This window comes from Bos indicus x Bos taurus, chromosome 7 (assembly GCF_003369695.1).
Source record: "Bos indicus x Bos taurus breed Angus x Brahman F1 hybrid chromosome 7, Bos_hybrid_MaternalHap_v2.0, whole genome shotgun sequence".
Taxonomy (NCBI): Eukaryota; Metazoa; Chordata; class Mammalia; order Artiodactyla; family Bovidae; genus Bos; species Bos indicus x Bos taurus.
The window spans coordinates 106,984,434-107,127,550 of NC_040082.1; the positions used below are offsets into that span (position 1 = coordinate 106,984,434).

At 45.9% G+C, this 143,117-nt stretch overlaps 2 protein-coding genes and 1 pseudogene across 8 annotated transcripts; 1 reads left to right on the plus strand and 2 right to left on the minus strand.

Annotated features, from left to right (window-relative positions):
- Positions 1 to 10,755: 10,755 nt before the first annotated feature.
- On the minus strand, positions 10,756 to 19,224 carry JMJD4 (jumonji domain containing 4). 6 transcript variants are annotated; one of them, XM_027548426.1, is made up of 6 exons: positions 18,677 to 19,218; positions 18,283 to 18,474; positions 16,125 to 16,250; positions 15,557 to 15,788; positions 14,872 to 15,018; positions 10,756 to 14,426 (listed from the first exon to the last, which is right to left on the minus strand). In XM_027548426.1, the coding sequence occupies exons 1-6, from the start codon at positions 19,159 to 19,161 to the stop codon at positions 14,124 to 14,126; spliced, it is 1,485 nt and encodes a 494-aa protein (XP_027404227.1). In that variant the 5' UTR covers positions 19,162 to 19,218; the 3' UTR covers positions 10,756 to 14,123. The 6 variants fall into 6 exon arrangements, with proteins under 6 accessions (XP_027404227.1, XP_027404226.1, XP_027404229.1 ...); XM_027548425.1 differs by having other exon boundaries at positions 15,557 to 15,824; positions 18,677 to 19,217; XM_027548428.1 differs by having other exon boundaries at positions 15,557 to 15,824; positions 18,283 to 18,448; positions 18,677 to 19,198.
- A 131-nt stretch (positions 19,225 to 19,355) lies between these two features.
- Positions 19,356 to 85,582, plus strand: SNAP47 (synaptosome associated protein 47). 2 transcript variants are annotated; one of them, XM_027548432.1, is made up of 5 exons: positions 19,356 to 19,541; positions 29,251 to 29,795; positions 60,482 to 60,723; positions 67,283 to 67,407; positions 84,624 to 85,582. In XM_027548432.1, exons 1-5 carry the CDS (start codon positions 19,407 to 19,409, stop codon positions 84,768 to 84,770), a joined length of 1,194 nt encoding a protein of 397 aa, XP_027404233.1. In that variant the 5' UTR covers positions 19,356 to 19,406; the 3' UTR covers positions 84,771 to 85,582. The 2 variants fall into 2 exon arrangements, with proteins under 2 accessions (XP_027404233.1, XP_027404232.1); XM_027548431.1 differs by having other exon boundaries at positions 19,358 to 19,541; positions 60,233 to 60,723.
- Positions 85,583 to 125,997: 40,415 nt separating this feature from the next.
- LOC113896213 lies at positions 125,998 to 127,706 on the minus strand (annotated as a pseudogene).
- Between the last annotated feature and the right edge of the window lie 15,411 nt (positions 127,707 to 143,117).

Here is a 143,117-nt window from a genome sequence, read left to right on the forward strand (position 1 = left end):
CCACCAGGCTCCCCTGTCCCTGGGATTCTCCAGGCAAGAACACTGGAGTGGGTTGCCATTTCCTTCTCCAATGCATGAAAGTGAAAAGTGAAAGTGAAGTCGCTTGGTCGTGTCTGACTCTTAGCGACCCCATGGACTGCAGCCCACCAGGCTCCTCCATCCATGGGATTTTCCAGGCAAGAGTACTGGAGTGGGGTGCCATTGCCTTCTCCGCCTTTGTTGATTAGTTGCTCTCTTTTTCTTTGGCCTTGTTTCCTGTAATCAAATTTGTTATCCTTTTCAAAGCCCTATTTATAGTTTTATTTATTCTCTCAATGAGGGGTTTGCTTCAGTAATTTCTAATTTTTTGCTAGAATCATCTTCCTTCTTTTTTCCCCTCAAAAGCAGAACGCTATACAAGGAGACAAGACTGAGGGAACAGGGAGATTGAGACTGAGAAAGCATGAAGGCAATGAAGCATATACTATTTTGCTATTTACTTCTGTGGTCACTATGGGCTAAGTGCTACTGGAGACCCTCTAACATGTGGAATACACCTCAGAATTGTCACCTCAAAGAAAGGAAACTACTTGTCTACTCCTACCCATTGCTTGCTACAGTCCATGGGGTCACAAAGAGTCAGACATGACTGAGCAACTAAGCACAGCACAGCTTACTTGATGGTTTTCTCTTGGGCATTAACTCTCCTGCAGTACAGGAGTTGTAGTTTGGTTAGGTCTTGGGGGTTCAGAAAGAGTCCTAAATTAGAAAACCAAAAGATGCAGCAGATGTTTGAAGTGGAAAGCCCCTAAGATAGGTAAAACTATCACAGCTGTAGCTGCAGTGAAAGATGGACCAATGAATTTAGAACTGGTCATGGATAGCACCTGCTATTGTTACTGAAGCAAAGTTTGCTGTGCTCACCAACAGTAGGCCAATAAATGTGAGAGACATAGTGTTGAGGCAAGGAATATGACTTTATTCGGAAAGCTGACAAACTGAAAAGATGACAGACTAATGTCTCAAAATAACCATCTTATCGGGGTCTGGAGGCCAGGTTCTTTTATAGAACAGAAAAGGGGGGAGGTGAGGAAATAAAGTAAAAAGACCATTTATCTTCAAATATCTCCTGGAATAGCCAGATTTGGGCAGGGGATGCGTTAATTTCTTCCTTTCTGGAGCCATCCACACATGTACAGGGTCCTAAACAAAGGCATTCTGGTTTAACTTTCAGGCAGAGGGGCAGGGTTCCCTGAGGCAGACAGTTATGTATGGAGAGTATCCTTGTAGTGAACAAAAGCAATGGGAAGCAAACGTTAAAGTAAAAGAAATGGATCCAACATGGAGTCAAAATTGGCTCTTCCCTATAATAAACCCACCATTCTTCTGGGGTATCCTTGCCATGGTCTCCAGTATTAGGCTACCAGACCAGCTGTTCACACTGGGTATTGTGAATGTTCTGAAGTTGGTCTTGGGTGCCAGACTACTTGGTTGACAAGCTACCTGTCCTTTCTGATCCAAAAGTAGCCTCAGGTATTGAGCTGCTGAATTGATCAATTGTCCATGCCAGGCTTCTTGGGTTTCTTGGACTTGGTCTTGGGTGCCCAGGTGTTGGGTTGAGAAGCTTCTGTTCCAAGCACCCCAGATATGATCTCATCCACTGGGGTGCTGGGACCTGGACTTGGTTTCCAGTATCATGCTGCCAGGTTGGCTGGCTGTCCATCCCATGCAACTGGGCCTCCCAAGTCAACCATCTGTGACACCCATAGTGCCCTAAACTTGGCCTCCAGTGTCAGGTGGCTGCAACCAGCTGTGCATCCTATAGCATCTCTGACTTGGCTTTAGGCATCAGGCTTCCAGGTTGACCAGTTGTCCATCCCAGGGTTCCCAGACTTAACCTTTGGACTTGCGCTTCTGGGTCAACCAGATGTTAGTCTCAGTTCAATTCAGTTCAGTTGCTCAGTCTTGTCTGACTCTTTGCGACCCCATGAATTGCAGCACACCAGGCCTCCCTGTCCATCACCAACTCCCGGAGTTTACTCAAACTCATGTCCATTGAGTCGGTGATGCCATCCAGCCATCTCATCCTCTGTCATCTGCCAGGGTCCAGCCCTGGTGGATCCAGGGAATTTGAAGTGGGGACGGCGTCGGCGATCAGGAAACAATACATCAATTAAGCGTTAATTAAAGATATAAAGAGTGGTTAAGTAAGGATAGCTCAGTGAGAAAATTCAGTGGAGAAAAGAGGCTGAATAATTTGGTTTACGTGGAAAGCTAATAAAATTCCAAGACAAGGAATTTGCTTCACCTACATAGGCCGTAGGCATCCTCCCATTCTCCCGAAGGAGAGGAGACACTAAGGCCTCCCTGGTCAGATCTTAGAAGCTCAGGCATAATTAGTAGGCTTGACGAGCCTCCACACTCCAGATGGGAATTCAGCCAGAAGGTGAGAGAAAGAATGACATGGGGAGACAAAGCTTCGGTAAACAAGGCCCGCAATTTATTTTCCAAAGTAGTTTTTATACCTTAAGTTGTGCATAGAGGATAATGGGGGAAGGTCAGCAGTCCTTGATCCTTATCGAAGCCAGGCTTTCAAACTTATCATATGCAAAGTTTAGGTGACTTACATCATCTTCTGGCCAGGGGGCCTGTTAACATTTTATAACCCTTCTTCAGAAAACTTATTTTTCTCTAAAGGTGATTATTCTAAAGTCAGGCACCACCCTCCAAAAGCATTAGATAAAGTTGTATTCCTAAAGGGCAAAGGTGTGGTGGGCTATAACAAGAAAAGAATTAACTCAAGGGTCCAAGGTTACAAACATTAAAGCTACTACTTACATTCCTATACACCAATTATATTAATCAATACACTCCTAGGGACACAGTAGGTAAGGGATACGGAAACTCAGCAGCGAACATTGGCCCAACAAGTGAAAAACTCTTCAGCAATACAATTTCTAATCAATCTTTTAACTGCTCAAAGGAATCTGTATTTAGACAGTTTAGAACATCTCATGCCTCTCACGGTTGGGAGGCTGTGAACAATCACGTGTGGCCAGAAGAACCTGTTCAGGCAGGCTAGAGGACTTCCAAAGGAGTTTGTAGGTTGAAACACTCTTGTCACGCCCAGGAACTTTATTAACTGGAGCTGTAAGTTAACTCTTTTTCAGAGAGAGGTGGTGGGGGACAGCCCCTTGTAAAGTCAGAGGTGTAGGTGAGAGCACAAAGCAGTAAAGTAGGCAGACTCTGGTTTTGGGGGTAGGTGCTCGAGAATTTCCAGGGGGACTCCTGAGGCTCGATCCTGCCTTTGTGTATGCCGAGCCTCCTTCCTCATGACCTTTGCCATGGGCGGAGTTCCTCATGCTGGCTCCCGGCAGTCGTCCCCTTCTTCTCCTGCCCCCAGTCCCTCCCAGCATCAGGGTCTTTTCCGAGAGTCAACTATTCGTGTGAGGTGGCCAAAGTACTGGAGTTTCAGCTTTAGCATCAGTCTTTCCAATGAACACCCAGGACTGATCTCCTTTAGAATGGACTAGTTGGATCTCCTTGCAGTCCAAGGGACTCTCAAGAGTCTTCTCCAACACCACAGTTCAAAAGCATTAATTCTTCGGCACTCAGCTTTCTTCACAGTCCAACTCTCACATCCATACATGACCACCGGAAAAACCATAGCTTTGACTAGATGGACCTTTGTTGGCAAAGTAATGTCTCTGCTTTTTAATATGCTATCTAGGTTGGTCATAACTCTCCTTCCAAGGAGTAAGCGTCTTTTAATTTCATGGCTGCAATCACCATCTGCAGTGATTTTGGAGTCCCCCAAAATGAAGTCAGCCACTGTTTTCACTGTTTCCCCATCTATTTCCCATGAAGTGATGGGACCAGATGCCATGATCTTAATTTTCTGAATGGTGAGCTTTAAGCCAACTTTTTCACTCTCCTCTTTCACTTTCAACAAGAGGCTTTTTAGTTCCTCTTCACTTTCTGCTATAAGGGTGGTGTCATCTGCATATCTGAGGTTATTGATATTTCTCCTGGCAATCTTGATTCCAACTTGTGCTTCTTCCAGCCCAGCATTTCTCATGATGTACTCTGCATATAAGTTAAATAAGCAGGGTAACAATATACAATCTTGACGTACTCCTTTTCCTGTTTGGAACCAGTCTGTTGTTCCATGTCCAGTTCTAACTGTTGCTTCCTGACCTGCATATAGGTTTCTCAAAAGGCAGGTGGTCTGGTATTCCCATCTCTTTCTCAATTTTCCACAGTTTATTGTGATCCACACAGTCAAAGACTTTGGCATAGTCAGTAAAGCAGAAATAGGTGTTTTTCTGGAACTCTCTTGCTTTTTCGATGATCCAGCAGATGTTGGCAATTTAATCTCTGGTTCCTCTGCCTTTTCTAAAACCAGCTTGAACATTTGGAAGTTCACGGTTCACGTATTGCTGAAGCCTGGCTTGGAGAATTTTGAGCATTACTTTACTAGCGTGTGCTGCTGCTGCTGCTGCTAAGTCACTTCAGTTGTGTCCGACTCTGTGTGACCCCATAGACGGCAGCCCACCAGGCTCTACCGTCCCTGGGATTCTCCAGGCAAGATCACTAGCGTGTGAGATGAGTGTAATTGTGCGGTAGTTTGAGCATTCTTTGGCATTGCCTTTCTTTGGGATTGGAATGAAAACTGACCTTTTCCAGTCCTGTGGCCACTGCTGAGTTTTCCAAATTTGCTGGCATATTGAGTGCAGCACTTTCACAGCATCATCTTTCAGGATTTGAAATAGCTCAACCAGTATTCCATCACCTCCACTAGCTTTGTTCGTAGTGATGCTTTCTAAGGCCCGCTTGACTTCACATTCCAGGATGTCTGGCTCTAGGTGAGTGATCACACCATCGTGATTATCTGGGTCATGAAGATCTTTTTCGTACAGTTCTTCTGTGTATTCTTGCCACCTCTTCTTAATATCTTCTGCTTTTGTTAGGTCCATAACATTTGTGTCCTTTATTGAGCCCATATTTGCATGAAATGTTCCCTTGGTATCTCTAATTTTCTTGAAGATATTAGTCTGTTGCTGCTGCTAAGTTGCTTCAGTCATGTCCGACTCTGTGTGACCCCATAGAAGGCCGCCCACCAGGCTCCCCCGTCCTTGGGATTCTCCAGACAAGAACACTGGAGTGGGTTGCCATTTCCTTCTCCAATGCATGAAAGTAAAAAGTGAAAGAGAAGTTGCTCAGTCATGTGCGACCCTCAGCGACCCCATGGACTGCAGCCTTTCAGGCTCCTCCATCCATGGGATTTTCCAGGCAAGAGTACTGGAGTGGGGTGCCATCGCCTTCTCCAAGATATTAGTCTAGGGTGTCCCAATTTCCCAGACTTGGCCTTGGTTGCTAGGATTTCAGATTGACCACTTATCAGTTTGGGGGTGTCATGAAACTTGGCCTTGTCCACCAGGTCTTGGGGTTCACCAGCTGTCAACCTCTGGCATCCTAGACTTGGCTTTGGGTGGCAAGAGTATTGAGTTGACTAGCTTACTCTCCAAGGCATCCAAGAATTGGCTACCAGCATTGATTTACTGACTCCATCGGCTGTCCATCCCAAACATTCTAGCCTTTTTATATCTGTTTTCCAGTGTCAGGTTGCTGTATCAACTGTGTCCTAGGCATCTTGGTTGTCTCAGACTTGGCCATGAAGAGTGGGTTGCCTGGTCAACCAGCTATCTGTTCAGAGGATCCTGGATTTGGTTTCTCAGTGGGCTACCAGGTCAACCAGCTGTCCATTTGGGGGTTCCCAAATATCGCATTTGGCATCTGTCTGCCAGGTCAACCAACTGTCTACCCCTAGATGACTTGGCCTCTGGCACTGGCTGTCAGGTTGACCATCTGTTCCTCCAGGATCCAAGACTTGGCCTCTAGCATTGGTCTGCCACATCATCCACCTATCTGACCCAGGATGTCATAGACTTAGCCTCATACATTAGGCTTCTGGGTCCACCAGCTGTTAATTTGTGGCATCCCAGACATGGCCTGCTGGGTCAAACAGCTGTCTGTCCAGGGTTTCCCAGTCTTGGTCTTGAATGCCAGGGTGCTGGGGTGACCAGCTGTTCATCTCAGGCATCTTTGACTTGGCCTTTAGCATCAGGCTTGTGGGTTTAACATCTGTCCAACTTAGTGATGTCCATGCATCACTGACTGGCCTCAAACACTGAGCTGCCAAGTCAACCTGCTGTCTATTTGTAAGGTCCCAGCCTTGGCCAATATTTTGGTCACCTGATGCGAACAGCTGTCTTATTGGAAAAGACTCTGATTCTGGGAAAGATTGAAGGAAGGAGAAGAGGGCATCAGAGGAGAGATGGCTGGATGGCATCATCGATGTAATGGACAGGAACTTGGGCAAACTAGGAGATGGTGAGGGACAGGGAGTGTTGTAGTCCATGGAGTCACAAAGAGTTGGACTTAACTGGGCAACTGAACAACAACAAGCCTTGGCTTAGGGTGTTAACCTACTATGTTGACTAGCTGTCCCTTATGGAGGTCCCTGATTTGATCTCCATGGTTGCAATGCTGGGTCAACTGACTGTCAGTCCAAGGTTTTCTGGACTATGCCTCAAGCACTGAGCTTCTGAGTTGACCAGCTGTCTGGGGTGGCCCAGAGTTGGCTTTGGTTGCCAGACTGCCTGACTGACAAGTTGTTTATTTCAGGCATGTCCCAGATTTAGTCTTAAGGCTCCAAGTTGCAGAGTCAATCAGCTGGGATGTCCTTTTCAGACATCCCAGACTTTGCCTTGGGTGCTGGGGTGACCAAATATTCATTCTAGAAGAGCCAGGCTTGACCTTGGGGGATGGTAGCCAAGTCAACTAGCTGTTCATTCAGGAACTTGGCACCAGCCTACTGAACTGCCCAATTATTCATCCCAGGTGACCTGAGCTTGGCCTTGGATTCCAAGCTTCCAGGTCAGTCAAGTGTCCATTTCAGATTGACCTCTGGTGTCAGGCTGGAAGGCCCACCAACTCTTTGACCCAGGTACCCCAAAATTGGTCTCAGGTGCCACTCTGCCAAGTAACTAGCTGTCTTGTTGGGCATCTTGGATTTGGCCTCAAGTGTCAAGTTTCTGGATCAACCACATATGAATCCCAGGCATCCCATGTCTAGTACTCAGACTTGGCCTAGCGTACTAGACTGTCAAGTAAACCAGCTGACAATCCTAGGCATCCCAGACTTGACATCAGGCACTGGGCTGCCGGGTTGACTTGTTATTCATCGTGGATGTCTCATGTGCCTTGGAAGGTTCCAGACTTTGCTTGGGCACTGAGCTGCCAGGTCAATCTATCACTGGTATCTCAGGTTTCCTGAACTTACCCTTGGACATTGTACTGTTGGTCAACCAGTGTCCTGGACTTGGCCTCTAGTGCCAGATTTTAGTTGATCATCTGTATGTCTTGGGCCTCTCAGACTTGATCTTGGGTGCTCGATCATCCAGCTCTTTGTCCTAGGTGTTCTAGACTTGCCCTTGGGCACTGAGCTGCTGTGTCTACCAATTGTTTTCCCCAGGCCTCCCAGACTTGGATTTGGGTATTAGTCTTCTGGTTTGAAGAGCTGTTCATCCTGGGCACCCCAAACTTAGCCTAGGCCACCAGGTTGCTGGGTTGGCCAGCCCTTTCCAGGGTGTCCCAGACTTGGTCTCTTGTGTCAGGCTGCCATGTCAACAACCTATATAAAGTCTCAGGCATCCTAAACTTGACCTCTAATACTAAAGTGCCAGACCAGCTGTCCTTCACAGGAGTCCTGGAGTTGGCCTTAGGCATTAAGCTGCCGTGTTGACCTTTTGTCTAACCCGATCATCCTAGACTTGGCCTTAAGCACCTGGCTACTAGCTCAGTCACCTGTCTTTCTAAAGTGTTTCAGCCTTGGCCTTGGCCTAGGATGCCTACCTTCTGGGTTGACTAGCTGTCTGTCTGAGGTATCAGTGACTTGTCCTCAGATTCTGAGTTGCCATTCAATTAACTTCTATAACAGTTGTCTCAGATTGACCTTGGCTGGAAATAAAGATGTTTCTTACAAGCTACTTGCAAGGTGCCTTCAGCACAGCATTCTTTCAATGAATAAAATAATACCTATTTTGTAATGCATGTGGTGAAATGTTTGAGACTTGAAATGGTTTTTAAACAGTCACTGAAATCTGCAATCGGTATAGTGTTCCATCAGTAAATGGAAGTGTCACCTATTCTATAATGCCTGTAGTGAAGATTTAAGGGACTTGAAATAAAGATGTTTCTAGAAGCTACTTAGAAGCTGTGTTCCAAACAGTGTTTTGTTAATGGAAGTGATATTCTGTAATGTGTGAAGTGTTTATAGAGACTTAAAATTGTTTCTAAACCTAACCCTGACCCTAATTCAAATCCCTAACCCCCAATCCATCCCCAAATCTAAAACCTAATCCAAACTTTGATTCTTATCCTGATCCTAACCCTAGGCTCAAAGCCAAAACCTGATCCTGACCCTGACACTATTCTTAATTCTGACCCTAACCTACATCCTGACCCTGACCCCCTTAACCCAATTACAAACCGAAACCCAAGCACACACACAAACTCAAATCTTAATCTCAGATCTCAATCTTGATCCAGATTTCAATACTGACCCTGACTCTAATGTCCTACACTTGATCCCTAATCCCAACCTCTTATGCCCAACTCTTATCCTGATACCCTTAGTCAACCACTCCCATGGGTTATGTTTTAAGAATGAAATTCAATAGGAATCTGGTGGATTCCTGTTCACCCTCTCCTTAATGGGCCATATTCCTTCAAGTATCCTTCCAATACACACAGAGACTTCCAGGTGGGCACCATAAGTATGGGGGGCAGAGGAAGAGTAGACACCTGAAGGTGGTAAGAGGAAAAAGAGGGTGGGGGAAGCTCTCTTACAGGGTAGGGACATTTAATCTCCTAGCAGCATGTCCACAGGCCCACAGCATGGGGAGGGGGAGTGATACCAGGCTGATAGGCAGAGGTCCCCCAGGGTTCTGGAATGGGATACCTGTAGAGCATCCTAGACAGGACAGTGCCTGGGGTCTTGTGTCTACTGATATAGGCACCTGGAACTCTTGTTGCTGGGGTCTTGTGTCTACTGATATAGGCATCTGAGCAAAATCCCTTAGTGTGGAGGGGGCTACAGAAATCTTTAGTTTCCTCCTCTATAAGTTGGGTGCATGGAGTGATCCCAAGAGTTCCACTTCCAAGAGAAGTATCTTTTGGACTTGGTCCTCCATGGATGGTCCACTGTGCTGAGGACACGGGCAATCCTCCAAGCAGAATAGCTTGAGGGCATGGGTGATTGAGGACCAGATATAATTCACAACATAGTTAAGTCCAGAGACATGACCATCTTTGCTGGAGGCTTGGGGTCCTCATTTGGAAGTGGAGTTAGGTTTACTGTCCAGGCTTGGTGAGGTCTCATGAGTGAACTGGACATCCAGGGCCAGAGGAAGCGAATACGGAGACGAGGGAGGATTGAGGTCCTCACCACTCCTGGAGTCTGCACGTCCCACTCCTCTGCCCCATTAAGGGCCCAGGGAACCACTGTCTGATGACATCCAAAATTGTGTTTTGTTCTCTGGTTTCTTGTCTGGATTATAGTTAGAGCACTGACTTTACCAGTGGGATGGGCTGTACCCACTGCACTCAACAAAGCAACAGCAGCAGGGATGGGACACCCAGGGTCATTCTGGGTAACCCCAAACTTTGTTTCTGACTTTAGCTGAGCCTTCTCTACATTTTTCTTAGTCAATTTATCTAAATGTTTGTCAATTTTTTCATGTCTCCAGATAAACAATTTTTAGTTTGTTGATTTTCTCCATTGTTATGTTGTTCTCTTATTATATTCATCTCTGCTCTTAAGTTTTTAGCCTTACTTTGCTCTTTCTCTGGTTCACAAAGGGCATCTTCTGACTCCTGACAGTAGCCAGCCTCAGGATCACCCTCTCCAGAGTGAATTAAAGACTTCCAGACTGAAGTGGCCCAGGTCAACCAGACACCGTGCTAAAACCTGACAGCCCAGGCCACCCCCTGGCTTGTTTCATCAACTGAACCTGTTTTCTGGCTGGGCGGTTCACAGGCTAACCTGGCCTCCCACAGGTTTTACTGCCTTAGGTGCCTTCTGCTCTCTGGGAACCAGAAGGCTAGTTAACTTTAGCTGAGCACTGCCAATGGGCACAGTGCCCTGCCTGCTGCTGCCAGATACTGCCCTCTGTACAGTGGCCTTCACAGGTACCACTCACTGCCAGCTGTGCTCACAGGCTGCCCAGAACCCCATTCACCCACTGGGTCAGATGACTGCAGTTCTCTCCTGTTTCACAGCACCTGCCTATGACCTTCCCAGGGATCCTGGTCCTACCTCCCACCACTTTCTCAGGCTAGAAGGAATCTCAGAGATTCTATCATCAAGGCCAACTGAGAGTGACAGTCTTACCCACTTCCCTTCCCCAGTAGAGGAGAGACCCCACTTCACATATCTTGCTCTTCATCTTCATCCCACTGATGTTGTCTGGTGCCACTGCAAGTGCCAAGCACCAAGGACTTATGAGACCACAGGAGAAGGGGTCAGTGGGAAGATTTCAGAGGTAAGAGAGTAACTGCTTTTTTTGTATAAAAGGTGAAAAAAAAAAGTTTACTATTGTTGTAAATAGCCAAAGCTGCACTTGAATATTGTACTAAAATCCCATTTTCTACTACAGCCTAGGAGTTGTGATTCTTTCATTTTTTGTGTTTAAAAAGAGACAGACACTCTCATTCCTCATTCAGTAAGTCTTGCAAGGCCATCAGTTTATTGTATGTGGAAGAAAGAAGCACCAGTTACTCTTCTCTGAAGGACATATCCACATCCATCTTTCACAGAGATGTTTGTTTCAGTATCATTAAACTGGACAAGGAGCTGAGAAAGCCCCTCAGAACTTGGGGAATTTGGAAGCTGAAGGTATTTTCACAGGCATATCAACAACCACTGAAATGTGGGCATCCTTAAAAGTTAACTCTTGCCAGGATCACTTCCTACCCCAGGACAACGGCTGATTTCTACATTATGGAGGGAGAGCTTTCTGCTTCTGTTATTGAGATATCTTTTGACCACCAATTGGGAAACTGTTGGTCAAACTCTGCAATTCTGTAAGCCCTAAGTGGAGAAACTTGTGAAAAAGAGAAAACATACAACATGGAAAAGAAAAAGGCAGAGGAAGGTTATTAGGAAACAAACTGAGGGCAGGCAAGATTTTCCATCACCCCACTTTCCTAAGGTCAGTACTTCACATAAATTGGAATACTCCTCTGACCTCAGGATTCCTTTCCCTGCTTATTTCTTTTCCAGGGAAAGATTTGTGATGTCATTCTACCAGCACTCCTGCTGCCTGTGTACAAGGATTCCCAGCATCCCTGCAGTGCCCTGCAAACTTTTAATGCAGAAATGTCCTAGATGGTCCCCAGGCCCCTATCAGGCACACCAATGGCCACTCTTCTCTGTCTGGGGCTTGGTTATGTCATGGAGATGTCAACCTTTCCTGTAGGAAGGGCTCCAAGATGCAGCCTGATAGGCAGGGAGAAGGTATACCACCAGGACCAACAATCCATGGACAGCACAGACACAGCTCTGCCAATTAAACACTAGACTGCTTCCAACCTGGATGGGAAACACACATTGCCCTGCCCTCACCTGAGTGCCCTCCTGAGGCTTCTCCTAGGATTGGAAACTAAAGAGTTAATGTCAGGCAAGTCAGGGAGCTCCTGGGATCCTACACAGCCTTCAGACTATACCGCCACGTATTTTCAATACCCTCCCCTGAATATATAGTCTTTAAAGGCAAGAAACAGATGAATTGTGGGGCAATTCTGAGTTACCTTTTCCTTCCTGATGGTTCTGTCACTCAGACACACAGTAGGGCTCACCGCTGCCAGGCCCTAAAGGATTCGCGCAAGTGACTGTTGAATGCAAGTTGGAGTGCAGAAAGACATAGGATGAGCAAGATAGAGCTCACCCTACGTCTGATGGTTGAACTATACATAACGACCATAACGGAGTTGACTATTGATGGATGTGGATGGTGCAGAACTAATGTGCAAGGAAAGACAGATAAATTCACAGAAATGTGGAGTAGTTGTTTTGCAGTGAGTGTGCAAGCACTGTTAAATGGCACACAATGGCTGTGTAGAAGGGGAAGCTGGAAGAGTGAGGAGCATGGGGGGCAGTTAATAACCTGGCCCCAGTGTGCAGGCAGTCTTACACAGTGTGTGTGCAATAACTTTATAGACTAGCACACAGTAGTGTGTGAGAATAGAAAATCTGATGGTGAGCATGGGAGGAGCGATTGTTAATGCTACAGGAGTGTGCTGGAGTGAGAGTGGGACACACATGCAGACTAGTTGGTGAACTGCACATGCAGAGTATGCAGTGACTCCAGATAGCAAGTAGATGTGCAAAGTGACCTGGAAATGGCAGTCACCGGCTTTTTAATTACACAGTGAGTGTGCAAGGAGATATTGGTGAGTCTGAGTGGGCATGTAAGAACGGGGCACTGGATGAAGCAGAGTGACCAGTGAATATGTAAGGAGTGACTGCAATGGTCCATTTTATGTGCCAGTGTGGTTAGGTCATGGTGCAGTTATTTGGCTAAATGCCAGTGTCTGGATGTTGCTGTGAAGGCATTTTTAAAATGTGATTAACATTCAACTCAAGAGATTTTAAGCAGATGACCCTCCAAAATGTGGGCAGACCTCATTAAATCAGTTTAAGATCTTAACAGCAAAGGACCTAGGTTTCCCAAAAAGGCAATTCTGCCTCTAGATTGGATCACAGAAGCCCTGCCTGAGTTTCCAGCCTCTAGACTCAAGACTGCAGTGTCAGCTCTTCCCTGGGTCTACAGCCTATCAAGCAGATTTCACACTTACCAGCCCTTAACACCTGTCTTTCTACATATATTCTATTGGTTCCATTTCTCTGGAGAATCCTGAAACTTGACTACTGCATATAATATAGGTGTGCAACAAGTGGAAACTGGATGGTACAGACAAGTGTCAAAAGAGTGCAATGATAAATTCTGGACAGGGCAGAATGAGTGCACAAAGAGTGGCTGTTGAATCAGTGTGCAAAGTGACTTTAGATGGCCAATAGTGGGTGTGCAATGAGTTGAAGCTGGATGGTGTATGAGGTGTGGAAGAGACCCAGGCTCCAGCTGGCCTCTGGGCCCTACCTGGCCCGCAGGGAGACCTCAGACAAGGCATTCTGCCTCACTGGGTGTGCAGCTGCAAGGGTGACCTCAGAGTCTCTGCAGGGGAAAGGTATTGCTGTAGCAAGCAGGAGGGGGACAGACTTTGCCTTGCCCTATTGCCAGGGCCCAAAGAGCACCTGAACGATGTACCTATGACATCTGGGAGACCTGCATGAAGGATAGCACATGAGGCCTGGAGCTCTGACTAATAGACAGCACAGGATCCTGCTGGGGAAAAGAGGGTCAAAGGCCAGAAGAGGGAAGGAACGCTCTATTTAAAGTGATTCCAATGTGGGATGGAGACATAGGCCTTGGATCTTGGGTCTGCCTTGGGCCTCAGTCTCTACCTTACACTGAGAACCCTCTTCTAGTGGGAGATGTGTGGACTCATGCAGGGATGTGGTGCTACTGCAGAGGGGGCCCTGCACTGCTGAGGATGGGAGGCTGTCAGCATGGGTGCTAGCCTTTGCTGAGGGAAGGCTGGTCGGGGGAAGAAGGGGGAAGAAAACCTGGCCATATGCCACCCCCACTCCTGAGTCCCCAGCACATTCCTAACCTCCTTGCCCTGGGTCCAAATGACCAACACTTCCCCATGCACCCCCTCACAAGATCCAGTTCCCAGTCCTGGCTGAGCCTCACAAGGACAAGGGGCCTGGACCTTCTGGACAGGCGTCAGGGCCCCAGGGATGCCAAAAGAGAGCCAGGACATACCAGACCCCTAAGAGCAGGATCTGTGCCTGGGACACTGAAGTGACAGTTCAACGGGGAGGTGACAAGTCCCAGGCCACACAGGAGGGCAGAGCTTTATTTCCAGAAGGGATCCTGGAGCAGGATGACTGCCTTCCACACTGGTGCCTCCAGCGTCCCCCAGAGACGTGCTTCACCCAGTCCTCAGAGCACGCACTAAAGGGATGTGGTGGCAGCTACAGCCTCTTCCAGCTGTCGCAGTAGTACCTCTGGCCGTGGTGAGAATGTACTAGGATCCACCCTCTGGAAGTCAGGGTGGGCCACCACGGACTCCAGCACCTCAGCTATGCGGCCAATGTCAAATGCGGCCTGCTGGGGGCCCAACCCAGTGTCCTCGCCACCCTCCACCTGGCCAGGGCTCATCCCCTTCGCAAGGAGGAGAAGCCTCCTTTCAGCAATGATCTTCAGGAAGTGATAAAATTCTTCGAAATTAATCCCAGAGCAGGACTTCATGATGACCTGGGTCAGAAAGAAACAGCCAGTGAGCTGCTGCTCACTCATAGCTCTGGGCAAGCTCTGTTGACCCTATACTGAGTCTAGGCTACAAAGGGCCCTGACACACAGTCCAGTCCTTGAGACACACCTGGGGGTCGGCCAGTGATCAAAGGGGTCTGAGTCCTGCAGCCTGGAAGCCCAGACCCTCGCTCACATAGGTAGTCCTAGTTGCCACTGGGCCCCTAAGACTGCAGCTCCGACCTCAGAGACCACACCTCCCTTCAGATTGCAGGCTGTCCCGGGGTTTTTCCCACACCTTTCCCCGACTGAGGCCTTGGCCTAGTGAGCATATTCTTGCCCCGACTGTGGCCCTGGCCCAGGTAGGCCCCTACCCACCTCCTACTCCTACATAGCTGTGGCGAGCCTCACTCAGCCCGTGCCCCACTACTGCTCAGACCAGTTGTCCCACCTGGCAGTGGTGATGCCAGTCAGGCATGGTGTCCCTCCACTCAATGACCTCTTGCTGCACAGCACTGAGCTCCTGCTGCAGGAAGTGCCACATATTGGCCAGGTTACAGCCGTTGACCCAGTTGTGGTTGATGGAGATGGTGTCCTCCTGGAAGGGGCAGGGCGCAGGCTGTCCTCATGATCCCTCAGGGGGCACTGTCCCCTCCCTGTCTTGAGATCCGCTCAGACTTCCTCAGCTGGGAAGAGCCACTCCTATCTCCCAGTGGGAGCTGGCAGAGAAGAGGGAGCTGGGGCTGGGATCATCCTAATCCACAATTATTAACCCATAGTGGGGCTCCCCAAAGGCTGGGACAACCCCACGTGTGTGGATCCCTTGCCCACTGTCACCCAAGAAAGTAACATGTAAGGGAGGCAAAGAGGCTGGGGGCCGTCAGCAGCGCTGCGTGCGGGAGCCAACATGGCTACGTGCAGCACCAGTCTTGCCCATGGCCTGCCCCCTCCCATACCCAGGCTCTCCCTGCCCACTCTGCAGGAACGCACTCAGGAAGGTGCTGAAGGCAAGGAGAGCTGCTGGCAGGCCAAAGTGCTCAGCTGAGTCGGGGTAAGAGTTAGCCCAGTGTAGTACCGTGGCCTGTTTCCCTGACCCGCCCGGGCCATAGGTCGTGGGGTGTGGAGTGCCATCCTACCAGGTTGTGGACTTGGTGGTGCCACCCACTGGGCACAAACACCATCTCGCCTGCCTCCTGCGTGACCTCCAGTGGTGGGCCACAGCGATCTCGCATGGGGTGTAGGCGGCTATCCAGGAGGGTGGGGGAGGTCACGTCGTAAGGCAGGCCACCGTGGCAATCCCGCAGGGCTTCTTCTTGCCCTGGTGGGAAGAAGAACCACTTTTTCCTCCCGCAGATGTTGACGGACCAGCTGAAGGAGCGGAAAACGTCAGCATGGAACGGTGACCTGTGCAAGAGCTCCTATTGGTGCCATGTGGCTTGGGTGTGGGCTATGCCTCTTCTGAATAGACTGGCCAGGCTCAGAGGTCTCAGTGGTCCCCAGTTCTCACACCTGGCCTGTGAGCCAGGTGGGAGGGCCAAACCTCCCCAACCCCGGAACATCACAAAGGAGGTGTAGGAGCTCTTTCCATTTGGCTAACAGGGATCTCTGAGAGGCTCTGGGCAAGAGCCAACAGACCAACAGGAAGGCTCAGGAGTGACCGGGACAGGGGTGTAGGATGGCGGATGGGAGCAGACAGGCAGTTACCAAGTGCCGGTGGGCCCCATGTAAACGAAGCGGTAGTCATCCACGTCTAGGGCGTCCCAGTACTCGTTGAGCCAGTCAGATGAGAAGTATATGGGCAGGGTGAACACGCCTTCTGCCAAGAAGTCCCTTTAGAAAGTGGCATGAAGCTGCAGCATAAGTGGCTACAAGCCAACCTCCCAGCACCCACATCCTGAGTACATGAAATATCATGAGAGTTTTGAAATTATGTGAATGACCCTGACCTGCCTTCTGGAGTCAGCACCAACCACCAGGAGTGGGGCCACCTCAGACCATCCAGCCATAGCCCTGCCACCAGATGACTACAGCCCCAAGTGACCCTAGCTGATCCCTGCCCAAATGACTGAACCAGAGATGTAAGCAGATAAAATGGCTTTGGGGGTGCTATGACAGAACCTAGATAACTTGTACAGGCAGTAACCTAGATGTTTAGGGCCCCTTGCACACCCATTCCAGGATCTCAGCCTCTGGCTGAGCTGGCGTTATAAATGTGTCATTTGCATCATGACGGCTTCCCGAGTTTGCGAGCTTCCACTGTTTTACCCACACCAGTGACCCGGACCATCAAGCAGATTCAAAGCCATAAGCCCAGCCATGAGGACAGCCCAGGTACACCAAGCTCCTTTCTGCTTTGTTTCTCAATCCCTCACTCTCCTGGTTCACCCCCACAGCCCAACCGATGGGATCCCAAGTAGAGGAACATTCTAAACCAGCCCAAGGGAGAGTGCGCATCTATCTACACGGTCACACAACACTGTCGGTCAGGGCCATGCCAGGGTACAGCCTTAGTGGTGCCACACCACGGGTAGTCTCCCCAACACCGTGCAGATTCCTCCGCTGTCATGCCTCTGTACACTAACAGACACCTGCTTGCCCTTCAAAACCCTGCTCAGACATTATCTCCCCTGTGGCTACCCCTGCCTACCTGATGCAGGTCTTCCTCTGCTCTTTTTAGTTTTGGGTTGCCCAGGAAAACGCAAGACACTCTATCAAAACTGAATTTCAAATAAACAGTGAACAAGCTTCTAGGGTAAGTATGTAAAAACCACTCATTGCTTATCTGAAGCACAAATTCACAGGACATGAGTGTCTGAGTCTATGAGTCCATCTGGGCTGCTGGAATATGAATCCCTGAGGCCAAAGCCAGAGTTTGGTTGCATCTTAGCTTCTATCTGCCAGGTAAGAAACTGTGTGGCAGCTAGTACCAAGGCAAGCTGTGAGCAGGATGCTGCTGATGCCTTTCATGTACTCTTGGACTGCTCTTGGGAATCACAAGGGCCTGAATTCATTTTTTTTTTTTTTTTTGAGTCTTAATTCCTGCGTCAGTGAAACAAGAACTCGATTGTTCACTCATTTATTAAATGAGCACCTACTCTATGCCAAGGCCCTGTGCCAGAGAGTGGGGATCTGGGTAGGACCCCTTCTCTGCTTGTGAAAAGCATAACCCTGGCAGGAGAAATGGCTACAAAACCCGAGGACCACCTCAGAGAATGGGATCACCACAGAAGGGGTGGGATTGCCCACATGAGCGAGATGTTTCTGAGGACAACATCCTTCGAGCTCTCCAGGTGGAAGAAGTATGCAGTGGGTGGGGACAGACCTTGGAAGGCCACATTAAACAGTTGCCATTGCTTGTTAGTGATGGAGATTTTTAAACGGGAGGGACACAGTCCTGCTGGAAAGCCCATTTGGACTTTAGTGAGCCTAGCAGTGGAGTCCAGTACCTGAGGCAGGGCAGTCTGGAGGTTGGCAGCAACCAAGGTGAATGGTAAGAGGCCTGACCTAGGGAAGTAGGTTTGGACACGGGTGGCTGGTCCCAGGGCGCCTGAGAAGACAGGCAAAGGCTGGGTGCTGCCAGTTAGATGGCAGTGAAGCTGACAAGGAAGGTTCTGGGCAAAACTGACAACGAAGAGGTGGGTAACCACAGCCATATGCGCCTCTGCCAGGCCCACATTCTTCACAGCAGGCAAGCCTGTGATGGCATAGTGAGATGGCCATGACTGGAGAGAATGACACTTTGAACCACTGAAGAGATCACGTTAAATTCCTAAATGGGTTATAGCCCAGTTCCTCTGCGTGCAGCCAGGGCTCACTCAGAACTGAGAAGCAGTGCTGTGGCCAGTATTCCAGGCCCCTTTACCTGCACAGATGCCAGTCTTTGAGATATAAACAGCCCCGTGAAGAGGAGTAGTTTGCCTGAATGTACTCTTTCCAGTAGCTGATGTAGTCTCTGAGGGGCATGTGTTCTTTGGGGTTGGAGTTGTATTCCTGGACCCCACAGTTTGCAACAGGTACAACCACGTCTCCTGAAAGCAAAGGGTCAGGCACAAGACTTTTCTGAGAGTCCTCCAGCCTGTCCATCCTCCCTGACCCTGTCCGCCCTCCAATTCACTGCTACACTGTCTCCAGTGAATTCTCATGCCCTGCCTCCCTCAAGCCCTCTCTGGCTCTCCTCATCTCCGCCCTCACAGTCTGACTCAGGTCAGAGTCAAGGCCTGACCTTGCACTCCAGGGTGTTCCTGCCCAGTCCTTACCATAGTTCTGAAGCAGATACTCGAAGTTGGGCTTTCCGCTGGGTGTCACCCAGAGCCTCCTGCTGCCCCAGTCCTCGGTGAAGGCGCTGGAAAAAACACAGGGCAAGTTGGGGAGCAGGTAGCCCTTGAAAAAGTCGGCGTAGGAAAAGGAGTCCGGCTTCTCGATGAAGTCCACGCGGTCCAGTTTCGGACAAACCCTGCTGGGGAGACGCCCCTCGAGGCCTCTGAAGTGGCTCTCGGCGAACACGCGCGTCTCCCTGTCCATCCCGGGCCAGGTTCTGCGTCTGTGGGGTGCAGGGAAACCTGGGCTGGGAGTCTGCCGCGGGGGGACGGGGAGTCTGAGGGCTGCTGGGAACGGGGCGGGGCTCGGGGGATGTCGAAGGAGCAGCGGGGACAGAGGGGCTGGTACGGATGATGGAAACAGCGGTGAAGTCTCCCGGCCGCGGACCCGCGAAGGGCGGAAGCCCGGAATCCCACTTGGGCATTCCTACGTCTCTGCTCTTTAAACTGGGAGAAGAAAAAGGAAGTGTTTGCTAAAACTGCTTCCGGAGTAAACCCTCTGGGCGTCCGTGGCTCACAGCCCACAGCCGGCCAGAGAGAAACCGGCGAGGTACAGACAGCAGAGCCCGAGGTAGTCCCAGAGCAGTCAAGCGGAACCAAGAGTCTGCACTCGGAGTTCCTGCCGGAGCCTGAAACACGGCGAGCCAGGCCCTGCGCGCATGCTCGCTTCATGCTGCGGCCCGCACCCGGTACTGGAACGGCCTGCAGCGGCTTCGACCCAGCTTCGGGTACCCCAGGGCTTCAGAGGTTGTCGAACGGTGCCGGCCCCGAGTCTCGCTGTTTTCTCGTCTTCCCAGCGACTCAGGTAAGCGGTGTCTCCAGTGTGCAGCTGGGCTTGTGCCCTTCCGGCATAATGCCCCCTGACGCTACCAGCGAGGCAAGGACTCTTCTTTCCTTCCTCAACCTTCAAGGACTGCGGAAGGTTGATGGGATGTTGGCAGGGCTAACAAAGAGGTACAAGGGCCAGAGGTGGGATCTGAGGGATGCTGGGGGTCTTCAAGGGATGCTGGGGACCTGGAGGGGATGGAGAGGCCTTGGGAGATGATGGGGACTTGGAAGGAATGCTGTAATTTGCCGGTGATGGTGGAACCTGGTGGGGATGCTAGGGGTTAGGGGAGTGCTGAGGGCCTAGGGCGATGCTGAGAACGTGGAGGGGATGTGTAGACCAAGATAGGATGATGGGACCTGGAGGGGGTGGTGGGAACCTGGAGGAGATGCTGGGGGAATAGCGAGGGTCTGAAGTGAAGGTGTGGGGGTTCAAGTGTGGAGATACGAGGCTGTGCACACCAGCAGACCTGAAATGAGGGACAAAAAAGGGGGACTTGAGTGGGGATGACACGTCAGGGTCTCAGCATGTTGGAGAAATACATGTCCTTCCAACTCAAATCTACCCGTATCAATATGGAGAAAAGAAAACAGTTTCATTGCTGTGTGAGCAGATTACATACATTTAAGGCATCTGCAAGAGAGTAGAGTTGGGCAGAACTTCACACATTTCACACACAAAAAGCAGAGAAAGAATTGTGAAGACCTCTGTCATCGCCTCGAGGAAAAATAGATGCACCTGTGTAGTCTGTGCCTGACAAGAGACTCCTGGGTCCTGGAGGTCCCTGTTTATTTACAACTCTGAGTCAGCAGGTGGTGACTGTGCCCTGTAAAATCTGAACACTGAGTTTGTTTCATTCCTGACCAAAAGAAACACTCAAAGGATAGAGAAGGGGCAGCTTCTTCCCCTTTATTGAACAGTGAAGATGTAACCTTGTTTATCCTTATAGGTGGCATAAGGGAGACTCTGGGGATATTGGGGCTCTGAGCTTTGGAGAGGGGTTTGGGGATGGAGACTCTTCCCAGGGGGGTTAAAGCTTATGCAGGAGAACAGCAAGGACCAGAAGTGGGGTAAGGCAGAGGGGAGGACTAGGAAGAAAGTGAGTTAGGGAGAGTCTGAAGTCCAGGTAGAGGAGGGGTCTGAAGTGGGAGCTGAGAATGTGGGTAAGAGGGGACAGGTGGTGGAGAGTTTGTGGCGAGCAGAGCAGTGTGAGGGGTCGTGTGATTGTGCACTGGGCGCTTTTCCCAGTCTGTCTTATTGTGCCATCTCAAGCTGTGGAATTCTTCATTGGGCCAGTGTTGGGCAGAAAGTTAGAATGCCTTTAGAAGTTAAAATGGAGAAAAAGAGTCACCCTTAATTCCATCCAGAGATGAGCTTTTTTTTTTTTCTTGATATAGAGTTATCCTTCCAGGCATGTACTCATTCATTCTTTTTTTTTTTTCCTCTATGTCCGTCTCTGTACACATACACACACACACACATACACACACAGTCTGTCTTTCTATTTTATATGTAAGTGAATTTACATATGTAAGCTTTTGCTGCTTTTAACTTTTTAAAAAAGATTAACAGTTGTCAGTTTTTTTTTTTTTTTTTTGCCACATATTGACTGGATGTTCCTTAGTTATTTGATTTTAGTTGTGGTATGTGCAGAGTATGGAAGGCAAATAGGAAAAGTATGGGCAGCAGAATGTTCATAATTGTCTAAAGATTTGGGAAATATGGTTCAAAGTTTGCCTTATAAGGGAAATATGGAGTTCAGATAGACATTGCCTGGGAAGAATTCCAGAATTCCAGCTTCTGAAGCTCTGTGGTTGCGACTAAGTTTTATAAGTAAGGGGACGCTTTAGGCCAGCAGGTCCCCATGCTTCCCAGGATTGTTGGGGCAACTGAACGAGTAGCTCAGTGTAGGAGAGAATGTCTCCTTTCTCGAGCATTTGCCCTGGGCCAGGTATTTTGTCCTGTATTTTCTCTAGTTTGTATGATGGCTCTCTAGTGTTGACCCTATTACTGCCATTGTATGCATGAGTTTCTGACATAGCTATTGAGAACACGACTGGGACTGGAACACAGGTCTGTGTTCCTCCAAGGCCCCTAGACAACAGCCCTGGTATCACCTGGGCACTGGTGGCGAATGCACATTCCTGAGCTCCACCCAGACCTGAATCAGATCTGGGAGCATGGCATGCCTTATCACATCCCAGTGACACACCCCACAGAGGGCCAGAGGAAAAATAGCAGGAGGGGAGTTTAAAAGTTAGCGTTTTAGGAAATGCAGTGGGAATAACATAAAATCCTAGTTCTCGGCTCTGAGAAGTTAAGAAGATGGTGCATGCCATGTGAATAGGCTGTGTTATTGCCATGAAACACCCCAAACCTCCCAGGTTGAAAGTGGGAGCCTCTGAGGAGCGGGAGGTGAAGGTAATGGAAAAGACTGACTGCTGCTGCCTGGAGACACTGCTCCCACTGTTCTGACTCTAATCCTTCTTATGGTCAGGAGTTATTGGAAGGTGTGTAAAATGCTGCTTGGTCTGTTACATTGGAAATTAACTAAAAATAGGCTGTTTACTTGATACTGAGTCTACTCCAGGACACAGGTCTGATGGAAGTGCTAAAAGAGATCCATTATACTAACTGCAGGATGTTGTAAGTTCAGTCCCTGTGACCACTCATTTCTTCCCCGAGAGCATCACTGTGTGGGTTACTTTTAGACACTCTTGAGGTGTCTTGCCATGACCTCTCCTCCCTAATTCAACTCTCTCCATAGGTCAGCAGGTGTGTTGTGTTTTCACTGGAGATGTGGGTTCCGGGTTACAGCAGGCGAGGACCAAGTAAGGCCTCCAGGAACTTAGCATAGAATGGGGACCTAATTTAGCATATAGAAGGAAGACGACTGTCCCCAGTGGACACAGCTGGTGTTTTCACATCGTATGATTTGTAGTTCACTCATCCCATATTTCCCGGGTTCCTGTTTTGCACCAGTATTGTCCCCAAGGCACCCTCCTTGTAGTGTTTGCCTTCTCCAGTGTTTTGACCCAGTTGGTCAACATGTAAACACATTCACAGGCTCTTTGGAGTTAACGTGAGTGCTGTGGTTGGTGAAGAGGCAAGGATGCCACTGGAACAGAGACCTGGAGAGTGAGGTGGAGTTGGCCATTCAGAGTCCAAAGAGCAGCAGGTGGGGAGCCCTGAAGAACGGAGCAGAGAGAGGCTGTCTCTACTGGGCTGGGTGGTGTGGCTGTGGTTACTAAAGCCTACCTGTCTTAGCTGGTGACTTTGCTCAAGGTACATGGGGAAGGGTTTCAGTAGAAGAGCGATATTTTCTCATTTTGTTTTACGGTTGTCACGTTGGCTGCTGGATAAAGAATGAGTGGGGGGGCAGAATGAAACAAGGAGGTCAGTTGGGAGGTTGTCCAGGAGAGTGGTGACAACATTGCCTAGTGTTGTGGCTGTGGGTCGGGGAGCGCAAGGGCGGGTGTGAGAAACGGCTGCCAGGACTTGCTGATGGATTGAGAGGGTAAGGCAGAGGGAATCTATGAGAACTCACCTGGCACACCTTCACTGAAATTCGGGAGCAGATGGAGGGGCTTGCTAAGTTGGAAATGTCTATTAGATGGTCAGGTGGAAATGCCCAGGCAGTACTCACGTCTCAAGAGAGTCTGGGCTGGACAGGAAAGTTTGCCAGGCAACAGCTGGAAGGTATATTTAATGCCACGAAACTGTGTTGACTCACTTAGGAACCGAGTATTGATTAAGAGGACCAAGGTTGTGACCTGGTGATTCCAGCATTTAGCAGTCAGGTAGAAGAGGAAGAACCAGCAGAGCAGGCTGAAAACAGGCTCCAGGGGGTGGGAGACCAGGGGAGCATGGTATCCAAGAATCCAAGACATGATGTCTCCCAGGAGGTAGGCAGGTATGTTGGACAGAGCTTAGAACAGATGTGTGCATTAGATTTGGCCACCTGGAGGCCTGGGCTGAGAAGTGTCTGTGAGCAGTGGGGACAGGAGCCTGTCTGGAGGGGGACATTCCTGGCTGGTGGCCAAGCACAGGGCCGCATTTAGAGTCTCTTGGAGGAACAGTGAGTGGACTGTGGGGATTGTCTGGCTACTTATAGTCTGCAACAGCAGAATAGTTTAACAGAGACCATCTGCTCACAAAGCCTAAAATATTTACTACTTGGCCCTTAGAGGTGGGGAAAAGCATACCCTCTCCTAGTGGTGAAGGGACAGAGAAGTTACTGCTGCTGGAGAGGAAGGGGGTTGGGATCAAGAGGACTAGAACCTGGTCTTTGAGGGAGTGGGGACACTGCTTCCCACAAACTGTGCGTGGAGAGAGGAAAGGTGGACACCCAGGGACAGGTGTGGTATCCGAGTCCTAACGGAGGGAAAGGGAGGGTGTCTGTGGGGTCATGCTAACGCACACAGGAATGTTGTTCCTTTGGCTCTTCCACTTAATCGTCATTTATTTTGGTCTGATTGGAAGGCTGCCATGGAAATCTGTTGTAGGAAAAGTTGTGGCCACAGGTTTCTCCTTTTGCTTTTTCCTTGGTATTCGTCAAACCTAAGTACTTTTCTTGTATTTCTTTTATATACTACAGGAAAGAGAAGTGTTTTTGCTCTTCTCTTGAATTTTCTTTCCTCTTTTCTCTCTTTAGAGAGTTTTAGAATAGTTTAGAGCTGCTGTTGTCCTTGGGTCTTCTGGTGATTTTAATGGTTAACAGAGACCCAGAAGGTGAAATAACTTTTCCACAGTCATGAAGTTTGTGATGGAGCTGGCACTGGAACCACAGCATGGTTCCTTGGATGCTGCAATGCCAGACTCAACAATTCTGTGGGGGATTTGTGCGTAATCTCAGTGTTCAAGGAATACCTCCCAGAGTACATGCTCAGGAATGACGGCTCAGGTCAGGTGGTTTGTTAGTGTGAACTCAGTTTTCATGCTGAGTCAATCTCTTACGTGTGGGGAGGAGCAGTAAACAAGCTCCTGCCCCTCATCAGCTCTCTTGGGGTTGATGGCGGGCACAGGGTGGCCAGGTGGCGGGAGGCTGTTTCCAGTCAGAAGGACGAGGTCCTGCCAGTTTCAGAGCTGGAGCCTGACCAGAGCTATGAGCACACTGGTGACTGAGGCCAGAGGCACCTTGTCTTGGATGTGGAAACACTGAAAAACATGGTTAAATTGTTGGGGTTAGTCGTCCCCTAATTCTCAGAGAAAAATCTTTTCTCTTATTCACATCTGAATGACTGCGCAGAGGCCTCACGGCAAGACGGTGCTAGCGGGCTATGCAGGTGGCTTGCCAGGGTCCTTACAACTCAGGAAGGATGGCATAACAAGCTGAAGGTCTGCACCTCCCTTGCGTCCCAGTCAGGCGATGCTCTGTAGTCTGTTTTATGTCTGTTTCAGAGCACTTGGGCGAGTGTTCTTTCTAGGGAGAAAGGTCTGATGAAGACCCTTTGGCTTTGCAGTTCCTTTGTCCAGTGGGAACTGCTGTTTAAGAGGAAAGGCCCCCTCCCAACTGCTCTGCCCCTTGCTTTCTGCTTCTTCACAATCCTAGCATGTGCCGGGAGGACCTGGGAGGGAGCTCACAGATAAAGCCCGCAAAGAAGATGACACCAGTCTTTGGTACAGAAGGTCAGGAGTTTCAAACAGCTGAGGAGATCTTCGTTAGCTTTCCAGTGACATAAGAGCATGGATTTCCTGGATCGTTTACAGAGCCCTGCCGAGCTGGGAGTATGAGTTTGTTTGTTTGTTCAGTGTGTTTTTAGTGTTGGTCTGGCATTCATCATCATGTTGGCTGAGAAGATGGATTCTTGGGTTCATGTCTCCTTAAATATGTAGATCCTAAGGCTATTGCTTTCTCAGAATTGACACTCAGAGAAAACACTTGAAGATGCTAATACTCCTGAAAGTATTAGCCAAGCCGTCAGCGGACTTTCAATTAAAAAAAAATTATTTACTTATTTTTGGCTAAACTGAGTCTCCCTTGCCGTGTGTGGGCTTTCTCTAGTTGTGCTGGGGGGTGGGGCTGCTCTTCATGGCAGCGCACAGGCTTCTCACCGCAGTGGCCTCTCCTGCCACAGAGTGCGGGCTCCAGGCACACAGGGGTTGTGGTGCCTGGGCTTAGTTGCTCGTGGCATGTGGGGTCTTCCCAGACCAGGGATCGAACCTGTGTCCCCTGCATTGGCAGGCGGACTCTTGATTACTGGACCTCCAGGAAAGTCCTATCAGTGGACTTGGAGAGCTTTTGCCATGATAGGACTGTGCTCATTCATTTGTTGAATGAAGTGAATTGGAGATGATCTCTGTGGTCCCTCCAGCCCTGATACCTTTATATTTATTACTTCCAAGTGCCATGTCTTACTTTGTAGTGATGACAACATTCTCATCTTGGTGTGGCAGCTTTCTTCTAGGCTTGTCCTAATCGCAGGTATTAGTAATTAGCAGCCCTAGGAAACTGGACTGCTTTGTAGTTGTAACAGGGCTTGACTGGCACATACGCGTATCTGGGAAGTTTGGGCCAACCCTTTCTGTTGTGATTGAGAGAAGTTCTAGAATATATTTGGAAAGTGCTTCAGTTTGATTAACATAGTTAAATTTATTCCTCTTGTAATGGAATCAGGTTGTTTTGACACCTTAATTTTGCATGTCTACGCGCATCCTTCTTTCTTTTCTTCTCTGTTTCACTGGCATGTTTCTTTTTCTCTTCAGGTGCTGTCTGTAGCCAACTCTGATCAGATGGTGAAAACTAATGAGACCAAATGACAGATTCTGAGTATAGTGATGCTTTAGCGGTTGCTAAAGAAGTGGGATCAAGAGAAAACTGTAGACTCTTCACACCTAATAGATGAGCTGAGTTAGCTCTGTAGATACTTTGTAGTATTCATAATTACACTTACAGCATATATTAGGTGCCAAGTACTCATCTAAGCACCTTTCACAGATCGGTTCAGTTAAGCCTCACCACTGCAGTCTGAAATACGTACAGTGACCTCCATCTACAGATCAGGAGGTGGATGCAGGAGGGCTGAGTCACACACAGAAGGGGTCATTCACAGATGAGTGGGAACACTGGCCATTATCTGTATGAGAGCTTTGTGTTGTAGTCTTCTAGATGCACTGCTACCCAAGGCAGTGATTTTAGGTGTTTTCGAAATTGTGATACCCAGCTGAAATTTAGTTTTGGTACATCTCTCATGTGTACGTACATTTATTATTAATTTTTAATATAATTTTATTTTATTAGTAAATATTTAGTAAATCCTCCATTGAAGTGTTAATGCAGAAAAATTAGCCAATCATAAGAACAGAAAAAGCACACATCTTGAATTATCACAAAATGAATACACCCAGGGCAAGAAGCAGAACATTACCAGTACCACAGGGTCCTCCTCAAGGCCCCCTTCTCCCTGGCTATAACTACCCTTCTGACTCCTGTTTTTGAGCTTTTCATGTACTTATTTTTAAAATGAATTAAGTTTGGGGAAAGTCTTGATTCCCTTAAGTCAAATAGAAACATCTTAGGGGTGTTATGAGTTGATAGAGTTGATTTGTGGAGTTTACTTCCTAAATACTTAGTTTTAATAGAGATTCTGGTATGAAGAACCCATACCCCAAAATAGAATGGTCTTGGGGTGCGCATCACTGCCGGGAATCATGCAGAGTCTGAGACTTTATTATATGTTTGAGAGTGAGCCTGCCTTAGTTTTGCAGATGTGGAAGAAGACAGGAGGCCCTTGGTCAGAGAGAAAGGGCCTGCTGTGTAGCAGGATTCTTGTACATCTGCCCACTTTGCCCCTAACTTCTAAGGCCCTCGTGGATGCTGCACATTCCATGGGTTTGTGGCATAACTTATGGGGGGACTGCTAGCAAACCTGTCTAACCCTTGCCTCAGAGGGGACACTCACTTCTTATCCTGGTCAGGAAACAGATCTCTCAGCCAGGAGGAAGACACTCTCCACAGTTACAAGGAAGATATTCTTGGACAGTTCTCATGACATAAAATTTCATATCAGTTTTTGATATAATATGTGGAGAAACACCGTGAAGAATTCCCTCTCTGTAATGTCCGCACCTTGTATGGAGAACATTAAGCAGCAGGGTGAGGCCAGCCTGAGCACCGACCACAACTGTGCTGAGGGTCACAGCTGGACAGACACCATGAGCCATGGGTATCTGCTGCACTCGTTCAGTCTCAAAGTGTTTCCTGAGTCAGGGTTATGAATAAAATATGATCATTGCCCTTTGAGAGCCTGCAGTCAAATAACAAGTGGCCATCCTACCATTTAACATGTCCTGTAAGTGTGCGTAAGTTCTGTGCAGCCCCGCAAGGTAGAAAGAGGGGAGGAGGGGTCGGGGTGGCAAGGCCTCTCTCACTCTGGAAAGAAGGCTTCAGCAGCAGCAGGTAGTGCTTTGGAGTACCAAAGGCGGGAGGCCAGTCAGACGCCCCTGTAGTCCAGTTAAGACTTCTTTACGTCTCTTTTTATGCCTGTAACCTATGAGCTCTGGGTTTTTTGTTTTCTCGCATTAACTCACTTCACAGTTGATGATGCTCTTCCAAATCTCAGGTGACTTTATTTCTTTATCACCGGGCCTCTCAATTCAGGGCAGCTCCTCAGGCGCAGCTACTCCCTTTTGTGGTGTCTAGCCTTGTGTTGTTTGATGCGGCATGTAGTACAGTAATTCCTTTGAAGAGTCTTGAGTCTTTAGAGCATAACTCAGTGAGGAAGTTTATAGAATTCCAGTGGACTCTTAAGCTCTGTGAGCCAAGGATGTTGTTTCTTTTCTGCTTGCAGCCCAGCATAGTGTGTTGGGGGACTTAAAACTTGTGGTTTGACCCTGTACAAAGTCTTCATCCTTTCTTGGCCCTATATTCTTTATCTGTATGATGAGAGGGTCGGACTGAGTGTTCCACAAGGGCTGTTTCAGATCTGTCATTGATGACTTTTAAATGCTTTGATAAGGAATGCCCTGCTGGTCCAGTGGGTGGGACTCTGCACTCTCACTGCTGAGGGCTTGGGTTCAGTCATTGGTTGGAGAACTAAGATCCCACAAGCTGTGCAGCGTGTCCAAAAAAAGAAAAAAAATGCATTGGTAAATGCAACCTGTAGATATGAATAGTATACCTTTGTTACCTGTAACTATATAAAACTATATATAAATATGTACATATAATGATATGGAACTCTATCAAGTTGGTTGGGATTACACAAATGAAAAAGTCTGTAGGATTATTTTCTATATGAAACTAAGTAAACTTATAAAATTGTCAAAAGAAGAGTGTTGGTTTAGAAACTTGTAGTACGTACAGTGGTGGGAGCCGTCGCAGCTAGAGTGGTGCTCCTGTGAAGAATCCGTGGGCAGTCGTTCCCAGTGGTTTTCTCCCTCGGTCGCATCTGGCCACAGATGAGCATCGAGGGTGCTGTGGTGCAGGGCTCCTGGGGACCGTGGTGCTCTGGGACCAGTACAGGCCTGGCCCCCGCCCTCGCTTCTCTTCCGCGTTGGGTGCAGTCTTCATCCTGCCTGTGACAGGTGGTGTGAGAGCCCGTGCAGGTGCGGGCCTGGCCTGTGCTGGAGTCTCCCGTGGGCTCGGAACCCGGATCACCCCCCAGCATCCGTGTCCGGCTGTCCCTGGTCCAGGTGTCCAGGTCTGTTTCGGGCTCGTCCGCCCACTAACGTGTGCCCTTTCCTTCAGAGGCAGAGCGACGTTGGCCGTGGTGCAAACCTGTGCAGGAACCAGATGAGCGGAGAAACCTGTGTCCAAACCTGGCCGTGCTCCTATTATTTAGAGCTTGAAAAGCGATGGGTCCCTGGAAGACTGTCGTTAACTTCTCTCTCGCTGAAGTTTATGACTGATAAAACTAGAGAGACTCTTGTCAGCTTTCCCCTCTCTAGTATAATTGAGATCAAGAAAGAAGCTTCTCATTTTATCTTCAGTTCCATTACCATCCTGGAGAGGGACCACAGCAAGCACTGGTTCAGTTCCTTGCAGCCTAGCCGAAATGCTGTTTTCAGCGTCATCGAGCATTTCTGGAGAGAGCTGCTGTTGTCCGAGTCAGGAGCTGCCGCTGAGGCGGCCTCCTCCTCCATGACCAAGGGGAAGGAGCTGACTTGTCTGATGGCCTGTACCCAGAAGCGTCTGGAAGACACAGCCAGAGTCCTCCACCATCAGGGCGAGCAACTCGACGGTATCTCCAGAGGCCTGGACAAGATGGAATCTGACCTGGATGTGGCTGACAGGTAAGCAAACTCTGGAATCCTAGCCTGGCCTTGGAATGGCTGTGGTATGGTATCTTTTCCATCATCTTCCATTTATTTCACATTCAGCATCTGAAAACACAAGCTGTACTCCTGGGCAGTTGCGCTGAGCTGACTGCTGTGGCCATACAAATAAATGAGGGCCAGCATTCACTGAGCGTGCAGTATGTGCCAAGTACAGTTTTAAGTGTTTATGGGGATTACCTCATTCAGTCACCAGACAAGCCAGGAAGAGCATGTTGGTCCACATTTTGTCCATGGGGAAACTGAGGCTGAGAGGCCAAATAATTTGTTCAAGGTCACACACACTAAGTTTGTTAGCATAGTTCATCTTTATTTCTTTTTCATACCTATATAGCAGCAGGGTTTGAGCTAAAGCATTTTGGCTTCAGAAACTGCCATCTTAGCCACTGCCCCAAACCACTCGCAAACCTTCAGTCTTGGGGACCATCTCATCCTCCTTAAAAATTGAGTATCCAAAGAGCTTTTGTTTATGTGGGTTGTATATACCAATATGTACCATATTTTTTAAAAAAACTAAGGCATTAAATAATTATTCACTTAAAAAGTACAATGATAAATCCAAGTCCTCAGTTCAGTTCAGTTGCTCAGTCACGTCCGACTCTTTGCGACCCATGGACTGCAGCATGCCAGGCTTCTAGTAAAATAAATGACAATTTTTTTTTAATGAAAAATAACTTTTATAAAGCAAAATGTGTAGTGAGAGGAGTGTCACTGTTTAAGATTTTCTGCACCTCTCTTTAAGGTAAAGCTTAGTATAAAACAGCTGAATTCTCATGCTTGCTTCTGCAGTCAGTCTACTGTGGTATCACAAGTCACATGTGATATCACAAGTCTCTGGAAACGCCACTCTACACTTGTGAGAGAATGAGAGTAGAAAGCTACAGAGCGTTGTGGTATTGTATGAAGTAATTTTGACCTCCCAGACTCCTTTGGAGGGTCTCAAAGACCACACTTTGAGAAGTGCTGTGCTAACTATACGACCTATAAAATATGTCAGGGATTTTTGAGTCTAGTAGGAGTAACCTCTCCCTCCCTGATGTCTGGAATGGTTGCTTGAGAGCTCAGGATGAGGTGACAGTCTTATGATGGACCCTGAGACCAGGGGTGCATGACTGCTGTTTGTGAGACCCTTGCTTCTGGAGTCACCACCTGTTGCTATTTCTAAGCCCTGTGTGGTAAAGGGCTTTGTGCTAGAGCTACAGGGAACTGGGCCCTGCTTCTTATTCTTAAGAGGAGGTGCTTATGGTAAATGAGATGTAACATCATCAGACCTCTGTGAGCTTTCCTCATGGGAACAAGGCTAGACATTTTCCCACTCTTCTTGCAGTTCAGGAGTTATACGACTGAGTTGTTACAGAAGTGGTGTTGGTCACTTGCAGGCCTAGACTCTAAAAGCTCTCCTACCCAGTCTCTAAGACTGTCTTCCCCTTTATCTGCTGGAATCCTCCAGGACTGGAAGGCGCTAGGACAGGAACATTAGTTAGATAGAGTTTAGGGCCCCAAGTGGCCTCCCAGAGCAGAACCCTGATCTGAGCCCTCAATTGGACTGCAGTGTGAACAAGCTTAGTCCTTTACTGGACTAGGCCCTAAAGATTCTGGGAGTTGTTTGTTAGAGCAGGCAACCCTCGTAGACTAGCACAACAGTCCTGTAGGAAAGAGAGACACCTATTAAATAGCTTCAACATACAACAGAACACTGAGATCCGAGATTTAGAAGAATGTTCATCCACACTGGAAATCAAAGAAATGTACACTAAAATAATGGAAATCTAGGTTTTAATGATCAGATTAGTAACAACTAAAAGTAAGAATTTTGTTGTTCTTCTGTTGCTAAGTAGTGTCTGACTCTTTGCGACCCCACGGACTGTGTAGCAGGCCAGGCTCCTCTGTCCTCCACTCTCTCCCAGAGATTGCTTAGATTCGTGTCCATTGAGTTGGTGATGCTATCTATCTATCCTATCCTCTGCTGCCCCATTCTCCTATTGCCTTCAATCTTTCCCAACATCAGAGTCTTTTCCAATGACTCGGCTCTTTGCATCAGGTGGCCAAAATGTTGGAGCTTCAACTTCAGCAGCAGTCCTTCCAATGAATATTTAGGGTTGATTTCCTTTAGGATGGACTGGTTTGATTTGCTTGCAGTCAAAGGGACTCACAAGAGTCTTCTCCAACACCACAGCTCAAAAGCATCAATTCTTCAGCACTTCCCTGGTGGCTCAGAAGGTAAAGAATATGCCTGCAATGTTGGAAACCCAGGTTTGATCCCTGGGTTGGGAAGCTCCCCTAGAGAAGGGAATGGCTACCCACTCCAGTATTCATGCCTGGAGAATTCCATGGACAGAGGATCCTGGCAGGCTACAGTCCATGGGATTGCAAAGAATCAGACACGACTGAGTGACTTAACTCTTTCTCACTTAGCCTTCTTTGGGCTTCCCAGGTGGCACTGGGGGTAAAGAACCAACCTGCCAATGTAGGAGACATAAGAAACATGTGTTCAGTCCCTGAGTTGGGAAGATTCACTGGAGGAGGGCATGGCAACCCACTCCAATATTTCTGCCTGGAGAAGCCCGTGGACAGAGGAGCCTGACAGGCTATAGTCCATAGGGTCGCAAACAGTCGGGCACAACTGAAGCGACTTAGCACACACACGGGCAGCCTTCTTTATGGTCCAGTTCTCACATCTGAATGTGACTATGGGAACAATCATAGCTTGACTGTGTGGACCTTTGTTGGCAAAGTGATGTCTCTGCTTTTTAATATGCTGTCTAGGTTTGTCATAGCTTTCCTTCTAAGGGGCAAGCACCTTTTAACTTCACTGCTGCAGTCACCGTCCACAGTGATTCTGGAGCCCAAGAAAGTAAAATCTGACACTGCTTCCACTTTTTCTTCTTCTGTTTGCCATGAAGTAATGGGACGGGATGTGATAATCTTAGTTTTTTGAATGTTGAATTTCAAGCCAGCTTTTCTTTCTCCTCTTTCACCGTCCTCAAGAGGCTCTTTAGATCCTCCTTGCTTTCTGCCATTAGAGTGGTATCATCTCTGCATCTGAGGTTGTTGATATTTCTCCCAGCAATCTTGATTCCAGCTTGTGATTTATGCAGCCTGGCATTTCCCATGATGTACTCTGCATAGAAGTTGAATAAACAGAGTGACACAGTACAGCCTTGCCCTACTCCTCTTCCAGTTTTGAACCAGTCCATTGCCTGTGTCTGTGTTGCCTCTTGACCTGCATAAAGGTTTCTCAGGAGACAGGTAAAGTGGTCTGGTATTCCCATCTCTTTGAAAATTTTCCACGGTTTGTTGTGATCCACACAGTCAGAGGATTTAGTGTAGTCAATGAAGCAGAAGTAGATGCTCTTCTGGAACTCCCTTGCTTTCTCCATGATCCAGCAAATGCTGGCAATTTGGTCTTTGGTTCCTCTGCCTCTTCAAAACCCAGCTTGTACATCTAGAAGTTCTCAGTTCATGTACTGCTGAAGCCTGACTTGAAGGATTTTGAGCATAACCTTGCTAGCATGTGAAATGAGTGCAGTTGTAGAGTAGTTTGAAGATTCTTTGGCATTGCCCTTCTTTGGGATTGGAAAGAAAACTGGCCTTTTCCAGTCCTGTGGCCACTGCTGAGTTTTCTAAATTTGCTGACATACTGAATGCAGCACTTTAACAGCATCATCTTGTAGGATTTTAAATAACTCAGCTGAAATTCCATCAGCTCTACTAGTTTTGTTCATAGTAATGCTTCCTCAGACCCACTTGACTTCACACTCCAGGGTGTCCAGCTCTCGGTGAGTGACCACACCATCGTGATTATCTGGGTCATTAAGAACTTCCTTGTGTAGTTCTTCTGTGTATTGTTGCCACTTCTTCTCACTCTGCTGTTTCTGTTGGGTCCTTGCTGTTTCTGTCCTTTATTGTGCCCATTCTTGCATGAAATGTTCCCTTGATATCGCCCCTTTTCTTGAAGCGATCTCTTGTCTTTCCAGTTGTATTGTTTTCCTCTATTTCTTTGCATTTCTCATTTAAGAAGGGCTTCTTGGCTCTCCTTGCTGTTTTCTGGAACTCTGCATTCATTGGGAATGTCTTTCCCTTTCTTGTTTCTCTTCTTTCCTCGGCTATTTATAAAGCCTCCTCAGACTACCACTTTGCCTTCTTACATTTGTTTTTCTTGGGGACGGTTTTGGTCACCGCCTCCTGTACAGTGTCCCAATCATAATTCTCAGGCACTCCTACAAGATCTGATCCCGTGAATCTATTTGTCACCTCAACTGTGTAATCATGAAGGCTTTGATTTAGGTCATCCTGGAATGACCTAGCGGTATCCCCTACTTTCTTCATTTAAGCCTGAATTTTGCCATAAGGAGCACATGATCTGAGCCACAGTCAGCTCCAGGTCTTGTTTTTATTGATTGTATGGAGCTTCTCCATCTTTGGCTGCAAAGAATATAATAAAAATAACAAATGTCATAATGCTTTTGGAGAACAGTTGGGTGGTTTGTAAATCCTCTTTTGACAAAAGACAAAGGGAAAGGATGACCCTGAGGCTGGAAGAGAGTACTTGTGATACCTGCCCATATCCCAACAAAAGATTAACATCCAGTTAGTTACGGGCCGAATGAGAAAAAGACCATTCAACAGGAACGTTAGGAAAGGTCGTTGATTGGGGTTTAGACTAACAAGCCACTGTAACAGAGATCCAAAAATATTGTGGTTGATAAAAGCTAGAAGTTTAATCTAATGGTCCAAAGGAAGGTAGGTATCCCAGGCAGATATAAAGCTCTGCTTTACGCCGTAACCTGGGGCTGCATGTTGACTGGAACGTCCTCCTGTCTTATCACATGGCACCATTACTACGTCAGAAGTTGGTGGCATCGATCATTCCCAGCTAGTGGGGAGGCGGAACAGAGAGGGAGCCCAGGGTGTACAGCCATGTCTTTAAGAAGATGACCCCAAAATCGCCCTTATCAGTTCTGCCCATATCCTACTGGCAGGGCTTAATCTCGTAGCTACACTTACGAACAAAGAAGCTGGGTGGTTGTGAGAGGTTACCTAGATATTTCACCATCAAAGGAAAAAGAGGAGAATGGATAATAGGGATCATGAGTAGTCTCTGCCACAGTGTCTCGCAATGGAGAAATCCCAAAAGACCAGTAAAAAGGGAGTTCATCATCCCTAGTAATAAGGAAAGTTAAATTAAACCAACAAGTATATTAGTGGGTAACCCCAGCTGTTAGTTCAGATGTGGGATGATAATAACTCTGATGTTCCTGTCAAGAATGTGAATTGGCTCAGCCACTTAGGAGAGCAATTGTCAATACCTGGTGAAGCCAGAGGTGCACAGACCCCGTGCTGTGACCTTTCCCTTTCAGATGTGTAACCTGGGAAATGTTGGCTCTCGTGCACAGCGTGTGTGGACATGAACTTTCATAAAAGATTCTGGACAGTAGCGAGCAATTACAATCAGTTGTTTCTCAAGGGGATTGGGTATATAAGCTATGTTTTAGTCACAAAATAGACTAATTTTTCGTGTTAACTGTTATATATTAGATATCAACTTGAATAAATCTCAAAGCACTGTTTGAAAAACAAAGCAAGTTGCAAAGAGATGTGTACAGCAGGATACCATTATATGATTTTTAACATGCAAAATAATACTGTAGGAAAAATATAGAATTAAAATATAAATACCTGAACAGGAAGGGTACATGCAGACACCATACTGTGTAGCTCTGTGGTGATTTACCCAGAGAGCAGCTGACTGGTGTTCCTAGATGGTGGTCTTGTGGTTCCTGATTCTTCTCGGCATGGGTCCTTTCAAGCTGATTGTGATAGACACTCAGTAAGCCTATTATTTCCTGTATTATTTCTTTGAAATTTTTTTCACCTCATTTTTTAAAATGTATTTCTTTTGGAACTCCCCCATTTTGTTATCTGACTTCTTGAACTCTGAACTGATCTTCCAATATTGTTCTCATTTTTCTTTTTCCTCGTCCTTTTGTTCTGCTTTTTCTTCAGATTTTAAACTTTTTATTTTGTACTGGGGTATGTGTGTGCTAAGTTGCTCAGTCATGTCCAGCTCTTTGTGATGCCATTGACTAGCCTGCCAGGCTGCTCTGTCCATGGGATTCTCCAGGCATGGACACTAGAGTGGGTTGCCATTTTTTTCTCCAGGGGATCTTCCCAACCCAGGGATCGAACCAGTGTGTCTTACATCTCCTGCATGGGCAGGCAGGTTCTTCACCACCGGTGCCGCCTGGGAAGCCCTATCGGGGTATAGCCCATTTAACAACGTTGTGGTAGTTTCAAGTGGACAGCGGAGGGGCTCAGCCACACATACACATGTATCCATTGTCTCCTGAACCCCTCCCATCCAGGCTGATGTATAACACTGAGTAGAGTTCCATGTGTTACACAGTAGGTCTCTGCTGGTTATCCATTTTGAATATAGCAATGTGTACATGACCTTCCCAAACTCCCTAACTGTCCCTTCCCCCGGCAACCATAAGTTTGTTTTCTAAGTCAGTGAGTCTCTTTCTGTTTTGTATGTAAGTTCATTTGTATCATTTCTTTTTTGTTGTTGTTTAGTCACTAAGTTGTATCCCGCTCTTTGCAGCCCTGTGACCTGCAGCACACCAGGCTTCCCTGTCCTTTACCATCTCACAGAGTTTGCTCAAAGCCACGTCCATTGAGACAATGATGCCATCCAACAAACTCATCCTCTGTCGTCCCCTTCTCCTCTTACCCTCAATCTTTTCCGGCATCAGAGTCTTTTCCAATGAGTCGGTTCTTTGAATCAAGTGACCAAAGTATTGGAGCTTCAGCTTCAGCATCAGTCCTTCCAATGAAGGACTTGTCTTTTTTGATTGCACATATAGGGGATGTTGGAGAAAGCAATGGCACCTCACTCCAGTACTCTTGCCTGGGAAATCCCATGGACAGAGGAGCCTGGTAGGCTACAGTCCATGGGGTTGCAAAGAGTCGAACACGACTGAGCGACTTCACTTTCACTTTTCACTTTCATGCACTGGAGAAGGAGATGGCAACCCACTTCATTGTTCTTGCCTGGAGAATCCCAGCGACAGGGGAGCCTGGTGGGCTGCCGTCTATGGGGTCGCACAGAGTCGGACATGACTGATGTGACTTAGCAGCAGCAGCATAAGGGATGTCATACAGTATTTCTCCTTCTCTGAGTTACTTCACTCAGTATGACACTCTCTAGGTCCATTCATGATACTGCTAATGGCATTATTTCATTCTTTTTAATGGCTGAGTAATATTCAGTTGTAGATATATACCACATCTTCTTTATCCATTCCTCTGGTGGTGGACATTTAGGTTGCTTCAAGTCTTGGTTATTGTAAACAGTTCTGCAATGAACATTGGAGTGCATGTATCCTTTTGGGTCATGTTTTTCTCTGGATATATGCCCAGGAGTGAGATTGCAGGGTATATGGTAGCTCTAATTTTAGTTTTTTAAGAAAGCATCATGCTGTTCTCCATGATGGCTATATCAGTTTATATTCCCACCAACAGTGTAGGTGTTTACATTCCCACTTCACCCTCCAGCATTCACTGTTTGGATATTTTGATGATAGCCATTCAGACTGGTGTGAGGAGATAGCTCACTGTAGTTTTGATTTGTGTTTCTCTAGTAACTGCTGCTGCTGCTGCTAAGTCGCTTCAGTCATGTCCAACTCTGTGCGACCCCATAGACGGCAGCCCACCAGGCTCCCCCATCCCTGGGATTCTCCAGGCAAGAACACTGGAGTGGGGTGCCATTTCCTTCTCTAGTAACTAGGGAGAAGGCAATGGCACCCCACTCCAGTACTCTTGCCTGGAAAATCCCATGGACGGAGGAGCCTGGTAGGCTGCAGTCCATGGGGTTGCTAAGAGTCGGACACGACTGAGTGACTTCACTTTCACTTTTCACTTTCATGCATTGGAGAAGGAAATGGCAACCCACTCCAGTGTTCTTGCCTGGAGAATCCCAGGGATGGGGGAGCCTAGTGGGCTTCCTTCTATGGGGTCGCACAGAGTCGGACATGACTGAAGCGAGTTAGCAGCAGCAGCAGCAGTAACTAGTGATGGTGAGCATCTTTTCGTTGCCTTTGGCCATCTGTATGTCCTCTTTGGAGAGATGTCTGTTCAGGTCTTCTGCCCATTTTTTGAGTGGGGTGTTTGTTTTGATGCTTTTAAGCATCATAAGCTCTTTGTAAATTTTGGAGACTAATCGCCCATCGGTCACATCATTTGCAAATCTGTGGATTGTCTTTTCATTTTGTTTATTGTTTCCTTTGCCATGCAAAACTTTTGAGTTTAATTAGGTCCCATTTGTTTATTTTTGTTTTTATTTACATTATTTTGAGAGATAGATTGGAAAAGATGTTCCTGTGATTTATGTCAGAGAGTGTTCTGCCTGTTTTCCTCTAGGAGTTTTATAGTGTCTGGTCTCACATTTAGGCATTTAATCCATTTTGAGCTTATTTTTGTGTATGGAGTTAAAGAATGATCTAATTTCATTTTTTTTACTTGTGGCTGTGCAGTTTTCCCAGTACCGTTCGTTGAAGAGATTGTCTTTCTGGCATTGCGTAGTCTTGCTTCCTTTGTCATAGATTAATTGACTGTAGGTGTTTGGGTGTATTTGGGGGTGTTCTATCCTGTTCCATTGATAAATATTTCAATTTTTGGGCCAGTACCATATTGTTTTGATGACTGTAGCTTTGTAGTATAGTCTGAAGTCAGGGAGCCTGATTCCTCCAGCTCTGTTTCTCTTTTTCAGGATTGCTTTGGTTATTCGGGGTCTTTTATGTCTCCATTAAATTTTGAGATTTTTTTGTTCTAGTTCTTTGAAAAATGCCATTGATAATTTGATAGGGATTGCATCGAATCTGTAGATTGCCTTGGGTAATATAGTCATTTTGACAGTGTTGATTTTTCCAATCCACGAACATGGTATTTCTTTCCATCTTTTTGTGTCCTCTTTGATATCTTTCATCAGCATCTTATAGTTTTTGGAGTATAGGTCTTTTGTCTCCTTAGGTGTTTTATTCATTTTGTTGTGATAGTAAATGGAATTGCTTCTTGAATTCCTCTCCTGGATCTTTCATTGTTAGTGTATAGAAATGCAACAGATTTTAGTGTATTGATTTTGTAATCTGCAGCTTTACCAAATTCATTGATGAGCTCTGGTAGTTTTCTGGTAGCATCTTTAGGATCTGCTATGTATAGTATCATGTCATCTGCAGTGGCAGTTTAACTTCTTCTTTTCCCATTTGGATTCCATTTACTTCTTTTACTTCTCTGATTGCTGGAGCTGCTGCTGCTGCTGCTAAGTCACTTCAGTCGTGTCCGACTCTGTGTGACCCCATAGACGGAAGCCCACCAGGCTCCCCCGTCCCTGGGATTCTCCAGGCAAGAACACTGGGATGGGTTGCCATTTCCTTCTCCAATGCATGAAAGTGAAAAGTGAAAGTGAAGTCGCTCAGTCGTGTCTGACTCTTAGCGACCCCATGGACTACAGCCTACCAGACTCCTCCATCCATGGGATTTTCCAGGCAAGAGTACTGGAGTGGGGTGCCATTGCCTTCTCTGTTGCTGGAGCTAGGACTTCCAAAACTATGTTGAATAAAAGTGGCCAGAACGGACATCCTTTCCTGATCTTAGAGGGGATGCTTTCAGCTTTTGACCATCGGGTGTGGTATTAGCTGTATGTTTGTCGTATATGGTCTTCATTATGTTGAGGTGTGTATCCTCTATTCCCACTCTTTGGAGAGTTTTTTTTTTTTTTTATCATAAATGGGTGCTGAATTTTATCAAAAGCTTTCTCCACATCTAATGAGATGATTATATCGTTCTTGTTCTTCAGTTTGTTGATTTGGTGTTTCACATTGATTGATTGGTGGATGAAAAATCCTTGCATCCCTGGAATGAATCCCTCTTGTTCATGGTCTGTTATCTTTTTAATGTATTGTTGGATACACATTGCTAGTATGTTGTTGAGAATTTTTGCATCTATGTTCATCAGTGATATTGGCCTGTAGTTTTCTTTTTTTGTGTGGTATCTTTGTCTGCTTTTGGTTAGAGTGATAGTGGTCTCATAAAATGAGTTTGGAATTTTCCTTCTTCTATAACTTTTTTGAACCATTTCAGAATGATAGGTAACTCTTCTCTAAATGTTTGATAAAATTCACCTGTGAAGCCATCAGGTCCTGGACTTTTCTTTGGTGAAAGTGAAAGTTGTGTCCGACTGTTTGTGACCCAATGGATTATACAGTTCCTGGGATTCTCCAGACCAGAATACTGGAGTGGGTAGCCTTTCCCTTCTCCAGGGCATCTTCCCAGCCCAGGGATCGAACCCAGGTCTCCTGTATTACAGGTGGATTCTTTACCAGCTGAGCCACAAGGGAAGCCCAAGAGGTTTTTAATCACAGTTTTGATTTCAGTGCTTGTGATTGGTCTGTTTATTATATTTTCTATTTCTTCCTGGTGTAAGGAGACTGTACCTTTGTAAGCATTTGGCCATTTCTTCCAGGTCATCCATTTTATTTGCAAACAATTGTTCATAGTATTCTCTTATGATCCTTGGTATTTCTGTGAAGTCAATTGTAACTTCTTTTTCATTTCTAATTTTATTGATTTGAATTTTCCTTTTTTTCTTGGTGAGTCTTGCTTAGGGTTTATCAATTTTGTTTATCCTTTTAAAGAACCAGCTTTTAGTTTCATTGATCTTTGCATGTTTTTTTGTCTCCATTTCATTTATTTCTGCTCTGATCTTTATGATTTCCTTCCTTCTACTAACTGTAGGTTTTGTTTGTTCTTTCTCTAGTTGCTTTAGGTGCGAGGTTATTTGAAATTTTTCTTATTTCTTGAGGTAGGATAGTATTGCTATAAACTTCCCTCCTAGAACTGCTTTTGTTTGATCCCATACATTTTGGACTGTTGTGCTTTTGTTTTCATGTGTCTCAGTGTGTGTGTGTGTGTGTGTGCACTCAATCACTCAGTCGTGTCTGACTCTTTGTGCCTCCATGGACTGTAGCCTGCCAGACTCCTTTGTGTAATTCTCTAGGCAAGAATACTGGAGTGGGTAGCCATTTTCTTCTCCAGGGGATCTTTCCAACTTAGGGATCGAACACTGGTCTGCATCACAGGCACACTCTTTGCCATCTGAGGCACCAGGGCAGCCCTTCCCTTCCTCCAGGTGTTTTTCACTCCTCTTTGATTTGTTCAGTGGCCCAGTGGTAGTTGAGGAGCATATTGTTTAGCCACCACGTGTTTGTGGTTTTTAGAGGTTTGTTTTGTTCCTTATAATTTATTTCTAATCAGATATGTTGTGATCAGAAAGATGCTTGATATAATTTTGATTTTCTTAAATTTACCAAGGCTCACCTTGTGGCCCAGGGTGTTGTCGGTCTTGGAGAATATTCCATGTGCACTGGAGAAGAATGCATAGTCTGCTGCTTTTGGGTGAAATGCTCTCTAAGTATCAGTCAAGTCCAGCTCATCTAAAGTGTCACTTAAGGCTCGTGTTTCCTTGTTAATTTTCTGTCTGGATGATCTGTCCATTGATAAAAGTGGGGTGTTAAAAGTCCTCCACTATTATTGTGTTACTGTTAATTTCTTCCTTTATATTTGTTAGTATTTGCCTTACATACTGAGGTGTTGCTATGCTGGGTGCATATATATTTATAGTTGTTATGTCTTTTTCTTAGGTTGATCATTATGTAGTGTCCTTCTTTGTCTCTTACAATAGTCTTTTCTTTAAAGACTATTTTGTCTGATATGAGTATTGCTACTCCAGCTTTCTTACGAATTCCATTTGCATGGAATACCTTCTCCTACCCCCATACTTTCAGTCTGTAAGTGTCCCTAGGTCTGAGATAGGTCTTTTGTAGACAACTATATATATGGGTCTTGTTTTTGTTTTCACTCAGCCAGTCTATGTCTTTTGGTTGGTGCATTTAATCTATTTACATTTAAGGTGATTATTGATACATGTGATCCTATTACCATTTTCTTCGGAGAAGGCAATGGCAACCCACTCCAGTACTGTTGCCTGGAAAACCCCATGGGCGGAGGGCCCTGGTAGGCTGCAGTCCATGGGGTCACTAGGAGTCGGACACGACTGAGCTACTTCACTTTCACTTTTCACTTTCATGCACTGGAGAAGGAAATGGCAACCCACTCCAGTGTTCTTGCCTAGAGAATCCCAGGGACGGGGGAGCCTGATAGGCTGCCATCTATGGGGTTGCGCAGAGTCGGACACGACTGAAGTGACTTAGCAGCAGCAGCAGCATTACCATTTTCTTAATTGTTTGGGTTTGTTTTTTGAAGACCTTTTCCTTCTCTTTGTTTCTTGAGTAGAGAAGTTCCTTTAGCATTTGTTGTGAAACCGATTCGGTGGTGCTGAACTCTCTTAGCCTTGCTTGTCTGGAAAGCCTGGTTTCTCCATTGGATCTGATCAGGAGTCTTGCTGGGTAGTGTTCTTAGTTGTGGTTTCTTCCCTTTAATCACTTGGAATATGCCATGCCCTTCCCTTCTGGCTTGTAGAGTTTCTTTTGAGAAATCAGCTGATAACTATGTGGGATTTCTCTTCTGTGTTATTGTGTCTTTTTTCCCTTGTTGCTTTTAATATTTTATCTTTGTCTTTAATTTTGGTCAGTTTGATGACTGTGTCTCGGTGTGTTCCTCCTTGGGTTTATTCTTCCTGGGACTCTCTGTGCTTCCTGGACTTGGTTAATAATTTCCTTTCCCATCTTCAGGAAGTTTTCAGCTATTATTGTCTTCAGATGTTTTCTCGGTTCCCTTCTCTCTCTCTTCTCCTTCTGGGACCCTGTAATGTGAATATTGGTGCATTTAATGTTGTCCCAGAGGTCTCTTAAGCTGCCTTCATTTCTTTTCATTCTTTTTTTCTGTATTATGTTTTGGGGCAGTGATTTCCAGCATTTTGTCTTCCAGATCTATCCTTTTGTTTGCCTCAGTTATTCTTAATGTATTGTAAATCTCTGTTTGTTCTTTAGTTCTTATTTGGTAAACATTTCTTGCATCTTGTCAGTCTTTACCTCCATTCTTTTTCCAAGATCCTGGATTATCTTCACTATCATTATTCTGGATTCTTTTTCTGGAAGATTGCCTATTTCTACTTCATTTAGTTGTTTTTCTGGTAATTTATTTTGTTCCTTTACCTGGGACATAATCCTACTTCTTTTCACTTTGGTTTGCTTTCTGTGATTGTGGTTACTATGGGATTGTAGTTCTTGCTTCTTCTGTCTGCCCTCTGGTGAATGAGGATGAGTCTTGTGCAAGCTTTTAGATGGGAGGGACTGGCTGTGGGGAAAACTGGGACTTGCTCTGTTTGACAAGGCCATGCTGTGCTTCGTAAATCTTTAATCCAGTTGTCTGCTGATGAGTGGAACTACACTCCCTCCCTTTTAGTTGTTTGGCCTGAGGTGACCCAGTGTTGGAGTCTGCAGGCTCTAAGGTAGGGCTAATAGCTACCTGTAAGAGGACTTAGACCAACATGCACCTCCCAGGACTCCTGCTGCCAGTGCCCCTGTCCCCACTGCAGGCCACTGTGGACCCATGCCTCCACAGGAGACCCTCAAACACTCACAGCTAGATCTGGCTCCGTCTCTTGTGGGGTCACTGCTTCATTCCCCTGGGTCCTGGTACATGCAAGGTCTTATTTGTACCCTCCCAAGAGTGGCGTCTGCTTGCCCCAGTCTTGTGGAAGTCTGTCTCCTTTGTCCTTTGTCCTTGGTGGGTTCCAGTGTCCTCCTGTCGATGGTTGTTCAACAGCTAGTTGCGATTTTGTTGTCCTCGCAGGAGAAAATGAGCACATTTCCTTCTGCTCTTCTATCTTGAAGCAGTCTTTGTTCTGCTTTTGTTTCTTGAATTTTATCTTCCTACCTTTTATTTCTGTTATCATATTTTTAATTTCCAAGAATTATTTTTTGTTTTCCAAGTGTTTATTTTGAGTATCAGCCTGTTATTACTTCATGGATGCCCTGTTCTCTTTTTTCTTGGGTTGTTATGGATAGCCTTGTCTTATTTTTCTGCGTGGGAAGGCCTGAGGTGTACAGTGAAATTTTTGGTTCTGCTGAAAGGAGTGTGGTCACAGTGTTTGAGAGTAGTGCTTTGTGGTCTGAGAATGTCGGGTCCATCTTCCCATGACAGTGGTAGATTTATGCAGTTAGTGTCTTCAACCATTGGAGAAGGAAATGGCAACCCACTCCAGTACTCATGCCTGGAAAATTCCATGGACAGAGGAACCTGGCAGGCTGCAGTCCATGGGGTTGCAAAGAGTCAGACACAACTAAGCCCACAGGACAGTGCCTTCAACAGTCTTTCCAAAATATGGTCCCTTCCCTTTCTCTCCCCCCACGCCCGCCACGTTCCTCTGGCCCTCTCTGCCTCCCTTTCTATCTCCGTGTTCCCCTTCCTCTTTCATTCTCTTTTTGTACAAGGGAAGATGAGTTTTCGGAATTCTACAGATTTTGAAATATAATCTGGTTAGATTTAAAGTGACTAATAACCCTTATTTCAAATGGTATAGGAGACAATGGTGATGTGGCAGTGGTGATACATGAAATATCATCGTGGGCTGCGCATAATCAAATATTTGTAAAAGGCTCTGAGTGACCATGCGTTTGATACCTAATAACTTTTTTTTTCTAATAACATTTTTGACATGCTGATAGGTAATGAAATTGGCTGGCTGCTCTGACTGCACTGGACAAAGTATGGAAAGGAAGGGATGAGTTCAGGTGCCCCGTAGTGACCTGAACACTGCTATATCTGCCCTGAAAGAAAACCTTAGCTCCCAGAGCTGCACAACTGAGATTGCTGAAAATCAGATCCAGAGTGTCGTCCTGCGAGTGACTGAATCATGTAAATTGAAATCCCAACTTTGCATGGTGTCTGCTGTTAAACCAAGGGTATTAATAGGAATGAAATGGGATCCTGAAAATTAGAATGTGGACACATGGAAAGGTCCTGATGAAACTGAAAGAAGAGAACCTCTAAATTCTGATGAGTCTTCTTTGCCACTAAAAGCAGCCCTTCCATCCCTATCTGGGGTGATTAACCACACTTTGCCTGAGGAATCTGTAATGGCCTCCCCTGAGATAATTGCTTTGCAGGACAACGCAGATTCTCCTCAAGACCTACCCTCACCATCCCTCTGTGCTTCTAAGTATATTGTTAAGGCTTAAGTCTCAGCAGATCCCAAAAGATGAAGCCCAAAGTGTGACCTACAAAAGGAGGTGCACAACACTTTAAAAGAACCACATGATTTTTCTAGTTTTTACAGACAGAGATCTTAAGAATATGTGTGGGTATGGATATCTTGCGTGTGGGTCAGTGGTGAGAGGCATATGAAGTTGGATGAGAGGAATATGAAGTTGGATGTGGCTGAGTTTCCTGAAATGGGGGCTTGCTAAACAGAGATCTTGGATTTGTTGCTGTAGCTCGAGAAGTTAGAAAGGCTCTAACGGTTGGTTGGATGAGATGTGGACTGAAAGGCAGCCTAGACTAAATGAAGTTTGGAATGCTAGAACTGCCTTGGTATACTCCAGAGGAAGCATCTCCGAGGAAGTATAGGGAGTATACTCACAGGAAGACTGAGGAAGATTGGAATGGTAGAGTAGATGTATTATGTGAGATCTCCTCATCTACCCTGACAGGGTCCAAGGAAGACACACTTTGCACCTTGACTATGGGAAATACATTTTTAAGAGGAGTCCCAGCATCCTTGAAGAGCTGTGTGGTTGCTCTTCTCTGCAGGCCAGAAATTACAGTGGGAACTGCTGCCACTGAACAGGGATCCTTAACTGAGCAGGGATAATTGGAGTTTGGGGTGGCAGGGCTAAGTGGTAGCACTTAAATCACCAAAGACAAGTAGGGGTGGTTACCATAATCGACAGCAGAGTCAAAACAAGCAATCAGAATAATCTGATTCCCAGAGACCTGGGAGTCAGTCGGCCACTTGATCATGTGCCCCTAGAAGAGAAATAGTTAGGCAGTTGCCTCAATTCTTACTCGAACTGTTAAGCAGAAGAGTTGTAGGTGATGTGAACAACATCTAAATTGAATTTTTTAAAAAAGTCATTGCTTCTTAATCGATTTCTAGACTTGAACCACCTTGAACAATGGGGAAGGTGGGTCTGTCATCTTGTGGAAGGATCTCAGTACGCTATCAAATTTTGTACTGTTCATCTTTATCCCAGCTTTCCCCCCGAGAGACCTGTGGCATTTTACCAGGGTGACCGTGCACTGGAGAAAAGGAAATAATCAGATTTTCAGGGACTGCTAGACACTTGGAGAAGGAAATGACAACCCACTTCAGTATTCTTGCCTAGAAAATTTCATGGACAGAGGAGCCTGGCAGGCTATAGTCCATGGGGTCTCAAAGAGTCGGACATGACTGAGAGACTAAGCACTTTCACACTAGACACTAGCTGTCAACTAAAACTGATTCTGCTAAGCTGCTGCTAAGTTGCATCAGTCGTGTCCGACTCTGTGCGACCCCATAGACGGCAGCCCACCAGGCTCCCCCATCCCTGGGATTCTCCAGGCAAGAACACTGGAGTGGGTTGCCATTTCCTTCTCCAATGCATGAAAGTGAAAAGTGAAAGTGAAGTTGTGTCTGACTCTTATCGACCCCATGGATTGCAGCCCACCAGGCTCCTCCGTCCATGGGATTTTCCAGGCAAGAGTACTGGAGTGGGGTGCCATTGGAGAAGGCATGCCTTCTCCAAGAATGCCATTGCCTTCTCCAAAACTGATTCTAGGAGATCCAAAACATCACTGTGGTTCATCTAGGGGCTTTTGGAGGTCAGATGATCAGTGGAGTTTTAGCTCAGGTTCATCTTACAATGAGATGACCTCTGACCTATTCTGTGGTAATTTTTCCTAGTTCTGAAGTATGTAATTGGAATAGACATATTCAGGAACTGGCAGAATCCCTACACTGGTTCCATGACCTGTGGAATGAGAGATATTCTGGTGGAAAAGACCTAAGTAAAAACCAGTAGAACTGCTTATACCTAGAAAATTAGTAAACCAAAAGCAATTTCGCTTCCCTGGAGGGATTATAGAGATGAGTACCACCAAGTATCAAGAACTTGGATAGTAAGTCCTACCCCATCTCCAATCAGCTCAAGTATTTGGCTATGGAAAAGAATATGGGTCTTGCAGGACATCTTAAACTTAACCAGGTAGTGACTATAATTACAGTTGGCATTCCAGATGTAGTTTTACTGCTTGAGCAGATTAACAAGCATATCCTCTGGTGTCTGGTATGCAGCATCTGATCTGGTAAGTTTTTTTTTTTCCATCCCTGTTAGTAAAGACCACGAGAAGCAGTTTTTATCAGCTGACAAGGCCAGCAGTACACCTTCACTGTCCTACTTCAAGGGTATACCAACTTTTCAGCCCTGTGTCTTGATTTAGTTCACAAAGGTCTTGATGCTTTCTCTTCCACAAGATGACATGATGTTGATGCTGATTGTACTTAGTGAGTAAGAAGTAGCAACTACTCTAGACTCATAAGACATTTGCATATCAGAGGATGGGAAATCTGACAGAAATTCAAGGGCCTTCTACTGCAGTGAAATTTTTAGAAATCCCATGGTATATGGCTCATTGAAGTGTCTCCTGTATGGTGAAGGGTAGGTTGTTGCATCTGACTCTTCCTACAACCAAAAAGGAGGCGCAGTGCTTCTTAGCATTTGAAGCAACATGTTCCTCATTTGGATGTCTTACTCGGGCACATTTACCAAGTGCCTGAGAAGCTGCTGGTTTGAGTAGGGCCTAGAACAAGAGAAGGCTCTGAAGCAGGTCCAGACGCCGCAGAGCCGCTCTGCCACTGGGGTCACATGATCCATTGGTATGTGATGTGTGAGTGGCAGGTGTGCTCTTTGGAGCCTTTTGCAAACCTTTCTAGGGAATTTCTGTACACACCTTTAGGATTTTGGAGCAAAGCCCTGCTATCCTCTGCAGATAACTACTCCTTTTGAGAATCAGCTCTTGGCCTGCTGCTGGGCATTAGTAGAGACAGAACACAACCACAGGCCACCAAGCTACTATACAAGTTCAGCTGCCATCTTGAGTGGTTGTTATCTGACTCACCATTCATGAAGTTGGGTATACTTAGCAGTACCCCATCATCAACTGTATCCCACAAAAATTGGGATACAAAAGATTGGGCTCAAGTAGGCCCTGAAGGCACAGGTTAAGATGCATGAGGAATTGGCCCACATGCATGCTCCTCCCACCCTTTTCTGGTACCCTGCCTTCTGTTTCCCAACCATTCCGTACTTGGGGAATGCCCTGTAATCAGTTGACTGAGGAGGAAACACTGGGGCCTAGTTGCAGGATATGTAGGCACTACCCAGAGGAGGAGAGTAGTAGCAGGACGGTTTCTCCCTGGGACATCCTAAAGGACAGTGGTGAAGGGAAATCCTCCCAGTGGACAGAACCACAAGCAGTGCTTCTGGTTCATTTGTGTTGGGAAACGCAGTCTTGTGTATGCAGTCTTTTTACCCCTACTTTGCCTCTTAAGAGTGGGCCTTGGGGCTAGAACACTTTATTATCAAGAGGTAAAAAAAAACCCCACAACCTATGCTATGCTTTTGGGGGAATAACTTTCCTTGTTACAATCTCTACCAGTGATCTTTTGCTCTGCTTAAGCCTGTACATTATTGGTTCTCAAGCATACCCAGTCTTTTAAGATTTTCAGACTCCATGGGGGAAGGGGAAGGGTCCTTCCACTATGGTACTGACGGGTGTGCACGAGCCAGTTGCTGTCCATTGGCTGCTGGAGGGACCTGCTGACCATGAGGGACCTGTGCCTATTATTGGAACTGATCTTGCTCTGTCTCTTCTCTATGTAAATAAAACTCAGTAAGGCGTTGCTCCATCCAGCGCTTAACTGTGTTGTGTTTCATGCTGACTCCAACACCACGGTGCTGTGGGGAGGTGTTTGGAGTCCTCTTCTGGGATTAGTGACGATAAGCAGCATTCTGGTCAACAGTCTGCTTGGAAGGAGGGATGGCCAGAGGCTGAACTGTGTTCTGATTGGTTGTGGCAAAGTGGTTTGGCTGGAGGTTCAGGGATTGGAAGAAACATGATTGGAAACTTGATGACGAGCAGGTCTGGGGTAGAATTGGATGAATAGTCTTTCTGAATGGGCAGAAAGGTGAAGATATGTCCCACGTGAGGGGTCACCAAAGCGTCTCCTCAGCAGAAGAGAATTATAGTAACCAAATGAATAGGAAGACCCATTCTCTGGACACCAGTCAGCCTGTTTCTCCAGTCCATCCTGTTATTGCCCAGTGGGCCCATGAGCACAACGGCAACAGGGTGGAGGAGGCTGTGTTTGGGCACTGAAGCACGAACTCCACTTATCAAGGCCGGCTTGGCGATTGCCACTGCCCTGCAGTCCCGTGGCAGCAGCGGTCAGCACTGAGTCTCCACTGTGGCATCTTTCTCCAGGGTGTTCAGTCAGCTGCTTGGTGGGTTGGTTACAGTGCATGTTACTTACTGTGAATTCTTTGTAGATGGCGAGTCACTCTTGCTGCTTTAAATTTTTGTTTCTGTCTTTGAAGTTTCAGCAATTTGATCATAATGTGTTTCTTTTTTATTCTCCATGGAGTTTGTTGAGCTTCTTGGATGTGTCTATTCATGGTTTTCACCAGATTTGAGAAGTTTCAAATCAAATATATTTTCTGCCCCTTTTGTGTCCATCTGGAATTCCTGTAATACATGTGTTGATCTGCTTGATGGTGTCCCATAGTTTCTTTAGGTTCTGTTCATTTTTCTTCTGGAGAAGGCGGTGGCACCCCACTCCAGTATTCTTGCCTGGAAAATAACATGGACAGAGGAGCCTGGTAGGCTGCAGTCCGTGGGGTTGCTAAGAGTTGGACACGACTGAGCGACTTCACTTTCACTTTTCACTTTCATGCATTGGAGAAGGAAATGGCAACCCACTCCAGTGTTCTTGCCTGGAGAATCCCAGGGACGGGGGAGCCTGGTGGGCTGCTGTCTATGGCGTCGCACAGAGTCGGACACGACTGAAGCGACTTAGCAGCAGCAGCATTTTTCTTCTTTTTTCTTTCTGCTCCTCAGACTAGAAAATTTCAAATGTTTGACCTTCAAATTTGCTTATCCTTTATTCTCCCTGCTCAGATCTGCTTTTGACTTCCTGTAGTGAGTTTTTTATTTCAGCTACTGTTACTTTTCAGCTCTAGAATTTGTTTGGTTTCTTTTCATAATTTCTATCTTTTTATTGAGATTCTTTGCTTATGTATTGTTATTCTGATTTTTTTCAGTTCTTTGTCCATAATTTCCTTTAGCTCTTTGAACATATTTAAGACAGTTGGTCTAATGTCTTTGACTGATAATTCAAATGTCTGGGCTTTCTTTATTTTCTGTGAATGGGGCATATTTTCCTCTTTCTTTGTATATTTGTAATTTTGTCTTCAGAACTACATATTTTGAAGATTATGTTTTCAGAACTCTGTTATGGACTGAATGTATGTGTCCCTGAAATTCATGTATTAAGTCTAAACCACCAGTGTGATGGTGTTAGGAGGTGGGGCCTTCGGAAGGTAAAGTTTAGATGAGGTCAGGAGGGTGTAGCCTCCATGATGGGATTAGTGTCTTTACAGAGAAGGAAGAAGCTGGAGAGAAAGTGACTGAAAGCCAGGGAAAGAGCTCTGAGCAAAAACCACATCTGTTGTAATGCTGATCTTGGACTTTTTAGCCTCCAAAACTGTAAGAAATAAATATTTGTTGCTTAAGCTACCAGTCTGTTGCAGCCCAAGCTGAATGATAACACTCTGGAAATCTAATTCTCCTGTACCTCAGGGGTTGGTGGTTTTTGCTTGTTGAGGGTTGGAACTGACTTTTTGTGACTACTCCAGACTATTTTTGCAAAGCGTGTATTCCTTGTTAAGTGTGGCCACTGAAGCTCCCAAGAAAGAAAAAATAAATAGATCTTGTTTCTTTAAATTCCCTCCTGACTGGGGAGCACTCCAGCCCATGGTGGTAGAGAACTCGGTGCCAGCCTCTCAGCAATCGAAAGCCCCAGTCAAAACTCAGTAGTCTCAGTTTTTGGAGGAAAGTCATTGTTGCCCACCCTGGCTCCAACAGGCCACACTAGGAATACTTGCTGCTGTTCCACAGCTGTGAGCTGTGGTTTTGTGGGGTGGGGGATGGTAGCTGCTACTGCTTGAAAGCAGAAGTTGCTTGAAATTCACTGTCTCTGCATCAACTTCCTCTGGATGCTGCAAATGTTCTCCTTGACCAGGGTTCCACGGTAGTTGCTTCAGACAGTTCTGCCAGTTTATTTGTTTTGCTGGAGGGACAGATTTCTGCAGCTTCCTATTCCACCATCTTCCCTGTACTCACTGTCTATATGGCTTTTATGAATAGATGATGCCCTTCATGTGACCATTTCATTCTAGAGCAAATTTCATTGTTTTTCTGTATTTAGCAGTTTTCAAAGTAATGATTTTGTTCTTTATCATCATTAAAAAATGTTGTTATAATTTTTAACATCCTTTTGAATTCCTGGATCTAAAAGTATTTGATGAGTTTCAATCCATTGCAATTAGTATACTACTGAACGTTAAGCTGTTCCATCTTTAAGCATGTTGTGACATTTTTAATCCAATTATTTAGCAGGGAGTAATATCTAGGATTGTAAACCTTAAATTATATAACCTCAGGTATTCAGGGACAGCCCCTGTCACCTTTTATTACCTTTTAAATATGACTGTTGGGTGAATGGTCTGCAGACAAATTCCAGGTAAAGCCCACACTATAGAGCAGAAGCAAGGCGAGGCACAGAAGCTCAGAGTCACTGGAGAAAGTCTCATCAGTGCAGTTGGTGTCCAGAGGCTTTATTTACAGCTGCCTCTTGGGAGGGAGTTAAGAGTCCTGGTTCCCTAATACTCATTTAACAGCCATGCCATTCTTCAATCAGATCTTTACCACTTCCTCACATTCTGTGGTAAAATAAGGATTACATAATGAATTTTTAGAATTCATTATGTTTTCATTGGGTTCTATGAGTAAGTAGCATTGTCTCAGTCTTCATATATTGAAATATGCCTTTATTTTACTGACACTCTGAATGGTAATTTGGCTTTTCACAGTTAAGCCAAATTCAGCTCAACATTTTGAAGATGTTTTCCATTGTCCTCTTTGCATATGTTATTGCTAGAGAGAATTTATTGTTCCTTTGTGGCTAATGTTTTTTTCTGCCTATTTTAAATGTTCTAATGTTTTACTGCTGTTTGTCTATTGTAGATGTTTTAGAACAGCTTTCTAACTTATATACCATAAAATTCACTATTTTATGTGAACAATTCAGTGATTTTTAGTTACTTTACAGAGTTAAGTGAATGTAACTAGAGTCCAATTTTAGGACACTTCTGTCACCCTCAAAAGTTGCCTCAAGCCCAGTTGCTGTCACTCTCTGTTCTTAGCATAGCCCGGGTCACCACTAATCTGCTCTCTTTGTGTATTGTATGGGTTTGTCTTTCTGCAGAGTTAATATATGCCTGGCTCCTTTCAGCTGGCATTATGGTTTTTGAGATACATTCACGTAGTAGGATGTACTTTACTACTGTGTATTTCTGAGTAACACTCTGTTCTGTAGATCTGTCACATTTTGTTTACCCATTGACTAGTTTTTAGTCTTTTGCGGGGGAGGGCACCACATGGTTTGTGGAATCTCAAGTCCCCAGGCTGAACCTGGCCACGGCAGTGAAAGCACCGAATCCTAACCACTAGACTACCATGGGACTCCCTACCCAATGGTACACGTGTTGTTTCTACTTTGTGGTTATTATTAATAATGCTGCTATGGATACTCATGTACAAGTGTTTGTATAGGTACATATTTTCATTTCCTCTGGGAGGGAAGTTGCTGGGTCTTTGTTTAACATTTTTAGAAGCTGAGAAATTGTTTTTCAAAAGAGTTGCACCATTTTGCATTCTTGCCAGTAATGTATGAGAGTTCTGTTTTCTCCACATCCTCACTAATACTTGCTATTGCCTTTTTTTAAAATGATAGCCATCCTAGTGGGTGTGAAGTGGTATCTCATTGTGGTATCCATTTTCATTTCCTCACAGTAGTGAGCATCTTTTCATGTGCTTTTTGTTCATATGTATATATTATTTTCAAGTCCTTTGATCATTTATTATTGTTATTCTAGAGTTATAAGAATTGTTTATATATTCTGCATATAAGTCCCTTTATCAGACATACGACTTACAGATATCTTCTCCTATTCTGTGGATTGTCATTTCCCTTTCTTAATTGTTTTTTTGAAATATGAAAATTTTTAATTTTGATGAAGTGTGATGTATCTATTTTTCCCTTAATATTGTTTCACTTTTGATGTCATATCTAAGAATCTCTTGTCTAATCCCAGGTTGCAAAGATTTACTCTTGTACTTTCTTCTAAGAGTTTTTCTAGTTTTAGCTCTTATATATGATTAACTTTGAGTTCATTTTTGAAAAAGGCATAAGAATGGGACCAGTTTGTTTTATGGATATCCAGTTGTATCAGCAATGTTTGTTGAAAAGATATGTTTCCCCATTGAATTGTCTTGTCACCCTTGTTGATAATCAATTGCCCATAAATGTCAAGGTTTGTTTCTGAACTCTGAATTATTATGTTATTATTGAATTATGAAAATTACTATATTTCATTCATATACATAACTTTATACCAGCACTACACCATCTTCATTTCTATAGCTTTGTAGTAAGTTTTGCAGTCAGGTAATAGGAATCTAACTTTGTTCTTCTATTTCAAGATTGTTGGCTGTTCTGGGTCCCTTGCATTTTCATGTGAATTTTAGGATCAGCTAGCCAGTTGCTACACAAAAGCCAGTTGGGCTTTTGATAGAAATTGGGCTGAATGTGTCATTTTGGGAGAGTTTTGCCATCTTAACAATGTAATAATTGATGAATATAAAATTACTTACACTGAAATCAAAGAGGACACTAATAGATGGAGAAGTATACTGTGTTCATGGATCGGAAGAATCAGTATAGTGAAAATGAGTATACCACCCAAAGTAATCTATAGATTCAATGCAATCCCTATCAAGCTACCAACGATATTTTTCACAGAGCTAGAACAAATAATTTCACAATTTGTATGGAAATATAAAAAACCTCGAATAGCCAAAGCAATCTTGAGAAAGAAGAATGGAACTGGAGGGATCAACCTGCCTGACTTCAGGCTTTACTACAAAGCCACAGTCATCAAGACAGTATGGTACTGGCACAAAGACAGAAATATAGATCATTGGAACAAAATAGAAAGCCCAGAGATAAATCCACACACCTGTGGACACCTTATCTTTGACAAAGGAGGCAAGACTATACAATGGAGAAAAGACAATCTCTTTAATAAGTGGTGCTGGGAAAACTGGTCAACCACTTAAAAAAGAATGAAACTAGAACACTTTCTAACACCATACACCAAAATAAATTCAAAATGGATTAAAGATCTAAACGTAAGACCAGAAACTATAAAACTCCTAGAGGAAAACATAGGCAAAACACTCTCTGACGTAAATCATAGCAGGATCCTCTATGACCCACCTCCCAGAATATTGGAAATAAAAGCAAAAATAAACAAATGGGACCTAATTAAACTTAAAAGCTTCTGCACAACAAAGGAAACTATAGCAAGGTGAAAAGACAGCCTTCAGAATGGGAGAAAATAATAGCAAATGAAGCAACTGACAAAAAATTAATCTCAAAAATATACAAGCAACTCCTGCAGCTCAATTCCAGAAAAATAAACGACCCAATCAAAAAATGGGCCAAAGAACTAAACAGACATTTCTTCAAAGAAGACATACAGATGGCTAACAAACACATGAAAAGATGCTCAACATTACTCCTTATCAGAGAAATGCAAATCAAAACCACAATGAGGTACCATTTCATGCCAATCAGAATGGCTGCTATCCAAAAGTCTACAAACAATAACAGCTGGAGAGGGTGTGGAGAAAAGGGAGCCCTCTTACACTGTTGGTGGGAATGCAAACTAGTACAGCCATTATGGAGAACAGTGTGGAGATTCCTTAAAAAACTGGAAGTAGAACTGCCATATGATCCAGCAGTCCCACTACTGGGCATACACACCAAGGAAACCAGAATTGAAAGAGACACGTGTACCCCAATGTTCATCGCAACACTGTTTACAATATGCAGGGTATGGAAGCAACCTAGATGTCCATCAGCAGACGAATGGATAAGAAAGCTGTGGTACAGATACACAATGGAGTATTACTCAGCCATTAAAAAGAATACATTTGAATCAATTCTAATGAGGTGGATGAAACTGGAGCCTATTATACAGAGTGAAGTAAGTCAGGAAGAAAAACACCAATACAGTATACTAACGTATATATATGGGATTTAGAAAGATGGTAACGATAACCCTGTATGCGAGACAGCAAAAGAGACATAGATGTACAGAACAGTCTTTTGGACTCTGTGGGGGAGGGCGAGGGTGGGATGATTTGGGAGAATGGCATTGAAACATGTATCATATGTGAAACGAATTGCCAGTCCAGGTTCGATGCAGGATACAGGATCCTCGGGGCTGGTGCACTGGGATGACCCAGAGGGATGGTATGGGGAGGGAGGTGGGAGGGGGGTTCAGGATGGGGAACACGTGTATACCTGTGGCGGATTCATGTCGATGTATGACAAAACCAATACAATATTGTAAAGTAATTAGCCTCCAATTTAAATAAAATTTTATTAAAAAATAAAAATAAAATTACTTAAGCCTATTTTACTTTTTAGGTTGTTTGCTCCCTCTCATTCAATTTTTTTCTTTATTATTTCTTGCTAGGGGTTTAATTTTTAAAATTACTTCAGAGATAATGTTTTATAATTTCTCTGTGTTCCTTTTCATTGTTTCCTACTTTTCCTTCTACTTTCTTTGTGTATAATTTATAGCTTTTTGAGGTAGAGGCTTAGACCACTGATTTTAAACCTTCCTAAGAAGTTTTCATGATCTCCTCAAAATTCAGGCTTAAATTGAAGAAAATAGGGAAGAACCACTAGGCCATTCAGGCCTGGCCTAAATCAAATCCTTATGATTATACAGTGGAGGTGAAGAATAGATTCAAGAGTTAGATATGGTAGACAGAGTGCCTGAAGAACTATGGGTGGAGGTTCCTAGTATTGTACAGGATGTGTTGATCAAAACCATCCCAATGAAAAAGAAATGCACGAAGGCAAAGTGGTGGTCTGAGGAGGCTTTACAAATAGCTGAGAAAAGAAGAGAGGTGAAAGGCAAGGGAGAAAGGGAATGATATATCCAACTGAATGCAGAGTTCCAGAGAATATGGAGATATGAGAAAGCCTTCTTAAGTAAACAATGCAAAGAAATAAAGGAAAACAATAGAACGGGAAAGACTAGAGATCTCTTCCAAAAAATTGGAGATATCAGGGAACATTTTATGCAGAGATGGGTAGGCATGATAAAGGACAGAAACATCAAAGACCTAACAAAAACAGAGGAGATTAAAAAGAAGTGGCAAGAATACACAGAAGAATTATACAAAATACATCTTGATGACCTGGATAACCATGGTGTGATCACTCATCTAGAGCCAGATGTCCTGGAGTGTAAAGTTCAGTGGAGCTTAGGAGGCATCACTACGAACAAAGCTAATGGAAGTTGTGACATTCCAACTGAATTATTTAAAAAACTAAAAGATAGTGCTGTTGAAGTGCTGCACTCAATATGTCAGCAAATTTGGAAAACTCAGCAATGGCCACAGGACTAGAAAAGGTTAGTTTTCATTCAAGTCCCAAAAAAGGGCAATGCCAAAGAATGAACCAGACAGTTGTGCTCATTTCACATGCTAGCAAGGTCATGTTCAAAATCCTTCAAGCTAGCCTTCAACAGTATATGAACTGGGAACCTCCAGATGTATAAGCTGGATATAGAAAAGGCAGAGGAACCAGAGATCAAATTGCCAACATTTTTTGGATCATAGAGAAAGCAAGGGAATTCCAGGAAAACTTCTGCTTCTGCTTCATTGATGATGCTAAAGCCTTTGATTGTATGGATGACAACAAAATGTGGAAAACTCTTAAAGAGATGAGAATACCAGGCCACCTGACCTGTTTCCTGAGAAACCTATATGCAGATCAAAAAGCTATAGTCAGAACTGGACATGGATCAACAGACTGGTTCAAAATTGGGAGAGGAGTATGTCAAGGCTGTATATTGTCACCCTGCTTATTTAACTTAGATGCAGAGTATGTCGTGCAAAATGCCAGGCTGGGATGAATCACAAGCTGGAACCAAGATGGCTGAGAGAATTAGCAACAACCCCAAATAGGCAGATGATACCACTCTAATGGCAGAAAGTGAAGAGGAACTAAAGAGCCTCTTGATGAGGGTGAAAGAGGAGAGTTTCAAGCTGGCTTAAAACTCAGCATTCAGAAAACTATGATAATGGCGTCTGATCCCATCACTTCATGGCAAATAGAAGGGGAAAAAGTGGAAACAGTGACAGATTTTCTTTTCTTGGGCTCCAAAATCACTGCGGACCATGACTGCAGCCATGAAATTAAGATGCTGACAAACCTAGAGAGTGAAAAGCAGAGGCATTGCTTTGCCAACAAAGGTCTGTATAGTCAAAGCTGTGGTTTTTCCAGTAGACATCCCTGGATGTGAGAGTTGGATCATAAAAAGGCTGAGCATCGAAGAACTGATCGTTTTTAATTGTGGTGCTGGAGAAGACTCTTGTGAGTCCCTTGAACTGCAAGGAGATTGAGTAGTCCATCCTAAAGGAAATCAACTCTGAATGTTCATCGGAAGGACTGATGCTGAAGCTGAAGCTCTGATATTTTGGCCACCTGATGGGAAGAGTTGACTCATTAGAAAAGACCCTAATGCTCGGAAAGATTGAGGTCAGGAGGAGAAGGGGGCAGCAGAGGAAGAGATGGTTGGATAACATCACTGACTCAATGAACATGAGTTTGAGCAAACTCCAGGTGATAGTGAAGGACAGAGAAGCCTGGGGGTGTGCTGTAGTCCATAGGGTCTCAAAAAGCTGGATGTGACTGAGCAACTGAATTGCAAGAGGTTTTCAAATATATGCATTGAGAAAGATGAACTTCCCTCTCATGACTGCTCTGTTTACATTCCACTATATTTTTGTATATCATGTTTTTAGTTCCATTCACTTCAAATATTTTATAGTTTCCTAGTAGGTGGTGTCTGGTCCCAGTACAGTTGACTTTGGGGACTACCAGCCTTGGACTGCTGTCTGCAAGAGCTGGCAAGTCCCAGTACTTGCTAGTGTGTGAAGCAAGGACTCCTAGGGCTGGTGCCTGCCTGATTATGAGTGGAACCTGTTCCCGGTATAGTTGCCTGTAGGGCCTGGGGTCCCAGAGCTGATTCTTACCCGTTGATGGGTGGTGCCAGATTCTTGTGTGGCTGGCTACAGCTCTGTTGGTCCAGGACTGGGGTCTCAGCCTGCCGTTGTCAGGGTCATGGCTGTGCAGTGTGGGAGGTCCCAGGACTCTTGGCCACCTGCTGGTGGGTGGAGCCATATTCCAGTGCCGATAGTCTAGACTCCAAACAAGTACATCCACTGGTGCGCTTGCCAGCTTCAGTATCCTCATGATAGAACCTAAACAGCTCCTACAAATGGCTGCCACCAGCATCTGTGTCCCTAGAAGTTCTGGTGGCTTCCTACCTCCCTGGCAGCCTTCTCCAAGTGTAACAGGCAGGTCTGATCTAGACTCCCTTTGAAATTACTCCATCTTTGCTGGGTCTCTGAGCATGTGATACTTTGTATCATTTAAAAGAAGCATTTCTTTTTTCCTAGAGCCCTCTAGCTCTCTCTACACACAAGACTTGCTGACCTTCCAAGTCAGTTGTTATGGAGCTTATCTTCCAGTATAATACCCCTGGGGTGGAGAGCCCAGTATGGACCCCTGACTTCTTGGAGAGAACCTCTGCAATTGTGATTGCCCACTCTTTTATATGTCACCTACCTGGGGATGTGGGTTTTAACTATACTGCAGCTCCACTGCTCCTACCCATCTCATTGTAGTTCCTTCTTGATATCCTCAGTTTGGGGAAATCTTTCTGCTAGTCTCCAGGTGCTTCTCACTGATAGTTCCTCTGTAAGTAGTCATAATTTTGGTTTACCTGTGGGAGGAGGTGAAGGTGTTCATTCTGTGCCATCTTGACCAATCTGTTACATAACATATTTTTGTTGTTATTGTTTATGTTCTGAATATACTTCAGAGTGCATCCAGCATTTGGAGGTATCAGTTGAGATGGTTGAATACTATTGTTCAAAATTTCTCTATTCTTACTAATTACTTTTGTCTTCTTGCTGTATCAGTTGTGGAGAGAAATTTGTTAAAACCTGCAACTTGTAGTTTTGTCAATTTTTGCTGAATGAATTTTGAAGTTCTGTTTTTAGATGCATGCATGTTTACTGTCATTGTCTGTTTTTTTTAGATGGACCCTTTTATTATTATGCATTGTCCCTCTTTTCCCAGTAACATTTCTTGTCTTAAAGTTTATTTTGGCATGTTATTTTATTTTACTTTTCCAGTCCCTTTACTTTCAGTCTGTCGTGTGTCTTTATATTTCACATTGCTTCTTGTCAACAGGATATAACTGTTTTATTTGAACTAACCATGTGCCTTTTAGTTAGAGAATTTAGCCCACTTATATTTGGTACGATTACAAATAGGGTTGTGATAATTCTACTATCTCGTTGTTTGCTGTTTATTTGATTTGCTGTTTTGTTCCTTTGCTTTTCCTTTCTTGCTTCCGCTGTTTTCCTTTCTTACTTTTTAGATTTATCTCTTGATGTATTAGTGGTTAAATTAGAGCTGTGTTGTCCAATGTGATAGCCACTAACCACATTAAAATTAAGTTTAAAATTCAGTTCATCATTGCTTTGGCTATATTTCAGGTGCCCAGTAGCCACGTGTCTCCATTACTGGATTAGGAAATACAGATTAGTGCAGAAAGTTCTATTAGATAGCTCTGTAAAGGTTATGATCAGGATTTATTTTGGTCAAAACTACCCCAGGTCAAGTGTGAAAAGAGCAGTATTCTAGTCAGAAAATGTTTTTGTTGTGTGTCTACTCCTGGTTATCTGTGTGTCTGTAGACAAATGTCCCACTGCTCTTAGCCTCAGTTTTTTTTAAAACACGAGGATAATAATTCCTGCTCTAGCTGCTTCTTGGAGTGCTTGTGGAAAAGAAAACTATAAAATGGTAACAGTCTTTATAAAGGTCAAAGCAATTTTCCAAAAAAAAAAAAAAAAAATTAACAACTGATTGTCTACTTTCTGTGTTTTGTTTGCTTTTTTAGGTTGCTGACTGAACTGGAGTCTCCTTCTTGGTGGCCCTTTAGCTCCAAGCTTTGGAAGACGCCATCGGAGACAAAGCCCAAGTGGGACGCCTCCATGGCTGATTCCAAAGCTTTTGGAAAAGAAGGGATAGTGATCCAAGTTCCTGCTATTATTTCCCAAAGAACAGAATCTCATGTTAAACCAGGAAGGCTCACGGTCCTTGTTTCTGGGTTGGAAATCTACAACTCAGATTCTTTGCTCATGCACAGATTTGAAAGAGAAGATGTGGATGACATCAAGGTCCACACACCTTATGAAATTAGCATCCGCCAGCGGTTCATTGGGAAGCCAGACATAAGTTATCGTTTGATATCTGCCAAGATGCCAGAGGTTATCCCCATTTTGGAAGTACAGTTCAGCAAGAAGATCGAGTTATTAGAAGTCGCCATGATGCTCGGAAGCACTAGAACCTCTTCTCTAGCAGAGAAGGGCTACTCAGTCTGGCATGCAGGTGAGTGATCATCAAAACAGTCTGTGCACAAAACCTGTAAAGTCACAGTCACACTCAGCACACCCATGGTGCACACTGACCATGATGCATCACATACAGCAACTGCTGGTTTCAGCTCACTAGCGACTGCCCATTTGCTTGTAAATAAAAATATTTTCAGACCATTTTTCTTAGTATTTACCCTCTGAATATCAGATCACTCGGTTTTATCATTTCCTTTAGAGCTGTGGTTTCCAAGTGGGTCAGAAAGGTTTTGGTGACACTTTCAGAAGAAGGAAAGCTCCCAAGTTAGGTGTTTTCACCCCTTTCCTCCACTTGATTTGAGAACCAACACTTCAGGGTCTTGCCTAGCTTCATCTCCACCTGCCCTGGTGTCTCCGCCCGGACCTGCATCAGTCTTGGTTTTCTTGGCACTTAGTCGAGGTCTTCCAAGCCCACCTTCCAGATGTACGTTTGGATGTCAGAATTTTTGATAACTATGCAGCATAGTTTTTGTGTGATTTTTAGCGTCTACAAAGATCGTGAAAACCTTTGCTTTTCTTGGCAGTGTGACTGCAGTATCCTCTTGCAGGTCTCTGTGGGGTGTGGAGGGTATAGCTGAGTCTGGCCCCTGGGTCCAGTGTGGGTGGCAGGACATGTGGATGTGAGGGTGTCAGTGGTATCTTGATGGTATTTTTATTTTTTTGATTGTGAGGTGAAATATCAGACACCTTGTAGTTGCTTTTTGGTCTCGCAGATTTTTCTGTGTGGGTTGGTCGTTCTGTTTGTTTTTGTTTTTCTACTAGGCTTTTTTTTTTTTCTCTCTGATATAATTATAGGGGTTCATTATTCATTCTAGATTGATTCCTCGTTGATTATTGATTGTTATTGTTGATTATTGATTATTGATTATTATTCCTCGTTGATTTAGAAGTGACAAATACGTCTCCCAGACTGTCAGCCTCCGTTACAGAAACCTCTAATTTTGCCGTGGTCAGATCCACCACTTTTCCCCTTAAGTTTATTTTTGAGCCCTACTTAAGAAATCCCAAAGTCATAAAATATTCTTCTGTTTTCTAATACTAACATTACAGGTGACATTACTTCCTTGTTATAGTGATGTTTCTAATAAGTAATAATCTTTTCTTGTTAACTTCGGTTGTTAGAGTTTGTTTGTAAGAGCTATGTTTGTTACTATTCCAGTTCCTTTCATTTCCTTTTCCTCTTAAGTGACTGATTTCAGTATGTAATCTATTTACATAAAAGGGCCAAAAAGGGTAGATTGTACCAGCCAACATCAGATGCTGAGCAGAAGGACCCTTGAGGAAAGGCCGTCTGCAAGCTCAGCCTGGTTAGCTCCTCTGATAACCCACGTCTTTGAGTCCTCATCACTGCTCTTTTCCTCTGGGGGAGCCTCAGCAGTGAGAGGAGGAAGGAGGGCCTGGCTGGTGGGACCAGATGCAGAGCACTGTGGGCTACTGGTTTTAACAGTGCTGTTGAGGAATTCACCTATACCAGGTATGATGCCAGGTACCTGTAGTCCTGAAAACCATCCTTCTTCTCATGGAGCTCTAGCACATTCAATTCATGGGTCTTGTTAGGCATGGTGATTTCAGAGAGAACGTGGCACAGAGAGAACGTGGCACAAATGAGATGGCAGGTGGGATCATGTCTTGTGTGGCACAGAAAGTCATACTGTGCAAGTGAGACGAGTGCAAGCTTGCTGGGCCTTGCTGTCACGGAGGGCAGACCCCGAGGATGGGATGATAAGCTCTGAGTCTAAGCCTACAGGTGGCAGATGGGGCTAGAGAGCAGCAGGGAGTGAGCGCCAGGGACTCTGCAGCTGTGATCAGACTGCAGGAAGCTAAGCGACTGCAGATTTGCAAGGCCACCCATCTGGAAGGGGAAAATGGACCTCTTGCTCATAAACTGAGGCTGCTGAGCAGAGGCTGAATGTCTTTCTTCTTAGGGAAGCTGCGGATATTACACCTTTAAGTTTTTTCAGCTGATTGAACCAGGCCCACCAGATTGTCTAGGATAGAACCCCTCCCCTAAAGTTAACTGATTGAGAGCTTTCACCACCTTCTATAACACCTTCTATAAACACCTTCCCAGCAACAGCTAGATTAGGGTTGGATTGAATAACTGGGGACTATGGCCTCACCCATCCCAGTAATGGGTTGTATATATATGGAATGAGCTGAGCCACATCCACCGTGACAGATTGGTTTTCATTTCAGTGCTAACTTTAGCTTCTGGGTGGGATCCCTGCAGTGTGTCTGGGTTTGCACTGAGCATGAAGTCTGCCATCCTCCCCTTGTGAAGCTGCCTTGCCCAGCAAGGCAGGTGTACTTTACAGCTGTGGATTTGGAGGAATGCAGGTGATGAGGAGTTACGTTTGGAAGAAGCCAGCATGCTGAGTTCAGTAAGCAAGAGGATATCTTATTTGCTTGGAACTTCACAGTGGTCCTGTCAAGCCCAGTAATGAGAACTTACTTCTCACTGTTAACCTTTCTTGTTGTTGCATCTGTCAGCACCTCTGTTTTTACTTTTCTGTGTGGGAAACAGCAGAAACAGTGGAGATGACTTTGACATCTCAGAAACCTCTCTCTCCTCAGTGAGCTATTTTAGTAAAATGTGTGGCCAGAAGGTGGCGATCTAGTAACAGTGGACCAATGTTTGTTAAGAACCAGAGTCCAGAAGAACTTTCCAGAGACTTTTGTTGTAATGTATAGTGTAGACAGATTGAGGGCCTAGGTGGCCAGGCTGGGAACTGGGGGAGGAGGAGAGTCTCCTGGGCTTCAAGGGCTGGAAATGGTGCAGGTGGGAAGATTCCACCTTAAGCAAGAGCAGTTGCAAATTGCTGTTTGCCTGCGCAGCATCTTTAGAATAATCTTTTAAGTTTTAGAACAGTTTCAGACTTGAGGGAGGGTTGTGAGGATAGCGCAGCGTGCCGGTGTCTCCTACACCCAGGTCCCCCAGTTCTTGTCGTCTTACGTTGGTATTGTTCATCGTCACAACTAATGAACCTGTCTGTGTTGATGCATCTGTACTCACTAAATTCCATGCTTTATCCAGATTTCCTTAAGTTTTACTGTTCCCGAATCCTATCCAGGGTCCCACATGATATTTTGGAGTCTCATCTTGGACTCCTCTAGACTATTGCAGATTCTCAGACTCCACTTGTTTTGATGATCTTGACAGTGGTCAGGTTTTGTAGCCTTTTCCCTAGCTGGACCTTGTCTCATGTTGTCTCATGATCCACTGGGGTGATGGGTTTGGGGAGGAAGACCACAGAGCTCTTATCATAAGAGCAAGGTCCGTGCATAGCATTTTTAAGGAGTTTTTTGGTACTGAGTTTTGTTTTTACTGTTTGCTAACTGTTGCCTTCTGAGAGGGGCCTTCTCTGACCATCTAATTTAAGAAGACTGGTTTCCCATTCACTGACCCTGTAGAAATCTTGCTTAGCACATGCATCTCTGTAAAATGGTAAGTAAACTTCTAGGGCATTGAAGTCTCTGCACAGGGCCATTAATGTAGGACCGTCTTTTGGAGCAGTGAGGTTCTGACCCTGGGACACGGCATCATACTTCCCACCAGCAGGGCTCCATGTGGCTGATGGGCCACGGCCGTCAGGCTGACCACCGAGAGACCCCCACGTGGCCACTAGAACACGAGTGCACTGACTTCAAACAGGCCCCACGTGGTTATTAGGACATGGTGACTCCTGACTGTCGACAGGCCCTCAGAGAGCTGCTTGACCCTCAACCCCTTGACCCCTTCGAGGACCCAGAGGTCCAAGCTGTGTACCATACAATTTTGTAAATTTGCAAAGTAAGTTTTTTTAAAATTGTAATTAGTTGAGACTAGTGTCTCTCTCCATTTCAGCTTTCTCTCTCATATACCTCCTGTTACATTGAGGACATGGGGCATTTTGTGTGTGTTTCTGAAAGGGCTTCCCACTCCAGTTACATAAGCTGCTGGTTAGTGTAGGCATTTTCCTGTGTCATCAGTGGGGCATTTGGGGCCCAAGGACAGGGAGAAGGATTTGCTCATGACTAGACAGACTTGAAGCAGTTTTTCTGCTCACAGGGCAGGCCCTGGTGGTCTTTGCTCTGAACTTGCAGTGAGGCGACCAGTCTGTGTCTGGTGCACAGAGGTGACTTTTGCATCTGGTGCTGCCCCTGCCAGCTCGGTCCCTGCTCAGGGCTCCCCTTGATGCCTCCGTGTCCTTAGAGAGTGGGATCGTCGGTAAGTTCTCATGTAGCTTGAACAATTTGTGCTTATTTTGTTTAACTATTAATGCTGTTGACTTCTGACACAAAACCCATCTTATACAGCATCAAATTAATTTTTTTCAGAAGATATTTGGAAGTATTAAAGTAACTGAGTCAGCAACCCAGGTCTCAGCACACAGTTCTGAGGGTGGCTGAGTTTTGTACTAGGCGGGACCCTGGTGATGCCACAGCTCATTGTGCGAAACATCTCTGATTAGCATGTTCCAGGAAGAAAAGTCCTCAGTTGTGATTTTCTGGTTGTTCCATCCCATTTGTTAAAAATTTAAAAGTAGTGTGTTTCTGCCTGTCATGGCAGCTGTAGCTGTTGGAATGGAAACCAGAGTGACAGTGAAGGAGCAGGGCACAAGTGCACGAGTGTGAATCAGACGTGGGCCTTACTCCCGGAGAAGCCAGCTGGGGGGAGCCCAGTTCCAACAGATGCCGAAAGAGACAAACAGCAGTGCAGCACCAAGCGAGTCCCTGTCCTGTGTAAACTGAATGGCACCAGGACAGATGCGGGGAGCTTGCTGTGATGAAAGGGCTGAGGAGAGAACACATCTCCAGACTCGGGCTAGGGGACATCTGTCTGCATGACATGTGCAGTGGGGTGCATGGTGGGCAGGGCCAGTATGCTGGGGCAGGGTGCCAGGTGGCAGGAACAGGAGTCTGCAGGGTCAGGGAGCAGACTAGGGAGAAGGGTGTAGGCTGACCGAGGAGTTCGCTTTCACCCATTAGGCCAGAGAACCACTGTTCACATACACAAATGAAGTGCGCTTGGCAGTCGTGTTACCACTGATAATATTTTAAGGTCATATGCGTTAGTTAGCTTTTCCTTTAGGCTGATAATAGTTAGTAGAACACGCCCTCTGTTCTCCAGTTTAGCTCTGATGGTGTTCTGTTGCTAATGTGTTAGAAAAGTGCTTTTTATTAGGTAACATCTTAGTGACATTCAGGTCTTGAAAGTCCAACCAACAGTGAGTTGTATGCTGTGGAAAGTTCTTTATTTAATAAGCCCTTAGGATGATGGAGCAGTGGCACTTTGGGGATTGTAGAACATGGGTTGTGAAATCAGCTTGGTTGATTGCAAGCAGCTTTTATATAAAGAATAGAAAAGCAACCCGAGTGCGTGGTCTGTACTGAGGTTTTTGTGTTGTGACTCCCAAGGTGTATGTGACGGTGTAGCAGTTGTGTGTAGGTTGCACTTCTCACAGGTGTGCACAGTTAAAAGGCAAGCGTCTCTCTTAGGGTCTCCTTCCCAGGGGCGTGCTCAGGTCTGCAGTGTGGACCCCCTGCCCTTGCCTCCATGCAGGTTTTGCTTTGCATCAGCTGGTTCCTGAGCTCACTCTATCTGACCTAGACTCTAGTATCTCAGGAAACACGCTCTCATCCTCATGTCTTCTCTGCTCAGTTAGGGAATTTCAGGGAGTGTTAGTTTGTAAGAAATTTTTTAAGAAACAAGAATAAGGGGATACTTGTATACCTGTTGGAGGTGGCTGTTCTTTCCCCTGGGAGCAGGGACTTGTGCAGTTAGCATACCTTAGAGTTACCAGCTGTATTCCTACTCTTCAGGCCCAGCAAGAACTGGACCCCAAAATGAATTTCCTTTCCTAACGATGCACTTATCAGCTGCTCTAGGCCACTCTGCCAGAAGGTGACGCTGCTTACTGCCCTGACGGTCCTTGGAAGGAAGTGGGGGCGTCCCATTTCTGCCCTCCCATTCTGCTGAAGCAGAGCAAGCTGCTCAAAGGAGTTGGTCCTGGAATCCAGATGCTGGTTCTCAGACCAATATGCTTTCATCTTTCCAGCATCCTAATAAACTGGAGAAGGAAATGGCAACCCACTCCAGTGTTCTTGCCTGGGAAGTCCCATGGACAGAGGAGTCTGGTGGGCTGCACAGACCATGGGGTCACAAGAGAGTTGGACACAACTTAGTGACTAAATAATATATACTCCTGGATAAAAGATGTTTCTTCTCAAAGTCAGTTATAGAACAAGATCCCGAGTATTCACCGTGTTGTACACCAATCAGTGTCAGGTAAGGAAGCAGCCCTGGGTTGGGATAGAAGGCAAGGCTCAGGCAAGTCCCACATTCAGTCAGCTAAGCAGAGGCTCAGCCAAGTGAGTTCCCCACACTTCCTGCTCTGGCAAGCACAGAGGCTCTGCACCCATAGGTGACTGTGAAAACACTCTGTCAACCTAAAGAGCTCTGACGGTCTTAAACACCACTTTTTCTAAAGTTCTGAATGTGCTTGTGTTGTTCACACCTTCTGGAAAATGCCACTGTGTTTGACTTTACATTTCAGCATCTGGACTGATGGACCAAGCCACGCACTGTGAACCCTCCTCAGGGAGCCAGGAAGGGAGGCCACTTCAGCTACAGACAAGCGAGCCAGTGATTTCTGAGGAAGACACCCAGGAACTGGGGCAGGTAACGTGCATTCATACTGTTATATCCTCCCCTGCAGGCAGCTGCTCTTTCTTGCCTAAAAACAATTTTCCACTGATTTATGCTTGCCTCTCACCTACATGGGAATGTTGGGATATCCACCTGATTTGCTCAGCTCCCTGTGGCTTGAAAAAGGAGAATAAAGGCATTGCCCATTCTGATTCCTTTCGTTTTGTGGCATGCAGATATACATAGCATTCCTGTGCACACACAGTAGTCTTGCCTCTCGTATGTGTGTGTGTGTGCACACATATGCTCCGTACATGTACATGTACATGTACATGCATGCGTGTGTGGCGTATGCCTTGTGTGCACACATGTGCAGCACCTGTGTGTGTGTGCACTGGCTGGGCATGTATAGTTGAGGGCACTTGCCCTCAGTGTTGAATACTGGTTCTTGAGAAGGCTTGCCACTGTTTGTCCAGGAAATTGAAATTTAAACAATATTTGATTGAAATACTTGCAATTTACCTTCCTATGTTAATGCTGGACAACACAGGGGCCTTTTCTTTCTCCTTTTTAATAATTATGTAGCAAATACCTAGACATTGTGTCATTTCATTTATAAATATTTCAGTAGCTTTAAAAGAAAGAACTGTTTTAAAAAATCAGCACAGTACCATACTCACCTTAAAAAGTAAAAGGTAGATTCCTTGGTGTCATCAGACGTCAGCCAGCGCGCAGGTTTCCCTTAGCTCCTCATTTAGGAAGATGGGTCACATGTTTGTTCCGATTGGGATCCTCAGAAGGCCCCTGTGTTGCCTTTAGTGAAGTACCTTTCATTCACCACTTTCCTCTGTCATCTCTTCTTCTTCTTTTGCACTTTATTTGATGGAAAAAGCTGAATTGTTTCTGTGTCAAAATTTTGCAACTTGCAACATATTACTTCCTTGGTTTCCCCAGCTCCCAGCAGGCGGTGAGCTGTCTCCTGTCTGCCTTGGTACTCCTGTAGGGCAGTTTGTAGCTCTAGAGGCTCCATCAGATTCAGGCTCTGTTTTGGAGAGACTGATTTGTTGGTGGCACCCCACAAATGTCATCAAAGCCTGTAAGAGACTGTATGGCTTTTAAACCTGTTTTTAGATAATTTTATTCTACGTGTCTACATAGGCATAGACTCCTTTAAACTCAGCTTTTTCCTTTTGGGGGAAAAAAGTGTTCATCTTTTACTATGGGGTATTTTAAACATTTGTCACTTATTCCTTCTCATCTGACTTAATCACTTTTAGTAATGACACATAGACATGCTGCTTTCTAGCTGCAACTAGCAAATTTTGCAGCTTAGTAATCCCTTCTTTTGATGGGCTTATTGACTACAGAACACTACAGATCTTCTCTGTCTTGGGACTTGAGAAAGCTTTGTACCATGAAGGCAAACTTTGCCTGTTCTTGTGAAAGTGAATGAGGGTACATACAGGCCTCAGACTGGTGGGATCTGGGTCCCTTCTCTCACCCTCCAACGAAGATGTCTGTGGCTGAGACGAGCTCTTCTGTGTCCCACCATTGTGCTGAGACTGGAGCAAGAACATGGCTTTTTCATGGGAAATGCATAATCTTATCTGTTAATTCTACTGGTGGCCATGTAGTTTGAGAGGGTCCTTCCAATTTCAAATAAACAATCTCTGCTATCATGTCCAGTGTGCCCTTCCCCTAAAAGCTAGATGGATGGAATGGGAGAGAGCGGGATGGATGCACCAACAGCTAAGAGTAGAAGATTCCTCAGTAACCACCGAGGTCGCCATTCTTCCCCCCAAAGCTTGTGTCTATGTGGTTGGTCCTGACTGTCATCAACAAGTCTCAGTGAGCCGTGTGGCGTCCGTGCTGGGAACAGCAGATGCCATGGTCATGAATCAGGACGCTGGCTTTGGGGCAGAGGACGTGGTGATCCCTGAGCGGTTGGGCTGGCAGGACCTACCCACAGGAGGGGCGGGCCTTTGTGCTAGTTAGCTGTCTCATTCTCCTTCCCTGCAGGGAGAACGTAGTTTCATACGAGGTTGTCTTCTTGAGGTAAAACACATGTTTCATATTTAGAGAAGAATTTTGAGCTGTGTAGCTGAAGCTCAGGCATAGGTAGGAATGAGTTAAATTTCTAGGGAAAATGAAAATGCAAGAAAATCTCCCTCCATTCATCTGTGGTTTCTGCTGCAGATGCTATTAAAGTCATTACGTGAAAATGGATTTTGGTGACTTAAAGTGCAGTTGGGGTGCTAGAGAGAAGACGCGCCGTGATTTCCTCAGGGAGCAGTGTGCTCAGCGCGCTGTGCCAGCTCCCTCTGTGCTGGGCCTCTGCAGCAGGCATGTGGCCTACAATTGGGCCCCATCTGCTGCGTAGCTGTGGCTGTCCACCATCCGCTGTGGGAGGGCACGTGGTGGAGGAGGCCGGGAGAGGAATCAGAGTCCCTCAGAGGGGTTTGGCAGAATCCCGTGAATCATTTCCAATGTCTGATGTGCTAACCTTTCCTGCCTCAGAACTCCTGCTCTTTCGTTACTCAATCTGTGGCTCCCTTGTATTTGATACAGCATTTGGAAGTGATAAGACAAAAACGGCATGGTTCTGTCCTCAGGACATTGCAGTTTTATATAAAGTTTCTTCATAACTTCTTCTTCTCCGCTTCTGTGTCCTGTGCTTGTTTTTTCACCCTTCCTCCGTCTCTCACCAAAGAAAGGATCAGAATGGAAAGCTGACTCGGCTCTGGCCTTACGGTTTCTCGGGCTCTTCAGCGTCCCCGGCCGCGGAGCAGCAGTGAGGGGAGACTCGCCCCGGGCGCATCATCGTTTCCAAGAAGAAGGGCTGCACAGAGTGTGGGTTCATGGCGAGTTTTTAGGTCATAGTTTTGAACTTTCTGTTTGATTATATTTGGGCATTTAGCTTGCCTACTGTATGTGGTATCTTTATAAACAATAAGTGCAAAACACAAAAATTAAAAATGGAGGTGATTCATTCAGTTCAGTCAGAAAGTTGGTTTACTGGAAAACTTAGCTCGTCAGCTGGCATGAGGAGAAGAGTTTATTGAAAAGGCAGTCCTGTGGATGCCTGTGCTGGGGAGAGGACTGAGGGCCAGGCCTTTTGTCTCTGCGTTGATTAGCTGAGCCAAGTTCCACATGTATCTGCACTGGTAATTCACTGGATGGTTCCTGAAATAATTCAAGGCCAGAAAGGATGCTATGGCTCTCTCCTTGCTAACTATCTTAAGAAATTAATGTCCTTTTCTCTCTCTCTTTCTATATGTTGTGTGTGTGTCTATTTACATTCTTTTTCACATTGTTTTCCATTATGGTTTATTACAAGGTAGTCTTATCTTTTTTTCTTTTTTCTTTCTTCTTTGTAGAAATACTAAAATACATTTCGTTTTCAGTAACTCCACCATTCTGGTCTTTTTCCTTGTACTTTTTTCCCAGTTATTTAAATTTGTCCCAATTCATGTCTCCTTTCCTAGTCAGGAAAAAAAAGAATCTCTCATTTCTTGCATAACTGATCTTTAGCCTAAAATAAATGCCTGAATTAGTGGGATTGTATAGCCCTGGCTTCAGTGTATTACTTGTTTTTTTGGAGAAGACAACACATCTGGGTTTCCTTGAATAACTGTCAGGACAAAGTCTGAGATAATGAGTGAGGGGTGGTAATCCATGATGCTTCTCATCAGCTGTGGCAGTAGACTAAACCACACCCCAGAAATGCACATTCTAGAACTGATACTTCTTAGGATGAAGGTGGGAATGGCTAAACTGGTAGGCCTTCAAAAGTAGAAAGGCAGTGGTAATACATTCCACCAGCTATAGGACGGCTGACCAGTGCTGGGAAGGCGTGCCGACACCTCTGTTGGAGTGGGCTCTGTGGAGGGACCTGGGGACAGGGAGCTGGACGTGTCCACTCAAAGGAGTCTGGATTTTGTCCTGTAAGTAGCTTGGAATCATTGAAGATTTTTAAATAAGGAGAGAGGAGATGATTTCAGGTTTTTACTCATTCTCCTCAGGTTCTCTTGTTATTGTCCTCTGCTGTCTTCTGAATCTTTTTCAGATAGTTCATTTCATTTGTTGATTACGGGGCACAGTTAGAAAGTTAGTATTTTTATTTATGGCTTTGATACCAGTCTGAATATTAGAAACGAAGTAGGCCGTTTATTTAGATATATGTTACTCTAATTGTGAATTACTAATAAATGTTTCTGACATCATATCCCATGTCATTTCTAAATGTTAAGCCATTAGAAGAGGAAGAGGTAGCTAGCAGCTTTTGTTGTCCACATACGGGGCACATTTCAGTGAAAGGTCACATGGCCTAGGATGAGCCCTGGCTTAGGAACCGGGCATCCCGGCGCTGGTCCCAGCCCTGCCTGTTGTCTCTGTAGTCCTGGGAAGGCTGCTTCGCTCCCCTGGCCCCAGTCTCCACTTCTGAAAAGCAAAGGACTGACTTGTAGTGTGTTCCAATACCTACCATCTAATGCAGAATCTGCCACAGTGAAAGGAAAGCTGAGTTACAGAAAGATGCCATGCCTCACTTACTCATTTCTGGTTTTCCTGTCTGCTCTGTTGGTTAGCTGGGTCACTGGTAACCATGAGCACTGCTTTGACAGACAGACAGACACGTGGTGCCCCCACCGCCTAGCCCAGCCCTGCTGGCTGTGGTTTCATGTGCCTCCCACTGGTGCCCTCTGTAATTGCCTGGGACAACCAGCTCTTCTCCGTAGCAGCCTTCAGAATTCCCAGTATGTTGGGTATGGTCACCATTCTAGCAGAGGCCCTTGTCTGTGACAGTGACTGTTCATGATGAGAGGGCCAGTCCAAGTGCGTGGCTGTGTGTCTTCTGCAGTTGACAGAGAAAGCTGTGTGGGCACGCTGGACCTCCTCCACACAGAAGCTGTGGTGTGAACCTGAGCTGCATGGGGGAGGCACCTGTCCTTCAGGTCCAGATACCCACGCAGATGAATCTTGGGGCTGTACTCTGTATTTTCTGTTACCCCTGGGAACTGTGGATAGGAAAGAAGCTGCCAGATAAGGAACTCTAAGATTTTGTGATTCCAGAATGTACCAGCATCTCAGGGAACAAATTCTAGAGCAGCTGCTTGGTGATGCAGAAAGTAGAATGCCAAGGGGCAAGAAACAGATGCTCAGGTATTTCGTTTTGGAGGATGACTTGTTCACCCTTCAGAACATTTTCCTGTGTCCTTGGTCAGCTTTTGAATGAACCTCAAGTCTTAAAATCAAGTGTTTGATTATACTGTTATTGAGTACCTGCCTGTGGAAGGTTTTGTATATTATAACTGTGTTTGTTATTGTGGTAGAATATATAGAATAAAATCTTGTCATTTTAACTATTAAAAATTTTTTTTCTCTATTTTAACTATATAAATAGTATTAATTACATTCAAAAATGTTTTGCAACCATCACCACTAATGGTTTTATTTCCAGAGCTCTCTTATCACCCCAACAGAATCTGTTATAATGAAACAATAACTCCACATTTCACCTCTCTCCAGTTCCTGGTAATGTCTAATCTTCTCTGTTTCTATGAATTTGCCTATTCTAGGACCCTCCAATGGGCTTTCCAAGTGGTGCAGTGGTAAAGAATCCACTTGCCAATGCAGGAGATGCGGGTTCAATCCCTGGGTCGGGAAGATCCCCTGGAGTAGGAAATGGCAACCCACTCCATATTCTTGCCTGGGAAGTCGCATGACAGAGGAGCGTGGCAGGCTATAGTCCATGGGGTCCAGAGTCAGACATGACTGAGCCGCTGAGCGCAAGCACAGGAACCTCCTGTAAGTATTATAGTCCTTTTGTTTCGGGCTTTTTTCACTTAGCTTAATGTTTTCAAGGCTGATCCATCTTGTAGCATGAATCAGTACTTCTTTCCTTTTTTTAGGTGAATAGTCTGTTGTATGGATAAAACATGCTTTGTGTTATCTGTTCATCGCTGATGGACACTTAGATTATTTCCAGCCTTTGACCACTGTGAATACTGCTGCCACACACATTCATGCACAAGTATTTGAGTCTCTGCTTTCGTTCTTTTGTACATATACTTTAGAGTAGAATTGCTTGGTTGTAGGATAATTTTATGTTTAGCTTTTTAATTAGCTGCCATATTATTTCCTTGTTGGGGTTATTTTCTTAATTTCTTTTTCAGATTCTTCATTGCTGCTATATAGAAACACAGCTGGTTTTTGTGTGTTGATCCTGTAACTTTGCTAACTTTTTAATTAGCTTAGCAGCAGCAGCAGCAGCATTCTTTGAGATAGTCTGTGTACAGGATCATGTCGTATGAAAATGGGGCTTCCCAAGTGGTGCAGTGGTAAAGAACCTGCCTGTCAAGGCAAGAGATGCAAGAAATGTGGGTTGGGAGTATCCCCTGGAGTAGAAAATGGCAACCCACTCCAGTCTTCTTGCCTGTAGAGTTCCATGGACAGAGGATACTGGCGGGCCACAGTCCATGCGCTCCCAGAGTCGGACACAGATGAGCACTAGCACAGGTTACCAGTTACACGTGAAAACAGAGATGGTTTTACTTCTTCCTTTTCAGTTTGGGTGCCTTCTATTTCTTTTTCTTGCCTACTTGCTCTGTCTAGGACTTGCAGTGCATAGCAGTACTGTGTAGCAGTGGTGGAAGTAGGCATTCTTGTCTCCTAATTTGCAGACGCTTTCAGTCCTTCCCTATTGAGTTTCCTATTAGCTGGATTTTTCATAAGCGCCTTTTTAAAAAATGTTTTTAAGTTTTTACTTTATTACAGGCTCTTCTATTTCTAATCATTACATGTGTTCTCAATAATTCATGTATCTCCTATATTATACTCCATTATACTCCATATGTATTTCATTATGATTTCCATCTGTCATGCCTTCATGTCATATCTACTATTTTTATAAGTTCATTTATATCATTTTTTGAGGGGGGTTCTACATATAATTTTCCACATGGAAAATTCTTAAAGAGATGGGAATACCAGACCACCTTTCCTGCAAAACCTGTATGCAGTTCAAGAAGCAGCAGTTAGAACTGGAAATGGAACAACAGACTGGTTCAAAACAGGGAAATGAATACGTCAAGCCTGTATATTGTCACCCTGCTTATTTAACTTCTGTGCAGAGTGCGTCGTGAGAAATGCCAGGCTGGATAAAGCACAATCTGAAATCAAGATTGCCGGGAGAAATATCAATAACCTCAGATATGCAGATGACAGCACCCTTATGGCAGAAAGCAAAGAAGAACTAAAGAGCCTCTTGATGAAGGTGAAAGAAGGTAGTGAAAAGGCTGGCCTAAAATTCACCATTTAGAAAACGAAGATCATGGCATCTGGTCCCATCACTTCATGGCAAACAGTGGAAACAGTGACAGACTTTATTTTCTTGGGCTCCAAAATCAGTGCAGATGCTGACTGCAGCCATGAAATTAAAAGACACTTGCTCCTTGGAAGAAAAGCTATGACAAACCTAGACAGCATATTAAAAAGCAGAGGCATTGTTTTGCCAACAAAGGTCCGTATGGTCAAAGCTGTGGGTTTTCCAGTAATGTATGAATGTGAGAGTTGGACCATAAAGAAGGCTAAGTGCTGAAGAATTGTTGCTTTTAAACTGTGGTGTTGGAGAAGACTCTTGAGAGTCCCTTGTACTGCAAGGAGATCAAGCTAGTCAATCGTAAAGGAAATCAGTCCTGAATATTCATTAGAAGGACTGATGCTGAAGCTGAAACTCCGGTACTTTGGCCACCTGATGCAAAAAGCTGACTCATTAGAGAAACCCTGATTCTGGGAAAGGTTGAGGGCAGGAAGAGAAGGGAATGACAGAGGATGAATTGGTTGGATGGTATCACTGACTTGATGGACATGAGTTTGAACAAGCTTAAGGAGATGGTAAAGGACAGGGAAGCCTGGAATGCTGCAGTCCATGGGGTCGCAAAGTCAGACACGACTGAGTGACTGAACAACCACCACCACATATGAACAATATCATATGAAATATCAAAGAAAGATATTTGTCTTTCTTTGTCTGACTTTACTTAGTATAATAATCTCCAGGTTCATTCATGTTGCTGCAAATGGCATTATTTCATTCTTTTCAATGGCTGAGTAATATTCCATTGTGTATGTGTGTGTGTGTGTGTGTGTGTGTGTGTGTGTGTGTATGTTCCACATGTTCTTTATTCAGTTCTCTGTCAGTGGACATTTAGGTTGCTTCTGTGTCCTGGCTATTGTAAATAGTGCTGCAGTGAACACTGGGGTACATGTATTTTTTATTTATTTTTAATTGGAGGATTATTGCTTTACAATGTTGTATTGGCCTGTGCCATACAACAGCATGAATCAGGCGTAAGTATACATACATCCCCTTCCTCTTGAGCCTCCCTCCTCCACCCTATCCCAAGCCCCCATCCTTCTAGGTGGTCAGAGAACACTGGCCTGAACTCCCTGTGTCGTACAGCAGCTTCCAACTAGTAATCTGTTTTGCGCATGGTAATGTATGTATTTCAGTGCTACTCTCAATTCATCCAGCTCTCTCCTTCCCCAGCTGTGTGCACACATCTGTTCTCTGCATCTGCATATCTATTCCTGCCCTATAGATAGGCTCATCAGCACCATTTCCCTAGATTCCATATATATGTGTTAATATACATTTGTCTTTTTCTGATTTCACTTTGTATAACAGGCTCTAAGTTCATCCACCTCAGTTCAGCTGACTCAGATTCATTCCTTTTAATAGCTGAGGTATTAACGTTCTGTAATATTCAGTCTCAGGTGAACAGTGAAGGGACTCAGACGTACGTGTGCGTGTATCCGTTCTCCCGCAGACTCCCCTGCCCTCCACGCTGCACATCACATGGAGCAGAGTTCCCTGTGCTGTACAGTAGGCCCTTGTTGGGTCTCTGTTTTAAATGTGGCAGTGTCTTACCACAACGTCCTTATCTGTCAGTGGACATCTAGCTTGCTTCCATGCCCTGGCTATTGTAAATAGTGCTATAATGAACACCGGGGTTCATGTGTCTTTCTGAATTGCGGTTTTCTCAGGGTATATGCCCAGTAGTGGGATTGCTGGGTCATATGGAGGCCCACTCTTGCCACTGTTATTCAACATGGTTTTAGAAGGCCTGGCTGTGGCAATCAGAGAAGAAAAAGAAATAAAAGGAATCCAGATTGGAAAAGAAGACGTAAAACTTTTACTGTTTTCAGATGACATTATACTACACATAGAAAACCCTAAAGGCACCACCAGAAAATTACTAGAGCTAATCAGTGAATTTAGTAAAATCACAAGATATAAAATTAAAACGTAGAAATGCCTTGTGTTCCTGTATACTAACAGTGAAAAATCAGAAAGAGAAATTAAATAATCCTGTGACACCACTGCAACAAAAAGAATAAAACACCTAGCAATAAACGTACCTACGGAGACAGAAGACGTGTATGCAGATAGCTGCAAGACACTTGAAAGAAATCAGAGGCCACACAAACGAAGCGAGAGTGCCGTGCTCCTGGATGAGCGGGGTCAATACTGTCAGCACGACTATACTTCCCAAAGCAATCTACAGACTCAGTGCAATCCTCATCAGATCACCAATGGCATTTTTCACAGAGTTAGAAGTACCAATTTTAGAATTGCATCTTTTAGAATTTTGATTCTTCTCCAGGTATGTGCTCAGGGAGTTGGATTGCCGGATCATATAGTATCTCTGTTTTTAGTTTTTTAAGGAACCTCCAAACTGTTCTCCATAATGGCTATACCAGTTTACATCCCCACCAACAGTGGGGCGGGGCCCGCTTCCTCAGGGGCTCGGCGGTAAAGAATCCGCCTGCCTTATAGAATTAGTTTGAAAGTGTTTCCTTCTTTTTTTTTCTTTTTGTAGTGTTTCTTCCTCTGCAGTTTTTTGGCATAGTTTCAGAAGGATAGGTTAGGTTTCTTTTATCATAGAAGGGAGTTCTCTTTTAGTCCTGCTTTTCTAAGGTTTTTATCATGAAAGGATGTTGGGTTTTGTCATTGCTGTTTCTGCATCAGTTGAGTTGATTATATATGTTTTTTCTGTTTGTTCTAACAATATGGTATATTGCATGAATTGATTTTCTAAGTCTGAACCACCCTTGCATTCTGACATAAATTCTACTTGGGTTTAGTTTGCTACTATTTTAGTATGCTGTGGTTTTATTTTCATTTGTCTTAGAGAGTTTACTAATTTGCCTGTTTGACCCATTGGTTGTTAAAGAGTGTTGTAATTCTACATATTTGTAAGTTTTTTATTTTTCCAGATTTCTAGTTTCTTTCCACGGTGAAGGTACTTTCTATTACTTCAGTCTTAAGTTGAGGCTTATTTTGAGGCCTGCCATGGGTCTGTCCTGGAGGATGTTCTGTGTGCCCTGGAGGAGACTGTGGGCTCCACTGATTCGAGTGGAGCACCTCTGTTGGGTGCAGATGGTGTTCAAGTCTTGTGTTTCCTTATTGATTTTCTATCAGGATATCTCATCCATTACCAGCATCTTTTTTAACTTTTGAAAAATAGTTAACTAGTATTAGGTGGTTTTTGGTTCAGGCTGGAAAGTTGGTTTTATGCAGTATTTAAATGTAAAATTGGACTGAATACATGGACACAGTATTGGGGAAGCTTCATGGCCTTGGGCAGCATACTCTGTCCATCCCATCTGTAGCATAGGGCTGGAGACTAATTCTTGGAAACATAGCTCCTGTGGCCAGCCAGTAAGTGCCTTTGCCAAGTGAGCCGTGTGGCCTTCAGCAGGCTGCACATTTCCCAGATAAAATGCTACTGTCACGTTTTACAAAACAGGGTCCCCTACTTGAGGCTTGCTTTGAAGTGAAGGTGAGGCCGGTACTATATGGAGCAGAATTCTGTTCTGAACAAATTTACCAGTGGGGCCTCAAATGTTTGTGCCCCAGTCAACTCTGAAGAACTTCCAAATTAATGCATTTTCTCTTTATTTCATATCCTGAGATGTCCCCACTGAGGCATTTACTTCCTAATGTAAGATGAACCTTCAGTTTATTGAGCATTTCACTTGGTAGGGGTTCCATTCCTCTCTTAAAAACGTGGTTCTCATCATGGGAAGCTCTCTTTACAGTCTGATAGCAGCTTGGTTCCCAGGACTTCTCTATAGTCCTGTGAGGTGCTTTCCTTGCCCAGGCCGTGAGCTAAAGGGGCCATCTTTGCTGTGGGCCGTTGCGGTGTCTGTAACTGCGCTGTTCAGCAGACTTCAAGTGAGGGTTAACAGACCTCTGAAGACTCAGCTCTCAAAGTCTTGTACAGACACAGCCCTGGTGCATAAGGCAGGTTTATGCTCAACTCTCTGTGCTGCGAGAGGGTTATGAAGAGGGGTGCTCCTTAAAAGAGAACCCTTTCCTGCCCCTGTGCATCACAGGTTGCCCTCAGGACCTCAGGGAATGCAGAGAGGGCAGGGCGGGGCACGGGGGTGGCCTGTGAGTGCTGAATGTGACAGATTGTAGCCTAGAATATTCTGTACAGCCTCTAGAGCTTTGGTTGAGAGGGAGCCAATTTTTCCCTCTTTGCCTTCTCTACAGCATGTTAATAGTCCCAAATGGTAGAACTGCAGACAGCTTGATTTATCCCAGCTCTGTTCTTAAATGGTTGCTAGTTTCTTACTGCAAGAAAATTCAGTCTTTCAGTGGGTCAGTTTAATAACAAGATCAAGGCAGACAGTCTAGCTAATATTAAACTGACTCTGTTGTTCAGTCGCTAAGCCATTTCCGACTTCTTTGTTGTGATACCCCCTCACCCCATGGACTGGAGGCCACCAGGCTCCTCTGTGTATGGGTTCTCAGGCAGGAATACTGGAGTGGGCTGCCGTTTCCTTCTCCTACTCATTTTAGGTACTTAAATATACTAATAGTCTAAATCCTGGAGTTGTATTGTGAGGTAGAACAAAACACTTTCTTTTTTCAGACTATAAGTGAGGCAACAACTAGCATATTATAGGCTTTGTAGAAACATTAAGGCCATGTCCTTACACAGTGAAAGCACAAGCCTACATGTTCCAGGCTCTACTTACAGCAGAGCTTGGGGCCTCTGATTCCCAGGCTTTCACACCTTGATAGCTGGCGTGAGGCATACGTCTGTTTTGGTAAGGGAGCTTCCTCTACTGGGTGAGCCATTTTTCCATAATTTATTTTCTTTTTTTAATAAACAAAGTGAAAATGGTTGGAAAGCTAAAGGATCTCTGTATCTGCTCTTCTGTCGACCCAGATGGTGTCTGTGCCGCCGTTCTGAGGTCTGTGACATTGCAGAGATGGAGGTCACCGTAGCATGTGGCTGAGCAGAAGGTCTTCCTCTTCCAGAGAAGACAGAAACTTCTGCTCTGTCCTGGGGACCATGTGGTGCCTCCCACTTCCTGCCTGAGTCATCTCTGCTCTCCCACTTCCTGGTTCCTGAGGCTCGTGAGTGAGGCCAGCATCCTGCCTATGGGGAACCAAGCCTCCTGCTCTGGCTTTGTTGAGTGCCTGTGACTCCTGAGCTGAAGAGCATTGAGCGTTTCTGTGGTGTTTTCCCAAGATGCTGCTCCCAGAGATACTGGCATACATGTTATTTTGTCTTAACTTGAACTTATGTGCACTATATATTTCTTGGGAATTTATCAAAGTTTTTCCTAAAACTCAATGTACTATTAATCACATAATTTCTGTGTTAGGTACAAATGTAGCTGGATGATGGCTGGCTGCTGGGTTTGTTTATTAGTGGAGCAGAGACTTGGGGAAGAGTCCATTTTGACCCTGGTCTTTGAGTCAGAGCCCAGTGAAGGTTCGTCTGAGAGCCCCGTTGATATTCTCCAGAGGCTGGCAACATCGTGCATTGATGACTAGACAGCTTGTCATCCTGGGCCACAGAAGTAACAACTGTTTTAAGGTTTGGCCAGACTTCATATTCTCCATTCTTTCCATCCCATGTTATATGGAATGCACACGATGCCATTTAATTACTTCAATCCCTTTCTTAAAGGAAAAAGACACTGAACCAGTATTCCAGAGGTACTAGTAGTTTGAAGGTTTACTCAGTAATTTTCTTTGCCGATTTGGTAGCTTTAAAGATCTCACTTGTGTTTTGCAGTATTAATTAATTTCAAGTGCAGTTTTGGCAGACCAACCAAGGGTCTCAACAGGCTGCATAGAACGAGTGCTATTTTTAAGACCATCTCAGTGAAACTTTTTCCAAATGAAACTCAACAGGAACCAGCCTTTATTTGGACTCATATACTCGGTAAATGCTCAACTTTTGTAGGCATGTCAGCTGTTCCTGTTCACAAAATAAGTTGTATGTGCCTTTTACTACTGTGTTTATTAAGCATAGACTCAAGAATATAGGTGTTCTTGCTTTTGCCACTGTTTCCTTTTGGAAAAGAGGCGGTTGATTCATCCGCTAGAGAAAGATGGCTGTGGAAGCATAGGACACACAGCCTCCGTCACACAAAGTGGTCCTTGGTGAGAGTGCTGTCGCCTGGCGATACGGGCCTGGGCCACTGGGCACGTGTGGGTGCTGAGCACTTAAAAAGCAGCTGGTCCAAGTTCTCCAAGTAGCTTGTGAGAACGTCATATAAAAAAAGAATGAATATAAAATCTCTCATTAGTGTTTACTGACTTCATGTCTAAATGGGGGGCTTCTCAGGTGGTGCTAGTGATACAGAATCCACCTGCCAATTGCAGGAGACACCAAGGACACGGGTTCAGTCCCTGGGTTGGGAAGATCCCCTTGAGAAGGAAATGGTAATCCACTCCAGTATTCTTGCCATGAAAATTCCATGGACAGTAAAGTCCGGTTGGCTACAGTCCTTGGGATTGCAGAGTTGGACACAACTGAGCACCCACTCACATGTTTAAATGATAATGTTTTGGGTTATTTGGTTTAAATAAAATATATTATTAAAATTAATTATACTATTTACTTTTTATTAGAAATTTTGAAATTTCGAGTATGGCTCTCCCTAATTGGATATCTTTCCATGGTCGCTCAGGGGTCTCAGAGCTGGTACAGGTTCTAGGATATGTGAATCGACTGCCTATCCCTGGTGAGAGCCCTGTTGCCGTTTTTTTGCGATCTCTGAGTCATGGCCGTGACATCTCTTGTCCATGCAGCGGTTGTCAGGGCCACAGTAGGAGCTAGACCCCAGGAACTCAAGCAAGTCAGCCACCCTTCTCAGCTTCATCTGTGAAGCAGAGTTAGATTGAGGATTAGCAGAGAATAGTTAGGGCACATTGTAGGGGTCCCCTAAATTCTATTCTTATTTCAGATACCTGGGGAATGAGAACACAGAAAACAAAACCACATATATATATACACATACATACATAGAGATCATATATCTATGTGGCTTTCCCAGTGGCTCAGCAGTAAAGAATCTGCCTGCATTGCTGGTTCAGTCTCTCAGTCAGGCAGATCCCCTGGAGGAGGAATGGCCGCCCACTCCAGTATTTTTGCCTGAAAAATCCCACGGACAGAGGAGCCTGGCAGGCTACAGTCCAAAGGATTGCAAAGAGTCAGACCCAGCTGAGCTCACACGCATATATAGATACACACACACACACACACACACACACACTCTAATCCCCAGTTTTACTTTCCTCTGAGAGTGTTCGGGTGTTGGGATGATAAAGCAATATTATCAGCAGTGCTTGTCTAACAGGCACTAATTTGGATTTGGGTTTTGGAGGACTTTTATCATGTCTTCTGTTTCCTGGTTTTCTGTGTGCACTGTTAATATCAGAACAGAGCAAAACAGTTGGCTGTGTGCAGGGAAGGGAGCACGCGGCTCCCTTGCTGAAGCCCGTCTCCTGCCATCAGTGCATGTGCGAACAGTGACTGTTTACAGTTCAGAACCTGGTAGTCCTGAAAAACAGTTCAGTTGAAAATAAACTTGACCACGTTTTGATGTGATTGACAAAGATGTAGAGGTTGCAAAGAGAGTCACAGGGTCTGTGTGGCCTAATCACTCAGCGTAGGGGAGAGACCTCCTCAAAGGTGTCACGTAGGATGCAGGTGTCTGACAAAGGGGACATTTTGCGCAAGTTTCTGGTAGAATGGCCTTATTATCACACTGAAATGGAGGCAATAAGGAAGGAATAGTTGACCAGAGAGAACAGCATGGAAGGACCTGCCTAACATAGTGGTGAGTGGTGACTTTTTTATTATGCTGTCTGGGCCTCAGCCATATGAGATCATAGAAATGAGAGATGGAAAAGACCTCCTGTATGAGGTCATCTAGCCCATCCCCTCCAGAGCTGACTGACCCCACAGTATACTTTCCAGAGCTCTGTCCAGTTTTTCAAGTGACTCAACTGATGGAGTTTCCACCAGCTCCCAGAGGGCGCAAAAAGGTAGTGTCTGAGACTGCTAGCTTGGATCAGGATTTATTCTTCTTTCTCATGACGAAGATCCCTGTGATGATGCTTTGTTTGAAGAGAGACGGGGTAAATCCTGCCTCTGTCGCTGACTTGCGTATAACTGCGGATGACCTCAGCGAGCCTCATCTCCACATCGCCCTCCAAAAAGCAGGGGTGTGTTGCTGGGTTCCTTCAGCCTGAGCATTCGAAAAGCGGGGCGTGTTGCTGGGCTCCTTCAGCCTGAGCGTTCGAAGACTTGGCGGCGGCGCCTTACACAGCACTTTATGGTTTTCACAGCTTGTTCACATTTGTGATCTCATTTGAGCCCCACCGTTCTTAGGGAAGGAGTTGATCGTATTCTCCTCCTGACCATCTCCCTGCCTATTCTGTTTCTTGTTAATCAGATGGAGGAGTTCTCCCAGGCAGTGGGTGGTGGGCCAGGTGCTCAGGCATTGCTTTTTGATTCGTTTGACCTCACAGGTACTGTGCCTTCTGAGACACCATGTGGCTGCACTTTATTCTCCGTGAGGTGTGGCCTCCTTTCCCAGGCAGTAGCACTGCTCAGGATTATCCCAGGCCGCCTGTGGAGCCCAGAGCTTTCTTGCCTGTGTCTCTGGGTGGGACCTGCGCGGGGACTGGCTCTCAGTCTGGAGTGTGATATGTCATCAGTAGGACTGCACTCGGGTCCTCCTCTGGTGCTCACCCAGGCTGCTCATCGTCAGACCCGTCCTCCTGTGATAAAGGACTTTGCGTGGATCCATAGGCAGGCTGGTCCATCGGGAGTTAGTAAACCGGGCACCAAGGGCTCGTCTTAATTCAGATTGTGCAGTTCCTTTCCTGAACCTTTCTCTAAAAGAGGAACAGTATTGATATTTATTGCAAGTAGTTGGTCATTAAGATTTCTCTCAAAATCATTTCTTTTTGTTGTCAAAGACATTAAATTTTTAAACCCCGGTTCAGTAGGTATATAATTAAAGTACATTTCACAGTAATACAGTGTTGCCCTCAACTAGTTTATAAAACTGTATGAAGTATGACATGAGTCCCGGAGCAAGGAGCTGCCGTCCAGCCTGGGCTGCTCCCTTGGTCTGGGACTCCGTCCTTCCCTGGGCGTCACTGTGCGCTCATGGCGTCTCTGTGTGTCCCCCGTGTGTGCGCTCGCTGGGACGCCAGGGCCTGCGCTCGCGGGGCTGTCCCCGCATTTCTGGGTAGGCCCACGGGGCTATGGTGTGTCCCTGCTTCATCACCTCTGGCTATCTCTCCTGTTGTGTTCTGCCTTTTATATTTGTGTGTGAAATATCCCAAATATACAGACGAAAAAGGGGGGTTGCCTTTCTCTTTAAGCTTTGCTTTTCCAGCTTCAGTCTGCAGTTAGGCGCTTGGGTGCAGAAAGGTAAATGAAGCAGTGATGAGGTGAGAGCTGGGACTCAGATCTGAGTTGTAGCCTCCGGATTCCTGGTTCTGTGCCGTGCCACTGCCGTTCGCAGGAATTCCATGTGGATGTGGTAACATTCTCAGCAAGGCGGTCAGCGTCGAAATCACGGGTTGGAAACAGCAGTGCCTCAGGGATGTATCTCCTGGGGCTGTGTGGTCAGTCTCCTTGTTTATGGCCTGGAGCAGGGCCAGACAGCGGATGCATCATCTCCCAACAGCCCTACCTCGCCGAAGGTCAGTGCCAGAAAACGGCAGCGCTGAGACCCAAAGCCAGGTCAGAGCTGGAGGCTCTGTGCTCAGAGCCTCCCCATTAACTTACACATTGGTTGGTTATCTCCATTAACTTACACATTTTCTGAGTATTATGAAAATAATGGAAAGATACATTATCTGTTTTTGAGAGCATGAGAAAAGGCAGCCCCTCCTATCATTTCTACTTCTCTTGCAGATCCTGAGGAAGCTCAAAGGTCTTGCGTTAGACACCGAGACAGAGCTGGAGAGACAGGATGAGGCCTTGGATGGCATCACTGAAGCTGTGGACCGGGCGACCTTAACCATCGACAAGCATAACCGACGAATGAAGAAACTGACTTAGAAGAACAGGCAAGCGTAAGGACGACTGCTTCTGATGAGAATCACTTCTGAGTACGTTGTTCTCAGATCCTGCATGCTTCCTTTGAGATGAAGACCCCGGAAAGTCATTCCAAGTGCCTGTCCTGGGAGGTGCATGGCTGCCTCAGGATGAAGGGCTGCTGAGAAAGTGGCTCGGGGTGATCGTAGCTGCCACCAAGGGATTCCCTTGTAGGGAGCTGAACGTGCAGGGAAGGAGTTCTGCCTACAAGTACAGTGAGCTCCTGCCCGCAGAGCCCTCCCAGGCTGCCTGGGGAGTCAGGAGCGCACACACATTCAAACACAGGCTGAGCCCTGTGAGGTGGCCACGGCAGCACGGCGTCTTCATTCTGAGGGTGAGCTGGACGCAGGCCTCAGGGACCACTTTGCCTGGCCACAGTCCCAGGTCTCCAGTGCACAACTAGCTGTATTTGCATCCTGTCTCCTCTTGATAACCATAAAAAGGATGATTTATGTCTCTATGAAAGAATCTGCTTATTTCTAACCCTCTGCCTGTTTGAACACTGCAGGCGTATCCTTTGTCAGGAAAATCTCTTCTCCAGAACTACATTCAGTCCTGAGCCTGCCTCTCCTGCATGGCCTGCTCAGCACAGACCCCATTGCCTTCACATTGTTCCGTTTTTCTCTGATGGACAGGTCAGTTTCTCTTTGGTTATACTGTAAGTTCTAACAAAAGCTAAGAGTACACCTGGTGCACCCCGAGATCATCCTGTAGGCACCTGAAATGTTCTTTAACTGTTCAGTTTTTAGTCAAACATGAAAACAGTACATACTGCACCTATTTTTTTTAATTTATTATTTTTTAATATAAATTTATTTATTTTAATTGGAGGCTAATTACTTTACAATATTGTATTGGTTTTGCCATACATCAACATGAATCCGCCACGGGTGCACACGTGTTCCCCATCCTGAACCCTCCTCCCACCTCCCTCCCCATCCCATCCCTCTGGGTCGTCCCAGTGCACCAGCCCCAAGCATCCAGTATTGTGCTTCGAACCTGGACTGGCAATTCGTTTCACATATGATATTATACATGTTTCAATGCCATTCTCCCAAATCATCCCACCCTCTCCCTCTCCCACAGAGTCCAAGAGACTGTTCTATATATCAGTGTCTCTTTTGCTGTCTCGTATACAGGGTTATTGTTACCGTCTTTCTAAATTCCATATATAATGCGTTAGCATACTGTATTGTTTTTCTTTCTGGCTTACTTCACTCTATAGGCTCCAGTTTCATCCACCTCATTAGAACTGATTCAGATGTATTCTTTTTAATGGCTGAGTAATACTCCATTGTGTATATGTACCACTGCTTTCTTATCCATTCATCTGCTGATGGACATCTAGGTTGCTTCCACGCCCTGGCTATTATAAACAGTGCTGCGATGAACATTGGGGTACACGTGTCTCTTTCAATTCTGGTTTCCTTGGTGAGTATGCCCAGCAGCGGGATTGCTGGGTCGTATGGCAGTTCTATTTCCAGTTTTTTAAGAAATCTCCACACTGTTCTCCATAGTGGCTGTACTAGTTTGCGTTCCCACCAACAGTGTAAGAGGGTTCCCTTTTCTCCACACCCTCTCCAGCATTTATTGCTTGTAGACTTTTAGATAGCAGCCATTCTGACTGGTGAAATTGCACCTGTTTTAAATAGTGTTAATTTTTGCTTTTCTGCCCCATTTCTATCCAGAGACAGAAATGCTAGTTTTAGAATGTTGTCTGAAGCTATACGTTGATGCCTTTTCGCTTGGTTTGGGGTGTCTTAGTGTGTTCCCTGGCGGATCAGACAGTGAAGAATCCATCTGCAATGTGGGAGACCTGGATTCAATCCCTGGGTTGAGAAGATCCCCTGGAAGAGGGCATGGCAACCCACCCCAGTGTTCCTGCCTGGAGAATCCCCATGGACAGAGGAGACTGATGGACTAAGGGGTCTCAAAGAGTCAGACACGACTGAGTGACTAAGCACAGCACAGCACAGCGTGTGCCTGGGAGAGCCCCTCATGGGAAGATGAGGGAGAGTAGAGAAGTGGGTGGCGTCCTCCCATTCTCACAACAAGCCCCGTTCAGGCTGCTTTGAAATCACATCCCAAGAGCCCTGCCCAGAGAAGCTCACTTAGGCCTTGTACGGTGTTGCTGTGAAGCGCCGTTGCTACAGCCCTCCTGGGATGGCGCCTGCAAGCCCTGTGCTGCCACGTCGCACCACTCCACTTGCGTACTAAGTCCTGGGTGGTTTTAAGAATTAATTCACAGATACAGTGTTAGTTTTCTGGGGCTGCCCTAACAAAGTACCACAAACAGGAGGCCTACAGCAGTAGGAATGCATGGTTGGAGGCCGCAAATTCAGGGTTGAGGTGTGGGCAGTCTGCGGTCCTTCTGGTGTCTCTAGGAGAGGATCATTTGTGCCATTTCAGGTCACTGGTGCCTCCAGGTATCCCTGGGCTTGTGGTCACATCACCCAGATCTCTGCCTCCATTGTCATGTGGCCACCATCCCACGTTTCTGTGTTTCAAAACTCCCTGTCCTTTCTCTTATGAGGATCCGTCCTAATCCAGGGTTATCTCACCTCAAGATCTTTTTACCTTGATGATGTCTACAGAGACCCCATTTCCACATTAGGCCTGAGGTTCCCAGTGGGCATGGATTTTGGGTCACCTAGGGATGCCCAGCCTTGTGAGAGCCGATCCATTCCAAAAAGACATGGAAAGTAGCATTTCTAGAGAGTAATGGTCATAAGGGTCTTTCTTTATTCAGTTTGGTAAATTATATTCCTGGTCTCTGTTTGTCTTCCTTGGTTTGTACTCACTAACCTCCAAGATGAGAAGTGGGCCTGTCCTCTCGAGGTTTCTCGTACCAATGCAGGCATGTGCAGAGTTGCTCTTGACCTTTCCTTTGCATCAAATGACGGATCAGCTCAGAGCTCGTGCCCCTTCCATGGGGTCTGAGCCCATGCCGCCCTTTCTTGTGCATGATCCCAGGGAGGTCAGGGAGAACACAGCAGATGGGAAGGTGTGTCAACAAGGACAGTTACTGAGAGGCAGCCTAGAGGCAGCCGCAGCTGGATCACATCCCTGTGGAACTTGGAGGAACACTTGAGGAAAGGCAGCCTGTGCCCTGGGCATGGGCTCCCTAGGTAGCACTAGTGGTAAAGAACCTGCCTGCCAGTGCAGGAGACTTAGGAGAGATGGGTTAGATCCCTTAGTTGGGAAGATCCTCTGGAGGAGGGCATGGCAACTCACTCCAGTATTCTTGCCTGGAGAATCCCATGGACAGAGGCGCCTGGAGGGCTACAGTCCACGGGGTTGCATAGAGTTGGACACGACTGAAGAGATTTAGCACATGTGCCTTGGGCACAGGCAAGTGCAGGTGGGCAGGCTACACCCAAATACCATAGCTTCTCATGGCATCCCTCAAAGAGTGTGTCCCCTGGGGTAGAGTACGTGGTTCTCACCATGGCCACGCACGGGGCTCGTGCCTGGGACTCAGAAAACACAGACATACATGCACACAACACACACTGACCTCAGGCCCGGAGTCAGGACACCTGAGGATGCGTGCGTTACCCAGATGTCTCAATTAGCAGGTGACTTACTGCCAGACCTGCGCTCTCTGCATCTAGCTCTGGAGAGCCCTGAGCAGTGGACATGAACACAGATCCGTGCCACTCATGATGCTGTTCTGAATACAGGTGGGCACTGGTCAGAGGTCCCCAGCTCAGTCTCCAGCAGCCAGCCAGCCTCTGCTCATCCTGAAAATAGGTAACTCCTCTGGCATCAGGACCATACACACCTCAGCTGCCAACAGGCCTCTGGAAAGCAGGGGCCAGGACTCTGCTGGTGATCCCCTGCCAGGAACAAGCCCTGAGCTCTGTGGGCCTCACCCTCTCCTTATCCATCACCAGATACTCTGAGCATGAAGGTGTGTGGCACAGAAGACATTGTACTGTTAGAGGACTATTCTCTGGGCCCTTTCTCGCCCATGAATAGCTAAATTGATGTGGAGACTTAGAGTGTGTTTTTTTTTTTTTTTTAAAAAAGGGGGCCATCAAAGACCATTTTATGCTATTTTTTTTTAAACCTTGACCCCAGAACTAACTTTTTAACCTCAACACCTTCCCGTAGCAGAAAATCCATCTGCCAAATGGTTAGTCACCAAGGCTGAAGCAAAATTGCCAGGAACTCTATGAAACCAGGCAGTGACTCCCATGATACACTTATCCCAGGGAAGTAATTCCACCTCCCACTGCTCCCTGCAACTGTGGTGCACTGGCTCTGCCTCCGTGTTCTGGACATGGGGAGGCCGCGAGGGGGACAGCTGTTGAGATGCTCCTAGAAGCAGTGCCAAGGGAAGGGGACAAGCAGGTCAGCTGGTGAGCTCTCCTGGCACCCTCAGGCGGCCTAGGTGGTAAGCGTGACGGCTGGAACCAAGTGGATCCTACCAGGTGAGTAGACCCTCTGGAGAGTGGCAGGAAAGGCACACCGAGCCCGTGGTCATCACCACTGGTGTTTGGATCAGGACCTGCTGTGTCTCCTATTGTGCTTTTAATTTTCCTGATGTGGAGTTTGTCCTCCTAACACTGACTTTGGGTTTGTGTGGGGGGGTCAAGCTCACGCATGTGAGTAACAAAATCTATTTGCCCTTTAACCTCTGACTGAGGGAATGGATTGAGTTAAGTTTGTTGTCACCCTATAAGGAGTTTGCACTTCTTAAAACATGTAATTCTTTAAGTTCAGTTTTACACTATAAAGGTGGGCAGAATAAGGACCCACATCTAATGCAGCCGTGAGACGAATACTGAGCTGAAATGAAACTGCTTTGACATTTCATCAAAAATGGCTGATTCTTTTGTTTGTTTAGGGCAGAGGTCAGCAGACTTTTTCAATAAAAGGCCAGGTAAAAAATACTTCATCTTTCAAGCCATGTGGTATCTGTTGAAATGTCTCAGGTCTACTGTTAAATGAAGGCAGCCTGGACTTAGGAACAAATGGTCATGCTGTGTTCCATCAAAACTACCTGTGAAGTTAGAATTTCATATATTTCATGTGTTCCACAGTGTTATTCTTGTTCTGATTTTCTTTCAACCATTTGAACATTTAGACACGTCCCCAGCTTGCAAGCCATAGGAGAACAGACTGCAGGGCTTTGCAACTCACCTGCCCAGATGGGTGTGTTCCTTTGACGTTTCACATCAGAGTCTTTGAGCATTGTCTGGAGGGCATCTCACTTCCCTCCTTAGCCCCAAACTCAAGTGTGGCTTGAGCTCTTCACACGGCATTCCTTGTGGTGGCCAGCACTGAGTCTAGGGTTGCGGCTGGGAGGGTTTTGGGTATTTTTGCCATAAAAGATAAAAAGGCAAAAATGACAATGAAACATGAAAAACTAATGACAGAATCTTTAAAAGATCTTATTTTGGAAAAATGAAAATGCTAAAAATATTTGAATGTCATTAAAATGTGTGTAGATTTATGGTTATACTTGTATTTGGGTATAACTTAAGAGAAAGTATGGTTTCCCTGGGGGCTCAGAGGTTAAAGCATCTGCCTGCAATGCGGGAGACCCTGTTTCGATCCCTGGGTTGGGAAGATCCCCTGGAGAAGGAAATGGCAGCCCACTCCAGTATTCTTGCCTGGAGAATCCCATGGACGAAGGAGCCTGGTGGGCTACAGTCCACGGGGTCGCAAAGAGTCGGACATGACTGAGCTATTTCACTTTCACTTTAAGAGAAAGTGATGATACTTCCTTTTTCACAGTCAATCATTTAAGGATTCAGGATCTAATGTCAGTTGCACGTTCTTTACGATATAAAAAAATCTGAAATCTTTTGACATTTTCCTGGAAGTAAAATGAACAGATGAAGGATGCTATTATCAATATATTGTGTATAATTGGTAGTACATACATGGCCTATATTTAAGTGTTCCATCACATGCCCATTCCTATATTAATATTTAACCAAATCATCTAAGCCAGATTCTGTGCCAAATACCAAAATTCTAGCTACATCACGTACTCTGCTATCAAATAACGTCACCATTTTTAAGAAACTTATGCTCATGAGGAATCACATAACCATGTATTTTGGAGTTGGGGGGAATAGGAGGTCCTTGATTCTTCTTTCCCTCCAGCTTCTAATATTGCATAATTTGGTTAAGAAAGCATTAGAGAACAAGCTGCTGTGTCTAAATTAGCTAAAGAATTGATAATTAATGCTCTGCAAGACTGTAGTCAGTTATCTTTCATGGAACAGTTGCCTTACAGCCAATTGTGAGACCAAACTGCTCGCAGCAAAGTTGCTTACAGCACAAGTACCAGCCACAGGCTGGGAGACACCCACCGGCTTGTTTCCTGACTCTGCTCAGCTGTTCAGAGCTTCAAAGCCTGCGTTAATGGCACTAGTCAGTCCCCTCCCTTTATAAGGCAGAAATGGGGGACAGTAGAGAGAGAATGAGATGGGAAATGGCAGGTAATGGTTTCCACGAGTAATCTCTGGAGGCTCCAAAACAGCACACACACACATTTTAGGAGAGAAAAAGATAGCAGTCAATCCTAGAGACATTTTCAAATAACACAGGAAACTTGACTACAGGCAGTTAGTTGGGGTGTGGGGCTTTGGTTTTGGGTTTGATGGAATGCCCTCTTGGAGGAAGTTGTATTGATTGGGATGTCAGCCGTGGCATGAGACCATGCTGCAAGCTTCCAAGGCCCCACTGGCCTCACCTATGAGGAGTCCGCTCGCCTCTCACTGCTCCTGATTTAATTATTAGTCATGGGTTTGAATACAACTTGCAAATTGTAATCAGTTTTCGCATTTGCAACTGATTTCCGCAGCCACATAGTATCTCAAGCTTTTGGCACCCATCTGGAAACAGAACAGCAGTGGGTTTACCCAGGAGGTAATTTTCCCTGATTCATTTTGAAAGTAAAAAGCCACAAGGTTGGTCCTTCAGCTAGTCTGAAGACGAGGGTGGTCCTGCTTCCCAGAAGGACTGCCTAGTCTCGTCCCTCAGCCTCCTCAGTGAGAAACAGACCAGCAGGAGCAGAGAAGGCATCAATTCAAAGACAGCAGGGGCTGCTTGTCAACCCAGGAGCCACTCAAGGCCCGTGTGCAGTGTCCAGGTGAGGAGATCCCGGCTTCAGGAGTGGGGAGCTGTGAGCACGACCACGGTCAAGGCTGTGTTCTTTGAGCCTGGCTCACGTCCTGGGCTCTCGCTGGGTAGGCAGCCATATTCAGGCCGTCGCACCATGAGCAGCTGCTGTCCTGGGGCGCGGTAGTGCCACACTGTGCCACGTGCTCTCCCACCAGGTCCGGGGCAGCACTGGTTCCTCAGTGACCTCTGCATTTTACCTTCATCTTCTATCACAACCTCTGGCCCTTTCTCTCACCCTGGGGAGGGAGGTGTGAGCTAGGGAACGGCAACTCATTTCCGCCATCTATCTCTTCTGGAGGCTGGAGGGTTAGTAGGTCTAGGGCATGTTCCCCAGAGTGAGTAAAGGGCAGGATGCAGAAACCCAGCTATCCATAAAGGAGGATCGGCCCTCCCAGGATGTGCAAACAGCCCAAGCCTGCTGCCCATGCCTCTTCCGCCACACTCACGCGGCTTCCCCCATGCAGCGGCTGTTCTGTTCCCACTTCTGGTCAGTGGAGCTGGTGCTGGGATTAATGAGGCTGGACCCTTTTTTAGAGGCTCGGGGCAGGTGCCCTGGAAAGGAGTGGCAGATGGGGTGCAGGCACTGGGTTCTCCTACCATGGAAGGTGAGGACAAGCAGAGAATGCACAGCCTTGTGAAGTCTCATATGGAGTTATTTGGACCTTCTGCTGCATTTTCCAATGGAAGTGATGCTTTAGAGGGCGGTTCATTTCCTAATGCGATGGCAGCAGAGATAGACAATTTGGGAATAGAGATTAGGAATGAAGATGATGGAAGTGGGTCAGAAGACGAGACCAGGGATCCCATTCCTAAGTGCCCAGTAAGTGGTTCGTCTGTGAATCAGACGCACAAGCCTGTTGGCTTTGCAGAGTGCTCACAGACGTTCCCCAGAGGGCATCTCTGTTTATCTTTCTGACAAGTGAGGAAACAAAATACCTAACACCCCCCAGGGTCTATAGTCAGGGCTCTGCTGAGATCCTGACTGCCCAACAGGAGTGAGCCCGCAGAACAGTGTGGAGAGAAGGGAAGTGTCCCAGGTCACGGGGTGTGGTCTCAACGAACCAGGCTTACTTACAGATCCAAACCCACCCATTTTGTGCCCCATGTCATAGAAAATTTGTTTCTTTTTGGAAGCAGTAGCTGCTTGCTAAACTTAGAGACCACCTGTCTTCCCAACTGGCTTATTCATGTAGAACATTGCTTCAGCACGGGAGGGTCACAGAGGGGGTTGAAGCAATAGCTGGGGAGGCAACAAGATGCCTTCTCGGTCACTCACTGTCCTGTCAGCTTAACCCAAAATGAGGAGATGCCTGAACCTGCAGCCCCACTTGCTCTGTGTGCTTGTTGGAGCGTGGGATCATAAGAAAAGACACCACTGCATCTTGTTCAAGCCCACTCTGACCTCTGGATCCTGTGAAGTAAGCACTCTGCCCTCTTGGCCTCATAAACTAGCCTGAGGCTGCTCACAGATCCACCCACTCCTGCTTGCTCAGCTCTCCCTTGTCACACTGCCCAGCACAGGAACATCATCATGGGTGGGGTGTCCATGTTACTCTGCTCTCACAGTCCACAGACCTCAGAGGGGTGGGGTCTCCGCGTCACCCAGCCCTTCACTCACAGACCTCACAGCATGGACTAGGATCTCCCCATTACCTGGCCTGTCTGCAAAGTAGATGGAGACATATGGTTCTGGGGCTGCTGTAGCAGAATACCACAAACTGGGCGGCCTGAAACAACAGAATTTAAGCTCTCTCAATTCCAGAGTTCCAAATTCTGAAGTCAAGGTGTCAGCAGAGCCCTGGTCTCCTCAGAGGCTCCAGGGGAGAATCTTTGCCTCTCCACTTCCTGAAGCCACATTTCTCCATTTCTGCTGCATCTTCCCATTACCGCTTCCTCTTCTGTGTGTCTGCCTCAAAATTCCCGGTGCTTCTTTTTTACAAGGACACTTAGTGGATTTCGCATCCACTAAAATATCCCATATGACCTGCTCATCTCAAGATGTGTAACCTAACTGCATACGTAGAGACACTTTTTCCAAGTAGGTCATATTTACAGGTTCCTGGAATTAGGACTTGGACATGTCTTTTGAGGGCGATAGTTCAGCCTGTTATAATCTGTCTGATGTTCCTCCTAAATTCACATTCATCCCACATAGAAAATATATTCGTCCATCCCAACATCTGCAAAAGTCTCAACCCATTACATGACAGCTCTTCATCCAAAGTCTCATCTAAATATCATCCGCTCTGACCTCATCATCTGAATCATTTACATCTAGTATTGGTGAGACACTTGGTATGGTCCATCCTGGGGCAAAATTTCTCTCCATCTCTGACCTGTGAAGCCAGAAAACAGATTGCTTCTAAATACAGTAGTGGGGCAGGCCTATGATAAAGTGATAGGCTGTTCTTACTCCAAAAGCGGGGAAGGGGATATGGAAGTTAGGAAGGGTCACCAGAGTTCCTGTTTGCTGTCTGGCATGAGGGGAGCTGGGAAGTCACTTCTCCATCCTAACAACAAGTTAAAAGCTGAGCAAACTGAAAAGCAACAACTCTTATATCTATTAAAGAAATGAGTTCACAGGGCAAACTTCCTAACTCATTCTATGAGGCCAGCATTTCCTTAATACGAAACCAGACAGAAGTATTACAGGGTACCAATACATGCACAAATCCTCAACAAAGTGTTAGCAAACCAAATCAACAAAGCATAAAATGATTATACACAATGACTGAGTGGGGTTTATCCCATGTTTGCAAGGCTGGTTCAACATTTTAAAAAGTCAGTATAATCCATCACATCAACAGATGAAGAAAAATCACATGATCATATCAATAGATACAGAAAAACCATAAGATAAATCCTATACTCATTCACGATAAAAAAAAAAAAATCTTCCAACAAACTAGGAACAGAAGGGAATTTTCTCAACTTCATAAGGAACATCTACAAAAAAATCTAAAGCAAATACTATACATAATAGTGAGAAGCTTGAAGTTTTTCTGCTAAGATCAGGGACAAGGCAAAAGTGTTCCTTCTAACATTGTTCTGAAAGTTAATGCAATGAAACTAAAAAGAAATAAAAAGTATAGTGATTGGAAAGGAAAAATAAAAGTTTTTTTGCTTGCAGAGGTTATGATTTTCTATGAAAAAAATCAGAATTGACCAAAACAAACTGCTGAAACTAATAAACAATTATGGCAAAGTTGCAGGATACAGTGTTAATATGCAAAAGTCAATCACTTTCCTAGATACCATCGATGAACACATGGAATTTGAAGTTAACAATGTCATTTACTTTATTTTTTTCTCTCATGGGTTTCCTATCTTCTTTCTTTTTCTTTCTTTTTTTTTTTAATTTTATTTTTAAACTTTACAATATTGTATTAGTTTTGCTAAATATCGAAATGAATCCGCCACAGGTATACCTGTGTTTCCCATCCTGAACCCTCCTCCCTCCTCCCTCCCCATACCCTCCCTCTGGGTCGTCCCAGTGCACCAGCCCCAAGCATCCAGTATCATGCATCGAACCTGGACTGGCGACTCGTTTCATACATGATATTATACATGTTTCACTGCTATGTCATTTACTTTAGCACACATGCCCCCAATATAATACTTAGGTAGAAATCTAACAAAACATATATAAGAGCTCTATGAGAGCTCTTATAGATAATTGTAGTATATGTAATTGTAATTATGTATGTAGTATTATGTAATTGTAGTAAATTACAATATACTAATGAAAGAAATTAAAGAAGAGCTAAATACACTCTATGTTCATGGATAGGAAGAGTCACTATTGTTATGATATCAGTATTTTCCAACTTGATCTATAAATTCAATGCAATGCCAGCCAAAATCCCAGTAAGTCACTCTGTGGGTATCAGCAGACTGATTCTATGGTTTATCTGGAGAATCAAAAGACTCACAATAGGCAACTCAATACTGAATGAGAACAGAGTCTGAGGACTGACTTCAAGATGACTATAATGCGATAGTAATCCAGACAGTGTGGTATTGTTGAAAAAATAGACAAATCAATGAAACAGTAGAGGGCCCGGAAGTAGATTCACCTGAATGTAGTAAGTGAATCTTTGACAAAGGAGCAAAGGCGACAGAATGTAGCAAATATACACTTCAACAAATGGTGCTGGAACAACTGGACACCCACATGAAAAAAAATTAATCTTTAGACACAGACTTTGTTCACAAAAATTTAACTCCAAATGGATCACAGGCTTAAATGTAACGCACGAAACTATACCTAGAAGATAACATAGGAGAAAACCTAGATCTTAGGAAAGATACAACCCTAAAGTCATGATCCATGAAAGGAAGAATGGATAAAGTTGGGTTTCATTACAATTTCAGTCTTCAGCTCTGTGAAAGATACTGTCAAGAGAATGAGAAGTCAAGCCACAGGCTGGGGAAAAAATATTTGCAAAAGACATACCTGGTAAGGACTGTAATCCAAAGAACAAAACGAACCAATAAACTGTGGTCAGAGATCAGATCAGATCAGTCGCTCAGTCGTGTCCGACTCTTTGCAACCCCATGAATCGCAGCACTCCAGGCCTCCCTGTCCATCACCAACTCCCGGAGTTCACTCAGACTCACGTCCATCGAGTCAGTGATGCCATTCAGCCATCTCATCCTCTGCCGTCCCCTTTTGTCCTCCTGCCCCCAATCCCTCCCAGCATCAGAGTCTTTTCCAATGAGTCAACTCTTCGCATGAGGTGGCCAAAGTACTGGAGTTTCAGCTTTAGCATCATTCCTTCCAAAGAAATCCCAGGGCTGATCTCCTTCAGAATGGACTGGTTGGATCTCCTTGCAGTCCAAGGGACTCTCAAGAGTCTTCTCCAACACCGCAGTTCAAAAGCATCAATTCTTCGGCGCTCAGCCTTCTTCACAGTCCAACTCTCACATCCATACATGACCACAGGAAAAACCATAGCCTTCACTAGATGAACCTTTGTTGGCAAAGTAATGGCTCTGCTTCTGAATATGCTATCTAGGTTGGTCATAACTTTCCTTCCAAGGAGTAAGCGTCTTTTCATTTCATGGCTGCAGTCACCATCTGCAGTGATTTTGGAGCCCAGAAAAATAAAGTCTGACACTGTTTCCACTGTTTCCCCATCTATTTCCCATGAAGTGGTGGGACCGGATGCCATGATCTTCGTTTTCTGAATGTTGAGCTTAAGCCAACTTTTTCACTCTCCACTTTCACTTTCATCAAGAGGCTTTTGAGTTCCTCTTCACTTTCTGCCATAAGGGTGGTGTCATCTGCATATCTGAGGTTATTGATATTTCTCCTGGCAATCTTGATTCCAGTTTGTGTTTCTTCCAGTCCAGCATTTCTCATGATGTACTCTGCATATAAGTTAAATAAACAGGGTGACAATATACAGCCTTGACGAACTCCTTTTCCTATTTGGAACCAGTCTGTTGTTCCATGTCCAGTTCTAACTGTTGCCTCCTGACCTGCATACAAATTTCTCAAGAGGCAGATCAGGTGGTCTGGTATTCCTATCACTTTCAGAATTTTCCACAGTTTATTGTGATCCACACAGTCAAAGGCTTTGGCATAGTCAATAAAGCAGAAATAGATGTTTTTCTGGAACTCTCTTGCTTTTTCTATGATCCAGCAGATGTTGACAATTTGGTCTCTGGTTCCTCTGCCTTTTCTAAAACCAGCTTGAACATCAGGAAGTTCACGGTTCACATATTGCTGAAGCCTGGCTTGGAGAATTTTGAGCATTACTTTACTAGTGTGTGAGATGAGTGCAATTGTGCGGTAGTTTGAGCATTCTTTGGCATTGCCTTTCTTTGGGATTGGAATGAAAACTGACCTTTCCAGTCCTGTGGCCACTGCTGAGTTTTCCAAATTTGCTGGCATATTGAGTGCAGCACTTTCACAGCATCATCTTTCAGGATTTGGAATAGTTCAACTGGAATTCCATCACCTCCACTAGCTTTGTTCGTAGTGATGCTTTCTAAGGCCCACTTGACTTCACATTCCAGGATGTCTGGCTCTAGGTCAGTGATCACATCATTGTGATTATCTGGGTCGTGAAGATCTTTTTTGTACAATTCTGTGTATTCTTGCCATCTCTTCTTAGTATCTTCTGCTTCTGTTAGGTCCATACCATTTATGTCCTTTATCGAGCTCATCTTCGCATGAAGTGTTCCTTTGGTATCTCTGATTTTCTTGAAGAGATCCCTAGTCTTTGCCATTCTGTTGTTTTCCTCTATTTCTTTGCATTGATCGATGAAGAAGGCTTTCTTATCTCTTCTTGCTATTCTTTGGAACTCTGCATTCAGATGTTTATATCTTTCCTTTTCTCCTTTGCTTTTCATTTCTCTTCTTTTCACAGCTATTTGTAAGGCCTCCCCAGACAGCCATTTTGCATTTTTGCATTTCTTTTCCATGAGAATGGTCTTCATCCCTGTCTCCTGTACAATGTCACGAACCTCATTCCATAGTTCATCAGGCACTCTATCTATCAGATCTAGGCCCTTAAATCTATTTCTCACTTCCACTGTATAATCATAAGGGATTTGATTTAGGTCATACCTGAATGGTCTAGTGGTTTTCCCTACTTTCTTCAATTTAAGTCTGAATTTGGCAATAAGGAGTTCATGATCTGAGCCACAGTCAGCTCCTGGTCTTGTTTTTGCTGACTGTACAGAGCTTCTCCATCTTTGGCTGCAAAGAATATAACCAGTCTGATTTCGGTGTTGACCATCTGGTGATGTCCATGTATAGAGTCTTCTCTTGTGTTGTTGGAAGAGGGTGTTTGTTATGACCAGTGCATTTTCTTGGCAAAACTCTATCAGTCTTTGCTCTGCTTCATTCCGTATTCCAAGGCCAAATTTGCCTGTTACTCCAGGTGTTTCTTGACTTCCTACTTTTGCATTCCAGTCCCCTATAATGAAAAGGACATCTTTTTTGGGTGTTAGTTCTAAAAGGTCTTGTAGGTCTTCATAGAACCGTTCAACTTCAGCTTCTTCAGCGTTACTGTTTGGGGCATAGACTTGGATTACTGTGATATTGAATAGTTTGCCTTGGAAACGAACAGAGATCATTCTGTCGTTTTTGAGATTGCATCCAAGTACTGCATTTCGGACTCTTTTGTTGACCATGATGGCCACTCCATTTCTTCTGAGGGATTCCTGCCCGCAGTAGTAGATATAATGGTCATTTGAGTTAAATTCACCCATTCCAGTCCATTTCAGTTCGCTGATTAGACAATGAAATGTTACTCAACATTAAAAAGAAATGAGCTATGAAGTATGAAGTGACATGGAAAAAGCTTAAATTTATATTAACTAACTGAAAGAAAATCTGAGAATATACGTACTATATAATTCCAACTATATAATGTTCTGGAAACAGCGGGATCATGGAGGCAGTAAAAAGATCAATGGTTCCCAGGAATTGGGGATGGAGGGGAGAACGGGATGGATAGGCAGGGCACAGAGGATTTTTAGGGCAGTGAAACCACTTTGTATGATACTGCTAAAAAATAGGGTTATTTTTGTCAAAACCCGTTGATTGTATGAGACCGAGAGGGAACCCTCATGTGAACTTTGGATGATAGTGATGTGTCAATGTGGGCTTACTGATTATAATGAGTGTGCCCTCTGTTGTGGGATTGTGGTGGGAGGAGACACTGTGAACGTCAGGCCAGGGATTACTTTCTGTATACCTTGCACTCAGTTTTGCTGTGAACCTAAAACCGCTCTAAGAAACAAAGACCACTGGGAAAAAATAAGGGAAAGAGAGAAGGAGATAAAGGAAGGAAGTCCAGCAAGGCAAATCCCACTCAGTTTCAAGACCTGAGAAGAATCCTCTGTGGTTCAAGGCTTCGTCCTCTGGGCCCAGCACACTCTTCCTTTTTCTTGAAGGGTGGAACACATCAATAGCTCAGTAGCTCTATCAGCGTGGTTCCTGCCTGTAGAATTTTAGAAGTCCAACAGCCCTTTTCCACTTCATCCTTTTCAGTCCCAGCTGGCAGTGTTTCTGCTGATTGACATTCTCAAAACACGTGTGGGTCTCCTGTGTTTGTCATGGGGATCCACACCGCAGACAAGAAGATCCTCCATTAGATCTTTCCTGGGTAACCCCATCTCTGTTCCTTGCTTCTGCTGAGATGGTTGAGTCACACCCTTAATCTCTTCAGCCACACTAGTGGATACCTTACTAACCATGACGAATCTCCTAATTTTAGCCTCTTTTGCTATCTGAACAGGCTGAGAGTTTCCCACATCATCAGATGCTCATCATTTCTGTTTAACAAGTCTTACTATAAACAGCAAGGAGGTACCAGGCTGCACCTTCGAGACTTTGCTTAGAAATCTCCTCGTGTTCGTTTACAAGTTCTGCTTTTCACCCCACAGTGGAACACAGTTCAGCTGAGTTCTCTGCCACTTTATAATAAGTTTCCTCCAGTTTCCAATAACATGTTACTCATTTCCTTCTGAGTACTCACTGGCAGAGTTGTTAACATCCATATTTCTACCAATAGTCTGTTCAAGGCGGTTTAGGCTTTTTCTATCATGCGTCTCTAAACTTTTCAAGGCATTACCTAATTCTAAAGCCACTTCCATGTTTTTAGGTATTTGTTGCAGTGGTGTACCACTCCCAAGTAATACAATCTGTATTTGTTTCCCAGGGCTGCCATAACAAAGTGCTACAAGCTGGGTGGCTTGAAACAACAGAAATTTCCTTTCACAGTCTTGGAGGCCAGAATTCTGAAATCAGGGTGTTAGCCAGGCTGCATCCTCATATGGGCTCATCTGGGGCTCTTCCAGGCTCATCCAGGTTGTTGGCAGAATTCGTCTCCCTGCAGCAGTGAGACTGAGGTCTTTGTTTCCTTTCTGGCTCTCAGTTGGGCTGCTCTGAGCCCCTAGAGGTGACCCATGTTCCTTGCCCCATGGCCTCCTCCATCTTCATACCAGCAGAAGCAGGCCAAATCCTTTTCATGCTGTGAACCTAGGCCTCTTCCTCTGCAACCAGGTAGAGAAAAATACTTTTAAAGGAAGTCATGTAATTGGGTCAGGCCCACATGGATATCTTCCTATCTTAAGGTCCCCTCATCCTATCTACAAAATCTTTATGCAGCAACACCTTATCAGTGTTTGATCAAAAAGCTGGGCAAGCCTGTGTGAACACAAGGGCAGGAATGTTGAGGATGTCTTAGGATCTACCCCTGGCTGTTTCCTGCCTCCAGGAAAGTGGTGGTGCAGACCTCACTCCTCACCCACAGGGCCGATGCATAAGCTCACAGTGCTGGTTCTCCTTGCTGTCTGTCTGTAGGACTTCTGTAAGTTACTTCCCACCTCTGAAGTGGGAAGTAACTTACTTCTGCATCTATAACATATGGATTCTAAAGGCCCACTGTTACAACCAGCCAGAGCCCCTGGCCCAAGCCATTACTTCCTATCTGCTTATCTGTGAGACTTCCGCACCCCTGGTGGCTGTGAGATGTCCTCACAGTGGCTTCAGGAGCTAGGAGACAGCGAACAAAGGGTTTTGTGAAGCCACTCCTTTTCCAGGAGGTCTTTAGTGCTGAGGTCCTGGGAGAAGTCCCTTCCTCTCCATCACACATTTGAGGAGACAGAAGGAGTATGATGAAGGCAGTCATGAGGGCCACAGCTGTGGGGAGGAAACCCCCTCACCCTCTCAGCCTGGGGACCAGGTGTCCTTGTCATAGCAAAAGGAACCTCTTGCTCTGGTTCCAGCAGGCTATTTTCAAGGTGACAGCCAGACCAGAACCTGCAGTGGGCCCGGGAGGTACAGCAGGGGACTTAAAATGCAGATGGCCAGCTGGACACCAGACCCGTCTATGGAAATGTTCCTATTTGTTCCCCATGTTCAGCATGTTTTTAGTTTAATAGTTTGTGTCGTGGTGCCTGGTGTTTACAGCAGTAAAGTCAGGAGAGACAGGAAGTAATAGTGGATCCAGGACCCCCATAGAGTGAGTAGGGCGCTGTCCAGTTACCAGTGACCAGTGGAGTAAGCGTCCGAGAGGGACATCATGGTTTGCTGCTGTTTGTGGGTGCAGCGTGCTCCATCGGCAGGGCAGTGTGAAGGGAGGAGACAGCAAGAAGAGTGCTGAGGCCTCGATGGAACCCGCTGTGCTCAGGCAGGGTCCCTCCACTCTCTGCACACTGTAGATGTGTGGCGGAGACAGGCAGGCTAATGCTGGCCAAGTGTTTTTGATGCTCCCCGATTGGAGAGCAAACTCAGAGCACCCTGCCCTCTGGGGCTTGCATCTTGTCTGTTTTGAAAGCAGGACCCCCTGAGTTTAGTTCCTTCCCACTAGGGACAGTAAGCATTTCTGACGTGTTCCCATCCTGGAGGTGTTCCAGAAGCCAGGGCACTCCTGACACTGCTAGAGATGGTCTCACTTTTTTTTTTTTTCTCCTGAGAAATGGCCACAGGGACCTGTACATCACATAACGTCATGAAATGCTGTGGTTCAACAGCCCATCTTGCTGCCTGCTTGTTCAGTTCAGTTCAGTTCAGTCGCTCAGTCATGTCTGACTCTTTGCGACCCCATGAATCGCAGCACTCCAGGCCTCCCTGTCCATCACCAAATCCCGGAGTTCACTCAGACTCACGTCCATCGAGTCAGTGATGCCATCCAGCCATCTCATCCTCTGTCGTCCCCTTCTCCTCCTGCCCCCAATCCCTCCCAGCATCAGAGTCTTTTCCAATGAGTCAACTCTTCGCATGAGATGGCCAAAGTACTGGAGTTTCAGCTTTAGCATCATTTCTTCCAAAGAAATCCCAGGGCTGATCTCCTTCAGAATGGACTGGTTGGATCTCCTTGCAGTCCAAGGGACTCTCAAGAGTCTTCTCCAACACCACAGTTCAAAAGCATCAATTCTTCGGCGCTCAGCCTTCTTCACAGTCCACCTCTCACATCCATACATGACCACAGGAAAAACCACAGCCTTGACTAGACAAACCTTCGTTGGCAAAGTAATGTCTCTGCTTTTGAATATGCTATCTAGGTTGGTCATAACTTTCCTTCCAAGGAGTAAGCGTCTTTTCATTTCATGGCTGCAGTCACCATCTGCAGTGATTTTGGAGCCCAGAAAAATAAAGTCTGACACTGTTTCCACTGTTTCCCCATCTATTTGCCATGAAGTGATGGGGCCAGATGCCATGATCTTTGTTTTCTGAATGTTGAGCTTTAAGCCAACTTTTTCACTCTCCACTTTCACTTTCATCAAGAGGCTTTTGAGTTCCTCTTCACTTTCTGCCATAAGGGTGGTGTCATCTTGTTACGAGAGGGTATCTGTTGTTCAGTTGCTGTGTCCCCCACTGTCTCCTGGAGTTTGTTCAAGTTCATGTCCATTGAGTTGGTGATGCTCTCCAGGTGATCTAAATGCCCATCAACTGAGGAATGGATAAAGAAGATGTGGTACATATGAATATTACTCAGCCGTAAAACAGAACAAAATTGTGTTGTCTGCAGAGACGTGAATGGACCTAGAAGAGTATCACACAGAGTGAAGTAAGTCAGAAAGAGGAAAACAAACATCATGTACCAACACATATATGTAGAATCTAGAAGAATGGTACTTTTGTTGTTCAGTTGCTAAGTCATGTCTGACTCTTTGTGACACAATGGACTGTAGCATGCCAGGCTCCTCTGACCTTCACCATCTCCTGGAGTTTGCTTGAACTCATGTCCTTTGAGTTGGAGATGTCATCCAGCCATCTCACCCTCTGTCATCCCCTTCTCCTGCCCTCTGTCTTTCCAGCATCACAGTCTTTTCCAATCAGTCAAGAGGGTCCCTGACTCAAATTGCTCGTGTTTAAACCTGAGACAAGTCTGGCCCTCCTGGCTTGTCCTGAGATCATGAATTTGTTCAACAAAAACCCTTTGGCTTCCGGGAGGGAAGAGAGGCTCTTCCATCCATGGAGAGAGGGGGCGAGGCCAAAATGGGGCAGAGATCATCTGATGGCACCCAGGGCACTAGGAAGCTGCCTCTGAGTGATACAGAATGGAGAGAACAAGCCGGGTGTCTGAAATTCTGTGCGTGACAAGGACTCAGTGCTGTTGACAGATCTTGTGTTGAATTGACTGATTGCACGGAGCAAAGCTCATCTGTCATCTGTCCAGTGCCTGAGAGACTTTTTGGAAATTGCCATGAAGCGTGTCTCTGGGAGACAGAGATGGAGACTCTCCAGCCCTCAGGACTACAGTCTTCCCTCTCCTCTTTACACTAGGACTACAGGAACTCCATGTGAGGGGACAGGAGATCGGGCAGGTAGCTTGCAGCTTGTTGGCATTCAGGGTGAGCCCCAAGCAGGCCCAGAGGTGATGCTGGAGCCCTCATTAGGATCTGGGTGTGTTAGCTATACCCGCCTGCAGCTGGGCTTCTCCACTCTTCCAGTGGGGCCTCCCAGGGGTCAAGTGGGCACCGTTTGCACCCATAAGGGCATGCCTGGCACACAGTTCGTACCAAAACCCATTTAGGGTCCTGGCTACATGAAGTTCAGATGGATAATATATGGGAGAGCTTCTGAGGAGTATGCCACTGGGAGAGGTTACTTTTTATTGCCCCATGCCTTAAAGCCTTCAGCTTGGGTGTGTCTGAGCAGGGGAGTGGTGAGCATGGAATTGCAGGAGTGAGGAGGCAGAAAGCAGAAGGCCTGGGATAGGGTCCTGGGGAGAGGGCAGGATAGGCATTCCTAAGGCCCCTTCCTGTAAAGAAGACCCGTTGCCTGGGACAAGCTCCATCACAGGAGGATGTGGAAGGACTCCACACTTGGCTCCCACCTCTGACCAGTCTCTTATTTTAGAAAGAGGGCCAGATATTTTGTGTGTTTGCACGCCTGAAGTTGCTGTGCGCCTGGCATGACTAAATTGCAGACTCTCACCAAAAGCAGATGTTTATCTCCAGATGCCATCCCAGCGAGCACATGGCCTGAATAAATAAATAAATTACTCTGCAATTTCAGAAGAAAGCATGCCTGTCAGTTTTGGCTTTTGGTAATTTTCAAGGGAGAAAGTTCCAAAACAAAAATCTGCTTAAATTTGGAAATGATACCTCCTTCAAAGCTTAATTCTTTCCTTATGTTCAGAGTCTGATAAAAATTAGGTACAGTCTGAGGCCTGTTTTAATACAGTCCTTCTATCTGTATAGTGCTAAAGGATCCAGATGAAAATTTTGTGCGGGGAGTATTAATATTTTGCTCATTCATATGTTGAGCTCTATCATCTCTGCGTATGGGCTTGTCTGGGCCCCACTGATCTCCAGACCACTGGGAAGGTGTGAGAGTGAGCTTACAGCCGCAGCGAGGCAGAAGGGGCCGAGCAGTGTGGGCTGGGCAATGGATGGTCAGGTGGAAGGGGATTTGGGCATGGCAGCAGGAGGGCATCCAAGTGGAGGGGACAGGTGATAGAAAGGGCAGCATGTAGCGCTGGGGGGCATCTCCCGGCAGCTGGAGTCTGAAGGTGGGAAGGGACGATGCACCGAGCTCCCTTTCTTTAGGAGGGAGGTCTTTGGTAAGCAGCAAAGGATAGGGGGAGGGGGAGCAAAGGATCCACACCCTCCAGGCACCGAGCTTAGGCAGGGAGACAGGGTGAAACCCTGACGGTGTTCTGGAAACAGTACCTGAGGTGACACAGTGGTACCTGCACACTGTGGAGCCCTCCAGACAAGTATGTCTGCATGCAGGCTGCCCTCAGCCTGGGCAGATGTCAGCTGACCGTGGGAAGCTCCCAGCTCCTTCCGAGGGTCCCGCCTTCTGACAAGCCCTGTGGCCTCCTCAGGCCTTGGCCACCAGGATTTGCATAGGATACTGAATAGCAGCCCTGCTCAGCGTTGGCTTCTTTTCCTCTTCGTTGCGGAGCTGGGTTTGGTCTGGGGATGCATGCCTAGGGCTGTCCAAGGACGCAGTGGGAACAGCCTCATGAGGTAGAAGAGGGAGGGCTAGCCTGGCTCCAGGGCAGGGGAGCCAGTGGGAGGGAGTGCTCTGACCTGTGGCTCGCCAAGCTCCCTCCGTGCTGTTGCGGTCAGTGTTCCTGGTCCTGGATGAAGACACACCACAGGACAAGCGGTGTGGGTACATGAGCGTGTGTGTGGGGGGGTGTGTACACACCACAGGACAAGCGGTGTGGGTACATGAGCGTGTGTGTGTGGGGGGTGTGTACACACCACAGGACAAGCGGTGTGGGTACATGAGCGTGTGTGTGTGGGGGGGTGTGTACACACCACAGGACAAGGGGTGTGGGTACATGAGCGTGTGTGTGTGTGGGGGTGTGTACACACCACAGGACAAGCGGTGTGGGTACATGAGCGTGTGTGTGTGTGTGGGTGTGTACACACCACAGGACAAGCGGTGTGGGTACATGAGCGTGTGTGTGGGGGGGTGTGTACACACCACAGGACAAAGGGTGTGGGTACATGAGCGTGTATGTGTGTGGGGGGTGTGTACACACCACAGGACAAGCGGTGTGGGTACATGAGCGTGTGTGTGTGGGGGGGTGTGTACACAGCACAGGACAAGCGGTGTGGGTACATGAGCGTGTGTGTGTGGGGGTGTGTACACACCACAGGACAAGGGGTGTGGGTACATGAGTGTGTGTGTGTGTGGGGGTGTGTACACACCACAGGACAAGGGGTGTGGGTACATGAGCGTGTGTGTGGGGGGGTGTGTACACACCACAGGACAAAGGGTGTGGGTACATGAGCGTGTGTGTGTGTGGGGTGTGTACACACCACAGGACAAGCGGTGTGGGTACATGAGCCTGTGTGTGTGGGGGTGTGTACACACCACAGGACAAGCGGTGTGGGTACATGAGCGTGTGTGTGTGGGGGGGTGTGTACACACCACAGGGCAAGCAGTATGGATACATGAGTGTGTGGTGTGTGTACACACCACAGGACAAAAGGTGTGGATACATGAACATGTGTGTGTGTGGGGTGGTGTAGGACAAGGGGTGTGGATACATGAGCGTGTGTGTGTGTGGGGTGTGTGTACACTATGTGTGGAGTCATATATGTGCAATGGAGGGTGTGTGAGTGGATTTGGAGATGTGTGTGCAAGGGTATGTGTGTGAGTTTAGGTGTGTATGAGTTTGTATGTGCATGAAAGTGAAAGTTGCTCAGTCATGTCCGACTCTTTGAGACCCCATGAACTATACCGTCCATGGCATCCTCCAGGCCAAAATACTGGAGTGGGTAGCCTTTCCCTTCTCCAGGGGATCTTCCCAACCCAGGGATCAAACGCAGGTCTCCCACATTGCAGGTGGATTCTTTACCAGCTGAGCCACAAAGGAAGCCCAAGAATACTGGAGTGGGTAGCCTATCTCTTCTCCAGCAGATCTTCCTGACCCAGGAATTGAACCGGGGTTTCCTGCACTGCAGGCAGATTCTTTAGCAACTGAGCTATCAGAGAAGCCCTACATGTGCATGGGTGTATGTATATGTGTGTGCAAGAGTTTGGGTGTGTGTGTGTGTGCATGTGAATGAATGTACACATAAGTATGTACACGCGTTTGGGTGTGGGGTATATGTGCATATGAAGGGGCTGGGTGTGACTGTGTGCACATGTGTGTGTGAGAGAGTCTGGGTGGGTTGGGAGCCTGGCCCAGGCTGCCCTGTGCCAGGACAAGGAGTTCTGCCTCCCAGTAGCTGAGGTCAGCCATGCCCCATTCTGTCGTCAGGCAGCACCTCCCCGAGATGTGCACAGCCCTGGGCAGGGATAGATCTGGGGCTGTCTACTCCAAATTTTCCCCTCTACCACCCACAGGACATTAGTCGCAACTTCTGAATTAGGAAATGTGAGTATTCTCAGCCAGGGCAGTAAAGGGAATGGTGCTCGTTTGGGTGGTGTGCCCAAGACGCCTAGCAGCCACCACTCAGCTGCACGTGGGGTCCCTCAGGGAGATGAAACCCACGCCTGGGCAGAAGTGCTGCTGTCTGAGGGACTGGGCTTTGGTCTCCACGTGTGTGGCCAACTCTTGCTCCTCGCCCACTCCAGACCCAGCATATGGTGCGTGTGCTCTGGGTGAGCTCCGGCTTCTCAGCCAGGTGTGTGGTCCTTCCTTCTGACGCCGAAGCCTTCCTTTTGGTGACAGCCAGGTTGTCCTGGCGCTAGTAAGCATCATTCTCTTTTTCATCCCCTGTGATTCCCCGGGCAACAGTTAACTAGTACCGCCTCAGCACAGAGTGCAACAGTGAGCGCTTGGACTGCGTCACTGCAGCGTGAGTCCCAGGTCGCCACGTCCTGTCCCTGTGAAAGATCAGCAGTCTGTGCCCTATCCACTAGGCACTAGACAGGCCTGCTTTCACCACGTTTGGGGCCACCATGTGACCTTTTCACTCTTCTCCCAGTCTTCTGCTTCAATCAAAGACCCTGCACCTTTCACGCGCCTGGGAGAAGCTTCCCAGTGTGTGGGACTTTGTCATGAACACTAGGATGGCACGTTCTCATCCTGGGACCTGAGGGACCCTAGAGGATGCACCGTCCATACAGTCCCCCTGGAGGGGCACAGTGGTAAAGAAACCATTAGCCAGAATGACTTCACAGAATTCAAACCTCCCACCTGCGTTTCTCAAGCAAGGCACGCCCTCTGTGGGGCCTGCTCGTTTCCTGTGCCCTCCCAACTCCAGCCCAGCTGCTTCCTCCCTCCAAGGGGGAGGGACTGTGTCCTCATCAGGGCACCCTGAGGGTTAGCTAGGAAGGGCACAGGGTGTGCACACCACGGGGCTCCCTTTGGCCCATCTGTGGCTGGCTTCGAGAGGCCCAAGGCCCCATGTGATACCAGGAGTCCTGTTCTCAGTGCACCATCCAGGGAAACTTGGGGCAAGCGGTGAAAGACTGAGGACAGGAGCTGTGGCACCCCAAGTTCTCTGCAAGCCAGCAAGAGTCCATCTTCCTCAGTCCATAGAGTGAACTGGCCACAGGTGGCCCAGGGCCTCGCCATGGTGAGAGTAAAAACATACAGTCTTACCCAAGAAGGAGCATGCGGCCGATGGCCTCTGAATCCACCCTCTGTAGAGTCCTATCCTCCCGCCCACCAAGGTGCTGCTTCACTCCCAGCTGCTCAGGCTTAGACTCATAGCCATTGAGAAGCAAGGATGGGAGAAGGGAAGGTCCAGTGAGGCAGTTACACTATCCCACCTGGGCCCAGGCTCCGGTCGAGATGGTGACCCCCAGAGGCGGGCCTCCACCCAGCTCCTCACTTCAGGGGGCAGCAGGACACTCACACCCTCGTCCCTCAGACCCCGTCCTCCCCGAGTGCTGTCAGCTCCTCTCCAGTTCCTCGCTGCAGCCATGCAGAGCTTTCTCACAGCCAAAGGAAGCCTTTGGGCCAGGTTTCCACTGAAGAAAGCGAGGCTGCTGCCCACCCTCCTTTCCTAAGCCTGGCTCATCTTCTCTTTGAGTGCTGGACGACACTGCAAGAGCTGAAGGAGAGGCTGCCGAGCAGGGTTGAGGGGGCAGAAAGGCACCCGGTTTAACCCCCACCCTTGGCAGCGCTGAGGCTCCGCAGAGGTGGAGCGAACTGTTCCAAGGCGGCCCACGGCCTCGCCGTGCTGAGAGCCAAAAACATACAGTCTTAACCAAAGGAGCATAGGGCCGACGGCCTCTGAGTCCACCCTCTGGGCAGGACCGTCCCGCCCAGGTCAGGCGCTGCTCCCCAGCCCCGGTCCTGTGTTCACAGGCCTTCACTGCAAGGGGCCAAATAAGTTTCAAAAAGGGAAACCAGCACTAAAAAGTAGGAAAATTCACAAATACAGAGCCTGCAAATGAGGAGGGGCCACTATAACCAGATAACATACCAGTCAACAAATTAATGGTTTGTGTTTACTTTCTCTCAGAAAGGATCATGCTGGCTTAAAATAAAAACATGTATATGGAACGCTTAAAACTGGAAAAAAGCTTAGGAAACTCTGTCTTGTGGAGAAGGAAACAAACCAGGAGACTGGGTGAAGTCACCTCAGGAGGCTGGGCCAAGGCCAAATGGCATGTAAATACCTACTTTTGTCATATCTCTGGATGGATGTGGGCAAGCTGAAGAGTTGACGGGAGAAGTGGGTTTTTTTCCACCTGCCACCTTCCACGCAGAGCTGTCTGGAGTCTTCCTTTAAGGTGCTAACTTCGTGCTGCTTTTCTGGAGCTCTCTTGGTTCTTCCGTGACCCACGAACGTTGGAACTAAATGTGTGCATGGATTAGGGATGGTTCCATGGTCCTTGCAAGTGTTGGGTGCTTCTTGCTGACTTGTGTTATTTATAATTAAAAATACAAGCAGCTGTGTGGAGCTTTGCAACACAAGTTTTCCTTCCCTGGAGCTTCTGGATCAGTGTTTTGATATTGCAAGGCAAACTTAAAACATTGAATTTACTGTAAAACCAACAAAATAAATTGGAGCTGAGACTGGCCCTAAAACAGCCTCTTCCTTGGCTACCTCTGTAAAAGTCACAGTTTAAACATATGGTGGTAAGTGCATCATTATATTTATTTGAAATCAAGCTTGAAATCCATAACCTCCTCTCTGGGATTGTTCCTCAGTTGCAATTTTTATCTTATTTATGGGTTGACCATTAAACACTAATTTCCGAAGAACCATCTGCAGTAGTAACTGTGCAGACACATTCTCACCAGGTACCCTGCAGGGTGGGAGTCTGCACCTTCTCTCCAAAACTGATGTTTGCTTTTTAGTACACCTTGGAGTGATATTCTCAAAATCTATGTTAGTAGATAGTCTTCATGAAAGGAAAGAAGAGGGGAAATTTATGCTGGAAAAATAGTTTTCTTCTCTAGTTACTTTTTAATCTTTATAAGGAAATGGAGGTTATTTTCAGGCAAAACTCTGACTTGTAGACACAGCTAGAGTGTGTGAGTCTAGAAACCCGTGCTCCAAGGGCCATCAGAAGAACCTTCTGGCCACGCATGCCCTGGGGAGCACTGGGCACCGTGGGCTGCTGGCTAGCTTCCTGTCTTCCTATGATGTCAGGAGCACTTGTAATGTGCAATGTTTGTGTGTATTCAAGGTTTTGTCACACAAACTTCCTTCCCTTGGAACTGGGCCCAGAAGGAGGAGGCTGTGTCTCAGTTACCTTTGGTGGCCACTCCGTGGAAGCAAGCCTTCCATCACACGGGCTCCTGGAGCATGTGCTAACTCACTAAAATCAACGTGGGAGAGTTGCTCGGGGACTTCATCCCCCAGCAACTCAGATGTAATTACGCAGTTATTTCTTCACATGTGCATTTGTGTGCGCACGCAGAGGCATGCACACACAGAGACCCACGTGTGCAGGCAGACTCAGGCACTCAGGGATGCTCACAGAGACACACACATGAAGAGACCTGCAGACGCACGCAGACACATGGGGACCTGCCGGCACACGCAGGCAGGCAGGCACACAGCACATACTCAGTGCTCCTTGTTGTTTAGTTTTGGAGCAGCTTGTAAAGGATGCATAAAATATCTCACACAATAAATAAGTGACAAGAAAGAACATTTGGGAAAAGTATAGTGGCATCAGATTGGAGGTAGGAAGAAGAGCTAACAGAAAGCATCACTCACCATGCGCCTAGGTGAGGCCTGTGTGATTATCCTGCGTGTCACAGGTGAGAAGCTGCATGCCCAGTCACCTGTCCTGGCATCTTTAGATGGTGTCTCCATGTGAAGTACAGGCCCTTCCATCAGGAACCGCCCCCGACCCCCACCCCAAACCCTGCTGTGAGCATGGCACCAAGCAGTGCATGGCATATGTCGGAGCCGCTTGGTGAGAGAACAGGATTCCTTCCCGAGGCCTCTGCAGGTGCACTCTGCTCCCATAGCCTGTGTCTGGTGCCTCTCGTGCCCCTGATGAATACGGAGGCTTTGGTGTTAACAAAGGCCATTGGTGGAGCACTGCGGTCTGTTCTCTTGGGTCCAGATATGGTTTGGAGATCAGAGAGGGTATTTTAAGGAGGGATGGGGGGAGCTCATGTTAGGACACCCTCTGTGTTGCCATCTCTGCCCTTTTTGTTCAGAGCAATGATTGGTAGCCAAGAGACCTGTCCCAGCTGGGCAGCCCTGTGGTGCCAGGCATTTCCTTCCCTCTCTAGGCCTTCCCAGCCTGGCCACCTGGTCAGTAAGGGCCTGCTACTCCTTGGGCCCTTTAAGTGAGTTTGTTTTCCTGGTCAGGTCAGCCTCCACACTCACACAGTAGGAATAGAGACCACAGGTAAGATCTCAGACCAGAACAGGTGCAAGTTCTCAACTGGCGGGGGCCATCTGACAGCCTAGAAAAGTTGTCGTGGAAGAGAAGAAAAACTAAGGTAGCTACCTACCTAGTGAACAGGCTTCTCATGGGGCAGGTGCCTGATGAGGAGCCCGCCAGGGTCTCTGTAGCAATCATCCTGTCTGAGACTCCCCTGTTTGTTTAAATCCTTATCTGTCCCCATCTAACAACTGCAGTGTAAAACCCATAGGATCTGAGACTTTCTCCAAAATTATCGATATTTTTGATGACTGAGTTGGAGGCTCCATCTCAGGTGCATAGGGTCTCATTGGCAGCCTGAGTGAGGAGGAGCAGCCCAGGTGAGGTGGATCAGGTGGTGAGACAGAGGCCCCAGAAGAGGAGAAGGCCCAAGGCCTGCGTGTGTGCTTCAGTCTCTGAGCAACAGCACGCTGAGCTGAGTCACAGCTATAGCTCCCCAGGGGCAATATGAAGGTGCTCAGCTGTCACACTCGGTTGTGTCCATCCAAAACTCATCAACCACTCAGTTTCCTTTAATTAGGACAAGAGCAGATCCTATGAATCTTTCCCAGCCTCTCCAGTGGCCCCCGCTGAGTTTAATCGAGCTGGTTATGGTCTCTGTTACTACTATATACTTGACTCTGCTGCAGTAGAGTAGAAGCAGCCAGTGACAATATGGAAACAAAGGGGTGTGGTTCTTCCAATAAAATTTCATTTATAAAACAGGTGGCAGCCAGACGTGGTCCATGAGCCATAATTCATCAACCCCTGTCCTAGATCATCTCATCAGTTTACACATACACCCTTGCTGCTGCTGCTGCTAAGTCGCTTCAGCCGTGTCCGACTCTATGCGACCCCATCCCTGGGATTCTCCAGGCAAGAACACTGGAGTGGGTTGCCATTTCCTTCTCCAATGCATGAAAGTGAAAAGTGAAAGGGAAGTCGCTCAGTCGTGTCCGACTCTTAGCGACCCCATGGATTGCAGCCTACCAGGCTCCTCTGTCCATGGGATTTTCCAGGCAAGAGTACTGGAGTGGGGTGCCATTGCCTTCTCCGATCTAAGCCCACCCTTAGATCATCCTAAAACAAACACCCTTCCCACATCCTCACAGTCCTCTCCACTTACCGCTTCTCTAGCCTCCCAACCTCCACCCGGGAACCTCCCCCTCTAGACATGCTCCTATCCCTATCATTCAGGGATACCTAAGATCTACTGTGAGGTGCTTGGAGGGTTCCACTCATGACATCTACCTGTGATGTCTTTAGAAGGGACTGAGCAACAGGATCCAGGATGGGCTCACTCCTGCACGGAGGTGCACACTCACAGTTGGGTTCTCTGCAGTGAGGAAGGGGAGGCCTGGGAGCTCCTGGCCAGCGCCGGACTCTGGGTGCTGACCAAGGGGTGCAGCCCTGAATGCCCATGAAGAGCTGACAAACTTCTGGGATGTGACAGGGCTTGCAGGGGGTGGCAGAGGGGCCTTGGCTCAGGAAGACATGCTGGAACTTCCCTACTCAGAGACAGCAAGGGAGGCCAGGCCCAGGGACTGGGAAGTCACCTTGAATCCCAGTTCCTCTTGGCAGAATCCAGACTCAGGTCCCCAGACGCTGGAGGGGCACCCGGGGGGCTCTGGGGGCAGAGCAGCAGCAGTGGAACCTCAGTGTCTGAGCTGTAGCCTGGAGGAAAGAGGGAAGGGCCCAGGTCCCGCCTGTTCCTCATGCCTCCTCTGACCCGTGTGATGGATCCAGAAACGTAATTTGGAAAATCCTCATGACATCACTGGAACTAGACAGGCCTGCTGCTCCCAGGAAGGGTGGAGCTGCCCTCTTGTCCCCTGGGGTGGGCCAGGACCTTTGGGGCCACCAGAGATGACTCACAGGAGGGCCAAAGGCCCACAGCCAGGCCCAGCCTTGAGTTATGCTGCTTCCTAGGTAATCATGCCTGGGTTCTGCAGTAGGGGTTTCATTTGTTTGGGTAACCCCTGGGTTGGCTGAGACTGACATACATATCACCTCCTTTAACTTGCCCCCTCTTGCTGTTAGAGGGGTTCCTATGCCCCAAGCTGATTGTACTCTATCTGGGCAGGAATGGGACTCCTGAATGAATGAGAGGGTGGTGAATGAAAGAGAACTAACTGTACCAGAAGGAAAGTGAAAAGTGAAAGTGTTAGTTGCTCAGTTGTGTCTGACTCTTTGCAGTCCCATGGACTGTAGCCCACCGGGCTCCTCTGTCCATGGAATTCTTCAGGCAAGAATACTGGAGTGGGTTGCCACTCCCTTCTCCAGGGGATCATCCCGGCCCAGGGATCGAACCTAGGTCTCCTGCGTTGGAGGCAGATTCTTCAGCATCTGAGCCACCAGCTGGAGAGAGGCTCAAGTTTGCTCCAGGTGGTCAGGAGCTGGGATCTCCCAGGTACCCCCAGCATCTCATCCTTTGGACCAGTGGGTCTTGCAGCCCCAACTTGGCCACCATGTCCCATCCAGGCTCTGCCCCACTCTTGCCTGTGTTCCGTACCCCAAGGATGCTAAACTCATCAGCCTCTCTTGGCCCTGCCCCACCTAACCAGAGACCCCTCCCAGGCAGGGGCCCTATCTCTCTCTGCCATCAGTTCCTGGCCCCCTGCTCCTACCCTCTCCTGCTATAGAAGCTTGGCCAAGACCCCAGCCTACCTGGACAGCTCCTTCTCTCAGAGCTTAGCTCAGACTGTTCCTCCGTGTAATCGCCTGGCCCACTGGACCCCAGAGTCTCATCCCTCAGAAGGCCTGAAAAGAGGTGGGATGCTGTCTAGGGCTGGAGAAGGCAATGGCACCCCACTCCAGTACTTTTGCCTAGAAAATCCCATGGATGGAGGAGCCTGGTAGGCTGCAGTCCATGGGGTTGCTAGAATTGGACACGACTGAGCAACTTCACTTTCACTTTTCACTTTCATGCATTGGAGAAGGAAATGGCAACCCACTCCAGTGTTCTTGCCTGGAGAATCCCAGGGACGGGAACGGGATTGCCTGGTGGGCTGCCGTCTGTGGGGTCACACAGAGTTGGACATGACTAAAGTGATGCAGCAGCAGCAGCAGCTGTCTAGGGTCTCAGTCGATGCTGCTGCCTCTGGCTCGGTATCATTTCTTAAAAGTCTTGGAAGGTCCCGAATGGTAAGATACTCAAAGTATCTGATTCCACATATCCTCAACAGACTTCAAGAACAGGAGTGGCAGGACCTCTTCTTGCTTCTCTGGGGTAATCCTGTCTTAGCATCCAAAGTGGGCTGCTTGAGGACAGTGGTTTTCTGGGTGTCCTTCACTCAGAGAGTCAGTTGAAAGAGGAGGCTGAGCAGCAGCACCCAGCACAGCAGGCAGGAGCTTCTGGGGCATGAAGGAAAAGGCTTCAGGGATGCAACGAAGATGGCAGGGGAGGGAGTGATGCCCTCCAGTCCCTGAGGCTCAGCCCATCAGAGTCTAGAGCTCAGACTGGCCCTGCCCCCTTCACATGGGTTTCAAGGCATAAATACAGATTCCTGGGCCCCACAGCAGGCCACGGCCAGAACCCTATGGGTCCCAGAGATCTGAATTTGTAGCCTAATGATTCTGAGGCCTGTGACATGGGAATCTCTTTCTCCAGAAGCAAAAGAACCTAGCTGCTAAGATCCATCTCCTGAAGAAAGACCAACAGAAGTATTCCTTGCTCCATATGACCCGCACAGCCAGGGAGTGGTCGCCCATCATGGCAGTGCGCCGTGGCCATGGGCTTCAGGACGGGTCAGGGTAGAGTGGGCCAGAGGACTCACTTGCAGTAGGGGGTGGAGGGTGTGGCCTGGGGCTGCAGGGTGCAGTGGAGGAGCCAAGGGAGATTGCTGGGAAGGCCACAGAGTGGCCAGGGCCCTGGGAGGGGAGGGCGCTTCAGAGTGCTGGCCAGTGTGGACACCTCTGAGCTCCCCACAGGCACCAAGACAGATAGCACTGAACTTCTGTGGGCCAGCTCGCCTGCCTGGGGTGGGAGGTGGCTCCTGGCAGGCCTAGATGGGCCTGACGCTGGGTATAGGGGCCAGGGGCTTCCAAGGCCTGGGCCCCACCCTCAGGCAGCAGTGTGGTGTCCACTGGAGGAAGCGAACACTAAGGGAAAGCTGTGCTGACACTCCCCATCTCCATTCTGCTGCCTCGCTATCTACCCTACCGTAGGCAGTTGTGGCCTGGCCCTGTCTGACTCTTCTGCAGCTCCTCGCCTGTGGGGTCTGGGGTGCAGAGGTATTGGTGAGGCCAGGGTGCTTTGGGAGAGGTCCCACCCCTTCTGGGACTCAGGTCCACGCTGAATGGGCTGTCAGCAGTCTTTTGGAGGGGACTACTGCTGGTCCCCCCACTCCTACAGGGCAGTTTCTGTTCCTGTTCTCCTGCGCTCTCTCTCTGTGTACCCTGTCTTGGTCACCCCCAACTACCCCACATGCCCTTACACTTTTTATTAAGGTGTTCAGTTCAGTTCAGTCACTCAGTCCTGTCTAACTCTTTGTGACCCCATGGACTGCAGCACGCCAGGCCTCCCTGTCCATCACCAACTCCTGGAGCTTACTCAAACTCATGTCCATTGAATCGGTGATGCCATCCAGCCATCTCATCCTCTGTCATCCCCTTCTCCTCCTGCCTTCTCTCTTTCCCAGCATCAGGGTCTTTTCCAATGAGTTAGTTATTTGCATCAGGTGGCCAAAGTATTGGAGTTTCAGCTTCAGCATCAGACCTTCCAATGAATACCCAGGACTTATCTCCTTTAGGATGGACTGGTTGGATCTCCTTGCAGTCCAATTTGTATAAAATGAAAGTAACTGTTTTTAGGTAACCATTTCCAGTTCGGTGGTATTTGGTGCATTCACAATGCTGTGAAGTCCCATCTTTATCTAGTTCCAGAACGTTTTGTTACCCCCAAATAAAACACCAACAAGCAGTTTCTCCCGCTTCCTTTCCCCCTGGTCTCTGGCAGCCACCAACTTGCTTTCTGTCTTTGTGGATTTGCCCACTCTGGACATTTCATATAAGTGGAATCAAATATTATGTGGCCTTTTACACCTGGTGTCTTTCATTTAGCACAATGTTCTTGAGATTCATCCATGTTATGGCGTATGTCAGTATTTCATTCCTTTTTATATGTGTGTGTGTGTGTTAGTTGTTCAGTTGTGTCTGATTCTTTTCGACCCCATGGACTGTACCTGCCAGGCTCCTCTGAAATTTTCCAGGCAAGAATACTGGAGTGGATTGCCATTCCCTTCTCCAGGGGACCTTCCTTACCCAGGATTGAACCTGGGTCTCCTGCATTGCAGGCTGATTCTTTACCATCTGAGCCATCAGGGAAGTCCTTTTGTGGCTGAATGATATTCCACAGTACGTTTTATCCATTGGTGGATGTTAGGCTGTTTCTACTTTTGGCTATTGTGAACAGCACTGCTGTGAACAAGGGTGTATATGTATTTGCTCAGGTCCCTGCTTTCAGTCCAAAGACTCCATTTGCTAGGAGTGAAATTGATAGATCATATGGTTATTCTCAATTTAACATTTAGAGAAACCACCATTCTGGTTTCCACAGTAGATACACCACGTTACCTTCTCCCTAGCAGTTACACAGATTCCAATTCCTACACATTCTTGCTGACACTTGTTACTTTCCTCCTTTTTTTGTATCTCAGCAGGTGTAAAGTAGTATTTTGTCATGGTTTTAATTTGTATGACCCTAATGACTGATAATCGGAGAAAGCAATGGCACCCCACTCCAGTACTTTTGCCTGGAAAATCCCATGGATGGAGGAGCCTGGTAGGCTGCAGTCCATGGGGTTGCGAAGAGTCGGACACAACTGAGTGACTTCACTTTCACTTTTCACTTTCATGCATTGGAGAAGGAAATGGCAACCCACTCCAGTATTCTTGCCTGGAGAATCCCAGGGACGGGAGAGCCTGGTGGGCTGCCATCTATGGGGTCGCACAGAGTCGGACACAACTGAAGCGACTTAGCAGCAGCAGCGGCAGCAATGGCTGATAACGGTGTTGGAGAAGACTCTTGAGAGTGCCTTGGACTGCAAGGAGATCCAACCAGTCCATCCTAAAGGAGATCAGTCCTGGGTGTTCATTGGAAGGACTGATGCTAAAGCTGAAACTCCAATATTTTGGCCACCTCATGCGAAGAGTTGACTCGTTGGAAAAGACCCTGATGCTGGGAGGGATTGGGGGCAGGAGGAGAAGGGGATGACAGAGGATGAGATGGCTGGATGGCATCACCAACTTGATGGACGTGAGTTTGACTGAACTCCGGGAGTTGGTGATGGACAGGGAGGCCTGGCGTGCTGCGATTCATGGGGTTGCAAAGAGCTGGACACGACTGAGCGACTGAACTGAACTGAATGACTGATAATAATGAACTTCTTATCATGTGCTTGCTGACCATTTGTTATATCTTCTTTAAAGTGTCCTCTTGAAATCTTTTGCCCATTTTTAACTGGGTTGTTTGTCCTTTTGTTGGTGAATTGAAAGACATCCTTTTAAATTCTGCATACTAGACTCTTATCATATATATGATTTGCAAAACTTTTCCCATTCTGCACATTGTCTTTGACTTTATTAATAATATCCTCTGATACACAAAAGTTGATTTTGATGAGATCTTATTTTTCTTTTATTACTTATATGTCATACCTAAGAATTCATTGCCAAATCCCAGATCATGAAGATTTATCCCTGTGTTTTCTCCTAAGCGTCTTATAGCTTTACATCCATGATCCATTTTGGTTAACTGGGTGGGTGGTTAATTGAGATTGGGGTCCAACTTCATCCTTTGTGTGTGGCCATCCAGTTGTTTCTGCATCATTTGTAGATGAGATTCTTCTTTACCCTAGATGATCTTTATATTCCTGGTGAAATCTGTTGGCCATAGAGGCTTAGTGTGTCCCTGAACTCCCAGCTCCATCCCGTTGGTCCTATGTCTGTCCCGGTGCAATGATCTGCCTTGCGTTTGAACCACAGCTGTTCCCTCAGCCTCACCAGGACTCCCATTCTTCCTGGGTATCTGGGTCCTGAGCTTCTGCTCAGCTTTACCTCTGATTTACTGTCCCTGCCTGGACCTCAGTCTTCTATCTGCAAGAAGAGGGGTTAGAATTGCTTCACTCTGAGTCTATTCCAGCTGTGGCCTAAGGGTGTCTGTGCTGGCCCTTCTCCACCATGGTTGCCTGAGTCCATCCTGAGTAGTGCCCTGCTGATGAGGGCACTGCGTTCTTCTCCCCCTCCCCCTCTCCTCCTGCCTTCATGCAGCTGGCTCTTTCCTGAGCAGGGCTGGGCCTGGGTCCCTGCTCCATGTGCATGACCCAGAGCACGGGTCCAGCCACCCTCGTCCATGACTATCTTGGTTGGAAGTGTGGCCCCATCAAAGCCCTGGGGCGATGGGGACGCCCCAGCTCTAGGAACGCAGCACTTGTTGGTGAGCCTGTGTGTGCATACATAAAGGCTCAGTTCTGACACCCACAACCGTGGGCTCAGCTCCCAGCCTGACCACTTCTGTGGTCTGACCCCGGCTGCTCACCCTGTAGTGAAGGGTGACCTAGTGCCATGAGGAGCTGAGCCATGAGGGGCTGAGCCCATCATTTCTATTCCCATCTGGGCCTGAGCCCCTGGGGAGATGGCAGTCAGGCTAAGTCACTACTGATTAAGCCAGGCAGGTATTTTCTGGGTAGAGTTATACGCCTGGAACAGTCCTGTCCTCAAGAGGCATATGGGGACAGATAACCACTGCTATAGGGGTTCACTTGAGAGGCTTGGCATTGCACAGTGGAAGCTCTTAGGAACCGGACCCTATGGGCTTACCACAAGTTGACCACATAGAAGGGACAGGTAGGGTATGGGAGGCAACTGAAACTCAAAGTGCAGAGAAGGAAAGAGGATGGCTTGTATGGGAGAAGGTGGGCACAGCTGGTCTTGCCAGAGCACAAGTGAACCTGAATTCTTATGAGTTCTTGTGAGTGTCATCACATGTGTGTAAGTGGGCTTGTGCATGTGAAAATGCGTGCATATGTGTACATATTTGCAGGTGTTTGCGTGTGATCGCATGTATGTGGGTGTAATGTATACATATGATTTCATGTGTGCAAGTATGCCAGAGTGTGTGCAATGAATATGTGTTCATGCAGGTGAATGCATCCATGAAAATTCTCATGTGTGTGTGCTGTGTATTCTGTGCACTTGACTTCATGTGTGCCGCTGTGCCCACACATGCAAGTGTGTTAGTGTGAGTGAAGGCTTGTGTGAGTGCAAGTGTGTGAGTGTGTTGTATAAGTGCACATACAAGTGCATGTGTGTGCATATGCAAGTGTTCATTTGTTTGCACATGTGTGAGTGCAAGGGTGTGAATATGTGTGCACAGTGCACACATACGAGCATATGTGTGCATTCCCAAGTGCCTGCCTGTGTGTCCAGTATGAACCAATGCTCTAGATGCTTGATAAAGGGTAGTGGCTCCAGCAAAACCCTCGAGGTGGACGTCCTGCAACATCAGTGAGGCCTCCTAGGGTGTGGAGCAGAATCGCTATGGGTTGGTGCAGACAGGCTCCTAGGAGTCAGGGGGTGGGGACCAGGGTCAGACGGAGGCTGAGAGCCATGGTCCAAACAGTAAGAGGCACATGCCCAGAGCACAAGTGAAATGGGCAGACAGGTGGGTACCCGAGGGAAATGGTGATCCTTAGTTGACAGTCCAGAGGTCTCGGGACTTGGGAGCTAGAGACCCTGCCCTGCCAGGTTCTGAGTAATCTGGAATCACAGAATGCCATGCCTAGGGTGGACCTGGGCCTGAAGAGTCCCACTCAAGGAGGGGTCCTGACTGGGTCGCATTGTGCAGCATGGTGGGCCAGGGCCAACCCCACCTCCTGAGTCCCTGGTGGTGTCAGCTAATGTTTGGGCCACTCCTTCAGCACAGCCTGGATGGCTCTTGTCTCCAGAGTCCTGAGCCCCACGACCTCCCAGGGTCAGCAGTCACCCAATCTGTGCTGCCTCAGGTCCTCCCCTACAGCTACAAGAGCCCTGATGCCTGAAGACGAAAGGTCCCAGGACCTAAAACAGTCTCCAGATCTCTCTTCCATGAGACCTAGTGCAACACTGGGAGGCCATGGGGTCAGAAAGCCCTGGGGTTGTGCCCCAGGAGGAGCAGCATGTTTGGCCAGGTGCAAGCTTCATTTCCTGTTCGAGAGAATGAATACTCATGGCAGTTTCCCTCATGGGCCTCAGAGGGAGTGACCGAGGCCTCTGCTCTCTGGAGGGACATGCCAGTGTGAACCTCCCCATTACCTGGGTCAATCGAGGGGCCGAGAGCCAGGGTCAAGGCACTAAATGCCCCTTCATGGTGCCCCCAAGAAAAGCACACAGGTACAACCCCTCTACCCACACATGGTACCCACACACAGTTTACACGTGTGCAAAGCATGACCACAATCCCTGCTGTGCAGGTATGGCATGTCCTGAGGACCAGCTTCCCTGGGGTCAGTTCTTCTCTGTCCCTTTAACCTTCACCTATACAATGCTAAAGAGCCCCCACAGTGGTATAGGAAAGATGTAGCAGCCTCCAGGCAGGTAGGGCAGGGAGCTCTGCAGCAAGCAAGGACACTGGGTCCTGGTCATTCCAGTTTGGGTGTCCTGGCAAGAGAATGCCCCATGGCTTGGCCAGGCTGGGGGCAGACACAGGCTAGGTGGGCAGAATGGGGAAAGAAGACAGGCTGGGCCAGGTGGAGAGGTGGGGCTACAGCACAGTGTGTGCAGTGCTGAGCTATAACTCTATTAGGCACAAGAAGGGTGGGCTTCCAGGGCTCCTGGGGCAGCTTCTGCCCTTCCTTCTCACTGGGCGGGCCCTCTCAGAGTAAGGGGATGGATATATATCTCTCAAAGCAGAGGACAGGGCGGTGTTTGGTTTCTGGAAGGGAGGCAAGCATCCCAGCCTCTCTTAGGGCTGTAAAAAAAAGTAAAAAACAGAAACCTTAATTAAATAGTCAGGAGACCAGAAGGGGGAGCTCTTGTTCCCTGCAACTCTTCTTTCCTGGCAAGGACTCAGCCAAGGAAAGATCATAGACACTTTGCTTACTATAGCCCTCCCAAAGTCCTTTCCCCCTCTATAAAAGCATTCTCCTACACTAGCCATACAGGGACTGCATGACATGGTTTCAGACCCCAAAATTCAATTCTCTGCTGATTCCAAGTAAACATATTTTTGCTGGAGAAATAACTGGTGGTCAACATTTTGGTAACCCATATGGGAGGTAGAGAAGGCTCCAGAGCTGGGAAGCAAACAGGTTTAGGACCTCCCTGTCCCTCATGGCTTTTCTTGCCGATCTTGGGGCTTGAAGATACATCTTTCTCCTGGATCCAAATTCATGCTCTCTTTGTATTTTGAAGCTCTCCAGTTTTCATTTGAGATCAATTTAAGGTTTTATCCTTTCTGTTCTGTGCATGAGTACTCATTTTTGGCATCATGTGCTAGCCTTCAACAAATTCCCTTTGGAACAGGGGTTGTTTCCCCTGGAACTGTCTAGTCTTCAACCCATTCCTTTGGGAATGGGGTGAGGGTGTTGGGGGCGGGGGTGGAGAGTGGAAGGCTAATTAATTGGAACTGTGCCAGTTCAGCCTTTGGCCCATTCATTTGTGATAGGGGTTGGCCAGTGGGAACTGGGCTCCTCCTTCAGCTTGGCTCCCTCAGGCAAAGCTGTTTCCTTAGAACTGACTGGTATTAGGCCTGCAGGCCATTTGAGTTGCAAGCTGCCTGAGCTAGCTGAACTGTTTAAACTGTTTGAACTCTAAGCTGTTAGAGCTGTAGGCTGTTTGGCCATTTGAAAATCATTCTTCCATTCTAGAGAAGAAATCCTAATAAATGGGATGCTAGTTACCTATATATTTTGAGCTTGTCCCCCTGACACAGGGACTTGGGCTAATTTTATGTTTAAAAACCACAGTCCTTCCTTATGCACAATTCTAACTAAATGGACCAACCTAACCAAGACAATTTAGAACATTAATAACCATTATGGGAAAATTTGAAATCCTTAAAATTAATTTTCTTAATTAATTAATTTTCCCCCCCTAAAAACCGAATTAGGCTACCATAGCTCTCAAATTTTCCAAACTGAATGGAATGCCTATTTCAATTGGTACTTTGAGGCCATCCTCTCAATTCTCCTGTTGTAATTTTTTCACCAAATTTCCTTTTTCTCTGAAACTCTCTCTGCTCCCCTTTCCTTAGAAGTTGTTAGAATCTGTTCCTTTAAAATTAAGCCTTCTGAGGACCCAGAGGCTAAATCTTTAATTTCTTGTATTCCCTAGACTAAAGCTTAACTGTGAATCATAGTTAAGGAATTTCCCAAAGTAACCAAAAATCCTCAGATATTTTCTGAGGAATTTAATATAGTCATTCAAACTTACCAGCCTGGTTTCTGTGACTTACATTAGCTAATTCATGTGCTTGTCATTGAGGGTCAGATCCAGCAATGGATGAGAACTGCTAACTGGGAAAACCTTGAAAAGGCTCTAGTATTACAACCAGGAGCTCAGCCTGCTAACAATCACTAGGCAACTTCATCAAATAATTCCTAGGGCTTTTCCAAAGCCTCTTGATTGGAATAAAAGTCAGGCTTGAACACAAATATCTGAAGAACATCTTCATGACTATTATAATTCACTTCAGGTTATTTTTAAAGAAAATTCTGGTGTTCCTACAGATGTTGATTCCACCAGGGTAGCTTTTAATTCTGTGTTTATTAACGGACTGAATCAAAGTCTTTCTTTTCTAGTCAAATGAACCAGGACAGAATGAGAAACTATGCCTATCCACATTTAGTTAATCTGGAAAACAAACTTTATCACACTCTAAATGAGTCACCCAAAAGGAAGACAGCTTCCCAGGTGGTGCTAGTGGTCAAGAATCTGCCTGCCAATGCAGGAGCCTCAGGAGGACGAAGGTTTGATCCCTGGGTCGGGAAGACCTCCTGGAGGAGGAGACGGCAACCCACTCCAGGATTCTTGCTGGGATAAGCCCACGGACAGTTGTCCACTGGGTCACAAAGCGTCAGACACGACTGAAGTGACAGCACACACACACGATGTTGGAAAAGAGATTGTTTCAAATTTCAGGCTTCAGGCTCCTGCAGCCCTTTAACCAGTCTTTCCAATGTCCGTCCAGTTTTCAATGACAAGATTGAAGGAAATACAGAGGCACTTCCTGACATATCCTCTTAATCAACTTGTAGAAATACTTCTTCAGATTAGGAATGTGTCTCTTCCAGTCCTAACTGACAAGAGAACCACACTCTCAGTGCTCAACCTACTACAATAAAGCAGCCCTTACCCTGGGGTACCAAAACAGTTTAAAAAGACGGGATCTCTAATGAACCACTACAGGTTTCTGTTAATGAACCTAGTCCTTTTTTGCTTAAGCACTATGAAAGATCCACACCCTTTTCTCTTTAGTTTCTCTGCCCCTATCTAGTTATTAAGCCAAGACTTTTTTTTTTTTTACTTTTTATTTTGCATTGGAGTATAGCCGATTAACAATGATGTGATAGTTCCAGGTGGACAGCAATAGAGACTTCTTAAAGAAGTATCGTGCTAGAATTTTCTCAAAAAAAGAGAGGAAATAATTCCAGAATTTGGCAGCAGTCATCAAAGTGGTCAATCAGGTAAATTAAATGACCTTCTGACACCTTTTATTTGCTCTGTATCTGATGGCAGAGCTGATTCTTTGTCAGTCAAACACTTGATAATTTGTCCATATTGGATTAGGTACCATCTTCCTTTGGACAAAATGTCCAACTGATTTTGGAAAAATTCACATGTATCTCCCATCAAGATTCAAATATATCCCTCAAAACCTCTTCCCAGAATGTACATATATAGCACTATGAAGTGAGATGAAGTCGGTCAGTCATGTCCGACTCTTTGCGACCCCATGGACTCAAATGGAGGACCCTTGCTGGGCTCCTCCGTCCATGGGATTTTCCAGGCAATAGTACTGGAGCGGGTTGCCATTTCCTTCTCCAATATAGCACTATAAGAAGCCCTTAAAGGCATAAAGCCCATTATCTGCTGCTAAGTCACTTCAGTCATATCCGACTCTGTGAGATCCCACAGACAGCAGCCCACCAGACTCCCCCATCCCTGGGATTCTCCAGGCAAAAACGCTAGAGTGGATTCCCATTTCCTTCTCCAATGCATGAAAGTGAAAAGTGAAAGTGAAGTCACTCAGTCGTGTCCGACCCTCAGCGACTCCAAGGACTGCAGCCTTCCAGGCTCCTCCATCCATGGGATTTCCAGGCCAGAGTACTGGAGTGGGGTGCCATTGCCTTCTCCGAAAGCCCATTATAGAAGCTTACAAAGCTCAAGGCCTTGTTATCTCCTGCACTGGACCCTGTACCACTCCTGTTTCATCACTGATAAAACCTAAGGGCCAAGGGTGGAGGTGTGTCCAAACCTCTGAGCAATAAACAACATTGTCATTGTTATCCCTTGACACCCTGTTGTTCCTAACCCTCGTCCTAACGTCCATTCCCCCTGGAAGCCAATTCTTTACTGATTCGTAAAGAATTGTAACTGATTCGTGCTGTGCTTCAGTTATTCCATACTTCATTTGGTGAACATGAACATGAAGTTGCTCAGCTCAGAACATGAAGTCTGACTCTTTGTGATCCCATGGACTGTAGCCTACCAGGCTCCTCCGCCCATGGGATTTTCCAGGCAAGAATACTGGAGTGGGTTGCCATTTCCTCCTCCAGGGGATCTTCCCGACCCAGGGATTGAACCTGGGTCTCCCCCATTGTAGGCAGACGCTTTACAGTCTGAGCCACCAGGGAAGTCCTCCAACTTCAGTTGGTAGAGCTAGCTGATACCTTTTGCTCTCACTTGGAAAGAAAATTAATTCACCTGGAACAGTAATGCCTCGGGGTTTTACTGGGAGTTTCACAAATCCTAAAGGCTGTATGACTTAGGTTCCCAAGAGGTTCTATTCAATCGTAATATGTGCATGATTTGCATCTTTGCTCTCTTTCTCGAGCCTCCTCACCGAAGACACTCTCCACTTGTTAAAACTTTTAGCCTTAAAGGGATATAAAATCACCAAAGAAAAATTGCAATTTGATCAAACCCAGCTTTGATATTTAGGGCATCTGATATCAGAAGAAGGGCTACACCTTGATCCAGAGAGGCTTCATGGTGTCCTAAGTTTCCCAAAACCCAACTGCAAGGTTTTCTTGGGCTTAGTCAGTTATTAGTGAAGTTGGATTCCAAATTTCTGTTTTATGGCCAAACCTCTGTATTATTATTATTTTTTTAACTATAACCCGTACCCAATTTTATGGGAAGAACTGAATAATATAACCTTTAAGGCCTTAAGAAAAGGTTTGCTGAACCAACCTTCTCTTGGGGATAGTAATGATCAGATTCCATTTTTCTTTTTTGTGTGTGAAAAGAAAGGGAATGCCCTTGAGGTACTCACCCAAAAACAAAGGAACCATCATCAACCCACAGAGCACTTTTTTTTTAAAACAAGAACCCAGTTTTTTAATTTCATCATTTCTTATGTTTGGAGTACTCTTGGGTGACATCCTTAGCCTGAGACTCTTTGCCATAGCCCTTAACCACCACACAACCGCAACCAACCACTTTATAGGGGTGTTCTCTCTCTGTCAGTTTTACAGAGGCCTACCCATTCCCTTAGTTTCTTGTTGTCATCAACCTTAATCAGGTTGATTCGGTGCTCAACACGAAGGGCCTCCACCAGCTTGACATCACGGCTGGATGCATGCACACACAGATGGGCTTGGCGCTTACCTAAGGCTGTGGCAGCTGTGCAGACTTCATGTGCTAGGCCACAGTGGACGAGGGCTGTCTTCAGCACATCTTGCAGAGCAGTATGAACGTCCATGGCACCTCCAGCAGCAATGCCTTCCTTGGCCATGGCAGTGGGTGACGGGTAGAGCTGAATCCTGAATGCACCGAAGCTTCCGCCCCCAGGGAAAGAGCAACCCATAGAGTGTTACAGCCAGAAGCTGGACCTTGCTGCATGGGGATAACCCACTTTGCCTTAGGGCCATTACTGCCATTGCTTTTTTGATGAAGGCCACTGAGAAAATCATTGTGGGATCTTCTTTAACCAATTTTGTACCTCAATCAGTAGAAGCCCTCCTGAATTTTCATCACACTTAACATTTCTCAGCCAGCTGCCTCACATCCTGTGAAGTCCTTTTGCTAACTGCTCCGCTTGTACTGCTGTTATGCTGGGATGACTTTAACCCTGTTACTCTTCTTCAGTTGCGTAATGCTGATGGGTCACCTCCTGACTCCTTTACAGGGAGTGATGAAGCTCCTCTGGGTAATGCTGAGTCCCATGGCTCAGAGCTCTTATTTAAAAGGTAACAAGGGGTCACCACAGAGCACTGAGTAGAGTTCCCTGTGCTATACAGTAGGTTCTCATTAGTGATCTATTTTATAATACACAGCAGTGAGTTTATGACAGACAGTCTTAATCTCCCAGTTCATCCCACCCGTCCTTCCCCTCTTGGTATCCATAAGTTTGTTCTCTACATCTATGTCTCTATTTCTGCTTTTTCTGTATCATTTTCCTAGATTCCACATATAAGTACTATTATACAATATTTTTTTTTCTCTTTCTGACTTACTTCACTGTGTATGACAGTCTCTAGGTCCATCCACAACAAATGGCATGATTTTGTTCCATTTACGGCTAAGTAACATTCCATTGCATACCTGTTTCACACCTTTATCCATTTCTCTTTGGATGGACGTTTAGGTTGCTTCCATGTCCTGGCAATTGTAAATAGTGCTGCAGTGAGTATTTGGGTGCATATATCTTTTCGATTATGGTTTTCTTTGGGTATATGCTCAGGAATGGGATTGGAGGAAATCCAGAAAAGAGGGGATATATGTATATGTGTAGCTGATTCGCTTTGTCGTACAGCAGAAACTAACACAATGCCGTAAAGCAACTATGCGTGCTCAGTCACTTCAGTCGTGTCCGACTTTTTGTGACCCCGTGGACTGTAGCCCGCCAGGCTCCTCTGTCCATGGGATTCTCCAGGCAAGAATACTGGAGTGGGTTGCCATTTCCTCCTCCAGGGGATCTTCCCGACCCAGGGATTGGACCCAGGTCTCTTATGTCTCCTGCACTGGCAGGGGCTTCTTTACCACTGGTGCCACCTGGGAAGCCCCTATACTCCAATAAAAACTAATAAAAAGTAAATTTTAAAATGAGGTTTAATATCATCTTAGAAGTAATATCATCATATTATAATGCCAGATAGCCATCAGTTTATACATTTTTTTTTTACCTGTCTGGGGATAATCACATAATTCAGGATTAAAATGTAGCAGCCTTGGGACTTCCCTGGTGAACCAGGGGTTAAGAATCTTCTTGCCAATACACTGAACATGGGTTTGATCCCTGGTCTGGGAAGATTGCACACATGTTATGAGGCAGCTAAGCCTGTGTGCTGTAACTGCTGAAACTACGTGCCACAAGAACTGAAGCCCACACACCCTGCAGCCCTTGTTCTGCAACAAGAGAAGCCACTGCAATGAGAAGCTCATGCGCTGCAAGTAGAGAATATCCCCTACTTGCTGCCACTAAAGAAAAGTTTGCACACAGCATCAAAAAAAAAAAAAGTAGCAGCTTTTTATTTTAAAAAGTTTTTTTTTTTTTTAAAGTTAAAGGTAACATTGGTAAGTATTGTGCTGGGTATGCTATTGCAACTCCTTTTGATGTTGTTGAGGCAGCATCTTTACCTATGGCTACCTCAGCCTGATACATTCTTACACGGGCTTGCACTTTAGCCAAGGACTAACTGCCAATATCTATGGTGATAGTAGATATGCTTTCAGAGTAGCCCATGATCTGGGGACATTGTGGAAGCAATGTGACTTCCTTACTTCCAGCAGAAATAAAATTTAAAATGGCCCCTAGGTCCAGGAATTATTGGATAGAACATTGTACCTGATGTTTTAGCTATTATTAAGATTCTGGGGCATCCTAAAATTGACTTCTGGAAGCTAAGGGGAATCACCTTGCTGACATTTCTGCAAGGAATGTTGTCCTTAAAGGAACCAACAGCAGCCAAACCTCTGTCATGGTCCAAAGGAATATTTCCCCCAAAGGAAAACTTAGAAAAACTGGCTAGAGAAGCCCAATAATTGGCCTCAGAAAGGGAAAAATGAGATTGGAAATCCAACAACTGTTGGTTCAACAAAAAGGGAAAGCTCTGGTTCAACCCAAATAACAGCCCAATCCTACTAGAGACTTTAAAATTCTCACTCCTCACCACTGTACATGCAGTAATCCATTGATCTACTGAAAAAAGAATCATGAATCCATATCAGTGGGGAAGCATTAACAAGGCTGCAAAAAACACCGACCTCACTTGCCCTGCTTGTCCAAAACACAGCCGAGGAAGCCTGTTCATACTGCTTTGGGGCATTTTAAACTGTCTAATGGACCATTTGAGTTCTGGCAAAGCAGTCACATATGGAAGTGAGAACTGGACTATAAAGAAGGCTGAGCACCGAAGAACTAATGCCTTCAAATTGCGGTGCTGGAGAAGACTCTTGAGAGGTCCTTGGACAGCATGGAGATCAAACCAGTCAATCCTAAAGGAAATCAACCCTGAATATGCATTGGAAGGCCTGATGCTGAAGATGAAGCTCCAAAACTTTAGCCACCTGATTCAAAGAGCTGACTCATTGGAAAAGACCCTGATGCTGGGAAAGACTGAAGGCAAAAGGATGAGCTGATTAGATAGCATCACTGACTCAGTGGGCATGAATCTGAGTAAACTCCAGGAGATAGGGAAGGACAGGGAAGACTGGCATGTGGCAGTCCATGGGGTTGCAAACAGTCAGACACGTTTCCAACTCAGCAACTGAACAACAGTAACAGATGGCTTTCATACAACTTTCTCTGTCGGTTGAATATAAGTATGTTTTAATCATGGTCTATTTTCACTTTGGACTGAAGCTTTCCCATACAGACAGGCTACTACCTCTTGTGGCTAAAACTCTTTTGGAAAAAATTATCCTACATGAGGAATTCCTCTTGAATCACAGTGATCAAAGTACCCATTTTATTGGTCAGGTGCTTCAACAGGTCTCTACAGGTTGGCTGGTTTTATGACACTTTTACTGGACTTGCGTGCCTGCGTGTGCTCAGTCATGTCTGACTCTTTGCTCTCCTTAGAACTGTAGCCTGCCAGGCTTCCCTGTCCATGTTTTTTTTTTTTTTTTTTCCAGGCAAGAATATTGGAGTGGGTGGCCATTGCTCCTCCAGGGAATCTTCCTGACCCAGGGATCAAACAAGCGCCATTGTAGAAGGATTCTTCCCCGCTGAGCCACTAAAGCAGCCCCTTTCCTGCGCTTACCGCCCTCAGTGCTCTGCTTTAGCTGAATGGCACTATTAAGACGCACTTGGTAAAGTTCATGGAGATTCTCTAAATATCAAAAGCATTTTGGAACTCATGAACTGTTACCCACAGAGATAGTCACAGGATGACCAATGTACTTACCTCCTATCACTTTTTACCCACTACTGATAAAAGGAGAGATACTCCAATATTGCAAAGACCTAAGTGGTCCTATTTAAAATTGCCATGTTTTGATAGAACAATCTTTTCACAGTGCATTTTCAAGAGATGAAGACTTTAAGCATCATACCTTCAAACCTGGAGACTTTGTCTCTTGGAAAAGACACCTCCAGAAGGACTCTTTTCAACCTCACTAAAAAGGCCCCACTAAATATTTCTAACCAACTCTTGTGCCAAAAATCTCCAAGAAATAGGTGCTTGGATTCACATGACGCATGTGAAGAAAGCAGCTGACTGGACCTGCTCATCGTCTGGCGACCTGGAAGTATTTCCTGGAATTGAAGCCAATGACATCTGAACAGACAACCTTCCCAAGATATTCAGACCAGGCCTCGATCTGATCTTTTCTTGTTGCTGTTTTTGGAGTTTAGTTGCTGTAGTTGTGTTGTTTCAGCTACACAGCAAAGCGAATCAGCTCTATGTATACATATATCCCCTCTTTGTCACAACCCTAGCATTGAGTAGAGTTCCCTGGGCTATACAGTAGCTTCTTACTAGTTATCTGTTTTAAGCATAGTAGCGTATATATGTCAATCTCAATCTCCTTGATATACTCTTGATAACATATGGCCTTTGGATAAAAAAGGCCCGAGAATTCTCCCTCTTGCCCTCCCTTGTTACTCAAGTGCAACCTCAATAGGTTTCCAATCTGTGTACTTACCCTCCAACATGGGGCACTAAATCCAGGAAAGGTCCTTCTTGGCACTGAGAGACAAAAAGCTGCTGAAACTGGAAAACCTGACTCTTGATCTGTGATACTTTCAAAGTTCAAAAGTGGAGCAATGTGAAAAACTAATAAACAGAAACCTGACTTAAATTGAGTTGGGACCTCAGAAAGAGGAGCTCTCCCTCTCTGTGACAACAATACAGCCCAAGAGGAAGAAGAAAAACTCCTCTTTATTTCTGGCCAGGACTCAGCCAAGGAAAAGTCATAGACTCCTTGTTTACTGTAGCCCTCCAGACTTTCTTTTGCCTTCTATAAAAGAGTTCTCCTCCCCTGGCTGTCCAAGAACTTGCACATGGCCTGCCATGGTTGCAGACCCTGAATTTCAATTCTCTGTTGATCCCAAATAAACCCATCTTTGCTGGAGAAATAGCTGGCAGTCTATTTGTTTTAGGTCAACATTACTCCAGTCAAAAGCCAGTGGCCCCAGAAACTGGGCTACAAAAAAGCTGTGCTGTGCTCAGTCATGTCTGACTCTTTACGACCCCATGGAGCTCTAGTCCACCAGGCTCCTCTCCATGGGATTAAACTGGAGTGGGTTGCCATTTAGAGGAGGAGGCTCTAAGAAGGGGGTCTCCAAATCCCTCTCTTACTGGAATGGGCCAGATCCAGGGCTCTTTTTTTCCTGAGAGTCCCTGCCTGCCCTCTGGAGTCGGCTGAGAGTCAAGGTCCAGAAGGGCAGGGTTGAGGAGACAGGAGCATGCTGCTCCTGCCTGCTCCCAAGGCTGGAATGTGGAATGAGCGAAGGATCAGGTTTCCTCATTTGCCTGACAAGTTCGCTTAACCAGTGGGATCCAAGCCTTGTTCTAATGGGAACCAGCTGTGGGAGGGGGAAGCTGTGTCTGGAAGGAGCACAGGCCACGTACTCTCTGCTCAAGTCATCTCCCAGGGAAGACTTGTTAGCCCTCCTTTCACAGCTGGGGAAACTGAGGTCCAGGGAAGTGAGCCACAAGAGATCCATGTCCAGGGCTCCTCCACACAGATTGTAGCCGGGGATCCTTGAGCCAGGCTCCAGATGGCTTCTCTTTGAGGTCACTGCCCGGGGGACCATCCTCAGGCCCCAGCAAAGCTCTCCAGCAGGGCTGATCTGGCTCCTGGTCTGGGTGCCTCCCACCTGGGCCTCCTTGCCCCTCTGGTTTCCGTGCTCCCCAGGGTGAGACCTGGATCTTCTGCTTGTTCCTGTTTGCTTCACTTTCTTTTAGTACAGTCGCAGCTTCCCCTCAGGTTGGGGCACTCAGGAGTGATTTCACAGGTCTGTCTGTGTAGAGTTGGTCTTAGGAAGGTTGACAGGCATGATGCAGGGGCTTCCCAGCAGGGGGCAGGGGGGAGCCGAAGTGCCAGTCTGTGTCCGGGCTCTGAGTAGAGGGGCATGGATCAAACCTGGATCAGACCTGAGGAGCAGTGATGACCACTCCTGGTGCTCATGCCTGGACCTGAGACACTCCGGCCACTCACAGTCACGCAGGACCTATTGCAGGACCAGGCCTCTCCTTCCTGGCCTCTAGGTATGTCCTGGGTCTGTCTGGCATGGAGTTCACGGGGCAGAGGGTGGGCAGCGGACACTGAGGGCAAGACCCATGTGGGCCTTGGTCCCTGGGCAGGAGCCCAGTACTGTTTATGACATTTTCCTGCTACGCTGGCCTCAGATAGTGACTTTGGGGGATCAGAGTCAGCCTGATCTGAGCCTACCTTGCAGCTCATACACCCCATCCACCCTGACAAAGGCCCACGAGGCCCAGCCTTATTCTCAGAATTGATCCTGGGAGAGGTCGCCTAGCAGAAAGCCTCCACAGGGCAGGCTCCTGGGGATGGCCTGAGTCTTCCCGTCCAGGGGCACCATCTATCCTAGCCGGAGGCCAGGGTGGCTCTACAGAAATAGGCACATGAAGCGGAAAGGCAGTCAGGAGAGTCTGTGGAGCCATGGTGGACTCCCAGGCCAAGGTGGATGGAGGAAGAGCCATAACGCAGGGGTGGGAAGCACCAGTAGGGGACAGCCTGGGGTGGAAGGAGCAGGTCTGTGGGGACAAGTGAAGGGAAGAGGAGGGAACATGGAGGAGGGAAGAAGTAGGCCTGTGGGTGAAAGCCAGAGGTCAGAAGGGGGCCTGAGGGTAGAAGGAGCAGGACCTCCCCATGAGGACGGAAGGAGACGTGAAGTATGTGGGAGGCCTGGGATGGTAGGGGGAAGGCCTGCCGGGAAGTTAGTGAGAAGGGAAGGAGACACGTGGGCTGGAAGGAGCAGGCCTGTGGGAAAGAGTTAGGGGCTTCAGCAGGGCAAACGGGGGATGGAAGGAGCAGCCTTCACAAGAGGACCCAGTCTCACAAACAACAGTGAATTCTTACGGTATTCATGAGCTGTGTCAGGGGTCAGCAAATCTTTTCTCTGAAGGGCCAGAGACCTGGGCCCTGCAGTCACAACTCTTCCCTTCGTGGCTGTCTCAGAAAAGCATAAGTGATTGAGCATGACTAGGTTCAATAAAACCTTATTCATGCACACTGTAATTTGAATTTCATGTAATTTTCACACCATGATATATTTTTTTCATTCATTTAAAAACATAAAATCACTCTTGCTGCTGCTGCTGCACTCTTAGATGGCAAGAAATCCCAAAGCGGGTGTAAACCAGAGTGTTCACTTGAGCTAGAATAGTAAAGTTTTTAAAAATAATAACATGCAAATGTAACAATATGCAATACTCAGCTGCCCATGGAGATGTGCAACTGTGTGCACTGCTGGTAAATGTTGTCAAGCAGCCCAGATTCTTCTAGGAAACTCCTTGGCAGTGTATTGGTGGGAGTTTAAGCTAGAACAGTCATTTTAGGGGAATTTGACAGTGCCCACCAACTTTTAAATATGCTCTCCTTCCAACCAGCAATTGCCATTTTCAAAAAATCCATCCCACAGGAATATGTGTTGTGAGTGCAAGAATGTGGCATCATTTGTAAAAGTAGAAAACAGTGATTTTATTAGGGAGTTGAGATAATATCTGTGAAAGGATGTGTTGGTTCCATTTCCACCTGTATCTACACATTAACACCCTCGTGATTGGCCTGAGGGTTGAGGCCTCTCTCTGGTCGTGGAGGAACTGGGACAGTCTTAGATGGGAGATGGTGGAGCTGGAGCAGTGGAGGGGAGGGGGCCTCACCCGTGGCTGGCTAACCCGGGAGGCGGATTAGAGAACATTCCACGGATGCCGCTGCCCGGCCTTCCTAGCCTGCCTGGCGGCAGCCTTTTAAGGCCTCTGGCTGACCCGGCTCCTGGCTCCTCCTCGGAAGGCAGCCAGGAGTTCCCGTCAGCAAGCACCTGGCTGGGCCCCACCTCACAATGCGATGCTCATCTCTGAACGCCTTTGTGGAGGGAACTCTGCCAGGTGAGGGGTTGGAGGAGGGAAGAGGAGGAACTTCTTCAGGTCACGCCTGCCTGGACAGCCTATCTGTGCGGCCCCTAGGGACAGTAGTCTCTGACAGCTCTGTGAATAGCTGCCCGCTGTCCTGGGTGAGGGCACAGGCCAGCGCAGTGCACAGAACCCTTGCAGCCCTGGCAAGGGCAACAGCCTCTCAAGTCCCTCTGCCAACCCCAAAGTAGCAGATGTCTTTGCAATGACGCTGTATTTTGTCATCACTGCCGCTCCGATCCCAATCCCCAGAACTCATGGAGGCTCAATGGAAAACAGGGATGAAGTCTCCCGTCATCAGATACCTTTTTGATCGCAGATGTCTGCCCCCTATTTTTCCAAGTTCAAAGGCAGGTGGCTGATCTGCGTGTGTCTACCCCCGCTGCCCTTGGCTCCCAGGCCTTGGTCACTGGCCTGCGAGGCAGGGCCTCTGCTCTGTGCTGTCCATTGCTCTGCTCTGATCGAAGGATTCTGACCCATGAAGGTGCTGCAGGAGCCCTTTGACCAGGGTCCTAGCAGCAGACTTGATTCAGGTTCTGAGCTGGTTGGAGCAGCTCTAGCTCAGCTGGACCTGGAACATGGTTCTCTGTACTGACTCAGTTCCTGACTGACCCACAGTTAGGGCCTCTGAGCTCTCAGATCTTCTCAGAAGATCCTCCCATAACCTCTGTGCTCACCTAAAATTCAGGGTTCAGTCCCCCACAGTTCCACTCACCCATGGCCACCTCACCAATAAAAGGATATTTACATGGTGTCCCCACAAGGCAAGTGCAAGGTGGACCTACCATGCTGGGAGCTTGAGTGGCCTGCTTTCCCCTCAACTCTTACCTTAACTCTAAGTTTGAACCAAACAAAAGCCCTGGTTGCCTCCCAGGAAAGTTCAGAGGTCCCTGCCACCCTCAGGCCTCAGAACTTCCTGCCTCTCCCAAGCTATCCTAGAACTCTCTGCCTCAGGGCAAAAAGTGAAAACAACCCAAGTGTCCACAAGTTGATGGGTGGATAAATATAAAGTGGTTTATCCATATGATGGAATATTATTCAGCCTTAAATAGAGATAAAATTCTGATACATGCTACAGTGTTCATAAACCTTGAAAACATTATGCTAAATGAAAGAAGCCAGACACAAAAGGGCAAATATTGTATTATCCCACTTATACAGAGTTCCTAGAAGAGGCAAATACATAGACATGAAAGTAGAAGAGAGGTTACTAGGGATCTGGAGGAGGAGGGTGATAGATAATTTAATGGGTACACAGTTTCTAGGTGGTGTGATGAAAAAGTTTTGGAAATAAATGGTGGGATGGTTGCACAGCATTATGAATGTACTTAATGCCATTTAATTGTGGCATTTCCTTCTTAATTGTTAAAAATGATTAAACAATTATATATATTTTACTATAATAAGAAGACATATGATAAGAAAATTCACTAAAACATTATTTGTAGTGGTGATATATTAAAATAAATGTATATCAATCAATAAACTATGGAAAAGCATGCAATTGGACATTAAACATTAAAGAGCAGGGAAAGCTAAAAACATTTGCCATTTCTAATGGCTCAACATTCTTTATACCCCAACATTTCATGATATCTGTTATTACTGGCACTGCATTCCTAATAATATTTTTTTCTAATTTTATGGGATTAATTTTAATCCCACGAATAGTATGAGTTTTAACTTATGCCACTTTATGACCTTTAATCTTTTTGCTTACTTTTTTGCTTTCTTATTTTCTGATAATATAGGCATTTTAATTTTTTTTAGGTTTTTAAAAATTAATTAATTTATTTTAATTGGAGGCTAATTACTTTACAATATTGTAGTGGTTTTTGCCAAACATTGGCATGAATCAGCCACAGATGCACATGTGTTCCCCACCCTGAACCCCCTCCCACCTCCCTCCCTATCCTATCCCCCAGGGTTATCCCAGTGCACCAGCCCTGAGCATCCTGTCTCATGCATCGACCCTGGACTGGCAATCCAATTCACATATGATAATATATACATTTCAAGGCTACTCTCTCAAATCATCCCACCCTCGCCTTCTCCCACAGAGTCCAAAAGACTGTTCTTTACATCTGTGTCTCTTTTGCTGTCTCGCATATAGGGTCATCGTTACCATCTTTCTAAATTCCATATATATGCGTTAGTATACTGTATTGGTGTTTTTCTTTCTGACTTACTTCACCCTGTATAATAGGCTTCAGTTTCATCCACCTCATTAGAACTGATTCAAATGCATTCTTTTTAATGGCTGAGTAATATTCCATTGTCTATATGTACCACAGCTTTCTTATCTATTCATCTGCTGATGGACATCTAGGTTGCTTCCATGTCTTGGCTATTATAAACAGTGCTGTGATGAACATTGGGGTACACGTGTCTCTTTCAATTCTGGTTTCCTCGGTGTGTATGCCCAGCAGTGGGATTGCTGGGTCATATGACAGTTCTATTTCCAGTTTTTTAAGGAATCTCCACACTGTTCTCCATAGTGGCTGTACTAGTTTGCATTCCCACCAGCAGTGTAAGAGTGCTCCCTTTTATCTGCACCCTCTCCAGCATTTATTGTTTGTAGACTTTTGGACAGCAGCCATTCTGACCAGTGTGAGATGGTACCTCATTGTGGTTTTGATTTGCATTTCTCTGATAATGAGTGATGTTGAGCATCTTTTCATGTGTTTGTTAGCCATCTATATGTCTTCTTTGGAGAAATGTCTGTTTAGTTCTTTGGCCCAGTTTTTGATTGGGTCATTTATGTTTCTGGAATTGAACTGCAGAAGCTGCTTGTGTATTTTTGAGATTAATTCTTTGTCAGTTGCTTCATTTGCTATTATTTTCTCCCATTCTGAAGGCTGTCTTTTCACCTTGCTTATAGTTTCCTTCATTGTGCAAAAGCTTTTAATTTTAATTAGGTCCCATTTATTTTTGCTTTTATTTCCATTACTCTGGGAGGTGGGTCATAGAGGATCCTGCTATGATTTATGTCAGAGAGTGTTTTGCCTATGTTTTCCTCTAGGAGTTTTATAATTTCTGGTCTTATGTTTATATCTTTAATCCATTTTGAGTTTATTTTTGTGTATGGTGTTAGAAAGTGTTCTAGTTTCATTCTTTTACAAGTGGTTGACCAGTTTTCCCAGCACCACTTGTTAAAGAGATTGTCTTTTCTCCGTTGTATATTCTTGCCTCCTTTGTCAAAGATAAGGTGTCCATAGGTGTGTGGATTTATCTCTGGGCTTTCTATTTTGTTCCATTGATCTATATTTCTGTCTTTGTGCCAGTACCATACTGTCTTGATGAATGTAGCTTTGTAGTATAGTCTGAAGTCAGGCAGGTTGATTCCTCCAGTTCCATTCTTCTTTCTCAAGATTGCTTTGGCTATTCAAGGTTTTTTGTATTTCCATAAAAATTGTGAAATTATTTGTTCTAGTTCTGTGAAAAATACCATTGGTATCTTGATAGGGATTGCACTGAATCTATAGATTGCTTTGGGTAGTATATTCATTTTCACTATATTGACTCTTCTGATGCATGAACATGGTATATTTTTCCATCTATTTGTGTCCTCTTTGATTTATTTCATCAGTGTTTTATAGTTTTCTATATATAAGTCTTTTGTTTCTCTAGGTAGATTTATTCCTGAGTATTTTATTCTTTTCATTGCAATGGTGAAGGAATTGTTTCCTTAATTTCTCATTCCATTTTCTCATTGTTAGTGTATAGGAATGCAAGGGATTTCTGTGTGTTAATTTTATATCCTGCAACTTTACTATATTCATTAATTACCTCTAGTCATTTTCTGGTGGAGTCTTTAGGGTTTTCTATGTAGAGGATCATGTCATCTGCAAACAGTGAGAGTTTTACTTCTTCTTTTCCAATCTGGATTCCTTTTATTTCTTTTTCTTCTCTGATTGCTGTGGCACTCACACTTGTGGATAGATCAACTGAATCGAAATTAGCAAGGAAACACAAACTTTAAATGATACAGTGGACCAGTTAGACATAATTGATATCTTTATAAGCATTTTAAAAGTGCTTCTTTAGAAAGACATTTTTTTCTTTTACTTATTTTTAAAATTAATTTTTAATTGAAGGATAATTGCTTTACAATATTGGTTTGATTTCTGCCATACATCAACATGAATTAGTCACAAGTGTACATATGTCCCCTCCTTCTTGAACCTCCCTCCCACTTCCCATCCTCTTACTTTTTATAGTGCAATTAATTTTATTGTGCAATTAGAGTGACTCAGGTACCTTTCATCAAAGACTGACATTTTTTACTAGTCTAATATCAAAACCAGAAAATTGATATTGATACAATACAGAGAACTAGACTACAGACTTTACTCAATCTTGACCTTTTTAAAACCCTACATTCATGTGAGTGTGGTTCACATGTGGATGTGTCCAGTTCTTTGCAATTGGATGTCATTAATAGATTCACAACAATAATCAGGATACAGAACTGCTTTGTTACCACTAAGGAGCTCTAATACTGTCCGTTTAGACTTCAATATCACGGTAATCCAAGTCTGTGCCCCAACCAGTAATGCTGAAGAAGCTGAAGTTGAATGGTTCTATGAAGACCTACAAGACCTTCTAGAACTAACACCCAAAAAGATGTCCTCTTCATTATACGGGACTGGAATGCAAAAGCAGGCTGTCCAAAAACACCTAGAGTAATGGGCAAATTTGGCCTTGGAGTACAGAAGGATGCAGGGCAAAGGCTAATAGAGTTTTGCCAAGAGAATGCACTGGTCATAGCAAACACCCTCTTCCAACAACACAGGAAAGACTCTACACATGGGCATCACTAGATGGTCAATACTGAAATCAGATTGATTATATTCTTCGCAGCCAAATATAGAGAAGCTCTATACAGTCAGCAAAAACAAGACTAGGAGCTGATTGTGGCTCAGATCATGAACTCCTTATTCCAAATTCAGACTTAAATTGAAGAAAGTAGGGAAAACCACTAGGCTATTCAGATATGACCTAAATCAAATCCCTTATGATTATACAGTGGAAGTGAGAAATAGATTTAAGGGCCTAGATCTGATAGATAGAATGCCTGATGAACTATGGACTGAGGTTTGTGACATTGTACAGGAGACAGGGATCAAGACCATCCCCATGGAAAAGAAATGCAAAAAAGCAAAATGGCTGTCTGGAGAGGCCTTACAAATAGCTGTGAAAAGAAGAGAAGCGAAAAGCAAAGGAGAAAAGGAATGATATAAGCATCTGAATTCAGAGTTCCAAAGAATAGCAAGAAGAGATAAGAAAGCCTTCCTTAGTGATTAGTGCAAAGAAATAGAGGAAAACAATAGAATGGGAAAGACTAGAGATCACTTCAAGAAAATTAGAGATATCAAGGGAATATTTCACACAAAGGTGAGCACAATAAAGGACAGAAATGGTATGAACCTAACAGAAGCAGAAGATATTAAGAAGAGGTGGCAAGAATACACAGAAGAACAATACAGAAAAGATCTTCAAGACCCAGATAATCACGATGGTATGATCGCTCACCTAGAGCCAGACATCCTGGAATGCAAAGTCAAGTGGGCCTTGGGAAGCATCACTACGAACAAAACTAGTGGAAGTGATGGAATTTCAGTTGAGCTATTTCAAATCCTAAAAGATGATACTGTGAAAGTGCTGCACTCAATATGCCAGCAAATTTGGAAAACTCAGCAGTGGCCACAGGACTGGAAAAGGTCAGTTTTCATTCCAAACCCAAAGAAAGGCAATGCCAAAGAATGCTCAAACTACTGCACAATTGTACTCATTTCACATGCTAGCAAAGTAATGCTCAAAGTTCTCCAAGCCAGGCTTCAACAGTATGTGAACTGTGAACTTCCAGATGTTCAAGCTCAATTTAGAAAAGGCAGAGGAACCAGGGATCAAATTGCCAACATCCACTGGATTATCGAAAAAGCAAGAGAATTCCAGGAAAACATCTATTTCTGCTTTATTGACTATGCCAAAGCCTTTGACTGTGTGGATCACAACAAACTGTGGAAAATTCTTCAAGATACAGGAATATCAGACCACCTGACCTGCCTCTTGAGAAACCTGTATGCAGGTCAGGAGCAACAGTTAGAACTGGAGACGGAACAACAGACTGGTTCCAAATAGGAAAAGGAGTATGTCAAGGCTGTATATTGTCACCCTGCTTATTTGCAGAATACGTCATGAGAAATGCTGGGCTTGAAGAAGCACAAGCTGGAATCAAGATTGCCGGGAGAAATATCAATAACCTCAGATATGCAGATGACACCACCCTTATTGCAGAAAGAAAAGAACTAAAGAGCCTGTTGATGAAAGTGAAAGAGGAGAGTGAAAATGTTGGCTTAAAACTCAACATTCAGAAAACTAAGATTATGGCATCTGGTCCCATCACTTCATGGCAAATAGATGGGGAAACAGTGGAAACAGTGAAAGACTTTATTTTGGGGGGCTCCTATTGCCGCCATGAAATTAAAAGCCGCTTGCTCTTTGGAAGAAAAGTTATGACCTACCTAGACAGCATACTTAAAAGCAGAGACATTACTTTGCCAATAAAGTCCGTCTATGGTTTTTCAAGACAGAGGCTATGGTTTTTCCAGTAGTCATGTATGGATGTGAGAGTTAGACCATAAAGAAAGCTGAGCGCTGAAGAATTGATGCTTTGGAACTGTGGTGTTGGAGAAGACTCTTGAGAGTCCCCTGGACTGCAAGGAGATCAAAGCAGTCCATCCTAAAGGAAATCAGTCCTGAATATTCATTGGAAGGACTGATGTTGAAGCTGAAACTCCAATTCTTTGGCCACCTGATGTGAAGAACTGACTCATTGGCAAAGACCCTGATGCTGGGAAAGATTGAAGGCGGGAAGAGAAAGGGATGACAGAGGATGAGATGGTTGGATGGTATCACTGACTCAATGGATGTGAGTTTGAGTAAACTCTGGGAGTTTGTGTTGGACAGAGAGGCCTGTCGTGCTGCAGTCCATGGGGTTGCAAAGAGTCGACACGACTGAACAACTGAACTGAACTGAGGCTCACACCTCCCCAAAAGTCCTCTTCTCCATAAAGCAGTATCAAACGTTGTCAAAATCAACTTTTTCAGTACTCTAAAAGCTAATTGAAATTATGCCACAATCCAAGGAGCATTTAATAAAGAAAAATATGTAAAAAGGGTTATATGCCATGATGAGGTATGATTTATATCACATTTAAGAAAACATTGACAAACCCCAAATCATGAAGATTAATATTATGTTTTCATCTAAAAGTTTTAGGCTTTTAGCTTTTATAGTTAGGTTTTTATAATCATTTTGAGCTAATTTTTGTGTGTGGTATCTTTATGCCAGCACCACACTGTCTTTGTATAATTTTGTAGTTTTAAAATCAAATCAAGAAGTATGAGTCCTCCAACCTTGGGTTTTTGAAAAAATTATTTTTTCAGTTCTGAATCCTTAAATTTTTAGACAGATTTTAGGATCAGCATTATCATCATCATTCATTTTGAATTATGAAAAAACAAGCAGCTAGAATTTTGATAGAAATTTCATTGATTCTATAGATCAATATGGAGACTATTGTCATCTTAACAGTATTAAGTCTTCTGGTCCATGAACATTGAATGTTTATTTAAAACATTTATTTTGATATTCTTTAAACTCTTTCTAGAAGGCTTTATGGTTTTCAGTGTACAAAGCTTCCACTTCTATTTAAGTGTTTTATTCTTTTGATGCTATTGTAAATGGAATCATCTTATTAATTTCACTTCAGTTGTTCAGTACTTCAAATTTTCCAGTTTGGATACCTTTTATTTCTTTTCTTGCCTAATTTTCTTGGCTGGAGCATCCAGCAAAATGCTGAATACAAGTGACAATACTGACAATCCTACATGCAGGGCAGCAAAGAGACACAGATATAAAGAACAGACTTTTGGACTCAGTGGGAGAAGGCGTGGATGGAATGAGTTGACAGAATAGCATTTAAACATATACATTACCGTATATAAAATATGTGACCAGTGCAAGTTCGATGCATGGAGCAGGGCACCCAAAGCTGGCACTTTGGAACAACCCAGATGGATGCAATGGGGAGGGAGATGGGAGGGGGGTTCAGGATGGAGGGGACACATGTACACCTATGGCCGATTCATATTTGATGCATGGCAAAACCATCACAATATTGTAAAGTAATTATC

What these genes read in the sequence shown, in the direction of transcription:
- JMJD4 (XM_027548425.1), bottom strand. Translation starts at nt 19,161, where the DNA reads ATGCCCAAGTGGGATTCCGGGCTTCCGCCCTTCGCGGGTCCGCGGCCG. An exon ending in ACCACCAAGTCCACAACCTG is followed by an intron (nt 15,019 to 15,556) that starts GTAGGATGGCAC and finishes TGCCCCTTCCAG; the next exon opens with GAGGACACCATCTCCATCAA. An exon ending in ACTGGCATCACCACTGCCAG is followed by an intron (nt 14,427 to 14,871) that starts GTGGGACAACTG and finishes TTTCTGACCCAG; the next exon opens with GTCATCATGAAGTCCTGCTC.
- SNAP47 (XM_027548431.1), top strand. Translation starts at nt 19,407, where the DNA reads ATGCTGCGGCCCGCACCCGGTACTGGAACGGCCTGCAGCGGCTTCGAC. An exon ending in GACCTGGATGTGGCTGACAG is followed by an intron (nt 29,796 to 60,232) that starts GTAAGCAAACTC and finishes TTGCTTTTTTAG; the next exon opens with GTTGCTGACTGAACTGGAGT. An exon ending in ACACCCAGGAACTGGGGCAG is followed by an intron (nt 67,408 to 84,623) that starts GTAACGTGCATT and finishes CTTCTCTTGCAG; the next exon opens with ATCCTGAGGAAGCTCAAAGG.